Here is a 144,179-nt window from a genome sequence, read left to right on the forward strand (position 1 = left end):
CAAATACAGGGGACCCTCTGGATCTAATTAAGAGGTTTTTCACCTGCCATCATTCATTCATTCATTCAGTTCACAGACATTTACAGAACACGTGCGATGTGCACGGCACAGTGATAAATACTGTATTACACCAAGGGTTATGCACAATGGGCCGATCATAAAACTCCTCTCTTAATTAATCTAGTCATTTTTAATGATTTAATTCTTTCATTCAAACCAGGCTTTATTAACAAGCAGGCGCTGGGCCGGCCCTGGGGCTGACAAACTGGACTCTCACATGCTCACAACCTAATGAACAAGCAGATACATAAACAAGCAATTACTGTGCAATTGGGGTCCCACCGTACAGGTCTGTAACGGTGTAATGAAGCCCCTGTGTGTGTGTGCACGAGCGTGTGCATGTGTGTGTGCATGAGTGTGTGAACGTGTGTGTGTGTGTGTGTGTGTGTTACTAGAGGGAAGTACGAGCAGAAAGGTCAAAGGAGGTGACGCTTGGGCTGAGTCTAGAAGGACCAGTAAGAGCTCCTAGGAGAGGAGGTTATATCCAGCCCAGGGGGGAAGAGCATCAAGAAGCAGGCATGTCTGGGGACTGCAGGCAGATGAGGCTGTGAAGGTGTGGGGCTCCCTGGAGACGGGATTGCAGAGACAGAGCATGAGAGGATCATGCTGGAGTGTTATTTAGGCCGAACCATAAAAACTTGCCAATATTGAACTATTTTGACTTAGACAATAGCGAGTCGATATGGTTAAATACTATTCCAAGGTGACGTGATAATGATGGAGGAACGTCTCTGAATAACTACATGAAGTGGCATCTGTTACTGTTACTCTCGTGTCCCACCCCCCACCCTGCTCGGAAACCACTTGTCCCCTTGACCAAGACTCTTCCCTCTGTCTGAGGGACATTCCGAGCTCATGTGCAGGTAAGAGGACTTGGCCACCAAAACCAGTGTGAGTGAGAATGGGAAATGAATTCTTGACATGCGAGCCTGTCGTCTCAAGAGGTTTAGGAATAATACTTGTTTGTTGCACGTGTCCCTACTCTGCTCAGATGGTGCGGAGGCCACACGGCGGGAACGCAAGCACACAGGAGACAGGAGGACGAGCAGGCTGGTTTGTGGGAGGTCGTGGGGCTGTGCCAAATTGTGGCGTTCTCTCTAATGTCCAGCTTACTCTCAGATCACCTCTTTGGTGCTAGTCTGAGAACCCTAGGGCAGCGGTTCTCAACCTGTGGGTCGTGACCCCGGTGGGGTCGCCTAAAGCCATCGGAAAATACACAATACATATCAGGTATTTACATTCCGAATCATAACTGTAGCAAAATTACAGCTAAGAAGTAGCCACCAAAATTATTTTTTGGTTTGGGGTATTGCAAGGTCACGGCATTAGAAAGGTTGAGAACCACTGCCCTAGGGCGTCAGTATTTTAACTTTCTTTGTCAGAACAACGTTTGGCTTTGAGTCTTTGCACAAAGCTTGCTGCAAAGGCTGCGGGTTCATCGCTCTTCACCTTGATACCCCTTTGAGGGGTCTTCCCAACATGTCTGTGGTGGGCAAACAGGCCAGCGGTTCAGATGGAGCCTGTGTGTAGGCCTGGCCAGCCCAGCTCCGGCACAAACACGCCCTGCAGGCTGGGGGAGTATGCAGCTGGCCAAAGGCTCCCATTCCCAGTCCCACGGCTGCCGATGCAGGTGGCTCAGGGACTGCTGTCCAGCCCAAAGGGACACCACGCATGACCCAGATGCTCCATCAGAGAAAGCATTCCCTATTGAGAGCCAGTCGCTGTGAGTCCTGCTGTTAATTGGAAAAGACCGTGTCAAATGTCTAACAAAAGTGCTTCACAGTCCCTCTGCACTTGGGCGATTTGTGGAGGAAAAGAAGGTTAATTCTGGTGTCCATCCTCGTGGGGAACACATGCATCTTCTACTGTTCTCATTTATTGCCACAAAACATTTATAAAACATGTAGCCAGTGATAGATAAACAATTCTTGAAAATCTAGTTAAAAGTGACAAAATAGGGCATTCTTGGATTCTAAATATCTTTGAGTAGAAAAATGATCTGTACTTTGAGAGAGAATTGATGTGTTAAAGTATGCTGAAAATGTAAATAATGAAGACTTTTCTAATAAGAGCACTGCCTAAAATTCACCAGAACCTAGAAGAAAGCACATATTCCTTCTCTTCATCCTATATCATTTCCAGTGTATAGTCTAAATGGCAAAACACAAATTCAACTTCCAAGTTATTTTAAGTTTTAAAAAATATTGTATTGAAAGATATTTTTCACCAATGTATTCATTTACTATAAAATTAAACATTATGTACTTATTTTTCTTCTTGCTTTTGAAAATCACTTTTAAAAACAAATATTACAGATTCATTAGTTTAAAAAAAATACTATTGTTGTTAAACATTTGCTTGGGCTTAGTAAATTAAAGGCTGTATCCAGGCTTCTGTTGTTCCTGCAGGAGACTGGTTTAAAACTTGATTCCTACGTGGACCACCCGGTGGAATAACCGTGTTGATAGCCACAGGGTGCGCACCCTACCCCCGGGAAGCAGGCTGTCTGCGGTCACTGGCTCACCATGCATCAGTCAGCAGCGCGTAAGCAGGTGTCCGGCTAGGCCATGAACTTGGCACCTGGCACGGCAGAGGGTCCTGCTCTGCAGCAGTGTCTACGGGAAGGTGCAGAGATGGAAAGTCACATTCTGGGTCTGTTTTCCTGTGAAACTCTGTTTGCTCCCTTTTCCAGCCTCCTCAAAGCTCCCAGTGATAGGAGGGGCCTTTGTCTGGGCCGCACAGCCAGATGGCCTCCTTCCTCTCCCTGGGCACATGAGTGGCGTGTCCCGCTGTCACCTGTGGAGGGGCGCGGCAGCGTGTCACAGACAATTTGACTTTCCTATGCGAAAGCGGCTCCCTAGTCGGCTGTGATGGATTGCTGCTTCTCTCCACACAACAGGCAGGACGGTGACGCCCGGGGGGGGGGGGGGTGAGAATGGCCGAGCTGACGGTGTTCAAGGTCACCTGGCAAAGCCATGATTATTCACACCTGCTCCTGTGCTCCTGCTTACTCTGCGCACAGCTGCAGGGCTGCACCCGCGCGGATTGTGTGCCCTCATAAAGGGACTCATTGTCTCACTCTGCTGCCCCTGACACCCGCAGCTGTCTGTCCTGAGCTGGAGGATGTGTGTCCGCCCAGCGATAGACAGTGAGTCTCCCTTCACTAGCCGCCCTGAGCTGACCAAAGCCTGACGTCTCCAGTCTGAAGAAGTGGAGACCGGTTTCCCCAAATGTAACCTTGCTCCTGAAACGGAGCCTTTTGAACACTGTCATTTCACGACTCAACATGCAAAAGATGAAAATCCAAATTAATTATTTAGTTTCATTTAGAAAAATGATTATGGGTTTTTCTAAAAATTACTGTAAAATTTCCTGGTCTCCATTTAGCTATGAGAAATAAACATCAAAGAATAAGGGAGGAAATTGGAAAGCCTTCAGATAGCACTTCACTAGTTTGATCAATGCCCAACTCACATGAAAAAATCCCTAATTGTGCCCCAAATGTTATTTTATCATTGGTTTATTGTCCCACTTTCAGCTATAAGGCATGCTCAGGGGAAAGCAGCCTCCCCAGACCCTGATATGCGGACAGCTGCCCCTCCCCATTGTGCTAACAAGTGAGCAGCCTTGGGGAGTGTGGGTCCATCGCCTCCTTAAAGAGTGCAGCATGGGGAATCCCTGCTGTGGCCCCTTCCCTGTCTCCTCACTGGTTCTTCCTGAATGTTCTGCAGGACTTTCTCTTTTTTCCTCACACCCATTAGCACTCACACACTTCTGACACCAGAGGTGGGGTTTTGCCCACAACAACCAACTCCCAGAGCAGCCGGACGTCCTGGAATTCATTTCAGTTCTGACACTGTCTACCTGGAGTTAACAGATGCCACAAGGTACGGGGTCCTCTCACAAGCCGGCCCCACTGCAGACGCCAAGACCCAGGTGGCCCTCTGTGCTTCTCACTGAGAGGCTGCCGTCAGGGTTCCCACGGCCCCTCCCTGGGTTTGAGAACATGCTGGAATGGCTGAGGGAAAGTTCTGTTTACTGGCATTTATAAGATGCTTTGATGAAAGCTGTCGATGGACACCCAGAGGAGGAGAAGCGTGGGGCAAGGTCATCTCTTCCTCTGGCAGGTGGTGCTAAAGCCGAGCTTCCACGTCCTTTCCAGGTGTGCCCCTCTCCCAGAAACCCCCGCAGTGCCAGTGCGGCAGCCGTCTGATTTCACAGGGCCTTGTCAGCAGGCCTGGTCCATCAGTAACTCACCTCCAGCCCCTCCCTCCTTCCCCAGAGGGTTGGGGTGGGGCTAAAAGTTCCAAGCTCTAATCTTGTCTTTTTGATGACCAGCCCTGACCCGGGAGTCACCCCGCATCACCCATCAGAACAAAACACACTCTTACCGCCCAGGAAATTCTAAGGGATTGAGGAATCTTATACCAGAAACCAGGGACAGAGACATTTTATTTTTTATTCAATTTTAAAATTTATTTTAATGAGGAGAGAGAGGGAGAAAGACCAAGAGAGAGAGAAAGAGAGAGAGAGAGAGAGAGAGAAGGGGGAGGAGCAGAAAGCATCAACTCCCATATGTGCCTTGACCAGGCAAGCCCAGGGTTTCAAACCAGTGCCCTCAGGATTCTAGGTTGACACTTTATCCACTGCGCCACCACAGGTCAGGCTAGAGACATTTATGCACACATACATATATATGGGATAGTGAGCAGAGTTTTTGCTTTCTATTCAGCTGGAAAACTTTAACTGCTTCAACTATCATTACATTGCTGTTTAAAAAAATGTTTTTTAAACCTTTATCAAATTCAGAGAGTTTTCCTTTATGCTTAGTTTACAAGGAGCTTTTATACCATGAGTTGATTTTTCATTTTAAGTGATTTCTGTATCTTTTGATATTATAATATGATTCCCCCCTTGATTTTGTTAATAAGATGCTTTCCCCCCTCATTTCTTTAATAAACTTGTTAGTTTGGGTTCTTCAAGAAGCAAATACCAAGAAGGGTTTAGACGTACAAGACATTTATTGAGGGAAATGACTAAGAGCTAAGTAGTAGTTGGGGCAGAAGGAAGGTGACTCGCAGGGTCTCACACTGGCATTTAAATGCAGCCATCCATTGATTGATACTCATCAGTTCCTCTCACAAATCACGGGCCAGACCACTCCCCAGCCCCTTGCCCACAGGGATCAGGCTGTGCCAACCGGGAAGGGGAGAACTCGCAGGGTGAGCAGCCCGCGGTTGGTCATGACTTGTTCCGTTTCTCAATGGAAGGTCTTTTCAAAGAAAGACGACGGCATATTTCATTACACTCAGCATGCTGGTTGTTAAAGAAGTAAGAAATGCCCCTTTTTCCAAAGTTGCCAGGGACATCCTTCTGATCAACAGAGTGAATCTGGGGATCAGTCAGGTAGATGAGGCCTTTTCCATCACCTGTCACCCAGCCTGGGTGAGAAATGAGCGTGTCTGAGAATGAAGTCCTCTGTGAGTGTCAATAACACACCTCAGAAAAAACATTTAAGTACTTAAAGAGACACTTAAAACTCGGTCATCCTGCTTTACATCCAATAAACTCCTGCTGAGGGATTTTGTGTGACACACTCCCACTACTTTTTTTTTTTAAGATGAATTGAATATTGGATAAGTAAATTTGTCATATATGACATACCCAAACCACCAATTCTCAAGGAATTAGAGAGCAACAAAATGCAGTTGTATAATTACTAAAACTACAATATTGAATAGTTCTTTCATGATTCACACATTTCTTTGGTGCTTTATTCATTAATTTTTATATTTATTTATTAAAAATTTTTATTTATTGATTTTTTTTTTAGAGAGTGGAGAGAGAGAGAAAAAAAAAATGGAGGAGAGCAGGAAGCATCAACTCATAGTAGTTGCTTCCTGTATGTGCCTTGACCAGGCAAGCCTGGGGATTCAAACCAGCGACCTTGGTGTTACAGGTTGATGCTTTATCCACTGTGCCATCACAGGTCAGGCTTTATATGTATTTGTTTAACAAATATTTATTGAGTGCACATACTATACAAAACACTGTTTTAGACACTGAGAACAGAGCAGCGTCTGTCAAATACCTCTGCACGTGGAGCTAACATTTTTGTCCAGTGGGGGAGATTGATAAGCAAACTAAGTAAGTATAATTGATAGAGTAATGACAAATTCTGTGGGAGAAAACAAGAAGATCTTGGACTACTAAAATAATGATGATAAATCTCATTTATCAAACAAAGTGTAGAGTGTCGGCTAATAATTCTTATAAATAATATACCAAATGACCAGAAACAAAATTAGAATATTAATGCCGACAACGTAAGAGAAGTCAGATTCAAGAACACACAGCTTTCTGTCCCCAGCAGCCCCACTCTCACACTTATAATGAAGGCTAACGGCAGGTGGAAGGGAAACATAGCCAGATCTCCAGGCACTGAAACTCTAGGCCCTCTGTCCCCTGGAGTGACATTTAAAAAGCTGTTAAGGCCTGACCAGGCAGTGGCGCAGTGGATAGAGCATTGCATTGGGATGCGGAGGACCCAGGTTTGAGACCCCGAGGTCGTGAGCTTGAGTGCAGGCTCATCTGGTTTGAGTAAAGCTCACCAGCTTGGACCCAAGGTCACTGGCTTGAGCAAGGGGTCACTCGGTCTGCTGAAGGCCCACGATCAAGGTACATATGAGAAAGCAATCAATGAACAACTAAGGAGACACAATGAAGAATTGATGATTGGTGCTTCTCATCTCTCTCCGTTCCTGTCTGTCTGTCCCTATCTCTCTCTCTCTCTGACTCTCTCTCTGTCTCTGTTAAAAAAAAAGCTGTTAAGGATTTCTTCTAGAATCTAGCCCTGCAGAATGTGAGCCCAATCTTTTCACTGCTTATTGGACATCTTTGAGACTTACAGAAACTTTAGGTAATTATTTTCAGACATTGTTTGCTACACAGGGTCAAGCGGACTAATCCCAGATAGGAACTGAACAGTTTGTCAAAGATTGATTGGAAAATCTAGTCACACAATCTCATATTTACATATAAATAATAATAAAAACAGAAAGTACTTCTCAGTGTCACGTACCTTGTAAATCGATGACAACATCCTTGTGATTGGAAAATCCTCGTAAGAAAAATGGCCGTAAGCCAAGCCATATTTCGTGGCTTTGTACTCTGTTCTCACCACTTTTGTGTTATTTGATAATTTTACAAACTCTCCCAGTATGTAAGGTTCCACACTGACACCTTCTTTTATTATTTTGCCCTCTAAAATCTGAAAAATTGAGATGGAAGCAGTGTCAACATCACGGTGAAGGCAGGGACTGTGGGGACAAGGAGATAGCACTTTGAACCTTGGCTTTGCGACTTAGGAGACTTGTTCCTGCTCTAGGTTTTGATTTCCTTGTTTGCCTGTAAAATGCCTCATGATGTACGGCATATAATAGAACCTAAAATTATTATTCTTTCACTAGAATGCCCACATCAGACTTGAGCTGTGACATGCTACCCTGGGGTGAGCTCGCCAGGCCTGCAGCTAGACCCTGCCGGGGCGTCTGGCTGCAGTCTGAGCTCAAGCTCTCTGTGTCCACTTTAACCTACTGCATAGGATTGTTTCAGGGGGTTAGAGTCAATATAGGTCAAATACCTGGCATGGAGTTTGACATAAAGTGCAAAACAGAAGATAGTTTATTATTGTAAGTAATAAAAACGTCTCTGGGCAAAGCAAAAAACATGCTCAGGTATGAATGAGGATCTTTGGGAAGCAGGGTATTTTTTATTCACAGAAAAGAAAATTCGGTGGGGGTGGGCGCTCGTAAGTATTTGAAGAGATGGTTTTGTAAAGACAGTCTCAATGGTTTCAGCAGACGGAGCTGTAATTCATAGGTAAGAAACCAGAGGAAGGCAGATTTGGGCCAAATCTAAGACCTTCATAACAGAATTATTTGAAAGTGGAAACTTTTTCTCACTACAGGTGTCTGAGCTGTGGCTCAGCACTCACTGGTCGCAGGGCCAGCGACCCCAAGTGCAGACGGGACCCACGCACTGTGTTAACAGGGTGACCGCATCATATGTGGTCTCAGAGGCAGAGACCAGTCCAGGAAAGTGTGTTGAGTGGCACCTGACAGCGGTGCCAGACACCAGGACCACAGGTGCCCGTGTGACCTTGCACACTCGGGACAGAGGGCCATGTTTCTTACTTACCCATCCACATGGATAAAGTGTAGAAGGAGGCTGATACTGAATTGACTGCATGTCCCCAGAGTGATGGTGGAGGGATGGGAGTAGGTCAGCACAGAAATCGAACCTGATATGTCTTTCTGGATCTGTCATAACCTTGCTTTCTTTCATCTTACCAGCAGTATTGCCGATGGAATGTAGAATATCTGTGTTGGGATCTTTTGCTCATAAAGCTTCTTGTTAAATTCTGTTACGTAGTGCTGGGCTGTCATCTGACGCTCCACGTCAGAGAAGTGCAGCCACAGACCCTTCGGCTCTTTATACTCCTTCCCGACGTATCTGCAAATAAACAAAACCACCGAGATGGCCCCTTCCCCAAGGACTTAGCCCTCCTGACTCCCCCTTCCACACGGTGATCTCGGAACTGTCTCCCTTCCTGTGCCACTTCCGACACTGGCTGGCCCTGCACCTTACCCTCTGTGCCGGGGTCATCAGGCTCCTGTTCACTTACACACCGGGGCGTGCTTCACCTCTTTCCGCAGAGGTAGCAAGCTTAGCTAATAGAATAGGCCAAATAGAAGGTAGGATTAGTGAAATAGAAGACAAGCAACTTGAGGCACAACAGAGAGAAGAAGAAAGAGACTCAAAAATTTTAAAAAAATGAGAAAGCCCTACTGGAATTGTCTGACTCCATCAAAAAGAATAACATAAGAATAAAAGGTATATCAGAGGGAGAAGAGAGAGAAAATGGAATGGAGAACATATTCAAACAAATAATAGATGAGAACTTCCCAAGCCTGTGGAAAGAACTAAAGCCTTAAATTCAAGAAGCAAACAGAACTCTGAGTTTTCTTAACCCCACAAACCTACTCCAAGGCACATCATAATGAAATTGGCACAAACGAACGACAAAGAAAAAATTTTCAAGGCAGCCAGGGAAAAGAAGAATACAACATATAAAGGAAGGCCCATTAGATTATCATCAGATTTTTCAAAAGAAACTCTATAAGCTAGAAGAGAGTGGACCCCAATATTTAAAGCCCTGAAAGAGAGGAACTTTCAGCCAAGAATACTATACCCATCAAAGCTATCCTTCAAATATGAAGGAGAAATAAAAACATTCACAGATACAGAAAAGATGAGGGAATTTATCATCAGAAACCCCCCACTCCAGGAATTACTAAAGGAGGTTTTCCAACCAGATACAAAGAACAAAACAAAACAAAACCACAAGTGAAAGCTCCACCAAGAAAACAATAAAACCAAATTTAAACTGTGACAACAAAAACAAAAAAAAAAGGGGGGGAGAGGACTGAAATTAACAGTAGCAAAGAACGATGGAGTACAGAAGTACAAGATAATGCATTACAATGAACAGGGTAGGAACCCTTTTCATTACTTAATGGTAACCACCCTTGAAAAAACCACCACAAAAGCACATGATTTAAAAAAGCAACAGAGGAAAGAAGTATGGAATACAACCAAACAAAAACAAAGGATAGAAAAACAAAAGAGAAGAATCAAACAAGACACAAAACTAACAGAAAGCAATTTATAAAATGGCAATAAGGAACCCACAAGTGTCAATAATTAGACTAAATGTAAACACATTAAACTCACCAATAAAAAGGCACAGAGTAGCAGAATGGATTAAAAAAGAAAATCCAACTCTATGCTGCCTACAAGAAACTCATCTAAGCAACAAGGATAAAAACAAATTCAAAGTGAAAGGCTGGAAAACAATACTCCAAGCAAATAACATATAAAATAGCAGGCATAGGAATACTCATATCTGATAATGCTGACTACAAGACAGCAAAAGTACTCAGAGACAAAAATGGTCGTTTCATAATGATTAAGGGGACATTGAATCAAGAAGACATAACAATTCTTAATATATATGCACCAAACCAAAGAGCACCAAAATATATAAGACAGCTACTTATTGACCTTAAAACAAAAACTGACAAAAATACAATCATACTTGGAGACCTCAATACACCACTGACGGCTCTAGATCGGTCATCCAAACAGAGAATCAATAAAGATATATTGGCCTTAAACAAAACACTAGAGCACCTGGATATGATAGACATCTACAGGACATTTCATCCCAAAGTGACAGAGTATACATTTTTCTCCAGTGTACATGGATTATTCTCAAGATTGACCATATGTTGGGCCACAAAAATAACATCAGCAAATTCAGAAAAATCGAAGTTGTACCAAGCATATTTTCTGATCATAAAGCCTTGAAACTAGAATTCAACTGCAAAAAAGAGAAAAAAACCCCCACAAAAATGTGGAAACTAAACAACATACTTTTAAAAAATGAATGGGTCAAAGAAGAAATAAGCGCAGAGATCAAAAGATATATACAGACAAATGAAAATGACAATACAACATATCAGAATCTATGGGATGCAGCAAAAGCAGTGATAAGAGGGAAGTTTATATCACTTCAGGCCTTTATGAACAATCAAGAGAGAGCCCAAGTTAACCACTTAACTTCACACCTTAAGGAACTGGAAAAAGAAGAACAAACAAACAACCCAAAACCAGCTGAAGAAAGGAGATAATAAAAATCAGAGCAGAAATAAATGAAATAGAGAACAGAAAAACTATAGAAAAAGTTAATAGAACAAGGAGCTGGTTCTTTGAAATGATCAACAAAATTGACAAACCCTTGGCAAGAATTACCAAGGAAAAAAGAGAAAGAACTCATATAAACAAAATCCAAAATGAAAGAGGAGAAATCACCACGGATATCATAGATATACAAAGAATTATTGTAGAATATTATGAAAAACTTTATGCCACTAAATTCAACAATCTAGAAGAAATGGATAAATTCCTAGAACAAAACAACCTTCCTAGACTAAGCCAAAAATAAGCAGAAAGCTTAAACAGACCAATTAGTAGGGAAGAAATAGAAACAACTATTTAAAACGTCCCCAAAAATAAAAGTCCAGGCCCCGACGGTTATACTAGTGAATTCTATCAAACATTCAAAGAAGACTTGGTTCCTATTCTACTCAAAGTCTTCCAAAAAATTGAAGAAGAAGCAATACCTCCAAACACATTTTATGAGGCCAACATAACCCTCATACCGAAACCAGGCAAGGACAGCACAAAAAAAGAAAATTACAGACCAATATCTCTAATGAATACAGATGATAAAATACTAAACAAAATACTAGCAAATCGAATACAACAACATATTAAAAAAATAATACATCACAATCAAGTGGGATTCATCCCAGAATCTCAAGGATGGTTCAACATACGTAAAACAGTTAACGTAATATACCATATCAACAAAACAAAGAACAAAAACCACATGATCTTATCAATAGATGCAGAAAAGGCATTCAATAAAATACAACACAATTTTATGTTTAAGACTCTCATCAAAATGTGTATAGAAGGAAAATATCTCAACATGATAAAGGCCATATATTATAAACCATCAGCTAACATCATAGTAAATGGCACAAAACTGAAGGCTTTCCCCCTTAAGTCAGGAACAAGACAGGGTTGTCCACTCTCTCCACTCTTATTTAATGTGGTGCTAGAGGTTCTAGCCAGAGCAATCAGACAAGACAAAGAAATAAAAGGCATCCATATCGGAAAAGAAGAAGTAAAGGTATCACTTTTTACAGATGACATGATTCTATACATTGAAAACCCCAAAGAATCTACAAAAAGACTACTAGAAACAATAAGCCAATACAGTAAGGTCGCAGGATACAAAATTAACATACAAAAGTCCATAGCCTTTCTATATGCCAACAATGAAACACTTGAGAACGAACTAAAAAAAATAATCCCTTTCACGATTGCAACAACAACAACAACAAAAAATACCTAGGAATAAACATAACAAAGAATGTAAAGGACCTATATAATGAAAACTACAAAGCATTGTTAAGGGAAATCGAAAAAGATACAATGAGATGGAAGAATATTCCTTGTTCTTGGATAGGAAGAATAAATATAATCAAGATGGCCATATTACCCAAAGCAATATACAAATTTATTGCAATTCCCATCAAAATTTCAATGACATTTTTAAAAGAAATGGAACAAAAAATCATCAGATTTATATGGAACTACAAAAAAACCCCGAATAGCCAAAGCAATCCTAAGGAAAAAGAATGAAGCTGGGGGCATTACAATACCTGACTTCAAACTATATTATAGAGCCATGACAATCAAAACAGCATGGTATTGGCAGAAAAATAGACACTCAGACCAATGGAACAGAATAGAAAGTCCAGAAATAAAACCACATATATATGGTCAAATAATTTTCGATAAAGGGGCCAACAACACATAATGGAGAAAAGAAAGCCTCTTCAACAAATGGTGCTGGGAAAACTGGAAAGCTACCTGCAAAAGAATGAAACTCAACTACAGTTTGTCCCCTTGTACTAAAATTAATTCAAAATGGATCAAAGACCTAAATATAAGACCTGAGACAATAAAGTATATAGAAGAAGACATAGGTTCTAAACTCATGGACCTTGGTTTTAAAGAGCATTTTATGAATTTGACCCCAAAGGCAAGGGAAGTGAAGGCAAAAATAAATGAATGGGACTACATCAGACTAAAATGTTTTTGCTCAGCAAGAGAAACTGACAACAAAATAAATAGATAGCCAACTAAATAGGAAGTGATATTTTCAAACAACAGATCAGATAAGGGCCTAATATCCAAAATATACAAAGAACTCATAAAACTCAACAACAAACAAACAATCCGATAAAAAGAATGGGAAGAGGACATGAACAGACACTTCTCCCAGGAAGAAATACAAATGGTCAACAGATACATGAAAAGATGCTCATCTTCATTAGTTATTAGAGAAATGCAAATCAAAACTGCAACGAGATACCACCTCACACCTGTTAGATTAGCTATTATCAACAAGACAGGTAATAGCAAATGTTGGAGAGGCTGTGGAGAAAAAGGAACCCTCATTCACTGTTGGTGGGAATGTAAAATAGTACAACCATTATGGAAGAAAGTATGGTGGTTCCTCAAAAAACTGAAAATAGAACTACCTTATGACCCAGCAATCCCTCTACTGGGTATATACCCCCAAAACTCAGAAACATTGATACGTAAAGACACATGCAGCCCCATGTTCATTGCAGCATTGTTCACAGTGGCCAAGACATGGAAACAACCAAAAAGCCCTTCAATAGAAGACTGGATAAAGAAGATGTGGCACATATACACTATGGAATACTACTCAGCCATAAGAATGATGATATCAGATCATTTACAACAAAATGGTGGGATCTTGATAACATTATACGGAGCGAAATAAGTCAGAAAAAGCCAAGAACTGCATTATTCCATACGTAGGTGGGACATAAAAACGAGACTAATAGACATTGATAAGAGTATGGTGGTTACGGGTGGGGGGGGGGAGGGCAAGGGGGAGGGGGAGGGGCACAAAAAAAAACTAGATAGAAGGTAACGGAGGACAATCTGACTTTGGGTGATGGGTATACAACATAATTGATTGACAAGATAACCTGGACATGTTTTCTTTGAACTTATGTACCCTGATTTATTGATGTCACCCTAGTAAAATTAATAAAAAAAGAAAAAAAGAAAAAAGAAAAAGAAAACAGAGGACAAGGGGGTTGACTGCAGTTAGCACAGGGGAAAACTAGCCCTTTTCACATTAGTGACATCTGTGTGTTTAAGCAGTACCTCCCCAGAATTTCTTCTTGATGAAGATGATGAACCCAAAAAGCATTTCTTTGTCTGCCTCTCTTCTTCACACTCAGGTAGTCCCCCAAGTATGCCACAGTCTCCTGGGCCGTCCACAACTCAGATTTCTTAGAATATTTCAACAAAAGGGCACCTGTGGAAACAGGTAAGATGATCGTGGCTCTCACTTCCCAAAGGCCGTCACCATTCACCACGAATGATGAAGCGAACAGGCCCTCATCCCGCTCACCTGAAATCTTCAACTTCTCCGTGCATCTCTAAATGTCAGCCTCCTCCATGGCTGCTAATAAAATGTTAGCCCAGCAATAAACAAGCTTTACAAATAAAATGAAGACCAGTCTTTGATTCACAGAATCTCTTGTTTATAACGGAGATGCTAAAGCCAGGGTTCTGGTCTGAAAGGGAGGAAAATAAAGGGTCTTTTAAATGGCAGGAGCCCAGAGACCATCTTGGAATGTGCGCTACTTGTGTGCATCTTCTTCTGACTACCTGGGGGCTCCAGGGAACAGAGGCTGCTACCTGTGCCAAGTGATGTGGACAGAAATAAGTCAAAATGTTACCTCAGAGGTTCCTGGAAACTCCAGGGATCCTAAATTGCATATTACAGCACACCCTAATTTTCTCTTCCTTCTGTTGTTTAAGTTGGAAAAATCCAGAAATTACTTGAGAAATATAGCTACTGTGCAGAGATGTAAAACTCAACTGAAAAAGGAAAAGACAGGAAAAAATAAGGACCATCTTCACTTTGAAGAACAGAAGAACAGAGCCAGCAAGAAAGCATCTCCTGGAGGAGAAAGTCTGATGTGAACCCTGAGGAAGTGCAGCCTCTGGGATACTGTATGATGTCACTTTTATGTGCAATGAAGGAAAGAGATATCAGACTTGTGGTTACCAGAGGTGAGAGGCTGTGATGAGGACTAGCGGACGATGATCAGAAGCTAAAAACTCCAGTTTAGGATAAGTCTGCCCTAGCTGGGTGGCCCAGTGGATCAAGTGTCATCCTTGTGCAACATGGTCACGGGTTCAATCCTCAGTCAGGGCACAAACGAGAAGCAATCAATGAATACACAACTAAGTGGAATGAGTTGATGCTTCTCTTTCTCTCTCAAGTCAATTGGAAAACATTTTAAAAACATAAAGGAGTGCTAGGAATGTCACATACAACATGCTGACTCAGCGGACACTGCTATAGGAGACACAGGGAGGTTGTTAAGAGGAAACCTTGACTTCTCATCACAAGAAGAAATTCTTTTTCTTTTTTCTTTGGTCTTTCTTTCCTTTTCACTGTGTCTACATGAGAGGATGGATGTTAGTGAACCTACTGTAATCATTTCATGATCAAACCTGGGACATCCATACACTGGGTGGACACTATCCACTGAACCAATGGGCCAGGGCAAGAACCTTGTTTTGTTCTCTTCCTGCATCTGCACCACTTCTAAGCTGGACTGGATGAATGTCCTGCTGGGCAACCCCACCTCAGCTCCCCACTGCAGGATATGACCTCGGGCTGCTCCTTAAGCAAGAAGCAGTTGCAGTTTGCTGCAGTGGGCGCCCCTGACCAACGCCCTGGCTGGCAGACACTTCTCTGTGGATAGGTGTAAAAGTCTCTGCCTACTAGAGAGCAGCTGTGTGACCTAGTCATACTCTGTGCCCATCAAGCTGAGTGGAGAAACAGCTCCTCTCCTAACAAGTGAGCGAGATGGACACCGAGAGGAATGGCATCGAGCCTCCTGGAGGCTGACGACTGTTCTGTAGCCCACTAAGGCTCCTGTCTCCTGACTGCCTTGTGTGTCCTTACAGCAGGCCTGCAAATGAGGTGGCCTGAGTGAGCCTCTAATCCTTGGAACCCTTGGAGTCCCTTACGCCGAGTGAGAGGGCCCCTGCAGGGCCCATTTCTCTGGACGTTCACGAAGCATGACAGGGTCTCTGTCTCTCTGGAGCGTGAAGTGATGTCTGTGAGCCTGCCAGGGGCACCAGACGTGCACATGCCCCCTGACGCACCTGCTGGAGGCGTGGTACTCACTGTGCGCGTGGTGGAGCTGGTTGGGCTTGAACACCCCCGTGCTCTCCAGCCTCCGGAGCAGCCAGTCATGCGTTACCCCTGCCAGGAGGCTCTCGAGATCCTCAGGCTGCAAGGTGTGAGCCTCCAGAGTCTCCTGTCTCATTGTTCCTGCCAAGGAAATGAAAGAGCTCCCGCTAGAGTTCAGGTAGGACCACGGGTTGCCCGCTTCCAAGGACCCCCTGGAAAATGCTGGAGATTGCCACCAGCACACCGAGGGTGAGCTGGAGTTCTGGCTGTGGTTGAGCACGTTTCCAGCACCATCTCCTTCCTCAGTGGTCGTGCAGTCCTCGTGGCTCCCAGAAGTGTGGGGGGCCCCCGTGCCCTGGCCACACGGCTGCCTTGGAGTGCACGGCCAGTGACGGCCACGTCCCCCTGAAGGGTCGAGCAGCTGGCCCTCCTCGTCTACTGTGGAGGCATCAGGGTCCACGTCCTGCTCTTGGACTGAGCCACTGCTTTGTCTTGGGTCGGAATTTTGAACAGGCCCAAGAGGAGCGACAAAGTGACCTGTCATTGTGGGACTTCTGCCCAGAGAATCGCCTGTGACCCTGTGAGAGGGCAAGGGCGTGTTCTCTGTGCTGTCTGCTGCTTCTCCTCCTGTGTCCACCCAGCAGGGGCTCCCTGTAAATGCAGGGTCTATGCCTCCAGGGAGGTCTTCTCCCTCCTCTTCTCCAGACCTGGTTTTGGCATCACAGCTGATTTCTGGAAACTCATCAATTATTTCAAAGGTTTCTTCTTTTTGGATTGAAGGAACTATGGCCACGTTCTTCGGCCAACCAGAATCCAAAGACCAAGAAGTAGAACCAAATGAGGGTCTGGGGTGACCAGGAGCATTTCTGGACCCTGTGGTTCTGACTTCATGTATTTCTTCCGGACCTCGCTCCAACAGCCCCGCACCGGAGTCCCGGAAGGCACCTGCGGTATTCTGAGGTGGGGAGGCTGTCCAGGGCCTGTGACTCGCAGGCGACTCTGAGGTGTTGTCCTCGGACACAGGGAAGGAAACCGCATGGTGCCCTGCAGACGCTGAGCACACGGTGGTGTTTGTCCCAGGGCTCTCCCGCTCGCCAGCCCGGGCCGGGGTGCCCTGAGCACCCATGAGAGGTCCTCTGCAGGGCTCCTTTCTGGAAAACCAGGTGTCAGCGTGGTTGCTCACCTCCTCCCAGGTCGAGGAGCTGCCCCCTGACAACCAGCTCCAAGAACTGGAGCTCTGGCTGTCACTCAGAGCCCAGCTCCCCAGGGCTTCCCCGCTGCCACTGTGGCCTGGGGGCTCAGCCTCAGTCTCCACGTCTGGACCCACAGGCACTCAGAAAGCGTCAGAACGGGTCCTGTTTCTTCTTCCGGCCCTCCCCAGGGCTTCCGGCCCATGGTGAGCTGAGTGGGAGGAAGACACTCGCATGCCTTCCTGAAAACGCGGTCTATCTTCCATGCTCATGGTATCAAGGCTTCTCGTGTCTGTTTTCAGCGCAGTGATGCAGGCTCCCGTGTGCATGTCTTTCTGGTTATTTTTGTTGTTTTTACAAGTGCTTTCAAACACTTTGCACACCGAAGTGTGGTGCTGGGAATGGGCTTCCAGGAGTTTCTGGAAATCCACGTTTCCATGCAAGATGAGTTTGTCCAGCCCACACTTGAAACCCTCTGGGACGTAAGTCCCATCCTCTGAACTTGGAAAGCTCTGAATCTGCAAGTGGTCATTCACCTGGGCGACAATGTGCATGATCTCCCGAGAGAGGGCGGCTCTCTCCTGGTCGCCAGAGGAGGCGCTGAAGGTGTGCAGCTTCCCCATGGCCTCGGTGCAGAGCTGACAGGCTGCACAGACAGCTCCCGTCTCCACGCGCAGCCTGCGGTGCACCGTGGCCAAACCCAGTGCGGCCCTGAGGAGGCTGAGGAGCTCCTGTCTCCCCGGGACGGGCCCGTCTTGCCTCCTGGTGAGGAGGGCGACTTCAAAGGCCTCCTTGGCCTCACACAGATGTGCGGTTTTCGCTCCTGGGGGACAGTCATGGCTGCCGATGTACGACAGCAGGCATGCGCCGCGGATACTCTGAGAAAAACACCAAATGCCAGGTTAGATATCAAATTGAAAACCGAGGTGAAACAGGAATACTTTTCTTTTTTAGGAAACCTTGATTTCCAGAGGACAGTCGTTAGAAATATCATGGAAAAATAAACACGAATGGTTTAGGACGGCAAGCACGTGCCACGAATACTCTGAGAAAACTACACAAACACTGAGTTAAGAACCTGAGCTCGCCTGACCAGGCGGTGGTGCAGTGGATAGAGTGTTGGACTGGGACACAGAGGACACAGGTTCTAAACCTCAAGGTCTCAGGCTTGAGCAAGGGGTCACTCGCTCTGCTGTAGCCCCCCCCCCCCCGGGTCAGGGCACATATGAGAAAGCAATCAATGAACTACTGAGGAGCTGCAGGAAGAGCTGATGTTTCTTATCTCTCTCCCCTCCTGTCTCTCCCCTCCTGTCTGTCCCTCCCACTTTCTCTCTCTCTCTGTCTCTCTCTGTCTCTGTCACACACACAGACACACATACACCTGAGGTCCTTCTGTTAAGTGAGGAGGAGGGTCAGGAGATGTGAGGCTGGTGAGAACCACCACACATCCTACTGCAGCCTCCAGACTTCTGGTTAAAAGAGTCTACACATGGGACGTGGACATGTAAGTTTCTCTGTGCAAATTAGGTCGCTTTATATAAACACATTTTTCATTCAATAATAGTTAAAACAATAGACAAGTGACTTCCAAACTCTCTGTGCATTTGAGTCATCTATGCAGTATTTCAAAGTTAAAGGTTTCTGGGAACCAACCAGGCTCCTGGGTGATTCTGAAGTGCGGGGGACACTGCCCTGGATCAGATGACATCCATTGCTCTGGCTGAAGTCACGGAGCTCCCACCATGATGTCCCTACTCTGCCCCATAAACCTCCCGCACATGATGTCTGATCACGTTATCTGACCATGACCTTCCTTCCCATGCCCTCTGTTACCACTGCCGTGAGTACGAAGGGGGGCGTGTAGGGACTGAAGGCAGCTGCCAGCTTGCAGGCTTCTGTGGCTGACAGCAGGCGGTGGTCGCAGTCTTGCAGCAGGCCCTGGGAGAGAACAGGAGGCCACGGGAAGTGTCCACGGGTAGTGTCCACACCGTTCATCTATCAGCATGAGACAGGCTGTGAGATTCCTTGGCTTCACTTTCTGATTCCCAGGAATGCCCTGACCCCCATCACAACCATTTCAGAACTGTGCCAAGAAAGAGTGACTATTCTGCCCCCATACCCGTCCTTTCCCCCAGAGAGAGACCAGCGTGTGCAGGAGGTCACGGTGCCCCTGCAGCACCATCCACACAGATCTCACTGGAGGGACACTGCATGTCCTGCATCCAGATTTACGGCTGGCTTCTGAATTGTTCTAGGCAGAGAGCCCTGTAATGTATGGTTTCATGGCAATTAGGGTCCCTTCATTCATTCTGGAAATACACCCTGAGCACCTCCGTGTGTCCAGAGCAGCTCTAGACACAAGGCACGCAGTGAGCCAGCCACGAACTTGCTTTCTGCTGAGGGGAGGGCATCAAACACCCAACAGAAGTGAGATGCGTGAGGGGAGGGGTCAGGGAGGCTTGGGGGGACTGCAAAGACAACTTCACTGAACAAGGGACATGCCTCTCATGCTGTGTTTGTTCCATAGAAAAAGCAACAGCTAAGATTCAAGTCACTGCAAGTAAACTGTATGGGGTTATTATGATCACTTTGGAACTAAATAAAAATGGCAATATTGGTGACCATATGGAAATTTCAACTTCTGTGCAGGGCAGCGGAGCAGGTCACTGTCCCTGCTGAGACCCTGGACAGCTGGGAGACCCTGGACAGCTGGGAGACCCAGCTCTGCCCCGTCTGCTCCCTCAAGGGGGCTGCAAACTGCAAACATCACTCATCTCTCTGCCTCAGCTCACGTCTCTCTGAAATGGGAACGCTTGTGAGCAGTGTGCAAATATCAGTAATCATTATTAAGGATGGGGTCTCAACACATGACCGATGCTCTGATTTTAACAGATGATGAGGGAAGTTTTAAAATTATTATCCCTTCCTTTGTCATTGACATGGCCCCAGGCGTGAAACTGGAATTTTGTGATACTTTGGTTCAGAGTACTTATCACTTTGATAGTATCCTTCACTCCTTACCCGTGGCTGTCTGAGCATTCTCTATGTGCCTGGGATGGAACAATAAAGCACAGGGGACACATGGGAACTGTCCCCGGGAGTGCTGACAGCACTTGAGAGGGGAGATGCTGGCTCTGGGGTGGAGAAAGAGACTAACAGTCTGTAGGGGCTGCCACTCTGCACTGGGGTTCGGCGAGTGATAATTACCAAGTTCATCTGTGGATTGTTTTTAAACTTCTCATAATCTTGCTTGCTCATGGAAACAAAGATGTCTGCCAGTATACTTAAGGATGTGGAGAGACCCTGCGAGGGAAATACAAGCAGACAGACAGAGCGCAATCAGCCCTTCATACGAACCACTGCTTATTCTTACTGTTATTATTGTCACACTTGAAGGGCCACCCCATCCCGAGGACATGGACTCAGTGTGAACACAGCTGTTTCTTGGTCGGGCACGGCCAGATTGTCAGCAAACTTGTCCTACTGCTCGGCCTGAAGACCCAGCCCAGGTGGGGTCAAGTTCTACCCATAGTGTAGGCTGTTGGCCTCTGGGGAATGTGACAGTGTGAAGTCTTCATCAACGAGGACATTCCCAGAGTCACAGAGAATGGAGCATCTAGTTAGAAAGCAGACCCTGCCTCTCAGTTTCTTGAATGAAGAGGCGGCCTCAACAATTAAGGGGAGCTTTTGCTCACTCAACTTGAGGAAATGATTTTACACACAAACAACTTAGCTGTCTCAGCTTTGCTGTGGAGTCACACAATGGCTCAATACATCATGAAATAGATAAATGTCTCAGTAGAAATAAATATATAAGTAGTTACAAATAAATATAGAAACACTAAATAAAAGCCAGGAGTCAGCATGAGCGAGAACAGAGTGATCACAGGAGGAACCGCCTGTGCCCACATAGACTCAATGAGAACAGAACCACGAAAGTCAGCAAGTGATAAACTGAACTGTGCCACAGAGATAATCATCCCAGACACACACAGGAGGGAGGAAGAAATGCACAACCGACCTTTTTATCTGGCTGAGGGAGCGTCAGGTACCCCGTGATGGAGGCCCATATTAACTCTGCAGCTTCGAACCACATCCCTGAAAAAAGGGGAGATGGGGTGACTCCTCGTGTCTGGGCTCTCGTGACAGAAAGACGAGTACTCCGCTCCTGTCAGAACACTTAGGGCTGGACCCGCCTGACCGCGGTCAGCATACAGTGGTCTGCCTCTCATTGGTTTAACACAGGGAAACAGGAAGATTTAGTAGGTATCGTACACATAATAGATATGTATGCACAAATAATTGCTTCCAGTATTTACAGACATAGTAATTACTTGCCTCTGTTAAATTCTTAAACACTTTCGTATGCATTTTAAAGTTTAATTACGGTTCTGTAAACTTGCTTGAAGAACTGTAAACCTTCAAGGAACGTGGGGTAAGGTGTCAGGGTGGGTTTAGAACACAGTGTCACTACATCACGGGGAATCCTGCTGGAGTGAGGGTCAGAGCGAGAAATCACACTGGGAACCCCAACTGTAAATTTCAAAACTCAACAGAAAATTTTTGTTGCATTAATGTTCATAACACTCCTGGGACTCCCTTAAATGTCCTATTTTCGATGAAGACAAGAGGGGAAGAAGGGATGAACAATTTTAACTAGACACATCATGAAAACTGCACCCCCCCCATGTTCCAAGCAGGAGAGGGCACGGGGGAGGGCACCTAGCTTCTGCAGGATCTGCCCTCTGATCTGCACGCAGACCGACTGCACCAGGACTCTGTCACTGTCCCGTCTGTACTGCCAGGTGCCTACGGTGAAGGAGGGAGAGAAAAAGCATTTTTGGCCTTGAATTATTCAAGGAAGATTGTACTGAAATAAAACTGTTTTCACAGAAGACCTCATGAGTGCAGAGTAAGGTTCAGCGCCTTCTCATTAAGACCCGGAGGCTGCCTCCTCCTGCCAGCTGTGCGCTGCCTCGCCGCGTTGTGTCCTCTGAGAGAGGCCTGTCCTTCGCCAGGGCCACTGCCTCCGCTCCAGGACCAGCTCCTCCTCTTTCCTTGGTGCTCAGCCTCTGTGCTCACCCCTCAGGGCCTCCCTGGTCAGCTTACCCCAGCATTACCCACTGCCGAGGGCGACTCGAGGGAGGTGGGGTCAGTCCCTTCCTCCCGAAACACACACCAAGCGAGTTGTAGGAGTCCAGGACTCACATGAGGAGTCTTTCTGAGGAGAGCAGGGCAGGCACCACACTGGCCCACTTGACATGAACAAAGTGGTGGATGGATGCAGTTTTATTGTGATGAGGATGCCGGGCTGGGTGAAGGTCCCACAAGCTGGGCTTTATTGAGGACTGACATCCGCCTGTCCAGATGTGGGCGAGGTGGGGAGGGCTAGCCGGTGCCTGGAAATGGCCAGTGCTCAGACTGTCACCCTCTCACTGTTCTCTTACATATCCCTCTTTGTTTTCATCCGGCCTTTAATTCTGGTGCACGTGTGTGCATGCATGTACGCGCACATGTGTGCATGTGCATGCGCGCATGTGTGTGCAGGTACATGTGTGTGTGCATGTGTGTGCAGGTGCATAGGTGTGTGTACACTTGTGCATGTGTGTGCATGTACGTGTGGGTGTATGCTTGTGTGTGTGTGTAATGCATGTGTGCACATGTTTGTGCTGCGTGCATGCATATGCATGTGTGCGTGTATGTGCATGTGTGTGCAGGTAGTGCACATGTGTGCATGTATGTGTGCAAGGTGTAGAAGGTGAGACGTGTGCACCTTGTATGTTAGTGATGATGGCCACAGTGAGGCTGTGTGATCAGTATTTGTATTCCAAGCTGCCTCCCCACTGGAAACCTCTTCAAGTCTCAGGGTGCTGGGAACCTAATATCCAAGCACATTGAGCTTAAACTCTACTGGAAATTGTATTTATATTTAATGTAATGTAAAACTTGGTGACCAGAAATGCAGACAAGATATTTGAAGGCTTAAGTGATTTGTAACACACTCTTAGGATTTGCTTCCTTTCACGTATGATTGAATATCAAAATACATTTTTATTAAAATTCTTAAGTAGCAAAGTTTACTTTCTGGGCATTTGCATATACGCAGCCACACGTGCCTTCTGTGGGTGTGAGGCTCTGCACCTTCCACTCTTTCTGAGGCCAAGAGTCACCTGCCGTTGTTGCTAGGCAGCATGCTGTGCGGAAGCCAGACTCTGAGAAGCCTTGGTCATTGTTTTGTTGGTTTTTAATTAGAGAAAATGGAGACTAGAGACGTGAGCAGCTTGGCCAAGCCACTCCATCGGTGCAGGTACTTCTGGAAACATCTAGCGTGCTGCAATATTGGGTGATTAAGTTGTTTTAAAGTAGAACTCGGGAGGGACTGAAGGTGAAGAGGCCATGGGAGTGCCCTTACCTGTTGCCCCGTTGTTGCTGATGAGACTGCTCAGGATGTACTCAGCTTTTGAAAGTTTTCCTGAAAAGAAGCAACTGAATGCCACAGTCAGCTTTGAGCCCACGCTGCAGACACCATGGTGGGTCCCCCTCTAGGGTTAACACATCACCTCAGGGACCACAGCCACTCTCAGAAACAGCCTATTTCAAAATCTAAAATCAGTAACTTCAGCCTGACCTGTGGTGGTGCTGTGGATAAAGGGTCGACCTGGAATGCTGAGGTCACTGGTTCAAAACCCTGGGCTTGCCTGGTCAAGGCACCTATGGGAGTTGATGCTTCCTTCTCCTCCCCCTTTCTCTCTCTCTCTCTCCTCTCTAAAATGAATAAATTTAAAAAAATTAAAAAAATAAAATAAAATCAGTAACCTCATCACTTAGAAAAGGGAGAAGGATGAGTGTTCAGGAACTTGTGTTTAGGGGAGTGTGGGCCGGGCAGTTCTGCAGTGGCCTGTCCCTCTCCTGTCCACAAGCAAAGGAATGAACACGAGGCCCAAGCCACACATGGGCACTTCCCTGTCCACCTTCTCACCTCCCACCTTCCTCTCCCTCCTTCCTCCCTTTTTTCTTTCTTCTCTTTCTCTCTGTTTCAAACCTCATTGATTTATGTCTTTTTTGTTATTTATCGGTCTGCTTCCTCCCCCAGCTTGAGCCACTTGATCATGAACCACATCTCTGCTGTCGAGAGGACTAATGGGATCCTTGGCACATGGCAGGCTTTCAACACATGTTGCTAAAAATCCAGAAAACAGTATCTGAAATTGTGGGTTAAGGTCTGACCAGATTCACCTGCACCAGTGTGGTTAAAAAGAGAGAAATAACATGGAATGGCTATTTGCATAAATTTTATCAAAATTATCTCTCTTCTTAAATGTTACATTTTCTAATTAGTTTTGCTGATATATAAGAATGGACATTTTAGGAATAGCTTGAGCTTGTATTTGTCAACCTTGCTGAATCTCTTGATTCTAATAATCTTTGAATTTCTTGATGTTTTCTGTGTGGGCAATCATTGTCTACACATTATGATAACTTTATTCATTTCTAATTGTTATACTTCTTCTTCCTCTTTTTCCTATTGTATTGAGAGGACTTCCAGATCAGTATTGAATAGTAATGGTAATAGGCATTTTATTAACTGAATTTTAAAAAGAATATTTCTGATTTTCCACAAGTTTGTAGTTGCTTCCTTTCCTTAGGTTAAGAAAGTTCCCTTTTGTGTGATTATCAACTTACTGCCTTTCAACTCAAAATTCTCCCTTAATGTCTATTTTTTAGATTAACTTGGGTATTTACTAAATTCTTTGTTTCTTGTTGCCTTTTATATTATCACTACATCTTTGTAGGATCAGTTTCTCCTTAGCAAAATACACCCATTAGTGAGAGAGAGAGGGAGAGCTCTTGAGAATAATAAACAGTTTTAGTCTTTGTCTGAAAATGTCTATTTTGTCCTCATTTCTGAATGATGATTTTTGCTAGGTATAAAATGCTAGATCGAAAGCTATCCTCTTCAATCTCTTTGGAGAGTCTTGACTCTGTTATTGCTGATAAGATGCATTTTGTAAGTCTAAACATAGGTTCTATTTAAATAATCAGTCTTTTCTGTTTCCTTTAAGATTTTCTCATTGTTTGATTTTTTTATAGTGTACCACACATTGTGTCTAGGTGATTTTTAAAGTATTGCTCAACTCTTTTAAATACCAGAGTTATCAAAGCAGTAACAATAGCTACAACCAGTTTTAAAACGAGCCAGTCCTATTTCTGGGAAGGGCAGCTTCCGCGGTGGGGCTTTATTCTTTCAATCCTGGACATGGGAGCAGCAGGCCACGTGTTTGTAACCCTGGATATTGGTAAGCTAAATAAGAGTCCTGTGGAAGTGGACTTTGCTGGATAGTGTGGAGGACCCTCCAGCCCCACATTACGTCAGAGGTCAGAACGCAGCCTCACTTTTCATTTCATCCAGAGTGACAGCAGGGGACAGGGTGCAGGCCGGTGTTGTGAGTGACAAGAACCCTCGGATGGCCTCAGTGTGTTTGTCCAGTGCCCGTCAGGAGACAGGACAGCTCAGAGAAAGCAGAATCTAACCTGCTTCTCAAGGCTCTTGGTCAGAAGTGCAGCAATTCAGATCTTCATTTGAAAGCAGCAGGATGGATTTGTGAGAAGACAAAAGCTCCAATTAGTGCTCTCCACACGCTTTTACAACTCTGTCTGCTGCTCAGGCTCCCGGTACCGTTATGCCTGGTCTTTGTTTGAGGGATGAAGGCCCTGGCAGTGTGCAGGTTGGCAGGATAGGCCAGCCATGTCCTCCATCCTCCAGGGTCAGGGAGCCTAGGGAGTGTCCCCCGGCCAGGAGGGGCAGGGGTGCACCTACCTGCATTGACCGATACTTGGGCCTGACGAATGACCAGCTGCAGGGCCATTGGCGTGGAGGGCCACAGTCTGTGCAGCCTCTTGGCCACCTGCAGGAGGTGGTGGGACACATCGAGCCCATACAGGAGCCGGTCACTCAGGAAGAGGATGGCTGCCGTGGTGGCACTGTCCTGGGCGTGGATGGAGGCCTTCAAGGACACCTGGGAGACACGCAAGGGCACAGTAAGCCAGTGAGGCCTGACCCACCGGGCAGAGAAGAAGGCGGCTGGGACCAGACCTCGTTGTCTGGGTGCTTCTATCAAACAAGAACAACAAAAAACCTAGAGCAGGCGAAGAACCGCTGTTTAGGCAACTGAGCCCAGAGAAAGAAATTTAAAAAAGCCCAGTTCATCTGTGCGATAAACAATATCTCTCCTTCCATTTCTCCATCCCATTCCTAACAACACAGGGTGAACCTGAAAGTGTCCCCTTGTTTCCCAACTTCGGTGCTCTGCTCCGTGACCCTGTCCTGGGGAGCTGGCTGACTGGGCCGGCTGGCACGTTTGGGTGGAGGACTTCGGTTGTTCTTCTTCTTCGGGACAGGCTGACTACAGGAAATGAGATTCCCCTGCTCTCGTATGTCCCATCTTATCCAGAAATCCACCCCATCTGAGGTGTGCGTGGCCCAGTGATTCCTATGACTGGATGGGGACCTCCACATACTTCTGGGGTTCACACAGCAGACCCCCTGTGCTCTAAGACAGCTTCCAATTTAGCCCTTAGCAGCACTAGAGGCAACAGTGAATCAATTGTCTGCCTAAGTCTTTTGGTAAATAACACCTCCTTCTGCCCTCAGGATCCAGGAGGAAGGGGGTTTATCTGGTCCTCCCAAGGGCCCCACCTTCCCCATTGCCTGGCCTGACTAACTGTAACCTCTGGAGAGAAACTGCTCTGCTCAAGTCTCTGACTTTGAAGTGGCTGTGTGCTTTGCTACTTGACCTTGACTCCATCCCCCATCTCTCCGCCACCTCAAGTCTAAGCTAAGAGCACTCGCCTAACAGGCTCCATGTTTCTCTGGCCTGGCTTTAAAGGAACGAACCTATTGATCTGGACTAAGACACACAGAAAGAATTTGCCAGTTATTGGTGGGGGAAAATCAGAGAGTAGGATGCCACTAAGACACATGTACGGGCAGCGCTGGATGGGAGCGAAGGCCGGGTGCAAACCCACCTCCTCAGTGTGCAGCTCCCTGAGTCAGGGGTCTCCTTTTAGTCCCAGGTGCATCTTCACAATAAAATGTGCCCATTCTACGAGTTTCCTTAAGTGAGCCCTGCTCCTTCCAACTAAAGAGACCTAACAAAACTGGCCTGTCCTGTCGGCCACGTCAGATAAACCACCACTCTGAGGAACACATGTTTCAAATGAGAAGAATTCATCCGTCTGACATTCATAAAATGTGAACGCAAATATGGAGAAGAAATGGGTGGTTCCGTATCCGTCCAACTCTGTTTGGGGAGGCCCATCTCCAGTGGAGGCCCTTCCTCGGCTGGGCGCATGGAAACTCTCCCTCCACTTGGCAGACACGGCTGCTTTTGCAGAACTGGTAGCTTCTAGGACCGGCGGGCTCCCTGTTATCTCACTTAATTCCATCATAACCAAAATTTCCGGGTTAGACAGGGGAACTGAGGTTGAGAGGTCACGTGCCTTTCCAAAGTTACAAAGTCAACGGGTCAGGGTCGGGAAGGCACTCAAGTCTCTCCATCTTCTGTCTTTTTTCTTATTGTGGTCAAAACATAGAACATAAAACTTACCATCTTAACCACTGTTAAGTGGACAGTTCAGTAGTGTTAAATACATTCATGTTGTTTTGAATGAGATCACAACTGTTTCATCCGGCAAATATGAAACTCTAAACCCATTAGAGATGCCCCTTTTCCCTCTCTCTCCAGCCCCTGGGAAGCACCATTGTACTTTCTGTCTCTATAAACTTGACTATCCTAGGTCCCCCATATAAGTGAAATCATACAGTATTTGTCTTTTTGTGACTGGCTTATTTTGCTGAGCATAATGTCCTTAAGGTTCATCCCTGTTGTAGCATGTGATGGATATTGGGGTGTGCAAATGTCTCTTCAATTCTTTTGAACACAGACCCAGGAGTGGGACTGCTAGATCATATAACAGTTCCATTTTTAATTTTTGAGAAACCTTCATACTATTTTCCACTGTTGCACCATTTTCTAAGCCCCTCGACCATGCACAGAGTTCCAGTTTCTCCATGTCTTCAGCCAGCACTTGAGTACCTCAGGTCTCTCGAAGGTCAGGTTTTCTTCTGCCTTCCACCTGTTCTGATCAAGGGATCTGAGCAGTGCCACATCTGGACCTGAAAGCCGGCTCTCAGGAGCTGAGCTGGACTTACCACTCACGGATCCAAACAGTGTTCTGAAGACTCATATCCTTCATTATGATGAGGAAATGCTAAGGAGAAAACTATGCTCCCAACAAATCCCAATTGAGAAGAATATTCTTGTTATGTAGTTAAAAATAAGTGAAAGCATAGACAAACTTTTAGGAGAGGGTCTTTACTTTCAGTGTTTTGAATTTCTCCCTTGGTCAGTTGGCTCAGTGGTACAGCATTGGCCTGGCGTGTAGATGTCCCAGGTTCAATTCCCAGTCAGGGCACACAGAAGAAACATCCATCTGCTTTTCCACACCTCCCCCTCTCACTTATCTCTCTCTCTCTCCCCCTCCCGCAGCCATGACTCGATTGGAGTGAGTTGGCTCCAGGTGCCTCAACCTTAGGTGCTAAGAAGAACTCAGTTGCTGAGCAATGGGCAGAGCATCACTCCCTAGTGGGCTTTCCGGGTGGATCCCAGTTGGGTGCATGTGGGATTCTGTCTCTGCCTCCTCTCTTCTCACTGAATCTTTTTTAAAAAAAGAAATTCTCTAGCAAAAGTCAGTGCCAGGAGAACAAATGACATTGGCAGTTGGGTGGGGTGACTCTGCCGGGCGTTCCTCACGAGCTGCGAGGACACTTTGCAAGTCACTGCAACCCCTGGATTGGTCTTCCTGAGTTGAGTAGAGGGAGGTTGTAAGAGTCTGGGAGCTGCAGAGGGTCCCCTTGAGTCTCCAGCAGAATTCTCAACAGCTCCTCAGGGAAGACAGCATCCAGGCCGGGAGAGCAGCTGAGCTGACGGGGACAGTGGGCATCTTCAGCCTCACCAGCTGCTCCCAGGGTGGGGCATTCTTTTTTTTTTTAAGACTTTATTTATTTATTTTGAAGAGGAGAGAAGGAGGAGAAAGAGAGAGAGAGAAAGAAGAGGGGAGGAGCAGGAAGCATCAACTCCATATGTGCCTTGACCAGGTAATTCCAGGGTTTTGAACCGGCGACCTCAGTGTCCCAGGTCGATGCTTTATCCACTGCGCCACCACAGGTCAGGCAGGGTGGGGCATTCTGAGGGGCATCCCTTCAGCGGTGAGACAGAACTAACTACAGGGGAACACGGCTCTTGGCTCAATCTGAAAGTTTAGAAGCCAACTTGGAAAGGACCAAATTATTTCCTAACCTGACTAGGTCCCAGAACAAAGCTCAGAAATATTTATAGGTATACAAGTCCTCCAACATTATATAAGATAAAATTTACAATATCTCACATCTGGTCAAGAATTACCAGACTGGCCTGACCAGGCAGTGGCACAGTGGATAGAGTGTTGGACTGGCACACAGAGGACCCAGGTTCAAAACCCTGAGATTGCCAGCTGGAGCACGGGCTCATTCGGCTTGAGTGCAGGGTCACTGGTTTGAGCCCAAGGTCGCTGGCTTGAGCAAGGGGTCACTTGGTCTGCTGTAGCCCCCTGGTCAAGGCACATATGAGAAAGCAATCAATGAACAACTAAGGTGCTACAACGAAGAATTGATGCTTCTCGTCTCTCTCCCTTCCTGTTTGTCTGTCCCTATTTGTACCTCTCTGTCTCTCTCACTGTCTCTGTCACAAAAAAGAAAAAAGAACTACCAGACTGAAATAAACCCATAATGCAGAGAAAAAGCATCAATAGAAATGCCGGTTCGAAACCCTGGGCTTGCCTGGTCAAGGCACATATGGGAGTTGATGCTTCCAGCTCCTCCCCTCTTCTATCTCCCTGTCTCTCTCTCCTCGCTCTCCCTCTTTGTCTCTCTCTCTACTTCTCTCTCTCCTCTCCAAAATGAATAAATAAATAAAAAAATAATTTTAAAGGCTTTTAATCACTGTAAAAAAATAGAAGGCTGGATAAAGAAGATGGGGCACATATATACCATGGTATACTAGTCAGCTAGAAGAAATGATGACATCGAATCACTTACAGCAGATTGGTGGAATCTTGATAACATTATGCGGAGTGAAATAAGTGAATCAGAAAAAAACAAGAACTGCAGGATTCCATACATTGGTGGGACATAAAAGTGAGACTAAGAGACATGGACAGGAGTGTGGTGGTTATGGGGGGTGGGGGGAGGGACGGAGGGGGGGGGGAGGGGGAGGGGTACAAAGAAAATTGGATAGAGGGTGACGGAGGACGATCTCTCTTTGGGTGATAGGTATGCAACAGAACTAAATGACAAAATAACCTGGAAATGTTTTCTTTGAATATATGTAGCCTGATTTATTGATGTCACCCCATTTAAATAAAAATTTATTTATTAAAAAAAAAAAAGAAATGACCTCGTGTGTTTCACAGTTAAAGATGGTAGTGACAGTTGGATGGGATTAGGGATATGGGAGATATAAAAAATGCTCCAAACTGAGTTCTATAAATAAATACTACAATGTCCGAGATGAAATACTACAACACCAGCATCTGAGTTTGGGTCCTTGCCCAGTGGGTCTCCTAACTACCTGTGTCTGAGAGACCTCATCGGTGAAATGGGATGATTTCTATGTGCTGCTGTCTCAGGCTAAGAGGAAACGCAAGTGGAATGCTCACCACAGAGCCTGGCACACTGTGGGTGCTGGATAAATGACAAGGAACATTAGAGAGAAACAGGAAAAAACCTCAGTTCATGCAGTCTCACTGCCATCTATGACAAAACAGCAACAAGAAAGACAGTCTCCTAAATCCGTGTCGGCGGAATTCCTCAGAGAGCTAATAGGAGATAATGGTCATGCATCCGACCCCTAACACGTTTATCTCAGAAAATGGCTATCTCTCCAGTTTTAAAAAATACCTTTATTCTCCTCACCCACTCTCAGGAAACTGAGATGAAGGGGTGACGGCTCTGGTGGGTGGGGGCTCCCTCTCCCTGCACACGTGCGGGTGGCTCTGGGCCTACTCTAGCAGGGCTCCGCCTGCCCGCACCTGTGAACCCGCTGCAAACACTGCTCTGTCCCTCACTGACGCCTGGAGTCTCTGAGCCGAGAACATGGCCTCACCCATTTTCCCCTTCTATTCTTAATAGGCTGGAACACAAAAGCCCCAGAGAGGGTGACCTGCCAGACAAAGGCCCTTTGAGCCCCTTGGAAAGCAGACTTGGAGGAGATGGAAGGGGTCCAAGTGGCCCTATTATTTCCACTTGCACTAATTAGACATTTTTCTGTCAGCCATTGAGCACTGCTGAGAGGCCAAACTCGCTGAATTCATTTCTAAAGTGTTTACAGAAGTTTGCATCTGTTTGTGTCTCTTCAGGAGGAAAATAAGCACTTCAATAGCATTGTGGGAACCCTGAAGGAAGCCGTTCTGGAGGCCCTGGAGGCCCCGCGCAGCTGCATGACTAAGCTCCCTCCAGGCTCCTGCCCAGGGAGGATGCAGGGGGTCAGCATGTAGAGGCTCTGTCCTGTCTGCCACCGGCTTCTCTCCCGCTCTGACTGGCGCCGCTGGGCGGAACAGCAGCTCTAGGGGTTCATTCCCTTGGGCTGATGGCCCTCTGAGAAATTCACACCCACTTTCATTCGCTGCCAAGGGCAGGGTGGTGAATTCCTCAGCAGTGGAGCAGAGTCACCAGCATCCCGGGAACATCTCCCAGGGAAGCCAGGAGCCCCTGGCTGCAGGTGGGAGGGATGAAAGAGGCCTGAATGTGTGGCAAGGGGACAGCACAGAGCAGTCCCCACAGGGAAACAGCCTGATTCTGCAGTCCTGTTAGCATGCAGTGAGCCCTGGCCTCACCCCACTGAAGAACCCCTCCACCTGCCCAGCCCACTGTCCGCAGCACAGCCTGTCATATGCTGCTGTCTACGGGAGTCTGATCTGGGTTCTTTCTGTTGGGTTTTGGGCCCACCCATGGCCTGCCATTGCAGAGCCCTCAGAAGTGTGACCTTTCTAGATAGCGTAACTGTAACAGAACTTAGTGTTGACCCAACATCAGATAACTCAAGACTAAAACAAACAGGAATGCTCTTCCTTTATCTTTCCTCAGCCGCCCACTCAGGGACGCCTGTCCACATGGCCACCAAATTGTGTTGTCCTTGTTGCATGACCCCATGTGAGTCCACATCCATGGCTGCAGATAAGGGGACATGCTGGGTGCCCATGGGGACAGGCCCACAGATGTGCGCACGACACATACTGGTCCCTTCACATCTGTCTCCGGGATGGGAAATTCAGGTTCTAATTGGGTTTAAGGCACAAAGGGAACTTTGGGGTTGGGAGGCTGAGTCAGGTGGTAAAGGAATTAAACTGCACAATGAGATTTCAATACGCGGGTGATTAAAAAAATGCTGAAGAGCCTATCCAAGGGCTTTTGCTGAACAGCAGCAAGGACACGTGTGCCGTGCTCATGGCTGCTGGCATTAGCGCCAGCCCTCCTGATGCCCAGTCTCAGTGTGTGTCCCAGTCCTCAGTCCCCGCGATGGGTTCAAAGCTGAGATGTGCTTCCAGCAATGACAATAGCCGCTGATCTCTGGGGGGCGGAGAGAGGGGCCTCAGAACAGAAGTCACCTGGCATGTCTGTTGCCAGGAGCAGAGGACAGGGAAATTAAGGTTACTGAGCAAATTGGGGAACTGGAGTCTGGTGGGGAGGGTGGTGCCCCGAGGTGAGGGGTCACAGAGCAAACAGGTGAGAAGGGACTGATGCGGCTGCATAGCTGTGCACTGGCCTGGGCGGGCGCTGCGGAGGATGCAGCCACCACACGGGACAACTTGGGTCAGGTGCTCCAGGTCCATCTCCTACTGACGTGTGAGAAGGAGCAGGAAAAACGTGACACTGTCTGAAGGCTGAGACCCAGGACCTGAGAACTTGTCCCTGGTTCTCCTCCCTTCATTGTATCAGTTCATCACGAAAATAGCTGTAATCTTCTCTGTCTCAGTGCCTTAAGGTTGCACTTTGACTCTCACACCCCCACCCCTGCCAGATCTACTGTAAACGACACGTCTCTCTGCTTAAGAAAAAGAAAGGAGCTCCAAAGTACACAACCACCCGGGGCTGTGCATCTGCGTGCCCGGCCACTGTCCTGGAGGGGGCTGAAGGGGTAACACCATCACCTCTCCTGGTGATTTTAACATCCACATTGATGCACCCAGCACCCAGGTTACCCCTGCCATGGCTTTCCTGCCCCAGTGACCATTCTATGGCCAGCCTTGCATCTACTCCCTCGGTCAGTCGGACCTTAGCACTTGCCATTTCAGCAGCATTACAGAATCTGAACTCAAACATCTACTCCCCGTCTCCCAGCTCCAGACCTCAGCACGCCAGCTCCGACCACTCCACAGCTCTCGGGGACTTTCACACTCTGTCACCTACCCCTCCTGTCCTCACCTGCCTCTTTGAATCCCATGGTGCATCAATGTAACAGATTTTTTTTATAAATAAATTTTTGTTTTAATGGGGTGACATCAATAAATCAGGGTACATACATTCAAAGAAAACATTTCCAGGTTATCTTGTCATTTAGTTCTGTTGCATACCCATCACCCAAAGAGAGATCGTCCTCTGCCACCCTCCATCCAGTTCTCTCTGTACCCCTCTCCTTCTCCCTCTCCCTCCTTCCCTCCCCCCACCCCCCGTAACCACCACACTCCTGTCCATGCCTCTTAGTCTCGCTTTTATGTCCCACCAGTGTATGGAATCCTGCAGTTCCTGTTTTTTTCTGATTCGCTTATTTTACCCCGCACAATGCTACCAAGACTCCACCATTCCGCTCTAAGTGATCCGATGTCATCATTTCTCCTAGCTGACTAGTATACCATGGTGTATATGTGCCCCATCTTCTTCATCCAGTCCTCTATTTTTTTTTACAGTGATTAAAAGCCTTTAAGCAAACTCTTGGCCAATACAGCAAGAATCCATAAAAGAGTAGTGTCCTTAACATGTTCACCAAGTCCAAGTTGGCCCCATCACCATGCCAAATCACTGAAAAATGCAACCCAACCACAGTTCAGTCTGTTAGGAGCTGTCACAGGGAGCAGGAGTCCAGGAAAGTTCCCCACAGGAAAAGTCCGCATGGCACTGGAATTGTTGTCACCATTCTATACTTTGCAGCTCATGTCCAAGTCCCAATGACCATTGCTTCTAGCTGGTAATGATTCAGGTTGACTGGAAAAAGCCATTTGCAGCATGTGTGGATATGGAGTTTCTGTTCTCCTCTGCCTGGAGAGTTGAGACCAGGTTGCTTTTCCCTGGAGCTCTGTGACTGTGGCATAGTAAAGAGAACCTTGGGATACACTAAGCTGGGTGGCAAAGGTAAATTCATAATACAAGTTGGCAAAAGGAGGAAAGAGAGCTCTAAATTAGGAGTAGGTCCCAGCCTGAAATATGAGTGGGGCATTGAGGTAGGAGGGATAAAGGAAACACTATATATTAAGCAAAGCAGCAGAAAATAGGACTATCAACACCCACAACAGAGATCTTTGAGGGAAGAATAAAAAACCTGACTATTCAGGCAAAACATAGTTAAGTGGCCCTTGTGCAAATGAGATCAGTTTACCTGCTTCTTGGAAGAAATACCCTAGTCTCGTCCACAGTGTTGTAGATGGGGCCGACGATCCTGGGCACCTTCAGCATTCAGTGGCAAACCCCAGCTTTCTGGGCAAGGTTAGGTCATAGGTGGCTGGAGCAGGGCTGGAAGAGACTGAACCCTCCCTTAGAGGAGCGAGGGGGAAGCCCACCTTCCAGTGTCCCTGTTTCCTCACAGCAGAGGCGTGTATTGGCAGGCTTTAGCTCAATGACCTTCCTTTCCACTATTGAAGTAGGACCCAGATGGTATCCTATGAGACCCCTTTGGGGCGTTGGAGCCTTTAAGGGTGTATCCTAAAAGCTGGTAGTTCCCCTGATCTCTATTGGGCTTTTTCTGCCTCTAGGTATCTTAAAAGCCATTCTCAGAAGATCTCGCTGAGGGGTTTGAGGATCTCCATCCGCCTATATAAATCTTTTCCATATATCTGGAGCTATTTGGAAAAAGACAAAACAGTGTTATTAGCGAGATCTAATAAAGAAGGTAGTAGTTTGCAGGTGAAAAAGATTTGGTGTCTCCTGTTCATCAGCATTCAAAAGAAATGTAAATTTTTTTTTTTTTAAGTAAAAAGCATGATATGGTAGATCCGTCGGAGTCTCAATGTAACGAATTTTTAAAAAGCATTCCCAACTCCTTTGCTGGTTTTTTTTCTATTGTATTTGTCTAACAATTCTAACCATGTTCATTGTTAAAGGAAAATGTTGGCTTTATATTGGGATCAACCTGGGTTTGGGGAGGTGTGTAAAAAATGCAGGTGGCGGCCCTGGCCGGTTGGCTCAGTGGTAGAGCGTCGGCCTGGCGTGCGGAAGTCCCGGGTTCAATTCCCGGCCAGGGCACACAGGAGAAGCGCCCATCTGCTTCTCCACCCCTCCCCCTCTCCTTCCTCTCTGTCTCTCTCTTCCCCTCCCACAGCCAAGGCTCCATTGGAGCAAAAGATGGCCCGGGCGCTGGGGATGGCTCCTTGGCCTCTGCCCCAGGCGCTAGAGTGGCTCTGGTCGCGACAGAGCGATGCCCCGGATGGGCAGAGCATCGCCCCCTGGTGGGCATGCCCGGTGGATCCTGGTCGGGCGTATGCGGGAGTCTGTCTGACTGCCTCCCTGTTTCTAGCTTTGGAAAAATACAAAAAAAAATGCAGGTGGCATTCCACGCCATTTAAAGCAGAGTCTCTGCAGGTGTAGCCAGTGAGTCAAGGTGCACTGGATCTTAGAACCCCGAGCCCGCCTGATCTTCACCCTCTTCCCTGCTGGAGGTGGGGTGAGTTACCTGATCTGGTGTACTGCAGTGGCTGACCTGGCTCAGTGCTTTCTCTCCTTCTACACACCTTCCTTCCTGTTCTGCAGAAAGAGGGGCCTGCCGGCAGCAACACGAATCTAACTGAAGACTTCTCCAGCCCCCGTCTGGATATCCAGAGCTCCATCTTCTACCCACCAACATGAGTGCTGCGTCTGTCCTTCCGTGGGTTCTGAACACAGGAGGGGAAGGCGAGTGTTACTTACGGTCACTTAAAATTCCCAAATTATACCTAATTCTCTGTCTAACCTGAGCTTCCACCCAAGCCAGCAAGTCAAGCTACAGAAACACACAAACTTGACACTAGATTTATGACCACAACCTGAGGTGGGTCCCCGAGCGAGCCTGACAACCTGCTGCAGCCCCCAACAGCCTTGCGCCCAGTGGCTGGCCTGGGTCTTACTTCACCATGATCCTTGCTGCCACTGCCAGGTGTGCCAGCCCCCGGCACTATTTCCCAGGTCTCACCTGCCTTCCTGTTGGCTGGTTAAGGCCAACCCCCACCTTTATACTCGATCCTTTCTCCACCTTCTCCAGGACAGTGTGCTATGAATAGCCTCTTCATAGCTACAGCTGTCTCATGCTCCGTCCACATACCTATGTAACTAGAACTGTATCCCATCTGGCCCTACGCCATGTCCCTTTGTCATCTGGCACACATGATGACAATAGCAACCATGTTTTAAATGCCAGGCACTGAACACCCTAAGTTATCCACTCACTTTACCCTCAAACAGCCCCTGAAAGAGGTTCAGTTATTACCACCCAGAGGCAGGAGGATGAAAGTCTGCAGCTTTGGTCCATCTGTCGCCCATGATGACAAAGCTAATAAGGGACAGCCTCAGGACTAGCACCCAGACCCTGCTCCCAAGTCGGCCTCCCCAACTTCGACCTGTACTGCAACTTTACCCAGACTGTCCTTGTCACCAAAACCATATCCTGAAGTCGTAGCAGATAGAGATGCAAGGCTTTTCACTTAGCCCTAAAGTAGTCGTTATCACTGAGGGGGTTAAGGGCATAATTGTCCCCACTGTAATTCTGACAGTGATGCCTACTTAGAGAAACCAATGGGACTGTTGTCACTGTACAATTTTTAATCCAAGAGAACCACATTCATATAAGCATAGTAGAAAAAAATGTTCAGTCAATAAGGGTTAGCCTTGCTTTATGAAACATCCTAGATCAGTGGTCCCCAACCTTTTTTGGGCCATGGACCAGTTTAATGTCAGAAAATATTTTCACAGACCAGCCTTTAGGGTGGGATGGATAAATGTATCACGTGACTGAGACAAGCGTCAAGAGTGAGTCTTAGACGGATGTAACAGAGGGAATCTGGTCATTTTTAAAAAATAAAACATCGTTCAGGCCCTGGCCGGTTGGCTCAGCGGTAGAGCGTCAGCCTAGCGTGCGGAGGACCCGGGTTCGATTCCCGGCCAGGGCACACAGGAGAAGCGCCCATTTGCTTCTCCACCCCTCCGCCGCGCCTTCCTCTCTGTCTCTCTCTTCCCCTCCCGCAGCAGCCAAGGCTCCATCGGAGCAAAGATGGCCCGGGCGCTGGGGATGGCTCTGTGGCCTCTGCCCCAGGCGCTAGAGTGGCTCTGGTCGCAACATGGCGACGCCCTGGTGGGCAGAGCGTCGCCCCATGGTGGGCGTGCTGGGTGGATCCCGGTCGGGCGCATGCGGGAGTCTGTCTGACTGTCTCTCCCCGTTTCCAGCTTCAGAAAAATGCAAAACAAAACAAAAAAAATAAAAAATAAAATAAATAAAATAAAAAATAAAACATCGTTCAGACTTAAATATAAATAAAACAGAAATAATGTAAGTTATTTATTCTTTCTCTGCGGACCGGTACCAAATGGCCCATGGACCGGTACCGGTCCACGGCCCGGGGGCTGGGGACCACTATCCTAGACCACCGAATTATGAAGTGTGGACATAGGAAATGGTTCCCATGTCACAACACAGTCTTCATGCTTCACTGTCCTGTTCTTAAAGAAGGAGCTCTTCTCTGACTCCCCACATTCTGTCTGGCTGCGGTCTGGCCCCAGCTCAGAGACTGCCCCCCCTCTCACTGTCTCCTGTGGGTCTGGGCTGGAGCAGAGAAGAGTCCAATTGCGGAATTCATGACAGTTTCACAAGCTGCAGGCCTCTGTCACAACTCATCCTATTTCATTGGCTGAGATGGTCACATGGCCAAGCCTGTGATGGTGGAGGAATGTGTGGAACACCTGCCACATGTTAGGTGGTCAACAAATGAGAGGCCACCTAACACGCAGGCCTTTGACACAGGGTGGCCCTGCTCCCCTCTCTGGTAGCCCAGGCCATGCGAGGAGGCTGGTTTTGTCTGCGTTCCTCTTCGAGCTCTAAATCAAGTGTCTGGCACATGATTACAATAAAGTTTTGCTGAGTGAAGGAATGGATATGCAGTTTGCATTCACTGTACTTTTTGCCTCCTGATGGAAAAGCTCTAAGCTATTGGAACCACAGAGCACCTGGTTGAAGACGAAAACTTCATTTAAGAAAATCAATTGCTGAAAGACTGATCATCCAAAGGACCTTAACCACTGCTCTTGAATCCTCTGTCATTAATATGAGAACTGGGTCCTGGAATAAATGGTTTCTTGGTCAGTGTTAAGAATCCAGAGCTTATTGATGGGGGGACCTTTGCTGTTTCCACAGAGAGCATCCCGCCCGGGACCTGGTCTCTACACCACGTCTCTTTCCAACTTGACAGCTCACTTCCTGATGCATTCATACTTCAGTTATTTTTTCCTAAAGCACACTAGAGATTTTTAAAACATTTCCTTGTCATCTTGCAATGACCCAATCTATATTCCTTCATGTTTATTTATGTTTTAATTTGTGATCCTTCAATATTTTAAGTTTTTCAACAATAAAAACATCAATAAATTAAAGTACCAAGGTTACCTGAAGAGACATATTAGAAAAAATTATTCTGGAAGCTAAATTTATCAAACTTTATTTATTCACAGATTTTTTTTTCACCCAAGATAGCATGCAAAAAAGCAACTAAGCATTTATTTTTTGCTCTTTCTTGAAATAACTGCAAAGTAGCATGGATATTGCCCAAAATATCTGTGCTGTAACCACTGTCAGATCACCCATGATGGAGGTAGTAAAAGTGAGAAGAAAATGGGAGAAAGACCCTCGTTCTCAGCAGCTTCCTCTCCGCGGATGGCACTGCAGCAAACCAGTCATAAATTGCCCTCATGTCACTGTGGGGCCACTCGAAACCCAGTCGTCCTCCCTCTGCTGATCTCGTGAGAGCCAGGGGAGTGGTCACCAGGTGTTTGTCCCACCGTCCTCTGGACGGCTCAGTCCCAACGGTCAAGCATGCCCATCGACCTTTTAAAAGCTTTATTTTCATATTTTCTGTTCATTGTGCAGAAATTGTTCTTTTCAGAAAAGTGAGAGTTATTGGAAACAAAGGTGTGTCCGCACAGAGGCCGGGCCTGTCCCCTGGGCCTGTGCAGCCCTGCCGGGTTCCCCGTTAGAGCTGCGCCCGCCTGACACAGAAGCTAAATGCCTTCAGTACTTTTGAAAAATCCATCAAAGGTTTTGCTGAATGATATTTATAAGAGCCTCACTGTTCTCTTTCAGACACCAAAATGCCCTCTCTAGCACTTGAAAACGTTGCTGGTGCTTTTCATCTCTGCCTCTCAGAGGTAAACATTGTTGTGAGTGAAAAGAGCTGAAGGAGAGCTTACTTTCCCTTGAAATTTTATTTTTAAATAAGAGAGGGAGAAAATCCTTTTTCTGACTCATACTAATAATACAGGTCAAAGTGTCAGGCGAGACACAATTAAATGGAAAACACAAAGGCCCCCCCATTTTTCCCCACAGCACAATAGCCCTGGGATATAAATCAGCGATGAAGATGAAATACCACTTCAAAGCCGCAAGGCATTTCTATGGCAATAAGACAGTTGGATGATGGTCACCCTGAACAGGAGGGCACCCCTGAATGGCCGGGAACGGCGTGAAGCTGAGCTTGCGATCCACGGACCGCGACCTGGGTTCTGCTTTGTCTCCCAGGGGCAGCTGCACCGTCCGCAGATGCTTTAGTAATAAATCACTGCGCCACCTCGGGAGGGACCCTCTACCTGGGAGAGGCTGCCCCCGCAGCACCGCTGCCACCACTCTGCTGCATTCGCCTTACGCCTCTGGGTTTCTGGGGAGGGCCCAGCTCTGTGTGGCTGTGAGGGAGGGTGGTCCCTGCCACGCACTTCTGCCCGTGGTCACACACGGGAGGACCGATGGGGGTGTGGCAGCAAGCAAAGCACAAAACCCAAATAATCTTGTCTGATTCAGATCAGCCTAAGAGACTAACGTCATAAACAACCCTGGAGGAAAAAAGATTTTATGGAAAAAAATCATACAAAGTTTAGGTTTATAAAAAAAACTGTAAGAAGAGAAAACTGAATACACAAGTCAGTATCCTTTGACTGGTTTTTATGTGACAATTAACTGATAGTTAAAAGTTGGCCATCCTAGTCCTGGCCGGTTGGCTCAGTGGTAGAGCATTGGCCTGGCGTGTGGATGTTCCAGGTTCCATTCCCAGTCAGGGCACAAAGGAGAAGTGCCCATCTGCTTCTCCCCTTCTCACTTCTTTCTCTCACTCTCTCTCTTCCCCTCCCAGCTAGATTGGAATGAGTTGGCCCTGGGCGCTGAAGATGGCTTCATGGCTTCTGCCTCAGGCACTAAGAATAGTTTGGTTACTGAGCAACGGAGTAGCAGCCCATCTGGGTAGAGCATCACCCCCTAGTGGGCTGGCAGGGTGTATCCCGGTTGGGTTGCATGTGGGAGTCTCTCTCTGTCTCTGCCTCTCCTCTTCGCACTGAATAAAAAAAGTTGGCTGTCAGCCTCCAAAAAGTCTAATATTGAAACTGATGGCCTATGGAGACACACAAATCCTGACACTTCCTCCATTCCTTTCAGCAAGCGAGGCACTGAGGTGACAGAAGTCCCGCGTGCTGCACTCTCTGTGTGAACAGAGCACGTGATTCACTCCTGCGCGCGACCCGCCGCACCTGAGTCCGCAGGAGTGGTGGCTGCGCGTGCGCACTCAGCTCGCTGGGCTGTGGGAGAGGCTGCTCTGGGTACCGTCTAGCGGAGGCTGCAGGACTTTCTAGGCCCACAAGTGAAGGCAGGGGCCTTGCCCTCTCCTTCTTTGGAGCCTCGTCGAGTTTCCACCTGCCGCCACCCACCCAGAGCTTTCTGCGCGCGTGCAGCCAACCCCTAGTCCTCGGAGGAGACGGGAAAGAAGTTTCTCTTCCAACTGGTGTCCCACCCCCTTCCCACGGGTCCCCTCTCCATGCACTGCCCCTCTCGCCACATCCCTGCTCAGGCACCAGCCTGTCCCCTGGTCACCACCCCCTCTTCCGTTGGCACAGGGCTCCCACACCCACGCCAGCCTTGCAGCCTCTGAGCGCTTGTCCGGCACTGGTGGACAGAACCCCCCCCCCCCCCCCCCCCCCCCCCCCCCCCCCCCCCCCCCCCCCCCCCCCCCCCCCCCCGCCCAGCGCCGTTGACTTGGTGACTGGGACGGGCCAGGAGGGAGTTTCCCAGCATTTCCAGGTGACCCTGCTCCGCCTCTGACATGTCACCTTAGCCACACGTGGCTATTTAGGTAGAAATTAAAAAAAAAAAAAAATTAAAACTAAGAAAATAACCTCAGGTCTTCAGTCCTATATGCCACATTTCAAGTGCAGAAGAGCCAGTGTGCCCAGGCCTGGTAGTGGGGCAGGGGGAGCTTTTCTGTCACTGCCGGGCTTCCTTCAGAATGAGCCCGCCTCAGAGGTCCTCACCTGCGGCCTCTCCAGGGAGAAGGGCTATGTGTCACCACCTTCACTGGCCGTCTTCTGGGCAGAGCCAACTCCCTGCACCACAGTGTCCTCATTGGTAAACTGGGATGATAATGGTAATAATCGCTGGAAGGCTGTTTCCAGAATTTGAGATGATGCTTGCACAAGCACTCTGTAAACTGCTCAGCCGTACCTAACTCACAGTTGTCTTTCTCCACTCCTCACAGCCATTCCCACCGTGGGCTCACGCAGACCCTGCGCACCCGCACGTTCTTCCCACCGCCCACATTCCTCACCTGCAGCCCTGGGCTGCTTGACCCAGCAGGTCTGTGTGCTTCTCTAGGGGTTGGGGGAGGTTAGAGGCTTTACTGCTTCTATTAAGCCAGGGGTCCCCAAACTACTGCCCGCGGGCCGCATGCGGCTGGCTCCCTGAGGCCATTTATATGGCCCCGCTGCACTTCCGGAAGGGGCATCTCTTTCATTGGTGGTCAGTGAGAGGAGCACGTTGACCATCTCATTAGCCAAAAGCAGGCCCATAGTTCCCATTGAAATACTGGTCAGTTTGTTGATTTAAATTTACTTGTTCTTTATTTTAAATATTGTATTTGTTCCTGTTTTGTTTTTTTACTTTAAAATAAGATATGTGCAGTGTGCATAGGAATTTGTTCATAGTTTTTTTTATAGTCCGGCCCTCCAACAGTCTGAGGGACAGTGAACTGGCCCCCTGTGTAAAAAGTTTGGGAACCCCTGTATTAAACCTTCAGAGATGCTGTGATGTGTATGTAGATCAGGGTCTTTCCTAGATTTTTGTTTTGAAGGCAAAGACAGTGTCTATACATTTATTTGGAGGTGGCCCCAAACATCTTCCCATGTAAACCTACAAAGTAAAAAAATTAGGATATTGTCATTGCTTTTAATTTCTGGTCTCCAGACAAACATATTTTTATGTGGAAAAAAAAATGCATAGAAGCTAGTGCACTCTCTTCCTCGACACTGACCTTTGACAACGTGGGTCAGAAACAATGTTTCTGAAAAGGAAGCTGGTGTCCCTGAGGCTTCCTCAGAACCCTAGCTGAGACCCGAACCCAGACCCGATTTATGTTCTGTCCGCTCTGAGGCTCTGTGGTCTCTGTGGAGGGCTAGTTAGGATCTTCCGAGCGAGTACATTTAGGAACAAGTATGTCAATGGCTTTGATGTGACATTTCTTGAACAGGCTGAACCATGAGGAGATAGGGTACAGACCTCAGGTCTGGGAGGGGACCTGCCAGGCTGCAGTAGCTCATACCACCAGTCACACGGATGGAGCAGTGGCGAATTAATGTACAGGGCGGGGGAAAGTAGGAGTACGGTGGTCAGTACGCCAAATAGAGTTTATCCTTGTATTATCATTTATTAAGTATCATACTATTTTCCGTAAGAACATCTGTAAACCTACTTTTGCCTTTTAAGCTACCCAACTTTTAGAAAGTAGCATTTTAAAGCAAAAATGCAGTGAGGCGCAGTGCAATCACCAAGCAGGTGAGTATTTCGGGACGACAGGTTCCTGCTTCGACGCTTGGAGTACCCATCCCCCACCTCCCTTCACTTGACCTGGTTTTCCAACAGCGGGTCCCACGGGCTGGCGACAATTTTCTAAAAGCTGTCTTCCCAACATTAGTCAATCTGGCAGAGGTGACCACAGGGTAGCGGTTCTCTTATGCTTCAAAGGAATTCAATCTATTGCACCACTTACAGCTAAACGCCTGGCTGGGGTGGGGTCAGAGGGACAGGTGGCATGGGTCTTCCTACCAGTAACTGTGGCAACCAGGCGCCAAGCAGGTCCTGCAGGTTCGTTTTGTCCTCCGGGCCCACAGCTTCTTTGAATTGCCACTTTTCAGGCAGGAAGGGCCACTTCATGTCCTTGGCCTCCTGGATGAGGGTCCTCAGCTCACTGGGGAGTGACGCTAGAAAGGTCAGAGTTCAGGAGAGGAAATGGCATTCAGAGAAAAGGCTGAAGCCCCCCCCCCCCCCCCCCCCCCCCCGTGTTGTGATGAAGCTCCTCAGTGGCCAAAGCACTTCCTGGCCTTTTGCTGGCTGGTCAGGGCCGCGGTCCAGGCTCCCAGAATAATAGAGAGAGGCTCCCTGTCCGGGGCGGCCCTGCTTGGCTCTGCCCTGCAGGTAAATGGAGGCAGTCAGGCATTGAGAAAGGGTTTTAGCAGGAAGTGAAGCACTTCAGTGACTACTCTGCATGAAGAGTCAGAGACAGAATGAAGGAAATATTATTTTCCCTGTAAAGTGAGAAAGGCGGAGTGGCATCTGGGGCTTGTGGGCCGGAGACGTGGACTCACTCTCACAACTTCTTTGTTCTCCAGCCCTCAGCTCATGCTGTGGACACACTTGGTGCAGAAAGTGAACATGAAAACCCCAAATGAAATTTGAAATGGTGTCAGTTTATTGTGAAATGCCCTTGTTTCACAATAGCCGGTATATTTCATTTCTTAATGGCCACCAAACCTAATTGCTTATAGATGTCCACAGTCTCCTTCCAAACGTGGTAAATCCAAAAAGCTCTGGAAACTTGAAGGGTTTTTCTTCATCTTGACACCCAAAAGCAATGTGAAGTGACCAGAGGCTACTTCTAGTTGTCTTTATCTTACAGAGTGAGCTTAGTTAAAAACTTGGCTGCAAAAAATGTTCACATGTGACTCTCAATGCTGCCTAGCTCCTGCTGGAATCTGGACGCCCCAAGGCCATGGTGTCCAAGTGCCTGTGATGTGGACAACCTGCCTGAAACAGAACCCAGTGCCTTTTGCACAGTGTTCCCTTTCATTGTCTGCTTTGATGAATGCTCTCACCGGTCACCAAGTCATCCAAGTCTGACACCAGGAGTCAGTCTGGACTTTTGTTCTCTCTTTCCCTCCAAATCTAATTGGGTATCAAATTCTGTGGATTTGGAAACCCATTTTCCCTCTTCCTTGTCTACACTTCCTGTTTGTTTCACTGTGTACAGTCTTGCCCACCCACCCCATCTTCCACGGTGTGGAGCCTCGTTTTCCTAAGCACAGTCGGTCCGAGCATTGGCCTGTACCTAGTTCTTTAGTGGTGGTCACAGCCTGCTTACCCTGTTTGGATTGGTTTCTCCCAACCCCTCTGAGATCAAGCTCAGGTCAACCAACCGGAGTTTGAGGCAATCACTGCCACTTCCCGCCAGCTCGGCCTGCCTCCCATGGCACTGAGCTGCCCCCTTGGGTACCCTCACACCCACAGGCATGCCCCTTTCAGTGCTGGTCCCACTGCTCTGAAACTTCAACTGCTCTCACTGGCCTGCAAGCTTCCTGGAGACTCTTCCTCTCCTCACTTCTGTGTCACCCCCTGTGGCTAAAAGGAAGACCGGTCTGATGTCTGAGATGCACTACACAGGGCAGAGGAGGCCTGGTGGAGAGGGTGGGCAGCAGAAGGAAGAGAGAAAGAAAACCTAACTGTGCCTCAGCCATGTTGCTCTCCTGCATCCTCGCTCCCAGTGGGCACTGGGGCTGTGCTGGGAGCCACACCAGGACCTGGACAGACTGCAGAGAGTGACTCCTCCCACATCCAGCGTGCGATGGCGTCCTGCAAGGACAGCAGGGTTATGGGCAAGGGGCCTGACAGTCACCATCTGCTGGGAAGCTGGCCCTCTGACTGCCACCAACACAATGATCACCTCTGAAAAGTTTTCCAACTTGTATTTAAGTTTCCTAAATGGAATTTCTAAATAGTCAGGGTCAGGAGACTCTCAGTCTGCTTGCCTTGGGCTGTCAAGTGGCCCCTGCACTGGTCACTCCTGTCCACTCTCAAGAGTGTCTCCTTCTGCCTGGCACATGGTTTGGACATTCCGTCCTGAGCACAAAGTTCAGGGGCTGCATTTGTCATCAAACAGCAGAGACGTGGCTTCTGGATTGGAAGCAGCCACCAAGCTCCAGCGCTGACTAGTTTGAGTATTTTCAAATGGCTCCTTGATGACGGAGAATGTCTATGGTTTCTAATTCATTATTACCTCCTTCATTCCGTTCTTCCCTGCAGGTCATGCCAGATGAGGGTAGTCCAATGGGCAGACCAAATAAAGTGGCTCTAAAATACTTCTAAAGCATATCTCTTAGAAAGTATGGATTTTGTTCCTTGCCTATCTCTGGGGAAGTTGTACTCTGACAGGACAGTGTTTGAGGGAAGGACAGGTGGAGAGAGAGGGAAGGGAAGCCACAGAGGTGGCTGCTGGCTCGCCTGACACCATAAGCGGCCTGAACAGGTGCCTTTGTCCTGGAACCTTCGGGGACATATTGGTGGCAGCAGAACCCGCAGCACCAGCTGCTCAGAAACTACCTGCTGGGGAGCTGGGGAGCAGCTCTGGGTATGACTTTGTCACACGTCGTGGGGATGGGGAAATGCTGAGACTGTCAGCAGTCAGCCTTGTGAGCAGAAGCTTCCTCTGCAGCTGACCTGGAAAGCAAGGACAACAGAGGGATTTTGTGGCCCTGATTTGCCTTATGTGGAACTGAACTGGTGATCTCTATGATGTGCCACGTAGGATGACAAAGAAGAAGAAAATGCCACCCACTGGGGTACTCAGCTTTCACTAGAGAGAACAAGAGGCGAGGGACAAAGGAGAAGACTCCAGGGGACAGTAGAGCACACCATGGGCCAGCACATCTGGCCCAGCCCTGCAGCACTCTGGATGGGCTGAGCCCAGCCAACCCAATGAGGCTTGGACCCGCCAGTATGCCCAGGCTGACCTGTGACTGTGACAGCAAACAGCGTCACTCGGGGTGTGCCTGCCCAGTGTAAACCCAGGCGTGAACGACAGACAGAGGAAGTCTTGTCTTGAAAGGAGCACAGGACAGGTAACCTAGCAGTAGGACTCCACAGGAACCGACACACGCCCTATAGCTCTGGGCGCCTCCCACAGGGTCCAGGAAGAAGACCCAGAACCTTTCCCAGTTCGTTGTCAACAACAAGAGGTGGAGACTGTGTGTGTTGTGTGCGATCTTCCTTCTGCAAGGAGCAACAAGCCACTGCAAACACTACAAGCACATATCCCTGGCAGGATAGCTCTGTAGATTAGAGCATTGTTCCACAGCACAGAGTTTGTGGGTCCAATCCCTGCTCAGGGTACTCACAGGAACAGATCGATGTTCCTGTCTCTCTCTTGTTCTCTCCTTTCCTCTTTCTAAAATCAATAAAATAAATATATATTTTTTAAAAAGCACATAAAAGGAACACACAGAATCGAAGGAAATCTATTCTGATTAAAAGAGATCGAAGGAAAGAAGGTTGCTCCCAAAGCGGGCAGCAGGAGAGGTGTACATTGTGTTAACTCTCTAGACTGGGACGGAAACTTCCCACACGATGACTCATCTACACTGAATGGCACAAACTATGATGTGAGCAAAACCCCCAAATCTTTAACCCTGACAATGATTCGGGACGCATCTATCCATACGAGCGCCTTTATTTTACAATCATGGGAAATGTATTGATTATCCAGAACAGGAGATGGGGCACGTGAGGTGACATATTTATGGAAAGCAAGGGTGTCTGTGGAAGCTGACAAGGCACAAAAGCCCAGTTTGAAAGAAACGTATGAATGTTCATTGAGAAGTTGCTTCAATTTTTAATAAACAAAATTTACGGGCACCGGCCCACTCGGGCCCTTTGTTCCTCTTGAACTAAACTGTTTCTTGTAGCCTCTGGTTTACTGAAGTCTAAAATGAGAACTGACAGCAATTCACCACAACAAAGTGGCCTCCCCCTCCCCCCACCCCGCAACCCATTTCCCCTGCACGCCCAGACCCACTGGCCTAGTCATCTGCCAGGAGGAGGACAGAGGGCAGGAAGACCTCACCTCCGTGCTGCCCGTTGGCAGGCGTGTCCGGCCCGGACACGCCCCGGGGTTGGTCCAGCAGGCACCAGCATTCCTGCAGGACCATGCCACAGCCCCTGTTCTGTCCGCCATGGCCCTCCCTTGGCGAGGATGCGGGTCCCTGGTCCACGAGGCCGGTTACCTAGGAGAAGACATCATTTTCTTTTTTTATTTTATTTTATTTTATTTTATTTATTTTTTTATTAAATTTAATGCAGTGACATTGATAAATCAGGGTACATATGTTGAGAGAAAATATCTCTAGATTATTTTGATATTTGATTGTGCTGTATACCCCTCCCGCAAAGTTAAATTGTCTTCTGTCACCTTCTATCTGGTTTTCTTTGTGCCCCTCCCCTCCCCTAACCCCTCTCTCCTTCTTCACCCCATCCCCCCTCCCCCAACCCCCCGCCCCTGTTACCATCACATTCTTGTTCATGTCTCTGAGTCTCATTTTTATGTCCCTTTTATGTATGGATTCATCTCAGTTTTTTTTTTCTGATTTACTTATTTCACTCCGTATAATGTTGTCAAGGTCCATCCATGTTATTGTAAATGATCCGATGTCATCATGTCTTATGGCTGAGTAGTATTCCATAGTATATATGTACCAAAGTTTTTTAATCCACTCGTCCTCTGACGGACACTTGGGCTGTTTCCAGATCTTCGCTATTGTGAACAATGCTGCCACAAACATGCGGGTGCATTTCTCCTTTTCGAGCTGTTCTATGGTGTCCTTGGGGTATATTCTTAAAAGTGGGATAGCTGGGTCAAAAGGCAGTTCGATTTTCAGTTTTTTGAGGAATCTCCATACTGTTTTCCACAGTGGCTGCACCAGTCTGCATTCCCACCAGCAGTTCAGGAGGGTCCCCTTTTCTCCACATCCTCGCCAGCACTTATTCTGTGTTGTTTTGTTGATAAGCGCCATTCTGACTGGTGTAAGGTGATATCTCATTGTGGTTTTAATTTGCATTTCTCTAATGATTAGTGATGTTGAGCATTTTTTCATATGCCTATTGGCCATCTGTATGTCCTCTTTGGAGAAGTGTCTATTCATCTCTTTTGCCCATTTTTGGATTGGGTTGTTTGTCTTCCTGGTGTTGAGTTTTACAAGTTCTTTATAAATTTTGGTTATTAACCCCTTATCAGACGTATTGTCAAATATGTTCTCCCATTGTGTAGTTTGTCTTTTTATTCTGTTCTTGTTGTCTTTAGCTGTGCAAAAGCTTTTTAGTTTGATACAGTCCCATTTGTTTATTCTGTCTTTTATTTCACTTCCCCGTGGAGATAAATCAGCAAATATATTGCTCCGAGAGATGTCGGAGAGCTTACTGCCTATGTTTTCTTCTAAGATGCTTATGGTTTCACGGCCTACATTCAAGTCTTTTATCCATTTTGAGTTTATTTTTGTGAGTGGTGTAAGCTGGTGATCTAGTTTCATTTTTTTGCAGGTAGCTGTCCAATTTTCCCAACACCATTTGTTAAAGAGGCTGTCTTTACTCCATTGTATTTCCTTACCTCCTTTGTCAAATATCAGTTGTCCATAGAACTGTGGGTTTATTTCTGGGTTCTCTGTTCTATTCCATTGATCTATATGCCTGTTCTTATGCCAGTACCAGGCTGTTTTGAGTACAATGGCCTTGTAGTATAACTTGATATCAGGAAGTGTGATACCTCCCACTTTATTCTTCTTTTTTAAGATTGCTGAGGCTATTCGTGTCCTTTTTTGGTTCCATATAAATTTTTGGAATATGTGTTCTATATCTTTGAAGTATGTCATTGGTATTTTAATTGGTATTGCATTGAATTTATAAATTGCTTTGGGTAATATAGACATTTTAATGATGTTTATTCTTCCTAACCATGAACACGGTATATGCTTCCACTTGTTAGTATCTTCCTTGATTTCTTTTATCAATGTTTTGTAATTTTCCGAGTACAAGTCTTTAGTCTCCTTGGTTAAGTTTACTCCTAGGTACTTTATTTTTTTGGTTGTAATTGTGAAGGGGATTGTTTCCTTAATTTCTCTTTCTGACTGTTCATTGTTGGTGTATAAAAATGCTTCTGATTTCTGAGTATTGATTTTATATCCTGCCACTTTGCTGAATTTATTTATCAGGTCCAGTAGTTTTTTGACTGAGACTTTAGGGTTTTCTATATACAATATCATATCATCTGCAAATAATGATAGTTTTACTTCTTCTTTTCCAACTTGAATGCCTTTTATTTCTTCTTCTTGTCTGATTGCTGTGGCTAGGACTTCCAGGACTATGTTAAATAAGAGTGGTGAAAGGGGGCACCCCTGCCTTGTTCCTGATCTTAAGGGTATTGCTTTTAATTTTTTCCCATTGAGTATGATGTTGGCTGTGGGTTTCTCATAGATGGCTTTTATCATGTTGAGGTATGTTCCCTGTATTCCCACTTTGCTGAGAGTTTTGATCATGAATGGGTGCTGGATTTTATCAAATGCTTTTTCTGCATCTATTGAAATTATCATATGGTTTTTCTCCTTCTTTTTGTTTATGTGATGAATCACATTGATTGATTTACGAATATTGTACCAGCCTTGCCTCCCCAGAATAAATCCCACTTGATCATGGTGTATGATTTTTTCCATATATTGTTGGATCTGGTTTGCTAATATTTTGTTGAGGATTTTAGCATCTATATTCATCAGAGATATTGGCCTATAATTTTCTTTCTTTGTGTGGTCTTTGCCTGGTTTTGGAATCAGAATTATGCTTGCCTCATAAAAGGAGTTTGGAAATCTTCCTTCCTCTTGAATTTTTTGAAATAGTTTGAGAAGGATAGGAGTTAGTTCTTCTTTGAATATTTGGTAGAATTCCGTTGTGAAGCCATCGGGCCCGGGACTTTTCTTTGTTGGGAGTTTTTTGATAACTGTTTCGATCTCCTTTGGTGTAATTGGTCTGTTTAAGTTTTCTGATTCTTCCAGATTGATTTTTGGAAGATTGTACGTTTCAAGGAATTTGTCCATTTCATCTAGGTTGTCTAGTTTTTTGGCATACAGTTCTTCATAGTATTTTCTTACAATATTTTGTATTTCTGTTGTGTCAGTTGTTATTTCTCCTCTCTCATTTCTAATTTTATTTATTTGAGTCCTCTCTCTCTTTTTCTTGGTGAGTCTACTTAAAGGTTCATCAATCTTGTTTACCTTTTCAAAGAACCAGCTCCTAGTTTCATTGATCCTCTGTATTGTTTCTTTAGCCTCTATGTCATTTATTTCTGCTCTGATCTTTATTATTTCCTTCCTTCTACTACATTTGGGCTTTACTTGCTGTTCTTTTTCTAATTCTTTTAGATGCAGGGTTAAGTTGTTTATTTGAGCTTTTTCTAGCTTCTGAAAGTGTGCCTGTAGTGCTATGAACTTCCCTCTCAGCACTGCTTTCGCTGTGTCCCATAAATTTTGAGTTGTTGTATGCTCATTGTCATTCATTTCTAGGAATTTCTTTATTTCTTCTTTGATCTCATTCTTAATCCATTCATTATTTAACACCCTGCTATTTAGTTTCCATGTGTTTGAGAATTTTTGAGCTTTTCTGCTGTGATTCATTTCTAGTTTCATGCCGTTGTGATCGGAGAAAGTGCTTGATATGATTTCAGTCTTCTTAAATTTGTTGAGAGCACTTTTGTGCCCTAACATGTGGTCTATCCTAGTGAATGTACCATGAGCACTTGAAAAGAATGTATATTCTGCTGCTTTAGGGTGAAAGGTTCTGAAGATATCTATTAAATCGAGTTGATCTAGTGTTTCCAATAAGTCTGCTGTTTCTTTGTTAATTTTCTTTCTTGAGGATCTATCTAGTGATGTTAGTGGGGTATTGAAATCCCCTACTATTATAGTATTGCTGTTGATCTCGCCCTTTAAATCCATCAAAGTCTGTTTTATATATTTGGGTGCTCCTATATTAGGTGCATAGATATTTATAATAGTTATATCTTCCTGTTGGATTACTCCCTTTATCATTATGTAGTGGCCTTCTTTATCTCTTACTCTATCCTTTGTTTTAAAGTCCAATTTGTCTGATATAAGTATTGCTACCCCAGCTTTTTTTTCATTTCCGTTTGCATGAAACATTTTTTTCCATCCTTTTACCTTCAATCTGTGTGTGTCTTTTGTTCTAAGGTGTGTCTCTTGTAGACAACATATGTATGGGTCCTGTTTTCTTATCCACGCAGCTACCCTATGTCTTTTGATTGGATCATTTAATCCATTTACATTTAAGGTTATTATTGATATGTAGTTGTTTATTGCCATTTTCTTCTTTAAAGGTGTATTCCTTTTTCTTTTTTTTTTTTTCTGAATTCTTTTCCCACTTTATCTGTTTACACCTGGCCCCTTAATATTTCCTGCAGCATTGGTTTGGTTGTAATGAATTCCTTGAGTTGTTTTTTGTCTGGGAAGCTTTTTATTTCTCCTTCAATTTTAAACGATAGCCTTGCTGGATAAAGTAGTCTTGGTTGTAGGTTCTTGTTCTGCATTACTTTGAATATTTCTTGCCATTCCCTTCTGGCCTCAAGTATTTCTGTTGAGAAGTCAGATGTCATCCTTATGGGGGCTCCTTTGTAGGTGATAACTTTTTTTTCTCTTGCAGCTTTTAATATTTTCTCTTTATTGCTTAGCTTTGGTATTTTAATTATGATGTGTCTTGGTGTAGGTTTCTTTGGGTTTCTCTTTAATGGAGTCCTCTGTGCTTCTTGGATTTGTGAGAGTTTCTCTTGCATTAATTTAGGGAAGTTTTCAGCTATGATATGATTGAACAAAGTCTCTATCCCTTGTTCTTTTTCTTCTTCTTCAGGAACCCCTATGATGTGGATGTTATTTCTCTTCATGTTGTCACAGAGCTCTCTAAGAGTTTCCTCTGACTTTTTGAGTCTTTTTTCTCTTTTCTTCTCTGCTTTCATGCCTTCATTCCAGTTGTCTTCTAACTCGCTGATTCGATCCTCTGCTCTATCTATCCTGTTTTTAATTCCTTCCATTGTGGTCTTTATTTCTGATATTGTATTTGTCGTCTCCAACTGATTCTTTTTTATACTTGCTATTTCTTTATTTAGGTTTTCAAACTCCCCCTCCATTGTTGTTCTAAGATCCCTAAGCATCCTTACAATCATTATTTTGAACTCCGCATCTGGAAGTTTGATTATTTCCATATCACTCAGTTCATCTCTCGAAAGTGTCTCTTGTGGTTTCATTTGGATTGCACTCCTTTGTTTTCTCATCTTCTTCTTCTTTTTTTTTTATTTGTAGAGTTGGTTGAGTCTAGGCTTGGTGTTGTCTGCCTCCAGTTTTCAGTTGTGTTATTTTTAGGTCTTCATGGGTTGGTATCAGCTATTATTTGTAATCCACTTTCGGATTTGGGCAGTTTTGAAGTCTTGATTTGTTTGTTTTCTTAACAGGTGATAGTCTTGTTAACTGATCTCAGCAGGGGGCTTCCTTGAAACTGTATCCAGGAATGCTGTGGGTGTAACCTGAGACGCTGAAGGTCTCTTCCACCAACTAATCTCACTGGGGGCAGGGTTTTTTTTCTCAGCTTCAGTAGGGGGAGGTGTATCTCAGATCTCCATGGAGACCTGAGTTACTGCCCCTCCTCCCCACTTCTTGTTTTCGGCTGTGTCTTGTTGTGCTGATTGGAGCTGGATAGATGTCCGGAGATCTCTGATCCGGAAGCACTTCAGCTCTGTTTTGTGAAAGGTTCAGTCCCTCCCCCAGCTATGGCCGCCTCCAGCACAAATGAGTCAGCTTTTTTATTTCGTTTCTTGCATACCTTAGCCCCTCACAGTCTGTCCCTCTCCCTGTCTTTTCCACTTGGGAGATAAGCTGGTCTTTTCAACCCACCTTGCTCCCTGGTTGCCAGGTAAGTGGCTGTGAGCAGTAGTTCTGCTCTTTTTCCTCTGTGAAATCCTCTCTGGGCTCTCAGCCTCACCCCCCCTCCTTCCCTTCCTGTAAGCAGAGGAGATTCAGGCACTCCTTACCAGGATTATTGTGGCTTCCTCTTTGCTCCTTGGTTTTTGAGAGCTGTTCTTGCAGTTCAGTGTTGGTTTTTCATGCTGATTTTTTCTGAATTGATTTGTATTCCAGTTTGGTGTTGAGAGCTGGGCGTCTGTGCATCCGCCTACTCCGCTGCCATCTTCTCTCTTTTTCGAATCTGGAACATACCACCACACATCTTTGTGTTCTCCAAGAATTGATCTCAAATCAGGTTCCCCTCCAGCTCCCCGGCTACCGAAGCGCTACTCCTTATACAGCCGCAGAAAATCGCGCCGGCGCGGCATCTCCCAGGTAGGAAGTGCTCTCACCGCACCACGTGCCACAGAACTGTCTTCTGTACTCTCCGCCTTAACGCTAGCGGATCTAGGCCCGGCACTCCGAAGACATCATTTTCAACAAAGGAGGCCTTTCAAGGTGCTTCAGGGGAGCACTAGTTATCTGTAAGACTCACGCAAATCCAGCTGCAGGACAGCCCTGGGCCCCCTCAGGGGCTGTGTGAGACCACTGCGGGGCCTGGTGGGTGGGCAGCACCTAAGGAGCATTGGAGAGCAGACTAGACCCCAGTGATCTGATGGAGTCACAGCAGTCTGCCGGGTGGGCACACCCTCTCCTTAGGTGACTGCTGCACCCCTCAGGTCAGTGCAGTGGGCACCCCGCTGCCTCTCCGATCTACAGAAATCCTGTGGCTAAGGCCCCACTCCTTGGACACCAGCACTCACAGCTCATCCTTTCAGCACCCACTGCTGACCTTCGCATGTATTTTCTGTGGCCTCTGGACCAAGATATGCAATGAGGTGCCAGGTGTGAAGCTCTGCACAGCCAGGCACACCCCCAAATAAGAGGGAAATTATATTGAAGAACACCCCATTTCCTAGAGTTACTATATGGGTGGATGCGTCCCTTCCCACCGCAATTTCACATACACAGCTGACACATTGCTTCTGTAAATATGACTGTACTGTGATGAGCTGTTGTAGTCAAGGCAACTCAAGAACAAAGTAACTGACCACACAAAAATGCCTGACAAATAAATATTAAAAAAGTTATTTGATTAACAAATGTCTGTCTTCCCTTTATTAAAGAATGTGTATTATAAACCAGTGGTCCCCAACCCCCAGGCCACAAACCGGTACTGGTCCGTGGGCCATTTGATACCAGTCTGCAGAGAAAGAATAAATAACTTACATTATTTCTGTTTTATTTATATTTAAATCTGAATGATGTTTTATTTTTAAAAAGTGACCAGATTTCCTCTGTTACATCCGTCTAAGACTCACTCTTGACGCTTGTCTCGGTCACGTGATACATTTATCCGTCCCACCCTAAAGGCTGGTCTGTGAAAATATTTTCTGACATTAAACCGGTCCGTGGCCCAAAAAAGGTGGGGGACCACTGTTATAAACAACACAGAAGAAGTTATTTTCTGTCTGAGTTTTCCAGAACAAAGATGGCAGCTGCCATCTGGTTTAGGCACTCTGTGGGCACAAGGAGCATTAGTGCCAAAGCAAGGGGATGTGAAAGGGCGGAAGGACAGCTGCATGGCTGCTGTCTCCCAGCATGTCCAGGCCAGGAAGTAACCACGGAAAACATTAAAGCATGGAATTATTGTGTGCTGTTGGGACAAAGTGTGTGCTTATACTCAATGACCTCACTTCAAGAAGTTGGTTTTAAATTTGATAGAAAGCAATAGTATTTTTTTATCTGTTTTCTATTCTATGACTTAACAGGAACAGGAAATGAGAAGTTAGCTAACTGTACAATTTAAATGTTGCATTTCTTCATTCTAACATGGATGGGATCCGTCACATACACGCATAACACACACATACTGGACCAAGTTTTAGGATGCAACAGGCTTGTTTAATTGAAATGATTGTGTGTTTGTTGATGTAGAATGAGTAGAGTTCTCAATGACAGTATTCTTGTTATTTGAAAGAGGCCATGAGGAATTAGTCACTGGAAGCACTTAAGGTAAGTGTACATTTCATCTGTGTTCTGTTTAGGATGGTTGAGAAAGTATTTCTGCATGGACTGGGCAGTTGGACTAAATGATTTTTAATGTTCCTTTCAGCTCAAGTGTTTATAAGTCAGTGTTTGTGATACAAGTTGGCCAATTGCTTGCCTTTCTATGAAAAGAACCAAGCAGTAAGGAATGGTCAAGAGCTAATTAATGGGCCAGGTGAGCCAGAGGCCACCTGAAACGGAGCCAGTGGCTCTGACGAGAGGTCATTATGGAGACTAAGGGTGGAACAGGAGGCTGAGAGGTTAAGGACACGTTTGCTCAGACTGAACAGTGAGTGAGCAGGACAGTCACTGCTCTTCGAGTCCTAAATTAAAGCAGGAAGGGGTTTCCCTTCCTTAGGCTCCTTTTTTAGGATTTCATAGAGAATGAGAAGTGTAAAAAGAAAATATAAACAGCTCATGCACAAGATACAAACTGCATATCATCATTGTAACAGCATGTCGTCCACTATCCGAAGACTACAGTAGAGTTTGTTTTATTGGTGTGGGATCATCCTCTTGGGTAGAAAGTAGCTTTCCATTATTCTGACAAATTAGAATAAATTTTAATTGCTCTACTTCTGTAACTGTTTTAAGCAGAGACATCACATGCCGTGGCGGAAGCAGGACCTGGAACAGCGAGAGAAGCACATCGAGGGGCTCAGAGGTGTCACCGACTGGTTCCGCTCCAGGCTCTGCCATTTAACATTTGTGACACCCCTGAGGTTCACTTTACTCACCTGTATTTTGTGAGGATTTGTTGGAACAATTGTTAAGATTCTTCCAGGTCTTAAATTACATGGTCAGGAGCAACTTAGATAAACCAGGTTGTCTATTACTGAACAATAGCTGGTACTTATTTCCTGAAAAACTTCTGTCTCTTTTGGGAACCCATAGTCTAATGCTTTTATGTATACTTCTCTCTGTGGTTTAGAAATATTGGCTCGGATGTTAGAGGTTGATTACTAAATTAATATAGGTCCTTGCTTTTGTTTCCGCACTTGACACCCTAGTTTCTGATGCACAAGATCATAAACCTCTTCCTTTGTCTGAGTGCCAAGTGAGAGATGAGAGAGAGTTTGTGTGGGAGCAGCAGGGCCTGACCTGACATTTGGGTAAAGCTAGGGCCAGTCGGGAGGCTTCCCTGACAGGGCGAAGCCTAAATTCAGCTCTAAAAGGGGTACAAGGCTTAATGAAGTAGAAATGGTGGGACACAGCCTGATGCAGAGGAACGGCTGACCCAGAGATGAAGGAAGGCTGACGTGAGGTGAGGCCGGAGAGGTTAGCAGGGCTCTGCATGCCAGGTAAGTAATTTTGTGTTTCTCCCACAAGCAATGGGAAACTGTGGGAGGCAGTAGGAACACGACCAAATTTGCATTTGGAAAAGATCTCTCGATTTTGGTGCAGCGCGCTTTGGGGGTGGGAAGGACGAGAGAAGTGGTTAGGCGCTTCCTGCAATAACCCAGATGAGAGATAGTGGGACTCTGGACCAGAGTGAAAGTATTAGAGACACAGAAAAGTGGACAGATCTGAGGGCTATTTAGGAAGTAAATGCAGTATTGATGTTAGTGGGTATGACAGACAGTCTTAAAGATGGGTCCCAAAGTTCCATGTCGTCATAGCTGACAGAAACTGAGTGGGTGATATCACTATGCTTGAGAGAGGGAACATAGAAGAGATCTTCTAGGAAAAGACATAAGTACATCTTCTATTTTGTATTTCTAGAAATAAAGAGAGTAAGGGAGATAAATCATTCTGTCCAAAATAAGCAATCAGATTCCAACCAAGAAAGCATTTCCAAAAGGGAAGAAATTTTCAAGATAATGTCTAGTATTGTGGCTCCTCCAAAATGTACCAAAGGTATTCTTTATGCTTTCTGAGAGTTTGAAAAATTTCCCCTTTCCCTGTAGAATTCAGGAGAGACGATAGGAAGGAAATACTATAATATAAGAAACACTTAGGAATCCAACCATCTGTACAGACTTGTGCAGCTCATTGTTAGAAGAGCAAATGCTGGAGCCCAGGCAGCAGTTTCACTGGAAATTTTGGCAGATTCATTTATAAAAGAATAGTTTTCCATTTCAACACATGTCAACTTCTGCCTGCTCCTGATCTGTGGCTTTCAGTGAACTGTACATTATCCCTAAATTAAATAATAAGAGTTTCCCAATATTTTTTGTAATCTATAGATTATTTTTTTATTTTAATGTGCCCCTCCCATGTATTGTTGCTTAAAGTCAAGTAGAAAAAGCAATCAAACATACAAACAGATGACTGGAAAAACGCTGGACACACAAGTAAGAGAGCCACACTAAGGCACATCATGAACGCACATGGCCAAATGGTCATGTTCCACACATTTGGTGTTTCATTTTGACACATGAATGCTTTCACTTTTATTGATAACCTAGAATTAAGCTGAGTGGCTGAGTTATAGAATAACTGACAAATCAGTCATTAAAAATAAGCAAATCAGTGGAGTTTTCAAAGCTTCATTTCTTTTGGCATTTGTATTTGAGTCTTTTCCACTGGACAGTTAGTATCAGTGTTGGGGGGCAGAAAAAATAAGAGAGCCCCAAAGCGTTTCCATAATCTACTGGCTGCCACCTCTATAATAAACCCCCAGCCAATTAGTCTATATCCCTAATCTTGAAGATGTGGGGAGACATCAAGATAGTCTATACTGTCAAGGAGTACACAATATATTTAGAGAATAAGACATACATACATAAAAATAAACTATATCTAGAGCATCGGCCCAGCATGTGTAAGTCCCAGGCTTGTTTCCTGGCCAGGACACACAGGAGAAGCGCCCATCTGTTTCTCCACCCTTCCCCCTCTCCTTCCTCTCTATCTCTTTCTTCCCCTCCCGCAGCCAAGGCTCCATTGGAGCAAAAGTTGGCCCGGGTGCTGAGGATGGCTCCATGGCCTCTGCCTCAGGTGCTAGAATGGCTCCGATCACAATGGAGCAATGCCCAGATGGGCAGAGCATTGCCCCTGGTGGGCATGCCGGGTGGATCCTGGTTGGGCACATGTAGGAGTCTGTCTGCCTCTCCGCTTCTAACTTCAGAAAAATACAAAACAAACAAACAAACAAAAAACATACCTATAAAGGCATATTATACACAATTATATTTCAAAAGGTCAATTTAAATGATCCTTGTTGGAATTCAATTAATGGTTAGTTTAATTTATAAACAAGTTTACAGAGCTCGTTTAACTCATATGTACGTGAATAATTATACATTTTTCATCTACATTCAAAATCATTTATCATGTTGTTTTTATGAGAAAATGTATCCTAGTTTCCAACGTAGACCAACAAGGACACATCCTCCAGTCTGGACCAGCAACGACAGTCTAGCCTTTGCCTCCCCTGCCCCTGCCGTGAGCCTCCAACATAAACCAGAGCACAAGGCCTCTTGTCCTGACTGGTGGTGAAAGAGAAGTCTGCTTCAGAGTAGCACAACTGTGGGGCTTGGATGGATATTTGGGGTTGACAGCTATTTGGATGCATTTTAAAACTACATAAAAAGGGAGAAAGAGGTCATATCTAAGTTACCAAAAACCTGAAGACTAGACTTATGTTTCTAGCAGCATAAAAGACTATATGTTCTGATGAACACTCCTGCTGGAAACAGCTAAAAATGCTGGAAAAGCATTTTAAATTCTCTGAAAATATCAGTGAAATGACAAAAAGGAAGTACTACTCAGAAGACAAAAAACGAGGAAAAGCTGGAACCCAGAAAGTTAACCAACACTGAAGCTACCCTTGCCTTGAGTGTATTTGCCAAACTCTGTGAGCTGGAACTCTGGTTTCCACTGTTTTGGAGTGTGGGAGGATAGGAAATAAAACCAAAAGCTTATCCAGGGGGTAGTAGTATTGCCTAAAACTGAACCCTACAAGGACGTACCTTTAGTGTAAGGCTGAGCACAGTCCGTCTCCACCTCTGCCCCTCCGCCCAGAACATCGCCTGTGGCAAAACACGCTGCTTCACGGGAATGAGAAGCCACAGCTGCACAAAACACCTAGCTGATCATTATTTTAAAATAAATTTTTTGGGTTTTGTGGGTTTTTTTGTGACAGAGACAGAGAGAGAGTCAGAGAGAGGGACAGATAGGGGCAGACAGGCAGGAATGGAGAGAGATGAGATGCATCAATTCTTCGTTGTGGCTTCTTTAGTTGTTCATTGATTGCTTTCTCATATGTGCCTTTATGGGGGAGGGGGCATACAGCAGACCAAGTGACCCCTTGCTTAAGCCAGCAACCTTGGACTTCAAGCCAGTGACCTTTGGGCTCAAGCCAGCTACCATGGGGTCATGTCTATGATCCCACACTCAAGCCAGCAACCCCGTGTTCAAGCTGGTGAGCCCACACTCAAACCAGATGAGCTTGCACTCAAGCCAGCGACCTCAGGGTTTCAACCTGGGTCCTCCGCATCCCAGTCCACTGTGCCATCACCTGGTTAGGCTAAAATAAGTTTTTAAAAATGATCCTCGATTGGTAATTTTCTCAAGTAACTAGTGGAATGAAACAATCTTCTCTAAAGAAATCTGACTTCAAGCTTCAAAAAACTCTCGCCTATAACACACAGAAAAATATGAGCTTCTGGTCAAAGCTCACAAAAATATAAGGTAAAAAGAAACAATGAAAGCAGAAACAACAGATAGTAAAAGTAGACCCATAAAGACTTTAGATATAGAATTATCAGATATACACTACAAAATATACATATTTAAATAAGTGAAGGAGTATGTTGACTGTATGTATAACAAGCAAGAAACCATAAAAAGGAGCCCTGGCCGGTTGGCTCAGCGGTAGAGCGGTCCTAGCGTGCGGAGGACCCAGGTTCGATTCCCGGCCAGGGCACACAGGAGAAGAGCCCATTTGCTTCTCCACCCCTCCGCCGCACCTTCCTCTCTGTCTCTCTCTTCCCCTCCCGCAGCCAAGGCTCCATTGGAGCAAAGATGGCCCGGGCGCTGGAGATGGCTCTGTGGCCTCTGCCTTGGGCGCTAGAGTGGCTCTGGTCGCAACATGGCGATGCCCAGGATAGGCAGAGCATCGCCCCTGGTGGGCGTGCCGGGTGGATCCCGGTCGGGTGCATGCGGGAGTCTGTCTGATTGTCTCTCCCTGTTTCCAACTTCAGAAAAATGCAAAAAAAAAAAAAAAAAAAAAAAAAAGAAACCATAAAAAGGTACAAAAAAATTGAAAGAGAATCACATAGAATTTCTAGAAATAAAAATATAATAATTTAAAATTTTATATTCAATGAACTAAATATATTTGATAAAATATTAGCATTGGTATTGGATGATAATCAAAACATTACTTAAAATGCAACAGAAAAAGGCAAAAATATGAAAAATACAAAATTATAGGTAAGGAACAGGAATGATTGATGGAAATGTCTAATCACAGTCAATGATAGGAAGAAGAAAAGAAAGCAGGAGAAATGCTTGGAGAAATAGTGATTAAAAACTTGTAGAACAGACCAAAGGCAGTAATCAATACACCCATAATCTCAAGCAGAATAAATAAACAAAAAATTAAATCCATACCTTGAAATATTATAGTGAAAAGAAGGAACACCAAAGACATAGAAAAATCTTTAAAATAGCCGGAGAGAAAAGATATCTATCTTTCAAAGAAACAATAATGGACTCATAGCTGGCTAAGAACAACAATGGAAACAGAGAAACAATGAGTAGATATTGTCAATATGGTGGTGGTGGGGGTACAAACTTTGCAAAATAAGAATACTTAAAAATAAACATCAACAGTTCCTTTCTAAACAAATCTCTGAAGTAGTACTTTAGATAAAAGGAAAAAGATCACAGATGAAGGGCCTAATGTCCAAGGTAAAATGAAAAGCAACAAAAGTAATAAGTTATTGGCCCTGGCCAGTTGGCTCAGTGGTAGAGCGTTGGCCTGGCGTGTAGAAGTCCCAGGTTCGATTCCCTGCCAGGGCACACAGGAGAAGCGCCCATTTGCTTCTCCACCCCTCCCCCTCTCCTTCCTCTCTGTCTCTCTCTTCCCCTCCCGCAGCTGCAGCCAAGGCTCCATTGGAGCAAAGATGGCCCGGACGCTGGGGATGGCTCCTTGGCCTCTGCCCCAGGCGCTCGAGTGGCTCTGGTCGCGGCAGAGCATCGCCCCTGGTGGGCAGAGCATCGCCCCCTGGTGGGCGTGCCGGGTGGATCCCGGTCGGGCGCATGCGGGAGTCTGTCTCTCCCAGTTTCTAGCTTCAGAAAAATACAAAAAAAAAAAAAAAAAGAAAAAAAAAAAAGTAAAAAAAAAGTAATAAGTTATTGACTAAATATAAACATTTGTTGTGTAAAGCTATAACAGTGTCTTGTGGAATGAAAAAAAAATAGAAAAAATATCCACAAACACAACGAATACATGTCAGGAGGAAGGTGATAGGCATTAAAATGTAAAAATCTTTGAGTTGGTTAAGAGGAAGGGAAACAGTAACTTTAGACTGTGATAAAATTTTAAGATAATCTCTAAAGAATTGAAAAATACATATATAAATTTGAAACTAGTGGAAGGAAAATATAATCAAGAATTCCAAAAGAAGGCAATAAAAAAGTTAAGACACACTCTCCTAAGTCACTTGCAAGTCAAAAAAGTCATCATTATGGGATTAGAAACGACTGTAACTGGACGACAGACCCTGCGGATGACAACGTGTGGCGATCAGACAAGCGGCTGGTGACAAGGAAGAGTGGGAACAGAGGGTTCACGGGAGACGTGCGAGAGGGGAAAGGGGACATCAGAGCCTCCGGCCAGGGCCAGTAGCTCTTCACACGTAACGAATAACCAGATGGAATCATGAAGCTGGGCCCAGAGCTCAGGTGAAAGCACGAGCCCCGCCCCGGGAGAGGAGCCGCCAGGGCCAGCCGGGCGGGCGCATGGGGCTCCCGGTCGTGCTGGGATGCGTGGAGCAGTGGGGACCTGCCATCCACGGGAACCAGCCTCCTGGGGCAGGTTCGCCTCTAGTGCTGAGAATCCAGGTACGCATAAACTACAGACATAACAGGAGACAGGCAGTTGTGACCATTAGCTTTCCAGTTTCTTGGATTACCAAGAAATGCAATTTATCTTTTTATTCCATTAATGAAGAACATGAATGTTTGTGCAGTGATTTTTTTTTTTTCCCACAGGATTTAGGAAATTCTGTAGGTGGGATGAAGTTCTCTGCGGTGGCTCAGTGCATCGGCCAGCCGGGGCCACACTTGGGGAGGGCCCACCTCCCTGTTTATCACACGGGCGGCCAGGGGCACGTTCCGGGTCACGGATGGGTCACCTGCAGGCCTCAGAAAGCAGAAGAGGGAAAAGAAACCCATCATTGAGGGGCCACCTGTCCCTCGGCTTCGGTTACCCACTCCATCAGGGTGACGCCTGAGGAATGAGCCTGGCTGTGGCTACCAGAACAGCGCTTCAGGTCAAGGTGAGTGGAGCCGCCATCTGGTCCTGCTCAGGGCTCGAGTGCCACTCTGGGGGGTGTCTCTGTGGTCTGTGCGCCCCACGTGAGAGCGGTTCACACTCAGCACGCCAACCCACACGGCCCCAAATCCAGGCACAGCACCAGAAGCACCCATGGAGCAGGAAAATGTTATTTTGTGAACTGAAGGCATCCTCTGGGAGGCAGGTATTGTCCACCACCTCCAGGTAAAGGAAGGGCAGGTGGAGAAGCAGGACACTAAGGACCTGGCCCGAAGGCTGGGTGGACAGGACGAGGAGAGCCTGGGGTCTCAGGACCTGTCGCTCAGACGCCCTGCGCTTCTCATTAAAGTAGAAGCCCATGTTCTGGAGAAGACACAGCGAGGGGGACTCTGTTGCAAGAGAAACGGTTCATCTTTAAAAGAAGGAACAGAGTAGCCTACACTATCCGCGAAGTCTGGGGCCGCAGGAGAGGCTACGGAGAGGCTGGCAGTCAGACCACACCCACGGGCACCGGTGTTCCCTGTGCTCATGAAAACATGTGGCCTGTGAGGGACCTGCCAGGGCTGTGCAGCGTGCATGCATCTCGGGCGGCCCCAATGTGGGGATTAAAGCTAATTTTGCCACAAAATACTTTCAATTCTGTAGTTGTAATTCCCACAGCTGGGAGAGGTATTTTGCAAAGAGCCATGCAGATTTTCTGAAGTTAGAGAGAGCTCACGAGGGAGCAGTCAGAGAAGAGAAATAATATTGAAATGAGAACTACTCTCTCACTGCCTGAGGCATCAAAAGGTGACCGCGTTCAGCTGGGTGTAAATGTAGGGTCTACTCCTGCTGACCTCAGGAAAATCATGTCTGTTTCCTCACCGGGAAAAAAGGGTTATTAACGGAAACAATCTCACAGAGTTTTGTAAGGATCAGTTAACATGTGATACCTTCATAGCTATCTGATACCATTGTCATTTTTCCCCCCAAAATAAAATTTCATCTTTTAAACGGTCACCCAGTTATTTCTTAGTTTATTTGAATTTGGGTTCCTTGTTAGTTTCTTTGACGTTCATGATTTTAGAAAGAAAATTGCATACTACGCAGTCTCCAGGTTCTTGCTGTCCTTCCCAGCATAAAGCCATGTTAACAATGGAATTATTCTCCAGATCTACACCCAATTAATAAATAGAAATGCTACTAGAGAATGGAAATATTTTAAGTGAAGACATTTTCAGGAAGAAATATGTGAACATGATTTGTGTTAAAATAAAACCTGATAACCGAGCCTCTGTGGTTTATCCAGCTGATGCCTCCCGGCTGAGGCATGGGGACAGGAGCCCTGCAGTGTCTCAGGGACTGCATCCCTCGGATTACAGATCAGACGGAAACACCGGCCCCTTATCCTTGTCTTTGCTCTGAGACGCACATAAAGCTCTTTATTTATTTTGCACTTAAAGTGTCAAAGGCGCCGGGGGGGGGGGGGGGCCCTCTGGGCCGGGGACAGCAGACCACACTCCTGGCTGACAATGGCAGTCCACCGTGTGTCCGCCTGAGTCCTCAGCATATGTGTATCACTAGGGCCACTGCGTCCTGGCAGGGAGCCTCCTACGGGCCTGGGAAGAAGGGAGTACTTGTGTTTCCCCGACTGACAGCCACTGTGATGGACACCGGCTTGGTACCTACACACTTAAGGGGCCAGACATCCACAGAACAACTGTTTCAACACGGTGACCACCGAGCGAGCTCTATGGCCAAGGTCTCTGCAGGGCAGGAAGATTTCACTGCTCTGTGTGACCCTGGGAGGAAAGTATCCATTTAAGAAAGATAACATATTTAACTCACTGTTTGCCTACATCCCAGCTGCTGGCCGTCCACGTGCACGTGCATGCAGAGTCCTGCCTGGCTCCTTCGGCCAGAAAGTGTCTGCCAGACCCCCGGGCCCACTGTTCTCCACAGCCACGGAGCTGAGGCCCTGATCTCAGCAGGCTGACTCAGAGTGAGTGGTTTCAGAATTTCAGGGTTCTGTACTTTCTGCATGAGTTCTGTTACTGAGTCAAGTGCTGCAGTGTGAGTGTGCTCAGCATGTCACTCCCGGACTCGGGGACAATGTCATTGTCTGTGAGCCTCTGCACACACTGGTTTTGGGAGTTCCTCAAGTGGAAGAGCCCCCATGTTCTCCTTTCTCTAACGAGGAGGGCAGAGATCTGAGACGTGCTGTTCATTCTATTCTTTGCTTTCAGCTAATGAAGGACTGCTTGCCAGCACAGGACTAGCAGTGATACAGAAAAAATTTTGAAATGAGGAAATCAAATAGGCACATGACACACAATAGCTTCTTACACAATCGATGACTGGCAAAAATAGTTGTTTTCTACTATTCCCTTCATGCTTGTCTTTAATAGCTAACTTAGAGGTTTAAAATATAAAATAATATGTACTATCTTTGCAAAGTCCTGAATGGTGGTTAATCATTACCTGAGCATCCGTTACATTCTGCACTTCATGCTTCTGAAGGTTATTGAGAAACAGAGAAAACTTTTCCTCAAAGACAACCTCGCTGAGGAAGAAAAGCAAGTACACAAGTCCACTTATGAGAAACCCCAAACAGTATTCCCGCCCTCAGGATGCGTTCACTGAAATTCGACAATTTGGAGAATTATTCTATCCTTCCCGCTCTTACAGAAGAAAAGGCATATTAGATCTTGACCAAAAGAAACGGAGGAATTGGCTTGATTATCTTACTTTTATAAGATTGCAACAAGGAAGGGTAGCAACTAATGGTCCCTACTTGAATATGTTAAGAGTCAGACGTTCCATGATTTGTCCAGGTTCAAACGGCAACTCCCTGGGGTTATCTGCAGGGTTTAAAAGCCAGCTTTTAAACAGCCAGTTCACTGTGGTTTCACCTGAGATGACTCAGTGTCCTGGCTTTTTGCAGGAGAAACGAATAGCCACACTGAAAACCAGGATGCTTTCATCTGGTAGATTGTTGCTTCAGTGAAAGCCGTGTGTGTTCCGGACTGCTTACGTCTCAAATTTTAAAGAACTGAGGTTACAACTGCTGTGGATTTTCTTGGGGAAAAGTCTCCTCATTTTGACCTTATTCAGGCTGTATAACTCCAGAGGGTCCAGGAGGTCCAGCCAGCGACTGTGTTTGTAGAATGATCCTGACTGGTAGGCCTGAGGGTTGTCACTTATGAGCACTGTGAATTTTCCCAATACAAGAAACATTTTAATTGCAGTTAAGTGAACTTTCTTTTTAGTGGAAGTAAACTAAAAAATTAAGTATTGTAATGCCTGACCAGGGGTTGGCTAAGTGAATAGAACGTTAGCATAAGACACTGAGGACCCAGATTCGAAACCCCGAGGTCGCGTGCTTGAGTACAGGCTCATCTGACTTGAGCCCAAGGTTGTTGGCTTGAAGTCCAAGGTTGGTGGCTTGAGCAAGGGGTCACTGGATCAGCTGGAGCCACCCAGTCACGGCACATATGAGAAAGCAATCAATGAACAACTAATATGCCGCAACTATGAGTTGATGCTTCTCATGTCTCTCCCTTCCTGCCTGACTGTCCCTCTCTTTCTCTCTCACTAAATACACACACACACACACACACACACACACACACACACACACGTGTATATATATTACATGCCTGGTCCAAAGACGGTTAATAAAATTCTAAAATTTCCTCTTAATATACTAGAAAGAAACAGCTGAAAAGTCAGAGACTAATTCAATGACCACTCTTACTCCTTTCACATTGAAAAGACCACTGCTAACAACTGAATTCTCCCTGGACTCCAACAAGTGACGGTTCAGGCCAGAAACCCCATCACACTCTGTCTGCTTCAGGGAGAGGAGTTTGTCTCCTAACATAATTAAAGAAGAGCGGCAAGCTCTTCCTAGGTTTTTTCTTTCTCTTTTTCCTCTTACAAGAGAAGAAACTTTAGTTAGAGATTAGATTTTTCTCTCTTTTTCTGAAGTGCGGTGTACCAACTGGCATTGGCTGTATTAAAATCAAGAGAAGCCTCGATCAAAAAGCCCCGTGGAAGGCAGACTTTGTTAATATGCAGCCACATGAAAGGCTTTCTTTTCATCCTATACAACTACAGTGTGTAAATTGCGGGGGGCTCATTGGCATAAACCTTGGCTGCGACCTCCGAGGTAAACTGGATTTACATTACTTTCTGACAAGAATTAAATGAAGGCCTTGTGGATATATGAACAGCCTTCGAGGCTGCAACAGATGGGCATGAATGTGCTCCCTAGGAAAACTGTCGGTGACATCTGTGTCCTCCAGATTCTGGTGGTCTCAGCCAATTACCCGGGGGTGGGGGGAGGACACAGCCCCGCACACCAGGCACAAGTGCTTGTGTTTGGAGCCGGAATCTGGGTGCCTGCTGCAGCGAGGTGAGACTTTATTGTCAGCATTCAAATGTGGAATGTGGCTGACAAGCTATTTGTACCTCAGTGAGGAGAACATGATTTTTCTCATCTGACCAGAGGAGCCTGCCTTTGGCAGCTGACATCACATTTCAGGGCCGTCTCTTGGATACGGTGTTTACTTGGGTGTCTCTGAGGCAGGCTGGTGGTGTTGCTGGCTGCCAGTTTATGGGGTGCATTCACGTGTCGCAAAGATGTGACCTCTGAAACACAACAGTGATCTTTCCCCAAAACATTTGCTCTGGAAATCTTCCTCTTTTCTCCTCCACAGTGGCATGTCCTGATTTCACAGCGAAGTAAAAAAAAAAAAATCAATGTTTCTCGGTTAAAACCAACTGGAGAGAAATTACATCAGAGACCCTCAAGGAAGTGGCAGAGGGCCCCCTGAGGAGACAGCAGGGTGACCATGAACCCTGCTGTCCGCATGCACCAGAGCTGCCTGTGCCCTGTGCCCCTGCGAGCAGCCCTCCCCCACACAATCTCCACCCAAGGGACCTGGATTGATTTATGGTTGCTGAATGCTTGTTCAGGGAGCGGGAGACAGCTGACCTGTCTTCCAGGTCCTGTGCCTCCTGCCCTGGCTTCCAGAACAGAGGCTTTGGATCCAAAGTGTCCAAGTCTGGCTCTACCATGTGCCGGATATGAGACGGATGGGGGGGGCACTTACCTAATCTCTGTGTGCCTTGGTTTACTAATCTGCGACATAACTAAAGTAGTGTGTACTTTGTAATAAGACCGAAATAACGTATTCATGAAAGAGCTTCCTCCCAGCTTGGAGGGCTCTTTCCATCTTGACTTTATGAAGGGGACTGCAGAGGGTCCATGATCAGAGTCCCAAACCTCTAGTTTTTCAAAAGGAAACACTATGTTCCCACTACTTTTTGGAAATTCAGAAAACTAGCTTTTGAAAAGAAATTTTTCTTTTTCTTTTTCCTTTTAGGAACTTAAGGTCATACTTTAAAATTATATATGTTTTAAAATGCATAAAACTTTGAGATTATGATTTGCTATTATGAAATTCCTAATTATCAAAAGCATCTGAGTATCTCTAAATTATGAAACAATCTGCCAAAAGGCCAATAAATTAATACATCTAGACAGAAAAAGAGTCAAGCCATCTTGAACCCTTTCCCAGCTGCAGAAGTGGAAGTAGGTAGGTCATCATATGTGAAGTTTTAGAAGACAGTGTTTAGTGCAGACTACTTACCCCTTTGTCATAGGTATTGGAAACACAATTCACACAACTGTTCAGAACAACTACAAAAGGTGGCCTGTGGACCCTCTGATCCAGAGAGCCTCCTGCTTAATGCACACCTTGCTGTGCTTAGAGTGAATTTTCACATATGGAGTGTTATCCTCTTATTTTCTGCTCTGTATGACGTTCCAGTGACCCAGGCATATGAGCTGTAGCCGAGTGTGAGCACCCTACTAGGCTGCCTCTGGGAGGGCCACAAACACTGGTCCACAAAGAAGTAATTTTGTTACCGTGGATGCATTGATGGGGATGAAAACGAGCACTGTGTCTTTCTTTCTTTCTTTCTTTTCTTTTTCTTTCTTTCTTTTTATAAATTGTGAGGGTTTTTTTTTATCTTTCTTAAGCTGCATACCGAATATAACTTGATCTTGTTCTGTCGGTCTTAGGATCTTCATGTGGACTGATAAACAGCAGAAGGCCTTTGTCTGCAGGGACCCAGAGGACAGGCCACACTGAACAAAAGCACCTGTTGTTCCCTCTTGTAATGGACTTAGAAGTGACCGTTGGCTGCCTCTCCCCACTCTCCTTAGGCTTTTCCCAACACTGCCATCTCACACACCATTCCTGAATGCAAAGGAGCGCAATTGAGGAGAAGATCAATAAATTTTAAGGCTCTTTAAGGACAGACATAATGAATTTGGTACAGCACATATTTTTAGATCAAAGATGCCTTTGAAGTGACAAAGACCTAATCCATAAACTACAGAAGCACTTCCTTTCTCTCCCAAACTGCTTATTGTCAAATAAAATGGAAGTTAAGGAAATTATCTTTATCTGAAAATGGCCAAAAGAAGCCATCACCAAATGACAGCCTTGTCACGGGTGACAATTGGGGAAATTGTGGGGAGGCCGAGCCCAACAAGTGGAGGAGTGAGCCTGCAGTTTGCACTAATGGGGCCCTGCAGCCGGCTCCAGCGACACAGTGAGACTTTGTGAGTGCGCAGGGCCTACAGCGCACTCTGTCACGAGTATGTATCACTGCAGGAGCTACTTGGCTGCGGGCAGTGAAATACTGGTCACTGATGACAGGTCACGCATGGGAACCACGGCCCGGGCCCCAGCTTCATGTGTTTGCAAGGGTCTGAGCTGAAATCTTCCTGGGATTTCAATATTTAGGAACTATGGGTATGGATTCCAAGATGAAACGCATACACCAAAGAAAGAATTTGCCTTCCCAATGTCAAGTAGGGTCTGAAATTTTAAATATGAGATAATAACATTTATTTAATCGAATACAAGTGCAGGCTGAAGGGAGGGCACTGGTCAGGCCCCGTGCTAGCTTCCGTGAGGTACTGAGGACATTGTGTGGAAAGTTATGATGACAGTGCAAGATTTCCCAATACTGAGTGAACAGAAGGACATTGGACAGATAAAAAAAAGTAAAAAATGTGAGTAAGAAATTTTAAAGTGAAACCCACTCTGTAACCCTAAAATAGTGATTAAAAAGTCATATTACGTGCAGATCCTCTTCTACAAAGGTGTATTGTTTCAGTCAACCCCTGGGCATAGATCTAGTAAGATATGTTTGAAGGATTGAGCTTTGGTTTTTCTACTGACTTTGAAATTTAATTTCATTGAAATACAAATATATATGTATATATATTTAAATTAACTTTTTACAGAAGCAGATACATAAGGCGGATAAGTATAAGATTTTTTCTTTGCTGCTTTTTCCTTCTGATATGATCAAGTATCAGAGACAAAGCTTAGTTTTGTGCAAGAGACAAAGCTTAGTTTTGAGGACTTTCGATATTCCCCAATGTTTGCCGTAGACATCTACATTCATTAGCATACTCTGCTCCGCGGGAGACCACTGAAAGCCCCCAGCCAGCTCTGGCTAATCCTCTTTAGAGAGCTCCAGGCTCCCTTCCCTGTGGCTGTAGCACTTTGAAGACCCAGAACAGAGTCCTCTTGTGTGTTGCTGCACCCAGCCTCACAAACCATTGCTTTCTGTGCTGCGAACCTTTGTTTCCATCAAGGAGAATTACGAGGAGGCTGCAGCCACGTTCGCCTGTGAAAGCCGGACTGCACTTGAGGAGGAGCTGTTATGCTGAGTTCACTTTTTCCTAAGTGTCTTTTCAGCTAAAATTAAAACGAACTGTATCCCAGCATTTCTGTTCCTTTGATTAGGATCAAGTGCTCACCACATGTCTTTCGGGGAATCTATGCTGGTTAATCAGGGGAAAGAGACTCAGTGATGTCATAAGTCTCTTCTCTTGACTGGTATTTTCCACAGGACAACATTAAATTGAGGTACAGTAATGTATTGATAGCTCATTTCCTACAGATAAAGGTGACTCCACTGAAAACATCCAACTAAGAAGCAGGTGAATAATCCAGTATCCAATTTTAATAAAACATAAAAATACAGTAAAAATTATACAACACTGTGGAAAATGTATGTCATTTTTATGTTGTTAAAAACGCTAACAAGTGAGGACCATCGTTCCCCTGAAGACACTCCCTTACTAGATTTTTTTTTTTTTTTACAGGGACAGAGAGAGAGTCAGAGAGAGGGATAGACAGGGACAGATAGACAGGAAAGGAGAGAGATGAGAAGCATCAATCATCAGTTTTTCGTTGCGACACCTTAGTTGTTCATTGATTGCTTTCTCATATTTGCCTTAACCGTGGTGGCCCTTCAGCAGACCGAGTAACCCCTTGCTTGAGCCAGTGACCTTGGGTCCAAGCTGGTGAGCTTTTGCTCAAACCAGATGAGCCCGCGCTCAAGCTGGCGACCTTGGGGTCTCGAACCTGGGTCCTCGGCATCCCAGTTCAACGCTCTACCACTGCGCCACCGCCTGGTCAGGCTCTTACTAGATTTTTTTTTTAAAGTGCTTTGCTTTTATTTCTATTATATTTCATAATAAATTTGTAAGAAAAGAAAGAATAGGTTTATAAATTGTTTTTAATTTTGGAATAATTATTTATAAAAATAGCTATTGAATATGTTCATTATATTGCTTAATGTTATTTTACTTTATGTCCCACATGGGAACTTCTCCCCTAATTAAAACAAGAGACACTTTGATTTTCATGCCAGGATGACTACAGTCCTTACTCTTATAGAATGTTTTTTGGAGAGAGATAATTCACCATGGGCTGTGGACAAATTCTTGCTAGGTGTGTCAAGAATGCCAGACCAACCCTTCCTTGGGCTGTTTATCAGCACTGTATTTGCAACAACCTTAAGTGACAACATAACGTCCCCCTATGGGATACAGAGCAAGCTTGCTATAAAAAGCAGTGGGTTCCCAAGATTAGAGTTCCCTGGCTACAACACAAACCCACTCACATGTACCTGGGTCACTTGGTATCACCCCTCTAGGACTTGGAGGACATGAGAAACTAGCATGATCAGGATGCTTGCTGTGCTCTGAGTAGTAAAGTCCTTTGTCTCTGACTTGAGAGTTCCATGTCTTCTGTCAGCATCCCTGGAACAGTATCAGGCTCACTTACTAACTTCAAAGGGAGTAAAATAAAACTCCAGATCCAAAAACTTAGTCTTACTTCCCAAGAATTTCATCATCCATAAAGCCCCTTGCAAAATGAAATGTTATGTAATCTCCTAAAAATCAATCTTAACCAAAATAGGACAAAGACAAAATGTCAGTTTTAGTTGATATAGACTTTCTTTAACTTTCTATGTTCTCCAAAATTTTTGCCTGCTTATTACAGATCCTATGTTTTTTAAAAAAAATAAAATTTCTTTAGAATTAAAGTTTGTGGACCTTTTCTTCTAACAATGCATATCAATCAAAACTTCCAGGATTGCCCTGGCCGGTTGGCTCAGCGGTAGAGCGTCAGCCTGGCGTGCGGGAGTCCTGGGTTCGATTCCCGGCCAGGGCACACAGGAGAAGTGCTCATCTGCTTCTCCACCCCTCCCCCTCTCCTTCCTCTCTGTCTCTCTCTTCCCCTCCCGCAGCCAAGGCTCCATTGGAGCAAAGATGGTCCGGGAGCGGAGGATGGCTCTGTGGCCTCTGCCTCAGGTGCTAGAATGGCTCTGGATGCAACAGGGTGATGCCCCAGAGGGGCAGAGCATCGCCCCCTGGTGGGCATGCTGGGTGGATCCTGGTCGGGCACATGCGGGAGTCTGTCTGACTACCTCCCCGTTTCCAGCTTTGGAAAAATGAAAAAAAAACAAAAAAACTTCCAGGGTTTCTGCTTCGTGCCCGGGTCTGCAGGGGATATAGGCAAGTAAGACATAGTCCCAGAACTTTTGGGACTCAGGGTTTAATAGAGAAGACAAGCAAATGTGCATCTCAAGTACAAGACTGAGTATGACCAGATATAGTTGAATTCCAAGCAAAGAATGGGTGAGCAGCCTGATGAGACAGTGGCTCAGTGGATAGAGCATTGGCCTGGGATGCTGAGGACCCAGGTTTGAAACCCCAAGGTCGCCGGGTTGAGTGCAGGCTCACCAGCTTCAGTGCAGGGTAGGCAGCTTGAACATGGGATCATAGACATGACCTCATGGTCACTGGCTTGAAACCCAATGTCACTGGTTTGAGCAACTGGCTTGGCTGGAGCCCCCTGGTCAAGGCACTTGTAAGAAAGCAATCAATGAACAACTAAGGTGCCAAAAGGAAGAATTGATGCTTCTCATCTCTTTCCCTTCCTATCTGTCTGCCCCCCCCCTTTCTCATAATAAAAATGAATGGGTGAGAATGGGGAAGGGGGGTTAGCTAAGTTACTACTTGTTCAGAAGGCAAAAACAACTGATGAATGGGTAGGACTTCAAGTAGAAAAAAATGGAAGAGAAATGGAAGGGAACGTGGGAAACTGTGTAGAGGATGCGTTTCAGATACACAGTATAATGAGGACACAGCAGAAGCCAAGGCTCAATTGCAGGTTGTGATTGGAATCAGCAGGTCATCCAAGTGCCTGGAATTCAGACCAATTCTTTTGGAAGCACCCATGGAAACTTGCAGAGAAGTGGAGCTGTTTGCAAGATGCAAAAAACGAGCTAAATGTGGGACTCACCCACACAGGGCTGACATTGAAGCCACTACTTTAGATTAAAGAAGACAAAGCTAGGATATGAAGAAGACTCCACCTTCTGCAGAATGCACACAGTGGGAATAGTGGCCTGTAAAAAAAGCAGCTAAAAATGTAAGAATGAAGAAAGTGGGAGACAGGGAACTGGGAACAAGTTCTACAGGAAGCCCCAGGGTGAAGACTGAGAAGAGGCACCTAGATCCGAAGGTCGGGAAGTTCTTGATCTCGTTAACAGATGTTTCAGCAGAGGACATACAGAGGAAGCTGACAGATGAGTGTCAGACAAGGAAGTGAAAGGGGTAAGTTAAGAAGACTGTTCTACAAAGCACTATTGTTAAGGGAAGGGAAAAAATGAAATAGTCTCCAGGGAAATGAATGTTTCATAGGAATCATTAGATTTGAATGTGTATAGGCTAAGAAGATTAGAAGGCAAAAAGAAAAGAAAAAAAAGGTGAGAGAGAATATGAATGATGAGAAAAATCACAGAAGATGTAAAAAGGGGTTGGTTTCTCAAAACAGAAGGAATAGACAGATATAAGTAGAACACTGTTTCTCTGAAATGAAAGGGAAGGAGAAAAGAACGGTTAATGATTTGGAGAAAATGGGGGATGTCACCAATGGTTAATGTGGCATCCTACATCAAACAGATGGAAATCTGGGAAGGAGAGTGGCTGTGATTTGACTTGAAAATAGGGGTCCTGGATTGAAACATTGTGGTGCAGAGTTAAAAGGACAATTATCGTATTTTTTGCTCCATAAGACGCACTCCCCCCCACCAAAAAAAAGTGGAGGGGAAAATGCCCGTGCATTTTATGGAGCGAAAAATATGGTATTTTATTAAATATTTTAACACACCATTTGGTTCAGAATATTTTTTCTTATTTTCCTCCTTGAAACTCTAGGTGTGTCTTATGGTCAGGTGCATCTTATGGAGCGAAAAATACGGTAATTAAAGATGAATAAAAGAATGGATAAGTAAGTTTGAGAACCCAGCCAGGGTTCATCAGTGATGGAACTCAAGAAGGTCAGCTGGGGGACTTCTCAGCTCTTTCCAGCCTGGGAAGTGTAGAACACGGAGAGCAAAGAAACAAACAAAGTCTAAAGTGCTGTAAAACACAGACAACCTGCCCTGGCTGGGTAGTTCAGAGCATCGTCCAGATACCCAAAGCTGTAGGTTCAATCACTGGTCAGGGCACATACGAGAGACAACTAATGAATGCATAAATAAGTGGAACCGTAAACCTATGTTTCTCTCTTTCCTCTCTCTCTAAAATTAGTAAATTAATTTAAACACACACACACTGACAACCTTTCAGCCAGGGACTAGATTCAGAAGAGGCTCAAGGGGCTAGCCTGGGCAGACAGGGATTGGGAGAGGCCAATGAAGGTCAGTGAAAAAGAGGAAACAGTGCTTGTAGTTAGTTACACCCATGTTTTCAGGGGGAATCTGGGGTCCACTGAGGACAGTCCTGGTGGCAGCCAGGGCTCTCCCGATCACTGACACAGAGTGATTGAGCTGAGGTGGTCAGGGTGGCATTTTAAACACTTCAAATTGGCAACATGTTTTAATTGCTGCATATCAACTACCCAAATACTGTTTTGCAATGTTATTTTCAGAAATCTGTAAATTTTAAGTTATCCAATCTAATTGTTAAAGTAAATAAATAATATAAATGGGTGTTAAGAACTTAAGACAAGTTGTTCTCGAGTCCTATTTTCAACTTTACTTAATTTCCAATTTGAGGCTTGAATTCAAACTAATTTATTTGGGATCCTGTGGTAGACTGTTCCATTTCCCTCCCAATTGTAACTAATGAATTAATTGTGATATTTCCTGAACTGTGTGCCTTTTCCACCATAATAGAAACTCCAGTGGGGCAGGGAATGTCTGTTTTGTTCCCATGCACAAACCTGGAGCCCTCAGCATCTGGAATAATTCCTAGGACAGAACAGGGATTCAAAAAATATTCATTGTTGTTAAATGTTTACAAAAGAGATGTTGGCTGAATCTGGGCAGCCTCTCCTACTTGCTTAATTCTATGCATTTCCTACTGTGTATTTGAAAATTGGAAATATTTCCTTTTATTTCAGCAATATCTTCCCTGTTTGATAAATAAATAAATAAGATGCCTTTTATTGTGTCTGTAACTATTAAACACTCTGCCTATGCTCTTGAAGTGACAAAAGCACACTCAGTTTTATTTCATCCTCCAATCTTTTACCTTCAATCTGATGGAAACACTTTCAAAATTGCATGGTGTCAATCCTCATTAATCTTAACAGAAATCTCCACAAATGTATTACCTTATTGCATTATAAGGACATCATCAGATTTTCTGAAAATTCTGTATCAAAGTTTATGTCATGGTCTCTGGCTCAGAAAATGAGTGTGTTAACTAAGATATCAGCCCCAACAAATGGGCCCTCATTCACATCGTGGTCTTAATTGCCTTTCTGCATATGAACCTCGTAAATCTGTGCTTCTTTTCAGCGCCTCTCTGCTGCCCTCTTCTGGTGACTCACAACAGCACAGACATAAAAGAGAAGATGTATGTTTACATATTAAGAAAAACGTTTTGTTTTTGGAACAAAAAGGATGTAAATAAATGACAAGACTTAGTAATGATCAAAGGAAATGGAAAATGTCAGTGAAACATTGATAGTGATGCATATTATTTACCTGACTGATAATCTTTTTTGATCACTAGTTCAGTGAAAAACCAATAATCTTTTTGGATTTTATGACAAAAAAAAATTCACTAATTCATTGTCTCAAAATCTATGACATTTCAATATAACAATGATAAAAATGATGCTTGTACTATCTATGCAGAAATATTTGCTAATCAAATTAATGTCACAATGAATTAGGTCGTTAAATCCTGCCTGTCTGTGAATCTCCTGCCCTGCGTGATCTATTCGGTCCCTATCCAGGTAGTAACTCTCTTGCTCCTGTGCAAGGGCTCCTTGCATTCACCACACCCTGGGCGACCTGGGTTCTAATCCAGACTTGTCACAAACCCCGTTGTGTAAACTTAGGAAAGTCACCTCTCCTTGCCAGACCTCCATTTCCTCCTCTTTTAAATTAGGGGGTATTGTTAAAGTCTCCAAAGTCCCTTCCAGCTCACGGATTCTATAATGCCATCTCCACCCTTTCACAATTCAGAGGGAACTAAAGAAGATCAGTCAGCCCTGTGGGCTAGTGCAGGGTCCACACAGACACAACTGAACTTAAGCAATAACAACCTGCATTTGTTGCGACCAAGTACTGCTGTAAGGGTCACAATGAGTAAACTCATCAGATTCTTATAAAAACCACGAGGATAACTACCACAGGTATCCTCGTGTTGGGGATGAGACCATTAGCAGAGAAGGAACAAAGTTGATTGGGCAGTTGGTTCATCAGATCAGAAACTCCCATGGGCTCCTGCGCACACTTGGTAAAGGTAGCCCAGAACAGATGTTGTGTTCAATAAACAACAGGCAGAGACTGAGGGGACGGGCAGCCAGGGATGTAGGAGAAAAGTCAGAAATGCCTGGTGAGATGGAAACCGGTCAAGGGCATTAAAACTGTGGCGGGCAGGGGGGTGGGGGATGAAGTCTAAAAAGTGGCCTTTGGATTTGTATAAGGTAATTGAGAGGTCATTTTACCTAGTGGAAATGTATTTATGCATTTAATAAATATATATATTTAAAGAACATGCCCCAAGAAGTCCCTGAAGAGAGCTGGAAAGCTGAGGGGCTTTGCCTCACCTGCAGGAAGAGCTAGGTGCTGCAGGGCTCCCCCAGCGGCTCCAGGTGGTTGTCACAGCTTCTCGCTGCCTGGCCTGCTGGCCTCTGGAAGCCTCGCTCTAACTCCTGGCATCCACTCTCTCACCTGCTGGGGAGACAGGATGTTGGGTGGCAGGGAATCTGAGCTTAGGGGCTTCAAATATTCCTTATTAAATAACCTGTAGCTTTCGGAAGTGTGGCATCTCAGGAGAGATGCGATTCACTCACATTTTATTATTCCCCACAGTAACCAGGGGTATGACTCAGGGAAGCAAATTTCTGGGTAGGGATATAATTTTCTTAGAAACTATGATCTGTGGTGTCCAACCTTTAATGACAGGTTAAGTTATTGTGAAGAAGTAGATAAATTCAAAAATACATAATGAAGATCTAAATGTTTCTTTTTTTGGAAAAGAAAGACATTAGGAAGGGCCAAGGCTTTGTTGGCAATTCTGCAGATGCTGTGGCACTTGTGCAGCTGTGGGAGTGCACCCCTGGGAACCAGACCCACTTCCTGGCCAAGCCGAGGACATAGTAAACCAGGGCTGTGATATGAGTGTCTATAAAGAGACATCAACTGATTATCAGTGCACTTGAGGCTGACATAATTCATGAATCTGAGACATTTAAGAATAAGAAACTAAGACAGTGTCACCTCACAATCAGGTGAAGTTCCCATCCCCTTCCTCTTCTCCACTGCAGTAAAGACAGCTGTGTTAGACACAGATGGACACACTCAGCACCAGCAACACCAGCAGATGGGAAGTGCTTCAGCTGGTGCTGCTTCCTGAGTTCTCTGATTCTACTTGTTCGTCCTGTCACTGACAGTTGATCCTGTCTGCGGGTCAAATAAAAAGAAGTAAGACTTACCTTACAAAGACCACACAGTTTTATTTATATTGCTCACAAAAATTAGGGGATATTTCAAAATGAACATGAAGTGATAAAAAAAAGAAGCATTTGATATTATTTTATTAAACAAGAACATCAGAAAAGCAAATGACAAGTCAAAGAAAGTTGTTGATTATGCAAATGAGATGCAAAACCAACTTTTATTTCCTTGGTGAAAATGCACCAGACAAAAGGCTGAAAGTACTGGAGTATCTGTATGTTCCTAGATCCCTTAATTTTTGTGAGCAGTTTACTATGTAGCAGCATAGTTTTGTTTAATGCCTTCTATTATTAGTTTTCTCAAAAAACTAATATATAGTTACATAAATAGTCAATATGAAAAAAATAGTATAGCTATAGACAAAGATATAGGTTCAGCTATACATACAGACACATAGATTATAGAGATAGAGATAGAGAGAAATCTATAAAAATAGAGAAAAGGGAGAGAAATAATCTTCTACTACAACACAACCACCACTTTAGAATATTTGTGAATTATATCTTTGCAGTTTCATACAAGTAGTTGTAAGAATAATAGCTAATCGATCCTGCATCTTAAGTACTTTTCTGTGCTGGTACTGGTCAATCCTTCATGTTGCATGGGTGATCCATGGTTTGCTTAACCTTTCCCCTTTGTTAGAACGCTTGCAATTCATTGTTATTATAATAACTTTAGGCTGAAACTCTGAATTTTTTCTATATTTACAATTATTTCTTCCCTAGAATGGATTTGCAAAAATAAATTACCAATATGACCATTTTTAATGGCCATTGGCAATCATGATATATTACGGCCCTTGATTTAAATGCTGTTTGATGCCCCCCACTCAGATCAGAGACCCATCCGCGATGCAGGCAGGAAGGACTGTGATGTTTACTCTGGGATAACTTGCCTTCTCTATGATTGTTATATCAAAATGTTGGCTACTTCTGCATTCTCCAATTTTAGGACAATTCATAAGGAAATGTAACGAAAGCTTGATGAAACATTTATCTATCAAATATTTTGTACATCTGTAATTAGGAAATTCAACAGATTGCATTACCAATTAAGCTGTGCAACCAAAGATCAGCGACGCTCAAACACACCACACTGGCTCAGAAAATCTGCACTTCACAAACACTTCCACTCTGTGTTTCCAAAACTGTAGCCATTCACACACCACGTCCCAGTTTTCACCACACTTGCACGTTCCCTGTAATAGTATTCATGTCATCATTTCCTTAAATCAATAGCTAATTGTCTCACTCTCTTTTTACTTAACATCTTTCTGAGCAATAATATCCATAAAGCCATAGGCTTTATACATTAATTATAATTTTAATTCACATTAAACTAAACACATAATTCAATTTCAAAGTCCAGAGTGAGCCACTTAAAATCAATTTGTATATCGTACATATACTATGCCATTTTTTGTACCCACATCTACTGAGTTCTAACATTTAAAGGCTGATACTCACTTTTATCTTGAAGAAGAGAGAATAACACTCTGAAAAAAGTTAATTCAGCACAGCTTCCTCTAAATATTGTTTCTTATAAACAGCCTCAGTTTCAGGAAGTAGAAGTTTTGAAGAAAACAGAGCCTGTCATTGTCTCACATGGTTGTGTAACTTACAGCACTTTTGCACCGGAAGGCACACCCTTTAGGAATGTCTTGGTGAAGGGCATTCTGGAAGTTGTATTACAACAGAAAATCTCTTCTTTTAAAAAAAAGTGCAAGAGCCTCACTAGACAGTGGCGCAGTGCATGGGGCATCAGCCTGAGACACTAAGGACCTGGGTTCATGGCCTGGAGTTTGCTGGCTTGAGCATGGGCTTGCAGACATGGCCCCATGGTCGCTGGTTTGAACTCAGGGTCACTGGCTTGTGGGCAGGGGGGGGGGTCACTGGCTCAGCTGGAGCTCCCCAGTCAAGGCATGTATGGGGGGAGGCAATCAATGAGCCACAGCTAAGAGTTGATGCTTTTCATCTCCTTCCCTTCCTGTCTGTCTCTCTCTGTCTCACTAAAAAAAAAAAATACAAGAAAAGTTGCTATTTGGACTAAGTCAGAGTGAAGAATCAGTCCCTTGAGAACGTCAGTGATAAACAGTGAACATATGTTTTAATATTTTGATGTATTCTCAAAAGACAAACTCATGTTAAGTCTCTAGTCAGTGCCTGATCTATTTTAGAATTAAACGGCATTAGCGGGCAGATGTGAGCTTGGTGTCACGAGGAAACATGTGACCAGGTCTATTTGAACTGAAGTTAGAGTTTTTCTTATAGAAAAGCTCATCGAATTGATTAGACAGTGAGGACTGTCTGGATTGAGTTTCATGAACATGGTCCTTCAGCTGAGCAGACTAAATCTGCAGCTCCAAATTTTGACTCCCCCGCCAAAAAATTAAAAGTACAGTACATGAAAAGAGTTTTATATGTGTAACAAGATTTTATTGTAAGTTATTGATGTCAACACTATTCTAAGTGTCTCAGCCCTGCTGGGTAAAGAAAGGCCCTCTCTGGTAAAAGGTTTCACTGTAGGAATTTGATAAATCTTAGGAAAGCCTTTTTGGTACATTTATCACAAAAAGACTCTAATAACTGGCAAATCAGATGGTTTCCAATTCTGCTTCCAAACAAAAGAAAAGAAGAAAATACTTCAGTAGTCAGCTAAATACTAAAGTACTAAACATAGTACTCAGTATTTATTCCAACTAAAATAGTTTACAACAGTTCACTATGTACTTCTTAATATGTGGAATATATAAACATATGGAAGTTCAAATAACTAAATGACATTGTTGTAACAAAACTCTTTCCGTCTCCACTGATTTATGTGAAGTTTCTATGCATTCTATGATGCTGTTTCATTCTAGCTACCAGGAACATTCATCCAGAAAGTTGTTGTTTTGTTTTGTTTTAAGTGAGAGGAAGGAAGATAGAGAGACAGACTTCCAAATGTACCTGACTGGGATCCACCCGGCAACCCCTGTCTGGGGCCAATGATCAAATCAATCGAACCACTGGCTGTGGGAGGGGAAGATGGAAAGAAGAGGGAGAAAAAGAGGGAAAGAAGCAGATGGTTGCTCCTCTTGTGTGCCTTGACTGGAATCGAACCCTGGAATTCCATATGCCTGGCCAATGCTCTATCCACTGAGCCAAACGGCCAGGACGTAGGAAGTAATTTTTTAAAAACCTACCTAAATCTCATTGAGAAAGAAATGCATTTTTCATAAAATTTTAATGTTTGATAATTATTTTAAAAATATATATTTTGTCTTTCTAATCAATTATGATTTTTAATACTTGTAATAATGTATAACTCAGTATTCAAAAAATTTTTGTACTTAGAGTCTATGGCCAGAGGAAATAATAATGTTTAATTTTAATGTCCATGTGTTTTCACTGTAAAGAAATATGATAAAGAAAAACTTATGAACATATAAACTACTTTCTAGTAGGAGAAAATTCTACGGAGGAAGTGGAATGAAAACAAAAGTTTAAGGAGATAAAGAAATAATAGGAAATATCAAATTGTTAAACTTTTATGTGTCCAAGAATTTGTATATGTATTTATAATGGATGATAGTGGGCATCAAATCGCTAACATATATAATTTTGTTTAGATACACTTAGAAGTTATTAAAGACTGGCTCTGGCAGGTTGGCTCAGTGGTGTAGCATTGGCCCAGCGTCTGGAAGTCCTGGGTTCAATTCCCGGTCAGGGCACACAGGAGAAGCGCCCATCTGCTTCTCCACCCCTCCCCCTCCCCTTCTCTCTCTCACTCTTTCTCTCTTCCCCTCCTGTAGCCATGGCTGGATTGAAGTGAGTTGGCCCCGGGCTCTGAGGAGGGCTCCATAGCCTCTGCCTCAGGCACTAAGAAGAGCTTAGTTGCTGAGCAACAGAGCAAGGGCCCCAAGTGGGCAGAGCATCACCCCCAGTTGGGCTTGCCACGTGGATCCATGTGGGAGAGGCATAAGGGAGTCAGTCTCCACCTCCCCTCCTCTCACTGAATAAAAATAAAAATAAAAAAAATAAAAATAAAAGATAAATATTAACTTAAAAATGTATGAAGAGTTAGCTATTGTTTTTGTAAAACTGTTTGAGGGTCAGTGAGCAAAAGTGTTAGAAACTCAGTGTTGAGGAGCAGGACCGAATAGGGTCTAACAGAGAACACTTGGGAATGAAGAGAAAAGGGCGCTGGTGCTTCCATCATCCTCCCTGGGCAATGCGATAAGGAGACAGTTACCTTCCTTAGCATCTGGGCAACAGTCAGGTCGGCTCCAATGGGGGAAGCCTGGTAGAATCCCGAGACATGAAAACACAAAGAAAGAATGTCTCATTTACAATCACAATGTTGACACATATTTCAAAGCTAAAAATCCCTTTGGGAGAATAACTAAGTAATTGAGATGTACACTCATAGAGAAGTTCATTATGACCTCTTAGAAAACATGGCTTCACCATCATATCATTTTGATTTTCTAGGCTTTCTAATCTCAAATATAAATTGCTGAAACAAGCTGATGTTATTCCTTCACGTTTAGAGCATTTATTCTGTGCTGAGTGCTACATGCATTCAGACTGACCATAAAAGCAATGTTCTTCAGGCCACTATAGTGACCAGTGGGTGGTAGATATATGACTAGAAATTAGCTGGAAAATCAGTGTGAGCTCATAATATCAGAGCTTTGTTTTCACTCTAGGAGCTGGAACTTTTATCTTGAAAACAATGGAGAAATAGCAAAGTTTGAGGAATATAATAATAAAATCATATAACTTTTAGAAATAACATCATTTTAGTAGGAAGGTTGAATTATGGAACAAGGTTTGTATCGAGAGAGATCATGGTGGTAGATTACAAGACAAGAGGGGAGTTAGGAAAATGAGACTGAAAATGGTATGCTAGAGCCCAGGTAACAACCGGGCTTGACTAATGAGAGCAGAGACAAATGGAAGGGAGATAAATATTTAGGAGATGGAGTCACACTTCCCACATATGCCTGGATGGGAGACAAAGGAATATGTATAAATGACTTAGAGGCAGTCATAAAAACCACACCTGTAGTAGAGTCCCCAGGGAGAATGTGGAAGGACCACCACAGGAGCAAATGTGGAAACACAGCATTCAGCCAGGAAAAGAGGGGCCCTCAGAGGAGATGGGGAAACAATGCCCCGGACAGTAGAAAAAACAAGAGAGAATATGGTTTTAAAATGGGACTGACTACATAATTTGTGGGGTCTCCTGTCCAAAAAAATTTTTTTTGATTTATTCAGTGAAAGGAGGGGAGGCAGAGATAGACTCTCACATGCACCCTGACAGGGATCCATCCAGCAAGCACAACCGAGGGCGATGCTCTGCCCATCTGGGGTGTTGCTCCATTGCTCAGTAACTGAGCTCTTCTTAGCACCTGAGGTGGAGGCCATGGAGCCATTCTCAGTGTCCAGGGCCAACTCACTCCAATCGAGTCGTGGCTGCAGGAAAGGGAAAGAATGAGAGAGAAAGAGAGAGAGAGAGAGAGAGAGAGAGAGAGAGAAGCAAGACTGGGAGGAATGGAGGAGGAGATGGCGCTTCTCCTGTGTGCCCTGACCAGGAATCAAAGCCAGGACATCCACATGCCAGACGGACGCTCTACCACTGAAAAACTAGCCAAGGCCCCCAAATTATTAAGAATTTCAAGGTACAGATAGCAGAGCCAAGGATGGTTCCAAGTGTAAAGACTTGTGGGAACTCTGTAGGTCACACCCTCATGAAGCTAGACTTCCTGAAAGCCATGTAGGTGGCTTGATACAGCACTTGGGCATTTTGTTACTTTCAAATTAAATGATTCATCAATGATAATTCAAACAGCAAATCGCCCTTTTTTTTTTGTATGACAACATACAATGCTCGGTGTTTTCTTCTGTTTTATTTTGACAACTATTCTCACCTGACTTTTGGGGTGCTACTTCTCTGATCTCTGAAGGGTTCCTTTGAATTTTGTTCTAAATTGGTAGCCTAAGAATACTTAACCCTTCCAGAAAGCACTTAGCTAACTTTGTCTACCTCACAACATGTGCAGCTTTTGGCTGTATCAAATGAAGTTAACCAAGCTTAAAAGTACCCAAAGCGTGGTTAAATTCACAGGAAAGGAGTTTAACTGCAGCCTATCTAATTTAAAATATGTTGGCACCCATAAGCAATTCTGAGTGCAAAAGCTTTTTGCCACTTCAGGGTCAAAGAATGGGTTTGTCAAAGTGACACAACCACATGGAAAGTCCCCACCACCATACCCCCCCCAAAAAAGTTTTGCTCCTGTTTGAAAAGGAAACTTGCAAATAAGAGGGCTTCAAAATTGACTTCCTGCAGGCCTGTTCTCATCAGCAGATTTGTGATAAGAACACATGCTTGAAGTTGTAATATCTGTAAACTTTCACTGCATAATTAAAGTCCTACTGTGTTCCTTTAACAGCAAAGACATTTACATTTTTAAAGACTGGTGTTTATGTTTTTCTGTAAATGCTATCATTACTGTTTATTTTAACTTAGACCTCAAATAACAACGAAACAAGTAAAAACTGTAGCAAAACTACAAAATATTTTAGAGGAGTCTGACAAGGTGGTGGCACAGTGAATAGAGCATCGCCTGAGACTCTGAGGACCCAGCTTTGAAATCCCAAGGTCAGCAGACCTGAGTGCAGGGTTGCCCCTGCTCACAGGCATGACCCCATGGTCACTGGCTTGAAGCCCAAAGTCACTGGCTTGAGCAAGGGGTCACTGGCTCAGATGCAGCCTCCCAGTCAAGGCATATCTGAGAAAGCAATCAATGAACAACTAAGGTGCCGCAACTATGAGTTGATGCTTCTCATCTCTCTCCCTTCTGTTTGTCTGTCCTTCTCTCTCTCTCTTTCTCTCCCTCTCACACACTAAAAACAACAAATATATTTTAGTGTTTTTACACAAGCAGAAACAGTAATAAAGCACATATTACAAACTACTTTGCTTTGATTTTGACATTAGAGATTTAAAAATAGCTTCTTTTAAAAATATCCCCTGAGCCTGACCAGGCTGTGGCAGAGTCGATAGAATGTCAGACTGGGACGCGGAGGACCCAGGTTCAAAACCCCGAGGTCACTGGCTTGAGCATAGGCTCACCAGCTTGAGCCCAAGGTCCCTGGCTTGAAGGATCACTGGCTCAGCTGGAGCCTAAGGTACTCTGAGAAGCACTTGATGCTTCTCATCTCTCTCCTTTCCTGTCAATTTTATTCTCTCTTTAAAAATAGAAATTCCAATTCTGATATTATTTTATTATATGATTTATTGATAGAGTCAAATTTCATGTCTTTTCTCCCTCCTGCTCACTGGTTGCGGCTGAAAGGAGATACCCTGGCTGTCTTTATTCCAGAGACGATAATAAATGTTGGTTATTAACCAACAAGAAGTGCACTTACAGGAACTTGTCCACACTCCTTCCTGATAATAAGTAACCTGAGAGTTCAGAGCTTAACCTCTTCGCAGGACTCCTTCTTCAGGCGGCAAACCTCAGTGTCATTTTACTGCTTTGGAGACTGAGCTGTAAACACGCAGTGTGCGGAAGCCAGGACATAAGTGCGAGGCTTCGAGCTGACCTTTGCCAGAACTGGTGGGCGGTTTCCCATCCGGGTAAGTAGCGTATATCACTCCTTGACTCACCGGCGAGCTCTGTCCTCCCTCGGGGTACTCAATCCCCTTTTCCTGACAGTCTCGCTCCTGCCCTCTAAACACTTGTCGTCTTAGGTCCTTCCCTCCTTCGTCTAAACCTCCCCAGGCAGAGAAAGAACCTTAGCCGTATGGTTCACCGTTCTCCCACCGCACCCGCAGCTGCCTTTCTCTGTGGAGCGCCAGACCCTGGGTGTCCCGCGAGGACTCCCTTCGGGTGGAGGGGCGACAGGTAAGCGCGGATGGCGGGGACAAGGTGGGGTGGGGTCAGTTGAGGGCACCTGGGCAGCTCACCGACCCTCAGTTTATTCGTCTGTAAAGGGATCTGCTCTCCCGCCTACGACGTGGGAGGAGATGGTGCACGCAGTGCACCTCTGCTGGGGGGTCAGTTCGGCTCCCCGCCTCCCGCACCGCGTCCTAGGCAGACACTTGTTGCGTGGCGCGGTGGGAGAGTCGCGCTCATGTTTAAGTGATTCCGTTCCCTCTCAAAGTCTAGCTCTCGAGTCACAGCCTCCCCAGAGGGCCCTCTGGTTTGGGGATGTGCGTCCCTGCCGGGCACTGCTCATCAGCCTGGCCTGGGGCTCAGAACGCGGAGGAGGCGGTGCCGCGCGGGATGGAGGGGTGCTGGGGAGCGTGGGAGTGGCGGGTGGACCTGGTGGGCGGACCAAGCACAAGAGGGTCGCGGGAGGCGCGTCGTGGGTGAGTGGGCGGGACGCAGGGTGGACCAGCGTGAACGGGGTGAGCTGGAGGGGCCAGTGGGGCGGACGTGGTGGGGGGCGGGACATGGCTTGAGAGGGCTGCAGGCTCGGCATGGAAGGTCCGGAGCGGGGCTGCTCTCTGCACTGCTCTGTTCTGGATGAGGAGGGGCCCTCTGGCTAGGGCTGCTTAGGAAATAGAGGAATCCACTGTTTTCGGGAACTTTCCCACTCTCGTCAGGGAGGAGGCGTCCGCATCTGTCCCCTGGAGGCCGGAATCCGCCGGGCCCGGTGCCGAGCTCTGGGAGCCGCTGGCCGGCGGGGCGGAGGAAGACGCTCCCGGAACAGAGCGCGGCGTCCCCGGGGCCCTGCGGGTCCGCGTCCGGCGTCCTCGGGCAAGACTGTCGTTCTGAGCACTGAGCCCGCTCAACGGTGAGGTCCCAGCTGTCCCCCAACCCGTACGAAAGGGCGGCGACCCTGGGGACTGTGTCTCCAAGTTGCTCTCCCTGCCCCACCCCCGTGAACCCAGTGCTGCGTGTTCAAAGGGAGAGAGCTTCTGCCCCCCCTGGGAGTGGAGGGACCCACATCACCCAGAAGAAACTCGTTTACAGTCGACCTCGTTTTAAGAAACAGACGCTGAAAGCATGAGAGACCTGTTGGCACGCATGACCGCCCAGGAAAGCCCAATTTTCTGTTAAACAGTGTGGAGCCAGCTGTCTCTCTTATCGTGCGTAACAGTAAAAGGCCAAAGCCCTCTGCAAGGCGAGGGTAGCGCACTGGCTTCGCGGGACCTCGGGCTGGCGGCTGGCGTGGGAGTGGCGGTGAGAGAACACTTCTGCACACAGTCCCCCGGGGAGTCAAGAGCCGACCCCTGAGTCCATCCTCCCCTTCCCAGGCCTGAGACCCCAGGTAAGTGCTTCTGCCTCGTGTCCAGCACCGGGCGCGGAGCTCCGCTGATGCTCGGGAACTGTGCGATGCTTTCTGCGACCAAGTTCCCGACCAAGGGCCCTCTTTATTTTTTATTTTAGAGATTTTATTTCTTTATTTTAGAGAGAGGAGAGAGAGAGAAAAAGGCGCGGGGAGCGGGGGTGGGGTGGAGGAGGGTGGGAGAAGCGGGAAGCATCCATTGGTAGTTGCTTCTCGCATGCCAGCCAGGGGCCTGGAACTGGCGACCTCAGCATTCCAGGTCGCCGCGTCATCCACTGCGCCGCGGGTCAGGCCCCTCTTTATTTCTGTTTATGTTTCTTGTAGTTCATTTGCTGACACAGATGACGTCAGGCATCTTCAGTGTTTTACTACTTTTTCACGTCGGATTATCAGTTTACAACTTTAATGATACTTTTTAGCTAATCTCCAACTATATTCAATTCCATAAAACCATAGATGGTTTGTGATTTTTTTAAAGAAAATATTTTGTAAATTTGGATATTAAGTGCACGTGGTACAGAGTTCAAACGTACGTAGAGTGGGGAAGTCTCCCAGGACCTCAGTTCACTTCTGTAGAGAGGCCACTGTCACCACTGGGCTCATTGTGCTTCAGTTTGATAGCTTGTTTAGAGTTGAAAAAGCTGCTTTTGGTTATTAAAAAGCACCTGCACACTAGTGTTTTTTAATAAAAAACCCACCAATTTTGATGTTTAGTTTTTTATTAGTTTTTTGTCACTTAATTTTCTACTGACCACTCTGAAATATCAGAGATTTGAACCACCTTGTAGAGGGTCCCTGCAGCTCTACAGATAGATTAGTTTCTGTGTAGCTTGAAGTCACAGACCATGGTATGTCCAACTTTGGGGCTCCCCAATATCCACACAGCAAGTGGGGCACTGGTAGCAACTGATCTGCAAAGTCTCTTCCTCTGTGAGCAGACATAGCCCCCCACCCCCACCCCCCAGCCGCTCTAGATTCCAGCTGGTGTCTTACTGGTTGCAATAATACACACACTTCCGTGACTCCTTTTTTATAATTAGAGTTTCTTCAACTCCTAGTCTAGGATGGATTAACCAATTCTACTATTGTTTGTTGATTCTTGCTGTTTTTGGTTTCACAGTAATTTTTACCACAAATGGGCCTATGCTTTTGTGTGTGTGTGTGTGTGACACAAGAGAGGGACAGATAGGGACAGACAGACAGAAAGGGAGAGAGATGAGAAGCATCAATTCTTCATTGTGGTTCCTTAGTTGTTCATTGATTGCTTTCTCATATGTGCCTTGACTCGGGCACTGTATCAGACTGAGTGACCCCTTCCTCAAGGCAGCAACCTTGGGCTTAAGCTGGTGAGCCTTGCTCAAACCAGATGAGCCTATGCTCAAGCTGGCGACCTCGGGGTCTCGAACCTGGGTCCTCTGTATCCCAGTTCAACGCTCTGTACACTGTGCACCGCCTGGTCAGACTGGGCTCATGCGTTTTTGAGGGTTCTTTCACTTTTTCTGTTTATAGCTGGGCATCTGTGTCTGCCTGGGTAATGTAATATGATTTAATAATGTGCAAAATGAATTGATTATGAAAGTAAATTTAGAATTAAAATATATTTCCAAACAAAAAAAGAAATTTGCTTACCTATGTCACTTCTTGAATAAATTGTAAGATTCATTTTTAGCAGCATAACTTTGTGAAACAGGAAAATCTTGTATGTTAAAAGTAAATAACAGGGACCAGAGAAAGAAAATGAAAGCATTCTGGTTTTAAACCCATCTCTGATATTAACATTTAATATAGACGGCAAACATAAAACATTACTGTTACAAATCATCCTCACCTAGAAGTACTGATCCCCAAGCAGCGGTTAATGCAAGGCACAGGCATCTGTGGGTGTGGTTTCCCCATACAGCAGATCAAAGGACTCTCAGCCACTGGTATGTTTTTATGTGCAGATATGGGGGAAAATAGTATTGGTGATAGCAATTGAAAAAAGCAAGGTCTATTATGCTTATTGGTTAAAGAATTTCTTTAAGGGTAATGGCAACTTTTACAGCAGCTGATTCTAGAAAACAAAGGATTAGGGTGAAGGAAAGATAATTTTAAAAAACAACACTTTTTTACTGTTTGAATTTTGTAATCATGTGCATGTAATTCTTTTAAAACAGTTAAAACAGTTTTAAAATGGCAGTTCTATGCCAAAAGAACCTCTCAAAGATTTTAGTAACTAACTCTCCTATCCTGTTATATGTAATACTTTACTCCCCTGGCTCTTAGAGGGACATGCAGAGCTGGAGGCGGGCACAGCCCGGCCATGGGTGCACAGATGTGGTTAACAGCAGTTTGTGCTGCTTGCGGTTAATGACCGTTTGTCCATTCATTAGGAACCACACACACACACACAAATCCCAATATAAATATAGACTATATTTAGAACTAACTCATGGAAAATTTTTTAAAGTTGTGTAACATCTAAATTTTAAAATTATAATAGTTAGATAACCTTTTACTTAGTTTACTATTTTTAACCATTTATCTACTAGAAATATAATAAAAGTTAAAGTTACAATTATTTAGGACTTTTCAATCCTTTAATTAGGTTTCATGATTAATATAACATCTAACAATAGTTAATAACGAAGTTTTATGTGTAAATCCTCTGAGGGCATTTAAACCAAAGGGACTCTTTATTCTTGATTTTTTTTTAAGTACAGCTGTCTCACTCTTTCTGGGCCCAACTCACTCTAGTTAAATGAGAAACAAACCATTTTATTATCAACAATTATTCCTTTGTTGCTTGGATTATATGTAGGGTCTTATCATCAAACTAGAAATGAAAAATAGAGGGAAGGTAACACCAGTTTATAGGGCTTGGTATACGACTTCACATATAATTGTAAGTATTCTATGTATTGTTTTCTTTTTTATTTTTATTTTTGTATTTTTCTTAAGTGAGAAGCAGGGAGGCAGAGAGACAGACTCCCGCATGTGCCCGACTGGGATCCACCCAGCAAGCCCACCAGAGGGTAATGCTCTGCCCATCTGGGGCGTTGCTCTGTTGCAACTGGAGCCATTCTAGCGCCTGAGGCGGAGGCTACAGAGCCATCCTCAGTGCCCGGGCCAACTTTGCTCCAATGGAGCCTTGGCTGTGGGAGGGGAAGAGAGAGACAGAGAGGAAGGAGAGGGGGAGGGGTGGAGAAGCAGATGGGCGCTTCTCCTGTGTGCCGTGGCCGGGAATTGAATCCGGGACTTCCACACACTGGCCGATGCTCTACCACTGAGCCAGCCAGCTAGGGCCTGTGTATTGTTTTCTTAATTTAAAATCTAAATGAATCACCTATCAAAATATAAGAATCTTGATCTGGTTGCCTGAGTAGGGAGTGAGCTGATGAGCTGCTGTCACCGTTGCAGGTGGGCTCTGCTGCCACCATGTCCAGTTTCGAAGATGCTGATACAGAAGAGACAGTGACTTGTCTCAAGGTCACCGTTTACCATCCTGGCCAAATGCAAAGTGGAATATTCCAATCAATAAGGTTTTATAACCGAGAGAAACTCCCCTCCAGCGAAATGGTGAAATTTGGCCGAAATTCCAACATCTGTCATTATACTTTTCAGGACAAACAGGCTTCCCGAATTCAGTTTTCTTTGCAGCTGTTTAAAAAGTTCGATAGCTCAGTTCTCTCATTTGAAATTAAAAATATGAGTAAGAAGACCAATCTGATTGTGGACAGCAAGGAGCTGGGCTACCTAAATAAAATGGACCTGCCACACAAGTGCATGGTCAGATTTGGCAATTATCAGTTTCTGATAGAGAAGGATGATGGAGAGTCACTGGAAGTTTTTGAGATTCTATTCATTATGTCTCCAAGATCACTCGTGCAAGAGAACTGGCAAGCACAGAAGCCCATACCTGAGCATACCAGTGTTTCATCCTGTTCCACCCAAAGCACTTATCCTACAGAAATGGATGAAAATGAATTGTGAGCAGAAGGCAAGAGGAGACTCATGGAGAACGGCAAACCCTGTGGACACTCTGCAGGCACTCTCCACAGAGTGGAGAGTTTATTAGAGTAGGATATTATTGTCACTTGTTATGCTCTCAAAATTGGGATCTAGCACTATCATGTTGAAATCTGTAAGTTGTTTCAGGCAATGACTTGGTTACTTGTGCATTTCTGGATGTATTGAGAATAATTTTAAGTGTACATCTGTTAAGGGTTAATGTACAAAAAGTATTCTTTATGATGGGAGTGTTCTCAAATAAGGTTCTAGTATTTTCTTTTTATGCTTGATTTTAGTCCTATGTTTTGTTTTGTACGAACCATCTCTTGGTGTTATCATTTCATAGCAGCCATTTGCTTTCAAGGACAAGGTTATGGGCAAGTTGTTACTGGTATTAAAACCTGCTGATACTTAATAGTACCAGCATACCGGGAAAGAGCATGTGTTTTGGAGTATGTCTGTCTGCGCATCAATTATAGTGTTGACTCCCAAGAATAAAGTTCTTGTTTATAGCCCTGGCTATAACAAGCGTCATCCTGATACAACAGGTTGTGGATTCGGTCCCCGATCAGCATACATACAAGAAACAACCAATGTGTACATCCAAAGTGGAACAACAAAGCAATGTTTTTGTCTCCCTCTTTCTAAAATCAATGAATTGAAATGTTTTTAATTTCTTGTTTATATTCAGCCTCTATAAACAGTATTTTAAACATTTTAATGAACTGCTGTGTTGTGTAGAATTTGCAGTTTTATTACCAAAATTTAAACTTATGTATTGCCCCCATATCTAACTCATTAGAAAGCCTTGTGGTTTCCACTTTGAAAATTAGTCTGTTCTGCATTCCCATAGCTACTACCAAACGCAGCCACACTGCATCCTGTCAGGAGGCCCTTGCACAACTCACCCCTGCACAGCAGCTAGAGCAAGGTTTCAAAAACGGAAATGTGCTCCCTGTCTACTCCAGTTTCCCACCCCACATAAAGTAAAACTCTCCCTTCACCGTGGCCCACGGGCCGTACACAACAGCATCCTCTCCCCACAGTGCTTCAGTCCAAGTGGTCTTTCTATGATCGGAATGCACCCTTCCCCAGCTCTCCTATGCCTGCTGCCCTTCTGCTCAACACACACTTCACCAGACCTTATGACCAGGTGGGTTCTTGCTCAACAGTGTCACAGTTCAGTGTCATCTCAGAGGAGACAGCCTTGACCATGGAAAGTAGGGATGTGACCCCGTGCCGTCCCGTCCTGTCCACTTCCTCGTCATGATCCGTGGTTTTCCAGCCATGTCCCCATGTACTGCCTGTCACCAGCATGTAAACAACAGGACAGAAACTGTTTTTTCACTGTTGTGTCCCTGTCACCCTACCAGACACAGCAGATTCTCTAGTACCTGCTAAATAAATCAGTGTTATTTCTAGTGATTTTATTAACATATATAAAAAAAAAATTAATATACTTTTCTGAGCAGCTAAATCACAAACATTTTCAAGTTTGGTTCCAGCATGCTTTCCTAATTCACTTCTTTTTGTTTTCATAGAAGATGTAATAAAATAATTATGCCAGAAGTCAGAATTATTGTGTTTCTGAAGTAAAACAAGTAATAATAGGAAAATTAGTTTTAAATGTAAAAATGTGTTTATTCACAATCCTGGAGAAGTTACCATTCCTTCAAAAAATTCTTTATGAACAAAATGCCAAGAAAATTACAATAGTAGCTTATGCCAAACCAAAAATATACATCTGATGTACACAAACTTTAAGAAGCATAACCCAGGCATTACGAATATAGATTACCTTTAAAATATTCCCCATGACATAGCTACAACTTAAAGCAATTAAGGCAGACATAAATAAAAACATTACCTAATATGTTTACTTATATAAAGTGTCATGTTCATTTTCTATGAGATAAAAAAAAAAGAAATGAAACTATAAACTATAGATGTCATTGCCTAGCAGTTCAAATATTGAAAGGACCACATGTTTTGTTTTGTTTTTTGTATTTTTCCGAAGTTGACTTAATTATCATAACATATTTCTCAGAAATTTGTACATAGTACGCCTACAATTATTTGTAGGATTTTAAATGCGCCCCGACCTCAAAAAGTTTGAGAACCACTGATCTAGTCGATAGTAAATCCCGATAAACAGGCCTGCCAACTTACAAGAGCATCTCAATCTAGTCTGACGCTTTTTGAAATGATCTGAATGCTTGCCTCCTGCCTTTACCATCATAGGAGACCCTGGTGTGGACAAGCCAGGGCTGAATGTTGTGCAGCGCCCTCACAGGGGCTCTGAAGGCTGCATGCACAGGAGAGTGCTCGCTCTTCTCCTCGGTTTATCTGCGTGCGTGGCCTGTGAGCCCACTGTGCTCTGACTCCTCGGTTTTTGGGGTTTTTTTTTGTATTTTTCTGAAGTTGGAAACGGGGAGGCAGTCAGACAGACTCCCGCATGCGCCCGACCGGGATCCACCCAGCATGCCCACCAGGGGGCGATGCTCTGCCCATCTGAGGCATCGCTCTGTTGCAACCAGAGCCACTCTAGCGCCTGAGGCAGAGGCCATGGAGCCATCCTCAACGCCCGGGCCAACTTTGCTTCAATGGAGCCTTGGCTGTGGGAGGGGAAGAGAGAGACAGAGAGGAAGGAGAGGGGGAGGGGTAGAGAAGCAGATGGGCGCTTCTCCTGTGTGCCCTGGCTGGGAATCGAACCCAGGACTCCTACACGCCAGGCCGACGCTCTACCACTGAGCCAATCGGCCAGGGCCTTAATTTTATTTTAAGTACAGTAAGAACTTTAAGTTACTATTTACATCTGGACCTCCCTATATTTTTAAGAACATGCACTGTCATTGCTGCAAGAAAAAAAGAAAAACTCTACAGAAAAAATCAAAAGAGTTTGTTTACTGAAATCATATCAATCATCAGCAAAATCAAGACAAGCATTTAGGGAGTGTCATATCCTTGGCCTTTTAAATGATACCTCAACTTTAGAGAAGAGTTCACTGTATATCACAAAGAGTAGTTATGTACATTGATATACTTAGTTCTGTCCCATTAATGCACCTTGTAGTACAAGGCAAAGAAAAGTAATAAAAATCAACAGATCCTTTCAAACCAGAAAGGATTTTATTTACTTTGAAATACCCGTATTACCTTTTTAGGTTTTCCTTTCTTACTAAGTCACGCACAGAGAATATGTTCTGTGTAAAATCTTTCTAAGACCAGTCATTTTTAATATAAAATTAGAAAAATGACACCTAGAAATTTAATATATCAATTAACTTCAAGTCAATATTCATTTAGAGTACATGTAAAAGGAAGTGAAAAACCTAAGTATTTTCTTCAGTATCACTTTTGATGACCACTATTAAGTGTCCAAGCTCTGAAAGCTTATTTTGTCTCATCATGTCCTTTGTTTTGGACTGAATCAACATAATTGTACTTGGATATGCAGTAAGTGTAGAAAGAAAAATGATGCTCTAGCATCTCTTTAGGATCATCTACTAAAATTCACCGTGCTTACTACTGGACAGCAAACCTGAAGTAAGCCGTCGGGAAGACGTGCTGGGAAGAGAACCTGTCCTAACCCGAACCTGGCTACACCAGCGGTCGGCAGACTCAGTCAACAGAGCCAAATATCAACAGGACAACGACTGAAATTTCTTCTGAGAGCCAAATTTTTTAAACTTAAACTATATAGGTAGGTATATTTCTTTTCAAGGTAGCGCCCGTTTGTGGAAGAGCCACACTCAAGGGGCCAAATAGCTGCATGTGGCTCATGAACCGCGGTTTGCCAACCACTGGGCTGTACCATTCTCACGGTCCCTCACGCCTGCTGAGCATTAACACAAACACCTTAGCATTTTCATGGTTAGCTAATGAAATGAGCTTACAAAAACCTGGTAGGTAAAACTAATAAAACTATTTTAAAAATGAAAATGTACAAATAGTAAACAGGAATGCCATAAAGGAGTTAAAATAAATTTAATGGATAACATGACAGAACCATTACATTGTTTTTGAAAAAACAGAAGGCAGATGATGAAATTGCACTTAATTCTGAAGCAATTCAGATAAAGCCCATCACCCTTTGTCCTTTCTAATAGCATTTAACATGGTTTCTACCTCATTAGGAAAAGGCTCAGCACAACTTATACATTCTGTTGGTTTTCAGCATTTGGTCGTGACTGCTAGGCAGGGTCATAAAATTTCACCCTCTCCTTTCTGTTGATCCCCATCAGACCGTTTCATGCCAGAGTCAGACAGTTCCAGCACAGGGTTTACAAACCTGGCGTATTCGGAATTGCCATTGTCATCCATCTCGGCACTCACAAAGTCGCTTTCCCACTCCAGCCCGTTGGAGTCATCAGAGGCCGATGCAGGGTGACTTCTGGGCTTCTTGCTACTGTGCCTGAGCGCAGCCCGGAGAATGTCCTCCTCTGTCTTAGAGCGCTCTCTCATCGGGAGCATTCGATTAATTCCTGTTATTTGGGCAAAGTTGTGAAAAATCTCAGTGCGGATTAAAAGGCTATATTAAAAGACTTCCCAGTTTAACAACAAAGTTTTTATTTAACAATCAGACCTGATTTGTGAATTAACTTAAAGAGCCAGTCTGATGGAGACCTTTGCAAGGGTTGGGTCTCACGCCAGAGGGTGCCTCAGATAAAAATGCACATTACTACTCACCATGACCAGTTCTAATGCCACAATGACCATTTAATAAGATGAAATGTCTGAAGAGCCATGGATCAAACAGAATGGACAGAGGACCTTGACAGCTATTAGTCTGATCTGGCCACATCCATGCACCTGCCAAACCCTTTCCTACTTAGATGGCGATTTCCTCTCCCGGAGAGAATGATGCCTCTAACAACAATGTTAACAGCACATACTTCTCTGGCACTTGCTAGGTTCCCGTTTGTGTTCTCTACACGTAATACATGTTGCTACAGTGCTATCGTCATGCTCCGGCTATTGCTGAGAAACAGGCAGAAAGAAGAAAGTGACCTGCTCGCGGTCAGAGCCTCATGCTGACCCACAGGCCCCTCCTACACTGCTACCACAGCAGAGCCGAGACTTTTTGGGAAACTACTCAAGATCTAATTCTGAACAGAAATAAATAGGCCAGTATAGAAAGTATCCCAATTCTTGGAAGAAAATACAATGTCATTTTACCGGAATAAGGGAGGATAGAAATGGGAATTTCTAAGTCAGAATCAAAATCTAGAACCAGGAAAGAGATTATAAGAGAATACCCTGGACACATTCAATAATTTTGTTTTCTGACCTTAAAGAGTCAAACCTACAGTAATAAAAGAACACACAACTCTGTATTACTGTGTCTGTCACATGTGAAAAATCCCACTCAACCCAGCAGAGCAAGTGATTCCTGCAGACGAGGAAAAACCACGCTGGGTGCTGATCTAACGCTGCAGGTCTGTGCTGAATGGAGCAACCTGCATCTAAAGGAAGCCAGTGGGCTCTGTACACAGCTTCCAAGCAGAGTCTAGTGGGCTCTGTCCTCTATCTGGTAGTTCATGATTCTGCTAATGACTTGAATAATGGCCTCAAAAGTCATATTATCTACAAATCTGATTGATTAGCATACAGCCTGGATGACAGAATCAAGAATTAAAATACCTGAAAAGCTTTAGAAAAAATGGAACAAGATGGTAAAATAAAAATAAATTTAAAGTCTGCTGACTGGAATCCAAATATGTAAAAATCTAAGTGCAGGATTATGGAAAGAGTATTTAGCTGAGAAGAGACTTAAATTAATGCAATCTTTGGTAAAACTATCCAAGTCCCCCATATGTGCCTTTTCTTCCTGAGAAAACAAATGGCTGGAGGACAGCTAAGGCCTACTCCTTCTCAAAATTCTATGAATAATTTAATTTTATACATTACTTTTCTTAGAGTCCTATATTCTATCATTGGTTCTTCCCTTTTGGATTATTTATTTCTTGGATTGAAAAATGAAAACTTGGGCTTTATTCAATGGAGTACTTTTTTCAAAAAGAAAACATCCACATTTTAGCTATAATTTTGAGTACTATTTGCAACACCCTGTAATGGATGTTTTATAAAAACTTTATTTAATATTCACAACATTCATGCCTTCAGTTCAAATATTTATCAACTACCTATTATGTGCCAAGCAGTAAGGACACATCAATGAATGAACCATCCTAAAAGTAGGTTTATTATTCCTTTTTTTAATGTAAACAAGCTGCAGCTTAAGTGCTACAGCTGGGAAGACAGGCAGCTGAAATTCACTTGTCTGTGTTTAGCTTTTTACAACCAAGAAAACTAACAAATAGCTAATTATAATGAACCAAGGTACGTAATTAACTTTTGGCTTTAGGTTACTCACAAGGAGGCAGCAATTCTTAGGATAAATGGGCTGGATTACAAAACCCTTAAAATGAGAAATTAACATTTACTTTCTAAATCTTAAGAAGCACTAAAAATTAAGCAAGTTTCAAAACAATTTATTAATAAATGATAAACACTAATATAGTAAGACTCTAAAAAATTTTATACTAATTTTTCAAAGTCTTGCATTCGTTTCAGTTTAAAATAAAACACCAAATTGATTTCTATAAATTAACACAGAGGAAATTAAATTTTCAGGTAAATCGTGACTATAAAATACCTTCTTCATCTTCCCACTCCAGATCTAAGGATGTGCTGTCATCATTTCCACTAGTTGATTTAGTTTTAGTCATTAAATCACAACTGCTTTCTGTATTTGGTGTCAAAACTGTGGCATCTGACGAAAGTCCTGGAACCCACACAAGAGATAACTGAATTTGGTTGTTTATACTCTTACTGCAACCGCTGATTGTACAATAATCGTCTCTCTCCAAACATTACTATTCCTTTTAATATCACAATAAACAATTACTGAAATCATTATATTTGTAAGTTTGGAGAATAACAAGCAGGCCCCTGGCAGGTTGTCTCAGTGGTAGAGCATCAGCCTGGTGTGCAGATGTCCTGGGTTTGATTCCCAGTCAGGGCACACAGGAGAAGCACCCATCTGCTTCTCCAACCAACGCCCCCCTTCCCCCCTCCCGTCACTTCTCTCTCTCTTCTCTCCTGCAGCCATGGCTTGATTGGAGCAAGTTGGCCCCGGGGGCTGAGGATGGCTTCACGGCCTCTGCCTCAGGCACTAAGAAGAGCTCAGTTGCTGAGCAACAGAGCAATGCCCCAGAAGGGCAGAGCATCGCCCCCTAGTGGGCTTGCTGGGTGGATCCCAGTGGGGGTACATACAGGAATCTACCTCTCTGCCTCCCTTCCTCTTACTGGAAAAAAAAAAAAAAATGAACAACAAGCAGGGAGCAGAGATTTCTTCCCTTTTTTCTTTTTATGCTTTTGTATCTAGTAATACAGTAAGCATGCAAATTTAAATGTTATAAACATTTCAAATACAATGAACTCTAGGTATTATTCCTTTTTTTTCTTTGTGAGAGAGAGGGAGGAAGGAAGAGAGAGTAGAGACAGAGATGAAAAGCATCAATTTGTAGTTGTGACACTTTAGTTGTTCACTGATTGCTTCTCATATGTGGCTTTGATGGGGGATCAAGCCAGTGACCTTGGACTTCAAGACAGTGACCTTTGTGCTCAAGCCAGCGACCACAGGATATCTATGATCTCGTACTCAAGCTGGCAACCCCACGCTTAAGCCGGCGACCTTGGGATTTCAAACCAGGGCCCTCAGCGTCCCAGGTCAACATTCTATCCACTGCATCACCACTGGTCAGGCTAGGTATTATTTTTAATAGTCCATTACAAAGGGGGTGGGAGGCAAAAACCAAATGAACCATAAAAATAAGACAAATGAAAAACAGTCTATATTGTCAAGAGGAACTGCCACCATCTCCTATTACTGGAAGTTTTCACTTTTCAAATGCAGAGACAACCACTTTCATCTTATGAGTCAACTGTGGGCAACATGGATAAAAATGCAGGAGGTCCTACTCCAAACACAGTGCCAGGACCTCCAACTGTTTTCTGTTTAATGTTGCATAAAGGAAACTTAAAATGTACACAGAATATTTTAAAAGACTTACTGCTACTTCGAAAAACTTCATACTGTGACTTTATATTTCTCAAAAAAGATTCAAAGTCGTCTTCTGGTCCTGAACTGTAATTAAAGTGAAATAATTTTGTAATATAATCACAGTAGGTATAACATAATGCATACTTAAGTTAATGGTGTTTTGGCTTGATAGGCCATCCCACACAAATTTATTATTACTGTATTCTACAATTAGAATAACTGAATGAAAATAGGTCTTAATTTCCTTAATGTTAGCAATAAATTGAAAATAAGATTTTGGTTAATACTGATGTCAAATATCCAAAGCTTAGCCCTAAGTCCAACCTAATAATTGATAATAATAAAGTATGGAAAAGGTTTTCTGAATAGGAAATACTCTTCTAAAAGTGATCACACTCATACATTAAGGTGAGGGAAGGGATGGCCAAAGGAAACACAAACAAGGCACATACAACTTATTCAAAAGTGCTCGGTGTGTACTGTCATCGTCTTTTATACAGAAGACATGACCACTCTTAAAATGCAAATGAGTCAATGTAAACAAATGATGATCACTTTTCAACATAAAGAAAGCAAATTTTTTCAGCATTTTTTCAAGACCGTGTCTCTGAGAACCAATATTTTAGGGAACATGCAAACATGAGTATGTATACAAACGTGCAGAGCAGATAACATTTTCTACCACAAGAGATGTGCATGCGCATTCACCTTTGACCCTCTGCACTGCTGGAGGGACGGCATCCGTGCCCAGTGCTCCGCCTCCCCTGCTGTGGAGACAGGAAGCAGAACAAGGTCACTGCTGCACAGGGCAGTGTGGAGACCACTCCTGCACGCCACAGTTACTTTCTGGTTGTTTGTTAAAGAAAAACAAAAACAAAACAACTTGGGAAGTTATTCTATTGAAGTCTTTTTTTATATTCACCACTATTCATGTCTACATTCTTTCATTTATGGGTAGGATTTCTCTCAATTTATCAGTGTATAACCCATAAGTGGTCAGAATAGTCAGTGTTCTAAAAAATAACTTTAAAATGTATATATCATATATATATATATATACACATGTAAACAAATAAAAAAGATTTATATCCTTAGAGCATATTAAAAAAAATTTCTATTTATTGATTTGAGTGAGAGAGGAAGGGAGAGAAGGTAGAGGGAAGAAGGGAGGAAGGGAGAGAGAAAAACATTGATCTATAGTTCTACTTACTTATGCATTCATTGGTTGATTACTGTGTGTGGTCTGACCAGGGATCAAACCCACAACCTTGGCATACGGGGATGACGCTCTACCAACTGAGCTATCTGGCCTTAACATTCTTATTACATTGAAGAACTTGTAATAACCAGAAGGATGAGCAGCAAGAATGGACTGGTTAAAATAGTGAGAAGTTCTGTTCTGGGTGAAATCACAACATAGACCTAGGAGACCCCGCAGAGGTGTGGCTGTGACTTAGCTGAGTATCCCTGGCCTGTCCTTTATTCCCTGTATCTTCATCTGTAATGCACCCCAGCAAACTCACAGGGCTACTGTGAGAATCCAACGTGTTTGCATGTGTCTGTGTTGGTGTGTGTTGTGCAGGCTATAGCGACACTTACGTGTTCCTATTTCAATATTCATTATGGGAAGAGAAAGTTAGAAACCCAAAGAGATGCTGTGTATACAATGCTTTCAATCTTCAAAAGGCAAGCATCAGAGAATTCATTATAGTAAAAATACCGGTAATTGTTTACATTATAACCAAGAAAATACTTTTATGTCTTAGCAGAAGGTAAGTTAATTTTTAAACTTTCCCACTACTTAGAACTAAAAAAAAAAGGACATTCCTCATAAAATCTAATCTTTGTGCTGAAAAACATGCAAGGGTGAGGGAGGTACAAGACACAGGTCACACTGAAATCAGAAAGCCTGTGATGTGATCTCTACGTCAGTTAACACGACAGTAGAGTTACACAGGCAAAGTATGTTGGAAGACACTGAGTGGGACATGGGCACAGCTCTGCAAAGCCTGAACTCCAGCTCTGCCATTTCTGAGCTATAGAACCCCAGCCAGGCACTTAACACCTCTGTCCCTCGGATTCCTCACCTATAAAAATGGGGACTCAACACACTACCTTACTTGTCCCCTTGGACTGTTATGAGGATTAAACAAGGTAAAATTGTAAGCTACTCAGAACAGCTCCAGACACTTAGCCAGGGCTCCATTAACGACTGTTATTAAAGCTGACTGACATGATAATGCCACATGGCGTTAGCACATAGTGAGATACAGTAAATCTGTTGTCTTATCTGATTATATGCCAAAGATTTCTCAAAACCTGAACTCCCAATATCCCAAAGACATAATAAAAATGAGAAATATACAATATCCCTGTGGGGCAAAATTGTCCTTCTTACCTGATTCTAGGAAATATAAGAAGTTCTAGCAATTCAAGGACTTATTTAAAAAAAAAGACAAAAATTAAACTAAAAATGTCTAGTTTTACCCTGTTTCTATCTAAGAGTATATTTATTTTTCCAAAAGAATACTTGATTTAGAAAATTAAAATTGGCCTTTGGGATTAACAACAGTCAGACTCTGCTAATCTAAGGGAAAACAACACTCAGTATCAACCATATAATTTGATGTTATTTCTAGCTGTTAAAAGTTCAATTAATCCGCCTTTAAATTCCTAAAAATATAGGCATGAATCCATTTGTTAAACAGGAAGCCCTTAACTCTAGGGGTAAAGAAGAGTCCCAGCTCAGACTGGCCAGAGAAAACCAGGAGAAAAGCTGCCCTGACCGGGGGCCCCTCACCTCCAAGAGCTTTTGCTGCTTTGCTGCCCTGGCTGCCTCACGCTGTGCAGCGTATGAAGCCTCTTCTTCTAGTCTTAACTTCTCCTCTTGTAAGGCTAACTGTACATGAACAAAACAATAAGGATTAACAAAATCAGAACCTGTCTGACTGCTCTAAAAACAAAATGTTTCTAGTCATAAAATAAAAGATAAATTATTGAAAAAATTTATTTCTACAAAGCATAATAGAATTGAAGTTTTAGCAATTTCTCATTCCAATTTCTTCTTTTACAAAACAACTCAAATGATTTCATTTTACAAAATTCTTTAGAAGCTGAAATTTTGAAGTAGTATCTAATTTACATAAACACAAAATTGCTTCTTTCTCAGAATTCTCAGCAATGGTGCCAGTGTCTCTCCTGCTGATAGTTGAAGGGTTTGTCCTTCCTGAGGCCAATCATTTCACCAACTACCAAAGCGAACTCATCAAGCTTTCACAGAAGTCAAGTCTCACTGTCCCATCTCCTGAATTGAATCGGTTATCAAGTTGTTCAAAAATTACTTTCAAATTTAAGTTCTTGCCATCACTAATAGCATATAAACTGCTTTAGTGATAATCTATTGCATTTCAAATAAAACTTAAGCATCAAACTTCAACAGAATGTTTTCCTTTTAAGAAATCTTTAATTTTTTATTTTTTAAATTTCAGGGACAATTAACAGACAATATCAGTTTCAGGTGTACAACTTAATGATTAGACATATATAACTTCAGTCAACACACCAAGTCTCATATCCACCCACCTGAGAGAAGACAGTTATTACAATATTACTGACTATATTCCCTATGCTGTACTTTACATTCCCGTAGCACATTTTTTTTTCTTTAGGCGTATCTATTATAATTTTAGACTATTCCGTGAATACATTATATTAATACAACATTTATTACTATTAGAAGTATTTGATTCACTTACTAAGAACAAATCTGAGAAACAAAAAGACTTTTTAAAAGACCACACTTATTGTGAAACAGAGTAATCTTTTCAAGTTGGTTTTAAATACAAAGGTGCATGTATCCTGCCAGTCTAATTGTGAATTAAGATATTATTTTTAGGAGAATGCATTCTTTTCATTTTGGCTGCATATGATCGCTGATATTTTAAACCTAATGGAAACAAATTATAATATGCTAAAATAATTTTTAACTTTTAAATAATTCCATCTGTATATACTAAAATATAGGTTCAATGACTTTGTATGCGATATACTATTTAATGAGAACTTTCCATTCTAAACAGACCCTTTACAATAACATGTATAAAAGCAACATAGAAGACTATGTACCTCTTTTTGAATTTTCATATCAAGATCTTTCTGTTTTTCAGCAATAGAATCATAATGCCTCTCTCTTAGGTCAACCATTTCTTCCTCAGTAAGAGGCCTAAACAGAAAAACAATGGAGAAAAAGCAAACTTCTGATGAGTCTGAGTTCAAACAAAACACTTATAAAGACCAGTGAAATTATCAGATTTACTATAAAAATGTATTAACACAAGTTGATGCTACAGCTTTGTAAGAGTAAAAAGCATACATTCTAACTCTTGCTATATTCTGGTAGAAAGGGGAGTAAGATGACATTATCAGAGTAGTTTTTAACTACAATCACCTTTGAAGAAATGTGAACTCGCACTTACCTTGACTCTGGCTCTGCTCCAGACATCTGACCACCTCCCCAAATATTCAGCACAAAATATCTCAGTCTCCCAGTCTCGATCATGTCCTGGCCTATGCCACTTCTAGCCAATGTGGCAGCATGGCAGATGTGAGCCACTTGTCACCAACATACGCCCTCCTTGCACCTGCCATTATGCCTCCCTAGCCATTGACTCTCTCTGACCAAGAGTGTGGTTTGCCCTTTCTGCTCAGTGTCAGAAAATCCAGCATCTGTTGGACCCTCAGCCTCCAGCAAAACCCCTCTACTTATACATGGTCAAGCGCCTCTCACATCCCAACTTAACCTTCCGAATCTTGACACAATCCTTACATTCCTTAATCAAATTCTCTTCCCTTTAAATTCAATTTCACCCCACTCTGGGCAACGAGGAGTACCAACCACCAATTCCTAGAAATTCTGCCATTCCTCTTGGATAAGTCTACCCTCTAACCTGCCCAAGGTCACTCACTGCTTCCCTAAGACTCTTGATGCGTTTGCCACTAATGCCACCCAGAGAACTGTGACGGCTACACCTGTCAGCTCTTGGTGCCTTCCACCTACTCTCTGCTTGCTTCCACCTCTCTTCCATGTGAAGGAAGGAGGGCAGAAAGGAAAGAAGGAACAAAGGAAGGAAAACCCTGCATCTGACCTACACCCATCTCTGGCGACTGCTCCTTCTCTCATCCCACGTCAGTCAAAATTCCAGAAATTAAATGTACGGCTTCAATAGCTCCCCCAGTACTTGGTGTGTGTCAGGCTCTCCTCTCTGTGCTTCAAGTGTAGTAACTAATGTCATTCTCACAGTGACCTTATACAGTAGATAGAGATTACATGTATGAGAGAAACAAGGTGCAGACAAAGAGAATGTCGAGTCACACAGTATGTGGCAAGGCTGGAACCTGAGACCCAGCAGTCCAGCTCCTTGCTCTTTTTGTTTCTTAACTACTGCTTCTTCTCTTCTACGTCCCTGTACCTGTTCTCATCAGTCACGGCGCTCTCTCTCTGTACCCACCTCTAATAGTTCTAGCAAAGGTAACTACTGGCTTGTGGGCAAACACAGTACAAGTCCATATCCTCGTTCCTTCGGCCCACGCACAGGGCTCACCATCCCTCTCCATTCCATCAGACCGCGTCTGTCTCCGCTCCTCCCGTGCAGTCCCTACTCTCCTGGGTCGTCTGCCCACCACTTCGTGGTTGTCTTCAGACTCCTCTTCTCATGTCTGCTACTCAGTCCTAAGACCACTGCTCTGTGCTGGCTCCAACAGTCCCAGTCTTCCACGTCCCCAACCTAAGGCAGCATGCTGACCACCAGCCTCCTATAGGGTACTACTGTCTCTGACTTCTGTTCCTCTAGCCCTAACTACAGTCCAGGGATTTTTATTTTTTTGAGGTCTAACTTAGATAAAATAAAATGCAGATTTTAAGTGCTCAGTTCCTTAAGTTGACAACTGTGTACACTCAGGTAACTGTCAGTGACAGCAAGATCCAGAGTACTTCCATCACCTCCTACTTCCCTCGGCCCCCTTCCCCCCACCCAGTCAATTCTCTCACCTGTTCATTCAGTCTCTTCTGTTTGGCAGGGTCTTCACTTCGGGACAGTTACCACTAACCAGACCTTCAGGGATCAACCCAGTTGTCATCTCCTTAAAGGAGTCTACCTGGACACATTTTGTGCAAAGGGCCTCTCTGATAGGTTTTTTTCTAGCATTTTTTTTTTCATTTTTCCAAAGCTGGAAACGGGGAAGCAGTCAGACTCCCGCATGCGCCCGACCGGGATCCACCCGGCACGCCCACCAGGGGGCGATGCTCTGCCCATCCGGAGCATCGCTCTGTTGCAACCAGAGCTACTCTAGCGCCTGAGGCAGAGGCCTCAGAGCCATCCTCAGCGCCCGGGCCATCTTTGCTCCAATGGAGCCTTGGCTGTGGGAGGGGAAGAGAGAGACAGAGAGGAAGGAGAGGGGGATGGGTGGAGAAGCAGATGGGCGCTTCTCCTGTATGCCCTGGCCGGGAATCAAACCCGGGACTCCCGCACGCCAGGCCGACGCTCTACCACTGAGGCAACCGGCCAGGGCCTCTAGCATATTTTATAACTGCTATTCCATCACTTTTCCTACCACATGCTGAAATTAGTTATCTCCAGGAACTATCTCCCAGACCAGAACAATTTCTTCTAATGCAGAGAACACGTCTGGTTTTTCATCCCAGTGCCTTGCATAGTGACTGACCCTACAACAGTTGCTCAATAAACACTTGCTAAACTAAACAATGTAAAGAAACACATTCAAAGAATGAAATAATACATGTATTTCTTTTGATGTTAAGAACTCTCAATTTTGAGTTAAAGATAAATGGTTCTTTTTCAAGTAGCTAGCTCAAATAATTTAAAAACAATATAAAGCAGTTGCTTAAATCAACTAGAGAACTGAGGTTATAGTTACTATGAAAGATATTTAAAAACCTGAAATTAGTAAAACAAGCTTCAGAACATCATAAAGTAGTAAAAAGGAGATAAAGTTAAAAAAATTGAGGAAAATATAAATGAATTTTAAACAAAATAAACACGTAACAACTTAGGTTCAATAGGAAAGCACCAAGGCACTTACTAAGTACATTAAATTCTTTAGTGTTCAACAGAGCACCGGCCCCGCATGTGGACATCCTGGGTTCAATTCCCGGTCAGGGCAGCGCCCATCTATGTCTCCACCATCCCCGCTCTTGTTCTCACTATCTCTCTCTTCCCCTCCTGCAGATAAGGCTCGGCTGGAGCTGAGGATGGTGCCATGACCTCACCTCAGGCGCTAAAATAGCTCAGTTCACAAGCAATGGAGCAAGGGCTCCACATGGGCAGAGCAACGCCCCCTAGTGGGCATGCCGGGTGGATCCCCGTTGGGAACATGCGGGAGTCTATCTGCCTCCCCACTTCTCACTTAAGAAAAAAAACTTTTAAATGTTTGAAACAACCTTTTGAAATGTGTGTTATCTGTGTTCATCTCACAGAAAAAGTCAGGGTCTGAAATGGACACTGTTCAAAGCACACAAATGACAGAGCCCAGTTTTTAGAGAACTTCTGCAGTACAACAGAAGTTAACCTAAACAAAGAAACAAAGGAAAAAGCTTACCTATGACTGCTTCCTGGGCTTTCCCCCTGCACAAAAAAATAATTAAATAATTAAAATTTTCATCTGCTGAATTCTATTTCAGGCAAGACAATAAAGATTTTATCAAAATATCTGAGCTTATCTATTTTTATCATAATCAAGTTTAATTATTAAGTGTTCAAACTAAAAGCTTTAAAATTTTACTATTTTGCATAGGCAAAATTTAGTCTACTACCTTGCTTAATTATATAACAACAAATTCCTGGATATTTCCTAATTTTTCTAACAAATATTGACTCTGAACTCAATGAACGTCTGGGGTCGGGCTGGTGCCAGACAACACGTTCTCTATGTCCTCATTATGCACGGATTGTGGGCGAGCAGCTTCTCCTGCCAACTAAAAGGTATTCTAATCTCACAGCCAACACCTCCTGCACTGCATGGTCACCCACAGACATGTGCAGAGCAGCAACTCTGAGCTGTTTCCGTGTGCGTCCAGTGGAGTCGAGCCCGCTACGTCTCACCCTCTTGTTTCAGCTCTCAGGCTGTGTCCTTTTTACAGCCTATTTCACACTATGCTTTTTTTGTAATTTTGTGTTTTTATTGATTTCTCTGTTTGAAGCAACCCCATACACAGAGCTGAAGTGCTGTCTGATGTTCTTAAGCACAAGAAAGCTGCTACATTTTCTCTTAAGAAGAATATACATATTAGATAACCTTTATTCAGGCTGAGCTGTGGTGCTGTTGGCTGTGAGTTCAAAGTTAATGAGCCAATAATATATGTTAAAATAAAGTGCTAAACAGAAACATAAAACAAGGTTATAGTGATCAACAGATGAAAATGTGACCAGAAACTTGCAGGAACTGAGTTCTGTGCCTTACTTTGGAGTGATGTTCTGGCATTCACAGCAACTTTGGAGAACATAACTACCTCGAATGAGAATAAACTGTTTTTGTTTTCTTTCTCAGGATATGAAATTACCTATAGTTCTGTTTTCCTCCAAAGCAAACCATCACTAATTTGGACTGATTTGGGTTCATATATATAATTAAGCTATTTACTTATGACAGTTAAAAGATATGGCTAATTAACAGCAGAATTAAAATGTTAAGTGGTCCAAATGAATTTAGGAAATAGTACTACAAAACAGTTCATCCAAACCAAACACAAAATAGGATGTGTGAGAGAAAAAGACTGGTTAGAAAAAAAAACAACCAAACATAAGCCACCTGAATAAAACACACAGACCCACAAATTCTAAAAAGCAGCATGATGCAGCCCTGGCCAGATAGCTTGGTTGGTTAGAGCATTGTCCCAAAGCACAGAGGTTGCCGGTTCGATCCCTGGTCAGGGCACATGCAGGAACAGATCAATTGTTCCTGTCTCCCTCCCTTCCTCGCTCACTAAAATCAATCAATCAATAAGTAAATAAAATTAAAAAAAAGAACAGCAGCATGATGCTGGATGAACTATACTGAAGGCTGAAAGAACTCTTACATTTAGCTTTTGTCAGAGACTTTAAAAATATCAAGTTAAATGTTGGCGTACACTGTTAAAAAAAAGTACATGGAGAATAAAGTGACCTTTGAAAAGGGAAAGAAATTAAGGTCTATGAAACATTAAGATACTTGGGAGAAATTTCACTGGGAAAACAAAAGGCTAAGCGTTTCCTAAATATGTTCTATAAGATGATAATACTATATGTTGCTATTTTTAAAAATGATTTAGACCCAAATTAATTTGAGAACTGCTGAGTTAAATTGAGTTTAAGTACTTTTCTTTCATAAGAGTTTGTCTCAAGAACTTTAATATGTTAGCATACACTCCAAGGCTAGTATTCTATGCACAATGGGAAGTGCTGGGCTAAAGAATAATTTGTTTGGTTTGACACGCCTGACCAGGCTGTGGCGCAGTGAATAGACCGTTAGAGGACCACAGAGGACCCAGGTTCAAAATCCTAAGGTCGCCAGCTTGAGCGTGGGCTCATCCGGCTTGTACACGGGGTAACTGGCTTGAGCGTGGGATCATAGATGTGACCCCCATGGTTTGCTGGCTTGAGCCCAAGGTCGCTGGCATGAGCAAGGGGTCACTAGGAAATTCTGAATTATTTGCTAATATAATTTGTGAAAGAAGGAAATAAAGGACCAAATGATAAAAATAAAAACTAAAACATAAAAAGTCTAAAATAAAAGAAAGATGTCTGACCTGTGTCATGGTGGACAGAGTGTCGACCTGGAATGCTGAGGTTGCAGGTTTGATACCCCAGCCTTGCTGGGTCAAGTCATATACGAGAAGCAATCGATGAACAACTAAAGGGAAACAACTACAAGTTGATACTTCTCCCTCCCTCCCTTGTTTCCCCTCTCTCTAAAAATCAATAAATAAAATGTTTTTAAGAAAAGAAAATGATATCAATGATATTTAAAAACTAAGTAACTGTGAGGACCAGTCAGATGGGCAGTGAGAAAAGTGTGAATTTTGCACTAAGGAAATACTTACTTCTTCACTTTCTACGAGATTCTCAAACTGAAAGAACAAGAAAGTAGTGTTAGCAGAAGCATCTGCCTGAGCTGTATACCCCACAAATAAGTATGTCACATTTCACCTCAAAAATAATGTACCTTTATATTTGTAAGATACTTGTGTCTTTTTAAACATCAGCTCATTTTATATATTTAACAGTTCTACAAGATAGCCAAGACACCTTTTTGATTTATGATTTTACATGAAAAACAAAAAGAATTACAGCAAGTTTCTACCTAAATCAGAAACTGATAAGCAAAACTTTCACCTAAATTCAGTATTTCACACAGATGTGTTAAAGCCACACTGCCAGAATTTTCCACTTGAGTTCAGGATACTTCATAGTTATAAGGAGGAAAGTTACTCAAAAAACAAGGACTAAAAAGATATCAAAACAAGAATTTCTCTTATGTTTTTATCTATTCATTAATGTAACTAGTTACTGAAATTCTACCCGACGGCAGTCCCTGCTCCAATACAATGTCTTTCTAGAGAGGACTCTAACTACTGATCCTAATGCTGCAAACAGTATGTCAGATCACCTAAATGAAAGTCACTGCTGCTAAACTATACTGTTAAAATATTTTATTTTAAATATAATTAATTTGATAAATAACCATTTGAAAGAAAGAAAAAGGGGTTTCCGGTTAATTGCTGTGTAGATCATGAAAAACAATGAAAGGTTTAGAAAGTACAGGAATCTAAAGGGATTACTTAAACATATTTAAAATTATTATCTTGAACTTATTCTTTTTGTATTGGTTTGTGATGTTTTAAAAACTAATTTCTGGTTTATATGCTTCCTTATTTAATAAAGACAGGAAAGTGCAGTGTTTAAGCTTTTAAGCCAAGCAGTTTTGTATTACAGGTTACGTAATACAGCTCAATCTCTTCACCTGTCTGAGCCTCTGAGTCTCCTCCATAAAACAGGATGTCTGCCACATGTTAAACATGACTGTTCTGAATATTATGTGCAATGATGCCCATAAACTACATGGTGGAGTAGCAGGTATGCAGTAGGGGCCGAGTCAAGGGTAGATTCTGTTGATATGTTTATATACAAAAAAAAAAAGTGGTGATTACACTGTGGGGTCGCTTTCTATCAATGTGCTGCTGATTCTGGCACATGCCTCACCAGGCGCCTAGCACCTGCCCCCAGAATCACTGCCTGACAGGAGCATCCTGTCATATGTTGGGAAAAATAAAGTGACCAATTCTTGAATGGAAATGGTGATTCCATTAGAATAGGACCTGGATCTTCTGCCAACTTCTCCCGACCACCCCCCACACACCCCAGTTCTTTTCTTCTTCACTAGCATCATTAATGTGAAACTTATAAATTCAGGTCCAAACCCTTCCCCCTTAATTAAAAATATAAAAATAGCCCCTTCTAACGCCCTAGCAAGATAGCTTGTTTGGTCAGTGTCCTCTGGAAGCACAGAGGTTCCTTTTTGGATCCTCGGTCAGGGCACATATAGGAACACATCCATGTTCTCTCTCTCTCACTAAAATCAATCAATAATTTTTTTTTTTAAAAAGCCCTCCTTGAAGCTTGACCTGTGGTGGTGCAGTGGATAAAGTGCTGACCTGGAACGCTGAGGTCTCTGGTTTGAAATCCTGGGCTTGCCTGGTCAAGGCACATAAGGCAACATATGGGAGTTGATGCTTCCTCCTCCTCCCCCTTCCCTGCCTCCCTCTCTCGCTCTCTCTAAAATGAATAAACTAAAAAATAAATAAAATACCCCACCCCTCGTGAAGATACTTGCATCCAATCAAAGTAATGACTCGACTTACCTCTATAGTTAAGTGCTCACCTCTTGAGCATGTTCTAAAATATTTGGATCTGGGAAGAAAAACAGAAAAACCACTTTAAATTCACATTTCATCCTAAAACTGAATTAATATAATGGGATAAAAACCTTTTTTCAAGAGCAACCTCAAAATTCTTTAACATATGGCATCCTACATTTATAAAACTTACCAAATTTACCTAAGAATATAAATAATCCAGATTTTTAAATTTAGTTGTAAGTTTAAAAGTGTTTATAGTCAAACAATACTTTCCTGTTGGTACTAACATTTACTAAACCTGTAATAATACGTTAACTTATTATATTTATTACATGAAACAGAATACAAGTAGATTTTAAAAATGTATCTCACTATTTTTACTGTATCAAGAAAAACACCTTAACATACTGATGTATTAAATACTTATAATCAGAGCATCTTCCCAATTTTGTTAAACACATCCAAAAACAACAAAAATCTAAAAGGATTTATGTCAGTATGTTGACAGTGGTTATCTCTGGCTGGTGAAATCATGACATGACTTTTACATCTCATATTTACACAAAGCTAGGTGCTCTTAGTCTCTTGCTCACACAAATAAATATAAAAATAATTCACACACACATCCACCACATAATCTGTTACATTCATTTTCCCAACTAGGGCCAAATAATGATTTAATTTTTCTCTTTACAATGTGTTCATGTATCAAATCATTTGATACATGTATCAAATGATGTATACTTTAAATATCATACAATATTCCCAATTATACCTCAATGAAGCTAACATTAAAAAAAAATCATTCTCTTCTGCTTCTATTAGTAAAACTTAAAAGTAGTCAAATAAGCATCTTTGCAATGTCTGCTCCAGACAGGTCCACAGTATGACTACTTAGCATGAGTGTTAGTACAGGGAAAACCACTCAGACTCCTTTACTAAGAGAAGGGCCTGGGGATTACGACTTTCTTTTATAATGTGGTTCCTGTTACAGCTGCCAAAAATGATAGGGAAGAGGACTCTCCATCACCCCCATATGTGCAGCGTGCCCCTAAGTCAGCTCTGATTCCTGGAGATCCCATAAATGAGTGGTATCCACAGTGTCCTGTCCTCACAGCCCTACTCAGCCCTGGGGACTCAGCCCATGGCTTCTTCCATGGAGTCCATCCATTCATGTCACATATGGTCTTCCTCTTTCCCTGCAGCCTTCTCTGTCCCTAGCATGACTGTCTTTTCCAAAGAACCTGCCTTTTCACAATGTGCCCAGGTAGGACAGCTTCCGTTTTGTCCTTCTGCCCCAGCGAAAGTTTCAGGGTTCATTTGCTCTGAGACCGGGGTTCTCTGCAAAGCTGTCCTCAAACACTGTATTGAAATGAATCCGTTTTTCTTTATCAGTCATCCTCACTGTCAGACTTTCACATTCACACATGGTAATTGGGAAGACGAGGGTGTGGATGGTCTCACTCTTGGACTCCAAGGACACGTCTGTGCTCCTGCTGATCTTCCCTAATTCTTTCATTGCTTCCCTTCCGAGTCTCAGTCTTCTCCCAATTTCTTGGCTGCTGTCTCCACGGGAACTGAGGGCTGAACCGAGGTCAACAACAGCTCTAACAATGTCAATGTCTTCATTAGCTATGTTGAAGTTGTGCATTGCTTCTGTCTTCCTGATGTTCAGATGCAGTCCTACTCGGGCATGTTCTTCTCATGTTCATCAGACGTTTCAAATCATGGCTACTCTTTGCCAGTAAATGGGTGCCATCTGCAGAGCTTAAGTTACTGACTTTTTTTTCTACCTGAGGGTTCCGAATGTCTCAGGATTCTCAGACAGAAAGCACCCCTTGCATGTATATTCAGGTACATTAGTTACAATGATAGCTGAACTGCTGAAACAAAGACACTGCAAAAACAATGACTTAAAGAAAATTAAGTGTATTTTCCCTCTTTCTTAATAAAGTTCCCTAAAGTTATCTATGGACATTCCTTTCTGCATAATCAGTATGTCTATGAGAGCTGTCTCTAAATGGAGCACAGTAAGCTCTTGTGTGTCTGTTCTACCACTGCTGAAAGGTAAACATGGACTCACGTGAAGGGTATTAGAGGGGTAAGAAAACAGCCTATCAAACTTGGAATGATGTATTAAGAGCATATAAAGGATCTGGAAGACTATGAAAGTAATATGGTACAAAAGCGAAGATTCTTGCCCATATACAGTGTGTCCATAAAGTCATGGTGCACTTTTGACTGGTCACAGGTAAGCAACAAAAGACGATAGAAATGTGAAGTCTGCACCAAATAAAAGGAAAACCCTTCCAGTTTCTGTAGGATGATGTGGCAGCATGTGCGCATGCGCAGATGACATAACACCATGTATACAGCGGAGCAGTCCACAGCCATGCCAGTCAAGATGTGGACGGTACAGAGACAAGTTCAGTGTGTTCTGTGGCTTGCTAAATTCTAATCCATGACCAAAGTGCAACGTGAATATTGGCGCATTTATAACGAAGCGCCACCACATAGGAATAACATTACTCAGTGGGATAAGCAGTTGAAGGAAACTGGCAGTTTGGTGGAGAAACCTCGTTCTGGTAGGCCATCAGTCAGTGACGAGTCTGTAGAAGCTATACGGGATAGCTACCTAAAAAGCCCTAAAAAAATCTGTGCATGAGCCCACATCGAACTGCACTGAATAGGTATGAAACTGGGAAAGTTTTCCTTTTATTTGGTGCAGATTTCACATTTCTGTCGTCTTTTGTTGCTTTCCTGTGACCGGTCAAAAGTGCACCATGACTTTACAGACACACTGTATTATCAAGGCAGGTTATCAAGACAATCTTTTATTAAGGAGAAAATCAGTCTTGTCAAGAATAGACAGAGTCTGATCTGACCATGCAGTGGAGCAGTGGATAGAGCATCAGACTGGGATGCAGAGGCCCCAGGTTCAAAACCCCGAAGTTGCTGGCTTGAGCAAGGGGTCACTTGGTCTGCTGTAGCCCCCCCCCCCAATCAAGGCACATATGAGAAAGCAATCAATGGACAATGAAGGTGCTACAACAAAGAATTGATGCTTATCTCTCTCCCTTCCTGTCTGTCTGTCCCTCTCTGACTCTGTCAAAAAAACAGAATAGACTGAAAATGCAGGTTTTTATGCTTCTGCTATTATTTTGCATAGCAGGTCAATATTCTTTTACACCAAAATGACTTCAGTAGAAGAAAACAAAATTTATTATAAATCATATATTGGGCATATTTAAAAGCTATTTAGTAGGTACCAGATCATCTGATTTTGAGGATGGGCTACAAATGTAGGATGAGAGGGAGTAGGTGTATATGTATGCTATTCTTTAAGAAGAGCGTAACAGAAGACCTAAGTTTATGTTTTGAAGGACTCCAACATTTGACTGAGGTAAAGTTGAACACTCAAAGGAACAGGGAAGACAGATCCAGTTAAGTCCACTACCCAGGGACGTAGATGGACAGTATAGTGAATGTGAAGTCATGGGAGGGAAGGGAGAGGTCAACAGTGTGGAATCCTGCTACAACAGTAATTCCCATACCACAGGAACTGGATGGCTGCTTTGATGTTATGACTGCAGGACAAGACAGGAAGTGTTGCAGGGAGAGAAAATGTGTGACTGCCTTGAAGACTGAGGGAAAAGTGAAGAAATGGAGATATCAAGATTAGACAATTATTTAAGTTGTGAAAGGGGAAAGACAGGAGATGGGTAACAGCTGGAGGGAGATGTGGGACTCTACGTAGGGTGCGTTCCTATTTTTGTTTTGAGGTTAGAGAGGTGCATGGTAAGCTGTATACATAGATATTGAAGGGTCTGAATTAAGGCAGAGAGGGTGCAGAGGCTGAAAAGACGGAAGGCCGGTAGAGAGGGTACAAGATACAGGACTTGACAACCTGAATTTGGAGGTGAGCAAAAAGGAAGTTTAATACAATACTCAGTTTCATGGTGACTATACATATATTGTTTACTACTCACAGGGTAGGGCACAAAGTAGCAGAAATGGTTAGGTGTTTAAAAAGAAAAAAAAAGGAAAGTGCTAAGAGAAAGAAAGTTTTACAAACTGAGGTCACGTTAGATACCAAAGTGAAAACACTCAGTAGGTAATCAGTTCAGAGCACAGAGATGATGGAGCTCACTAGTCCACAGGCAGGCGGTTCTCATCCATCACCCAGGGAAAGTACATTAAGAAAGGAAAATATACTCAGGAAGAACAGAGTGAGATTCAAAACAGAGCCCTGGGGAGTCTTTAATGTATGGATTTCTTGAACATTCCATGATATTTATGGCTATTACTGTTCTTATCTAATGAAATTTTATGAGAAACATCTTATATGTGCATATTTTTTAAAGCTGGCAAACATGCAGAAAATCAGACTGAATTTCTAAAGAATGACATTGTTGATTACTATTATTTGAGCAACATGTTATAGTAAATAATTTTTAAAATTCTCATTGGTGTTCAATATGTTCTCCTAAAAAGAAAATAAGTCAACATAAAATTGGTAGGATGTGTTTATGTGTGTAAATGGTGTTTTTGCCAAAGTTAGGGAATTACCTTGAGACAGAGGGGGAGGCTTGGGGAGAGGGACCAGGAAGGTGGAGGGGAGGAGGAAGAGGAAGAAGAGAGCAAACACTGTTTTATCTGACCCTTTACAAGAAATGTCAGCCAACTCCTGATATGGAGCAGATTTAAACCTGTGGAAAATATTATTTCCTCAGGAAGATAAGTGTCTCAAGGATTTGGAACAGGCTTCATACAGTAAGTAAAAGTTCACTAAGACAGAAAAAGGCCTTTTCATCTTCTTTGCGTCTTACGGCTAGCTGTGCCGGCCACCTGCTCTCCGCACGTAGCTATGCCTTGCAAAATTGAAGAAATCAAGGACTTCCTGCTCACAGCCAGACGAAAGGTTACCAAATCTGTCAAGATCAAAAAAAAAAAAAAAAAAAATCTGTCAAGATCAAGAAAAATAAGGATAATGTGAAGTTTAAAGTCCATTGCAGCAGATACCTTTATACCTTGGTCATCACAAAGAGAAGGCAGAGAAACTGAAGCAGTCCCTGCCCCAGGTTTGGCAGTGAAGGAGCTGAAATGAACCACACACTGACCCATATTATAAAGCTAAAAATTAAAAAAAAAAAAAAAAAGACAGGAAAAGAACTAGCACACATAAAGGAAAGAGTCTACTCTATGGGTAGATGCAATACCGAGCGTATCAAGGGGAGAGAATGGCAGAGAATACTGATTCACCGATGTCCCCTCCCTTCTCTGTGCTGCCAAACTCATGCCCAGGGAATAATATCTACACTTTCTGTGATACACTTAAAGGAAAACATAATCAGGCTGGTAAAATACATTGAGGTTAAATTAAACTGGATATTACTCTCAGTTGGAAGGTTATCATTTATCAAGAAATTTAAAATACTAAGGTTTAAGAATGAATTAAGTCTTTGAATTAGAATAGATCCAATGTTTTCCTTTAATGATTTGTACTGACCCGATTTTCTTTTTTTTTTTTTTTTTTTCATTTTTCTGAAGCTGGAAACAGGGAGAGACAGTCAGACAGACTCCCGCATGCGCCTGACCGGGATCCACCCGGCACGCCCACCAGGGGCGAAGCTCTGCCCACCAGGGGGCGATGCTCTGCCCATCCTGGGCGTCGCCATATTGCGACCAGAGCCACTCTAGCGCCTGAGGCAGAGGCCACAGAGCCATCCCCAGCGCCCGGGCCATCTTTGCTCCAATGGAGCCTTGGCTGCGGGAGGGGAAGAGAGAGACAGAGAGGAAAGCGCGGCGGAGGGGTGGAGAAGCAAATGGACGCTTCTCCTGTGTGCCCTGGCCAGGAATCGAACCTGGGTCCTCCGCAAGCTAGGCCAGTCGCTCTACCACTGAGCCAACTGGCCAGGGCTCCCCGATTTTCTTAATGAAAGAACCAAGAGTGAGATTACACTCTTTACCCAAACATAGAACTGCATATAATCCTGCCCAGACACAGTTCATCCTGTCACAGTAGGTATGTGGGCAATTTAGCCTAAAGAGCTGGATGTATATGAAGTTGTAAAGCAGGGGAATATCCCAAGTGGGCTTCAGGAAGCCAAACTCCAGTGATAGGAGGGAAGAGTGCCGGAGTGTGTTAAGGCAGAGAAGCCTGTGGCTACAATTGAAAAGATGATGTCTGAGGCAGAAATAGAGAAGGAAAAGGCTCAGTATGTGCTGGGAAAAAATAAAACAGCTCATTAGAGAGAGGTAGAGGATGATGAAGTTTGTAGCTTAGAAGAAGACAGAATGAAGCTGGTGAGGGAATTGGGGAATACATGGAGCAGAGAAAGAAGAAATCTGAAAGGAAAGAAAAATGTGCTATTTCAGATATTAGAACACAGACATTAGATATTGTAGATAGGTTGACTTGAGGCACCTTGATGCATCCAAGTGTATCTCTTCAGTAGGCAGAGATAGTGCTGAATCTTTGAAAGAAGGTCTGCTCAGAAAACACAAGATTTAAAAGTGTTGGTAGAAACCATAGAACAGGATGAAATTTCTTCAGGAGTCTGTTTAAATGGGAAGGGAACTAAACAAAAAAAGAGAAAAGATAAAATAAAATTCCAAATTTAATAGGCATATCGGATAAAAATACCCAGGAATGGAAGAAGGTAAGTGATACTGCAGAGGTCAAGTACCTAGTTTAAAGAAAAGAATGGCTCATCACACAGAATATAGAGCCAAACTGTCAGTCTACAAGCATAAGATCCTCCACTGACAAAGTACAAGATAATGCACTGAAATAACGGCAACCAAATGTCTATCTACAGGATTAAGGGCCACGAGCCATTAGTGGTTAAGGTAAGGGCTCTGAACTCAAGAGGGAACTGGGCTGCAATCCCAGTTCTGTTGTCTTAGACAACTTAAAATTTTTAAACTTTAGTTTTCAAACCTGTAATGTACATAATAGTACTTATCTTCTTCAGAGGATCATAGTGAGGAGTAAATGAGATAACATACTCAGAACAGTACCTGCCACATAGCAAGTAATAAAATGTTGGCAGCTATTTTTAAAATCATTTTTACTTTGAAAGGGTATAGCCCAAGTCATTCTAAAGTATTGCTTGAAGGCAAAATGGGCCTGCAAATATTAAACATCAAGATACGAAACAGCCCTGGCCAGCAGAGCGTTGGCCCAGCATGAAGTCCCCAGTTTGATTCCCAGTCAGGGCACACAAGAGAAGTGCCTATCTGCTTCTCCACCCCTCCCTCTCTCCCTTCTCTTTCTCTCTCTCTTCCCCTTCCACAAGCATGGCTCAGTCGGAGGAGCAAGTCGGCCCCAGGCACTGAGGATAGCTCCATGGCCTCGCCCAAGGTGCTAAAACAAACAGCTCAGATGCTAAGCAAAGGAGCAACAGTCCCAGATGGGCAGAGCATCACCCCATATGGGACTTGCTAGGTGGATCCCAGTCTGGGTGTATGTGGGAATCTGTCTCTCTGCCTTCCCGCTTATCACTTGAGAGAAAAAAAAAAAGTATACAAAACATGATTAAACCTCGGCACATACTAGAATCATTGTGTGGAATTATATGGTAAGATAAAATGGGAATTAAAACAAAAAAAAACATAGTTGGGTCTTCAGTTTAAGAAAGGCAAAACTAGGAATATGGTGTCTATACAAAAGATTTCTAGAATAGCCCAAGTGACCAGGAGAATGACCAGCAGGTGGAGTCCTCTACAGGTGTTGGCAGGCAAACGTCCCCATGGATGATTCATTCAGATATCTAAATTTTATTCCTTAAAGGTATTTAATGTCCTCTGCTTAGTTACCAAATAACTTGATTAGTAGTAAGGTTTCCAACATATCTCAACACTAACACTGATAGCTGAATCGACAGATACTCTAATATAAAATACTAAAATTCTTTAATATTTTATAAAGTAAAACATAGGTAATTCTGATTTTGAAACTCAATAGTGAAAACTGAGTGACCTGACTTCGGCACACCCGAGGAAACTCACAAGGCTGAGCAACCAGGCCCTGGTTCAGAAATCACTTTGTGATGTATGGCTTTAATCTGCCTACAGAAGCCGAGGATTCCTCTACGTGTGGTCACTACCTGTTTTCACTACCAAGTGAAAAAAAAGTAAAATGAAAAGAAACAATTATATCCACCTGTCTCTGCATGGTCACTAGACGCTCCCAAAACAATATTAACATGAATGTAAAACAAACAGCTAATCAGAAGACTTAAAGTGAGGGAATCTGTGCAAACCTACATTCGCAGATTAAACAGATTAATACTGCCATATGATTGTAGATGACAATGTCCACAGCCCACAAGCTGTCTGCCTCAACAGGACCTGTTTGTTGAAGTTTTGCCCACAAGCAGGAAAGTGCAGATCCCACTAATGCACTTGTTTTCATGGCCTATGTATGGACAACGACAGGCATTTCAGCAGTGTCACCTGCTCCTCCCTGTGCTGCTGAACTAATGTGCTCAGGGAGAAAATCTACATTTTCAATGCTATAAGGAAAAGTTTGTAAAATCAACGTGAAAGCACAACACAGAAATTTCACAAAGGACACATGCTGTAGTCCATCTAATACAGGATGGGCAAAGGTAGGTTTCCAGTTGGTGGCACTGCTTCGCGTGAAAGCCCCTTGGAAGTGACTTCTGCCTACCCGATTAGTGTAAGACCCCATCACTACACGTAGAACTAACACCAACAGCACACCCACGAAGCCAAAGATCCTGCGGCTTCCACTCCCAGGTGCAGCCTTGGTAACAGAGCCGGCTGTCAGGTCAGGAAAACCGAACGCTAACGAGGCCGGGTCAAGACGACTTCTGACTATTCCACTCGAGGGACGACGGACGTGGAGCACGGACGTGGAGCGGCGGCGCTGTGCGTGGGGCGGTGCTGATGAACAAGGAGAGAACCGTGTTTCGTGTCTAAGAACTCCATTTGGCTTCAATGTTTGTGCTGAACGGACTGAAGATTATTCCCTAATGATGGCTAAGTGGGACAGACCCTGAACTCAGTCACCTGTTCTAGAAAGTGAAAACCAACTTCGTTTCTTACACAAGGGGCTTTTCAAGTCTAAATTTGAATTCCTGGGGCGCATTTATTTCAGAACAAAGCTGGCTTCAGTGGGCTCGGTCCTGACGCTTCCAACACCTTGTCCAAGGACCAGTCCCGGAATTGCAGCCCCGCGCGCGCGGCGAGGAACGCTCGGGCCAGGGCTCCCCGGGTCACAGGGCCCGAAAGCAGCGGTCAGGGCGCCGCATGTCTCCCGAGATTTCGACAAATTCACGTGAAAAGGCTGCGCATCGCCCCCTTGTCTTCGCACCAAGAGGCCGGAGAACCCGGAGCCCCGCGACGCGCAGGTCCGCACCCAGACGACGGCGCCGCGCTCGCAGCCGGTCTCCGGCGGGGTCGGGGCGGAGGGCGCAGCAGGTTCCCGTCCCCACCCGGAAGCGCAGCTCCGCAGGGCGTGTCGGAGGCGGGTCGGTCCCGCGCCTGCCCCGGAAACCCCCGCCCGGACGCGTTCCCGGGCGGGAGACTGGAGAGGCGGCGGCGGGCGGCCCGCCCAGCCCCCGGGCTCCGCTCCGGGCCCCGTGAGCAGCGCCGACGCCCGCAGGCCGCACGCAGCGGCCGGACCCCTCCAGCCTGAGGTAGCGCGAGGGCCTCGGCTTACCCTCCGCCGCGCGGCAGCCGCCCCGCGTCCTGGCGGAGCCGGCCGAAGCACTGCGTCCAGCAGCAGTTCCCCATCGCGGCCGCCCGGCGCCGCTCCTCCTCCCGCTCTAGGCCCAGCCCACAGCCGCATCCGCGCCGCGCGAGCCGACGGGCGCCGGGACCCACGGCGGGCCGACAGGTGCGGGCGGCGCGGGGGCAGCGCTGAAACAAAGGCGGTCGCTACTCTCGCGGCCGCCCGGTCACCGCTGCTCGAGGAAGGAGCGCCGAGCCGCGGGCTCTGGACTCGCCGGCCGTCCACATGACGCCGCGCTCGCCTCGGACCGCAGCCGTCAACCCCGCGCGAGGAGCCGTTCCAGGAAGCCAAAGGTTGTCAGGCCCCGCCCCGACGCACACAAACTCCTCCCCCAATCGGCCAGGCCACGCCCCGGAGCGACTGGTTTGACACCTCGCTGCCGACGCCGCCACGCCCCCAGCCGCTCCCGGGCTCCAATAGGGCGCGCTCCCATAAAGACTCCGCCTCCTCCGGTCACTGATCTGACGTCATTTCCGCCACCTGCTGGTTGGGCAGCGGGCACCGCGCGACCTGCTCGCTTGCTGGGCGTGAACGTTTGTTTGGTTGGACTTGGCCTGACCAGGAAAACCTCATCTTGCAGAAATGAGAAAATTATAGAAAAGGAGTCCAGGAGTTGGGGATGGATCCTTCTGGTAATGGAAAACCTGTATTTTGGCTGAGTCAATATCAATATCCTGTATGTAGCTTGTGCTGCAGTTTTGCAAGCTGTTACTATTGGGAAAAAGAGGGTAAAGGATACGTGTGATTTCTGTGCGTGTACCACAATTATCTCAAAATAAAATGCCTTATTTTAAAAAATGCAACTATACGCACTCGGTGGACACATTTTCCAATAGATTTTATAAACCTTTACTAAAAGTAAATCTGGTCTCGCCTGACTGGTGGTAATGCAGTGGACAAAGCGTTGACCTGGAACGTTGAGATGCCTGGTTGGAAATCCCAACGTCTCTGGCTCTGAGCGCAGGTGGCTGGCGGGAGCGGCGGATTGTCAACACGATCTCAGAGCTGTCCTGCTTGAGCCCAAGAGGTCCCTGGTGTGAAAAGCCCAAGGTTGCTGGCTTGAGCAAGGGGATACTGGTTCGACCCTGCTCAAGGCGCATATGAGAAGTAATCCGAGTTGATGCTTCTTACTCTTTTGCCCTTTCTCAAAATAACTTTTTTTAAACAGTAAATCTGGTCTCAGGATTATGAATGATTCTCAGAATCGATACAAATGATTAAAACATTAAAAAATTGACTTCACTAATCAAAACAATGCAAAAACTCATTGTTCACTTGTCAGGTTGACAAAAATTTACAACTGAAATGTTCAGTCTTAGCACGAGTACAGTGAAATAAGGCGGGAAAAAGAAATAATAGATATATTGGTTGGCTATAGGCAATACTTGTGTTTATTCAAAAGTGACATAATCATGTACATAGAAAATCCTAATGAATATACAAAACTATATCATCAGTAAGTGATTTTAGCAAAATTTCAGGATATAAAATCAATATGCAAAAACCAATCATATTTTATATATACTAATAAAAAGCAATTGAAAATGTTAAAATGCTATTTACCAAAGCAACAAAAGCCATGAAATAACTTGGGGATAAATCTAAATTTTTCTTATTTTTCTCTGTCAGTCTATTCCCAATCTTATCCTCTCTCCTCCACAGACACTAGATTAATGCGTGTAGTTTATACCTTTCCAATACATCCTCCCAATACATGTATCTTTTAAAAATACACAGTGGTCTTTGTATATATTTGCCATTTTAAAAATAATTAGGGTCTCACCGACGCTGCCTCACGGCAGCCGGTCTCCAGACTACTGTCCGCTCAGCTCTGGGAAGGTGGGCGGCCAGGACACCTAGCGCCGCCGACAGCAGGGGCGGGAGCTGGAAGTGGACACCACGGAGCGGCAGCGCGGCCCGGAGCCCGCGCCCGAACCATGAGCACGGAGCCCATCTGCAGCGCGCTGCCCGCTGTGCCCTCGCAAAAGCTCGCCGTTCTGCGCTTCCTCAGCCGCGGCGTGTCCGGCACCGCGTCCTCCGCGCGCCACGCCGACTGGCGGGTGCAGGTGGTGGTGAAGCACCTGCATATCCACACCCCGCTGCTGGACAGTGAAAGAAATGATGTCTTAAAAGAAGCTGAAATTTTACACAAAGCTAGATTTAGTTACATTCTTCCAATTTTGGGAATTTGCAATGAACCTGAACTTTTGGGAATAGTTAATGAATACATGCCAAATGGATCATTAAATGAACTCCTACAGAGGAAAACACAATATCCTGACATAGCTTGGCCATTGAGATTCCGTATCCTGCATGAAATTGCACTGGGTGTAAATTACCTGCACAATATGAATCCTCTACTTCATCATGACTTGAAGACTCAAAATATCTTATTGGATAATGAATTTCATGTTAAGCTATGCAGTTATCACATGGGAAGTCTTATCCAGAAAACAGCCTTTTGAGGAAGTCACCAATCCTTTGCAGATTATGTATAGTGTGTCCCAAGGACATCGACCTGACACTAGTGAAGAAAGTCTGCCATTTGATATACCTCACCGAGCATTGATGGTGTCACTTATAGAAAGTGGATAGGCACAAAACCCAGATGAGAGGCCGTCCTTCCTCAAATGTTTAATAGAACTTGAACCAGTTGTGAGAACATTTGAAGAAATAAGTTTTCTTGAAGCTGTTATGCAACTAAAGAAAACAAAGTTACAGAGTGCTTCGAGTACTATTCACTTATATGACAAGAAGAAAACAGAGTCATCTCTGAACATATCCCTAGACCATGGTCCACAAGAGGAATCGTGTGGATCCTCTCAGCTTCATAAGAGTAGTGGTTCTCCCAGAACCCTAAGGTCCCTGGCTGCTCCTCAAGACAATGATTTATTGTCCAGAAAAGCCCAGGACTTCTCTACCCTGCTTCACTGCCCAGTAAATCACAGCTGGGACAACAGTGTGTCTGCGGCGCAGAGGGCCACATTCTGTGACCACAAGACCGCCCCATGCTCTTTAGCAATAAATCCACTCTCAGCCGAGGGAAGTTCAGAGCGCTCAAAGCCAGGCGTGGCCCAGCAGTGGATCCAGAGCTAAAGGGAGGACATCATGAGCCAGATGACTGAAGCCTGCCTTAACCAGTCGCTGGATGCCCTTCTGTCCAGGGACCTGCTAATGAAGGAGGACTATGAACTCATCAGCACCAAACCCACAAGGACTGCAAAAGTCAGGCAGTTACTGGACACTACTGACATCCAAGGAGAGGAGTTTGCCAAAGTGATAGTGCAGAAGCTGAAGGACAACAAGCAGATGGGCCTCCAGCCATACCCTGAAGTGCTGCCCACTTCTCGAGCACCGTCTTTAAATTTATTTCAGAATAAAAGTATAGGCAACTCTTTTTCAAGAAGAAAAGTCAGTTTATTAAAAGGTGTTTTATATTTATGTTGTTCTGATCATACTGTTTTTATGAAATCCATATGAATATTAGAAGCTTTAATGAAGTTTCTTCTTCAGGTAAATATTAGTCTCTTCCATGACATTGCAGTATTTTTTTAATTAATATAGTGAAAGTTTGCATTTTGCTAGAGTTTGATTTTTGTCTCCAGTTAATTGAAGCTATTTTTTAAATGTAATAATTACACTTTTCTTGTACATAGTGATGTCGGCAGGTGTTAACGTTTCTCACCTGCGTCTTCATGTTCACTTTCTGGATTATTTATGATGACTCGTCAGAGACACAGTCTGGTTTTCAGTGTGCCTGTGCACTCACACCTCCGCCTGCCATCCAGGTTCTCTCCTCTTCCAGGGGTGTACATTAAACTCTTGTCCAGATCACACACACACAAAAAAATTAGTACAGTGCTGCCTTATTCACTCAAACTTGGCATTTCATGAGCTGGCCTAGAGCACACCAATGAGTTCTGACAAATGAAAACTAACAACAAAACAAAGCAAAGCAAGACACAACCCCACAAAGTTCAATAAATAACTTAGAATTGCTGTATTAGAAGAAATATGCAGCTCTGGCTGAGTAGCTCAGATGATTAGAGCATCATCCTGATACACCAAGGTTGTGGGCTCCATCCCTAGTCAGAACACATATAAGAATCAACCAGTGAATGTATACTTAAGTGGGACAACAAATCAATGTTTCTCTTCCTCTTCCCCTTCCTCTCTCTCTAAAAGGTCAATACATTTTTTAAATATTTAATTAAAAATATACATATCTGTGCTACTTTGTTTATATTATGCCCCCTGAAAGGTATTTGTTTTATATTTTTCCTAGAATTAATTCTGTTTTGAACAATGTCTACTTTGCTATTTTATTGAGAAGAAACTGAAATACAATTTTGGCTCTTTTTTATTTATTTAAAGTGAGAGCCTGGGTTAGTTCTCAGGATTGCCTACCAGGAGATAGTGTGAAACACTCAGAAAGCTACCATCTGCAGGCAAAACACAGAATAGATCCAGTGGGCCCTTTTTCATTTTCATGGATTGAATTCATTATCAGTGCCTCTTTTTCTTCATTTAAAATTGTTTGGCGCCCTCTTTCAGCCACTGATTTACTAGTTTTTCCTATTTTTCCTTGTTAATTTTCTTAATTCCCAATTCTTTTGAGCAACATTATCCTCTTTGTCTTCCTTAATAAAACTATTCTGTATTGAAGCAATAAGCATGTGACAAGATTTCTAAAAAGCAATTATTGGATTTAGGGACTTAATTTTAAATTATTTAGTATGTAAATAGCCCAAGGTTTTGTCACGTGTAAAACATTATCTTAGATTTTAGTCTCCACAGATTAGAAATATGCTTAACTGATTTTTCTTTCTTTAATGAATTATTTTTAAAGATTTTATTCATTTTTAGAGAAGGGAGATAAAGAGAGAGAGAGAAAGAGAGAGACAAGGTGAGGGGGGGGGAACCAGAAGTATCAAATCCTGTATGTACCCTGACTGGAGACTTAATCCTCAACCATGGCATGTTAGGATGACCCTTTAACTAGCTGAGCTACCTGGCCAGGGCCTTTTTTTTTTTTAAATATAGATTCATCTTTAAGAAGTATCAATTAAGAGTGAATTCAAACATAAGGTCATGGTCTTCTTTTATCATATCTTTAAATCTCTGGTTTTTTTAAAGGTTGAATTGCCATCATTAATTCTTCCTTAAAGTTTCTTTGTACTGGCGGCTGCTTTTCTTTTGGTCTACAATTAGGTAATGGTCAACTGAAATTCAATTAGAGGCTCCACTGACTGGATTCAAATGTTCTTGTGTCTTGTTGCTTTTATTTATTCTTGAAAGGGCATTAATTTCCAATAGGATAAAAACATTGGAGTTAATACATACATGATAGGTTTTCAAATTTTGTTTATTGATTTGAGAGAGAGAAAGAGAGAGGGAGAGAGATAGAGAGAAATATCAGCCTGTTCCTGTCTGTGCCTTGATGGGGTCGAACCCACAACCTTTACGCATAGAGACAATGCTGTAAATAAATGAGCCACTGAACCAGGTACATGAGGTTTGTTACTATTTTAACGAGGTTTGTTTTTAATTTGTTAACTGTATTTAGGCCGATAAGTTGTTTTCAAAAGGTTGTTCCTACAAAGTCTTTGCCAATCCTCTCCCCAAAGATTAAGCCTGGTTACTCTAAGCGTGGGCTAGATGTGGGGACTCATCTTCTAATGAATAGACTGTGGTGGAAATGATGACGTAGGACTTCCAAGACAAGGACTTAAAAGGCATTGTGCCTTTCTCCTCATTTTCTCTTTTGGATACTAGCTCTGGAGGAAGCCAGTTGACAGACAGGATCTGAGGATCCATCAAACAGCTCCATGTGCTGAGGACTGAGGCCTCCTGCCAACAGCCCTGCTTGTGAGTTCGTGTGGAAGTGGACAGGTGAATGCACCTCCAGCAACCTCATGACAGCTCCAGAGCGAGATCACCCAGCCAAGCTGCTCTGAAATTCCAGACCCACAAAACCTGTGAGTTCATAAATGCTTTCATTGTGAGTCACTATTGATATGGATGAAATTTGTTATGCAGCAACAGATAATACTATACAACAGTAATACATAATTGATTTTATTTCTTTTGATTCATTGATTACTCACCATTTTTTCACTTTTTAAAAGATTTTTATATGTATTTTTGTGATTATTAGATTAATAGGCATTTATTGTAGAAAATTTGAAAACTGTAAAATACCAAAGAGAAAAGGAAAATAACCAATCTATCTTTTGGAGATAACCACTAGTAACATGTTCTTACAAATGCTTGTAGATATATATATATGCATTAAAACATTTTTTAAAACTGGCACATGTGTGTGTGTGTGTGTGTGTGTGTATATATATATATATATATTATGATATAAAAAGTTTCGAAGGCTACACTGAACGAGGAAGCAGCGATGGACTTGCTGGGGGCAGACCGTTGCTAATCACGGAGGAGCTGGGCCAGCCGCTGTGCTTTCGGCTGCTGCCCCTGACTCCACAGCAAGCCCAGCTGAGCAGGTTTGTAAAGCACTTTTGAGTTCACAGAGGAGGAATTAATATTTAAGAAAGAAGGATTTTGGATCTGCTGTTAATGCAATCAGTTAGAGTAAAGTAAGCGTTACTGCCGACTTGAGGGGAAAGTCCAGCTGCTTCTGTGGAGGGCCCCAGAGGCTGCAGAAGCGGCTAGTGTGGCCCTGGTTTAGGATGAGCCCCCTGCCTCCTGCCCTCTGTTGTGACAGAGTGTAAGGGGCAGTGAGGTGGGGAACTTCCTGAAGTATGTTCTCAGGGATTCCAGAATTTAAACTCTTATAGTGATCCCAGGTAGGCAAAGCTGAAAAAATAACCGTATAAAAATTAACTTCAAAATAATGACCAGTGATAAAGAGCTCTTAGTTCAAATAGTTTTCAGAGTTGCAACTGACCTGTCCCGAGATCATGCTCATTTTCCCAACAGCCAATCGTGACACGGCCTTTGAGCACCTGGACCCCACAGACCCACTGTATGGAGAACACAGCTCAGCCTCCCAGCCACTGTCCTTTCCAGAGCCCACGCATGACCAGGTTCCCTCTGTGTTCAGGCTGACAACTCATGCAGTGTTTATAGCAGCAAGTGAAACAGTTTGGAAATTTCCATCTTGAAGGCCAATACCTCATGGAAAACTTTGAGAAGAATTTTCTATATTAATAGAAAGTCAGTTTATTAACATTCTTAGCATGTACTTTTTCAGAAATCTTTCTATTTAATTAGATTACCTTTTGTTTTTATTCTTTGAATTTGGGGTGATACTGGTTAATAAAATTCTATAGGTTTTAGATGTGTCATTCTCTAATGCATTATCTGTATATCAGTGTATTGTACGTTCGTCACTCCAAGTCAAGTCTCCTTCCTTCACCATTCATCTCCCCTTTACCCTCCCTCTGGTCATCATCACACTGCTATCTTTGTCTAGGAGAGGTTCTTTTGTTGTTGTTGCTATTAATTAAATAGATTACCCTTTAAAAAACAACTTTTCTCCAAGGCAGGACTCAGGTGAAGGATGCATAAATTAGCATGGATTAAAAACAATAACCTTTCATTATTAATGTACATACACTGTAATATAGAAAATAAATTAAACAAAAATGGTTAAATAAAAATATGCCTTTTTATGAACCAATATCACCACAATAAATTCAATTTAAAAAATATGCCCACCACTCAGAAATCACCACTGTGAATAGCTTACTGCAGGGGTCCCCAAACTACTGCCCGCGGGCCACATGCGGCCCCCTGAGGCCATTTATCTGGCCTCCGCCACACTTCAGAAGGGGCACCTCTTTCATTGGTGGTCAGTGAGAGGAGCATAGTTCCCATTGAAATACTGGTCAGTTTGTTGATTTAAATTTACTTGTTCTTTATTTTAAATATTGTATTTGTTCCCGTTTTGTTTTTTTACTTTAAAATAAGATATGTGCAGTGTGCATAGGGATTTGTTCATAGTTTTTTTTTATAGTCTGGCCCTCCAACGGTCTGAAGGACAGTGAACTGGCCCCCTGTGTAAAAAGTTTGGGGACCCCTGGCTTACTGCATTTCCTGGGAAAAATACAAAAATAAATAATTATAATAAACATTCCAAGTAAATATATTATTTTTAATGCATAAATATAACCAAATCCATTTAAATTTAAAATTTAATCAAAATCAAGATTTTTTAAAACCTTATCTGGTAAAGGCTTACCTCTTGGAGAATTAGATTAAATTGACACTTACAAACAGGAAATCCAAGGCACAGCCTGACTACTAAGAGGGCAGGAGTCAAGACCAGATGACAAGTGCAGTTTGTTTTTCTCTGGCAACAGAGATGTGCCTACAAAGCCTGGGTGTGCTTTGAGGGTCACCAATGTCTTACATATTTGGGAAAGCTTGACTTGGAAATGTAATTTAAAATAAGTATTAAAGTTCAGGTTTTTTTGTGTCTAAATATTTCTGCATTGCCAAAACAATGTCTGCTTCATTAGCCTAAGGCTTTTCCAAGCCAGGTGAGTGAAAACAGCCTGTCATCCACCTGGTGCCAATACCTCCATCACAGATAGAGGCAGGTGTGATGATAAGGTCACCAGGCTTTGAAGAAACAGTTCCTACAACTGGGAAAAGGAAGAAGTGCCTGGGGAGGGGTGTGGGAGGCTGTATTTGGCCAACATCAGCTGTCTCTGAGCATCTTTTTAAATTTTTTATTTAATTTATTGATTTTTAGAAAGGGGGGGAGAGAGAAACAGGTACAAAGATCTGGTCCTGTATATGTCCTAACTGGGTATCAAACCAGCAACCTTTGTTCTTTGGGATGATGCTCTACCCAACCAAGCTATGCAGCCAGGGCTGTATCTGAGCATCTTACAAATATATATGAAAGCAAACACGACTGACCGTGAAGGAAAATGTGGTAGAACCAGTTTGGAAATGCATGAGGACACAGCAGTAAAGACGTGATAGCTCATTAGACCACATTCACATCTGTAAATACCTGATCTGAGAAACTTTTACTTTTTATATAGAGAGAAGTACTTGAAAGGAAAGGAAAACCCAGATAGAACTATGTAATTGAAGACTTGATAAAATAAACAATACCAAAGATCATAATAGTTTTTAGCATGTTTCCACAGACTAAAGATATAAGACTATGAAGATAGTAAAAATATTCTTTTAAACACTACATATTAATAATCTTTACTGGCTTATACATCGTATCCCAATGCAGATAATATTCATGTGTCTTTGCATGCACTGAATTTTTGTGTGAGAGTACTAATGTATAATTATACTTATCTGTGTGACATATTCTTTTTTTGTGACAGACAGAGAGAGAGTCAGAGAGAGGGACAGATAGGGACAGACAGGCAGAAATGGAGAGATGAGAAACATCAAATCTTCGTTGCAGCTCCTTTAGTTGTTCATTGATTGTTTTCTCATATATGCCTTGACCAGGGGGCTACAGCAGAGCAAGTGACCCCTTGCTCAAGCCAGCAACCTTGGGCTCAAGCCAGAAACCATGGGGTCATGTCTATGATCCCATGTTCAGGCCAGTGACCCCGCGTTCAAACCACATGAGCCTGCGCTCAAGCCAGTGACCTAGGGTTTCGAATCTGGGTCCATTGCATCCTAGCCTGACACTCTATCCACGGCACCACCGCTTGGTCAGGCTGTGTGACATATTTTTAGTGCATATTGAAAACATTACATAATATAAACCAACAGATTAGTCTGAAATTTTCCTTTGGAATCAAAGCAAGATACTGTTTGTGATTGTATAAACATAACATAATACTCTTGGCCTATACAATGGAGTAAAACTTAAAAAAGTATTTTTAGAATTAATTTTGTCTTGTAAATTGTTTAAAGCAGAGCAGAGCAGAATTGTGAATGCATTGGTGAGTATGATTGCACACCTAAGTATACTAAGGTAAAAAAAAGAACAGAAAATGCCCAGTATTATGTTATAGGTATGCCTAGTATTATGTTAACTCATAGTTGCAGTACCTTAGTTGTCCATTGATTGCTTTCTCATATGTGGCTCGGCTGGAGCAACCCAGTCGAGCCAGTGACCCCTTGCTCAAGCCAGCAACCTTGGGCTCAAGCCAGCGACCATGGGGTCTTGTCTATGATCCCATGCTCAAGCTGGTGATCTTGTACTCAAGCTGGTGAGCCTGTACTCAAGCTGGAGACTTCAGGGTTTCAAACCTGGGTCCTCAGCCTCCCAGGCTGATGCTTTATCCACTGCACCACTGCCTGGTCAGGTAGGAATTACAGCTCTGTGGCAGAATTTCCTTATATTTAACTTTTGGAAATAATAAAATAATCAGACCTTTGATGACTTTCAATGTGTGAGCTTTCCGTAGCTAGTGAAGCAATCCTCTCTTTAACATGGACGTTTATATTAAGTAATGATGAGTAGCATTTATTGAATGTTTGCTATGTGTAAGGCACTAGATAAAATATGCGATATATACTTAATCATGACAATTACCCCATTTTACAGGTGAGAATCTTGGAATTTAAAGAGAGGTGGGTATGACTCATACAGATTGTATGGTTAGTAAATGGCAGGACCGAGTCTTAAATTTGGGTCTAACATGAAGAGATCTTTTTATCTGAAAATTGGGTTGTACATTGTTCTAATGTTTTCCTGTAACCAAAGGGTGAAGTCACGTCTCAACACTGCTACAGTTTAGGAAAATGGCTTGAGGCCATTGTTTTGCTAGATTTTGCTCACTCTTAAGATTCCAGGAATAAAAATAGCAGCTAAAATTGCTGGTAGGGGCCCCCAAATTATACTGAGCCAAGACTGGAGAAAGCTCTTTTTAAATGCCTACTGAATTACCAAATATGTCTTCTGAGACTTCTCTGCTAAAAATATTGAATAAATAGAAAAGTCATGATTAAGGCCAAATCTCCAAGTCATAAATCAATTGCAATAATGTATGGGGGGATAAGTTTTCTTTACAAGTGAGTTCTGCTCTGCCATTGAAATTTGTATTTAAATATGCTCCAAAATTTTGAAAATTCAATATGCTTAGAAGTCCCAGTATTGGAACTTGGGAAAGTACGCACTTACTTACATCTAGGGTCAAATGTACTCAGCTCCCAAGAAATGCCCTGATGATGGTTTGTCCTGATGTCTTGTGAAGTGTTGTCTGACGGACTTACTAGTTCTTGAAGAACCTTGTAAAACATTTAAGAAGAAAAGATCTTATCATAATGGCATCAGTGAGCCACTGAAAAAAGTTAGGCCAAGAATATCAGAGTTACCTGTTAGAAAGATTTTTCTGACTAGGAAGTGGAAACATGAAGGCAGGGAAGCCAATTAGGATTCTGAGAGAGCGATCTAGGTGAGAGACGATGGTGGTATGACTGAGTCAAGTGATGCTGGGGATGGAGAGAGCAGAAAGATGAAAGAGACATTTTTAGGAAGTAAGACACACTTGGTGATGGGTTATGTGTGAATGAAACCCGAAAAATGACCCACAGATCTGGTGCCCATCGCCATGAGAACCAATTATATGACACAGGTACTGATGAGAAGAAAAGAGGTCTATTCAAGTGCTGGCCACCAGAGCAGATGGGGGGACTCCTGTCCTCAAACACCCATCTTCCCCTTCTGGTGCAGGCAGGGTGTTTTTAAAGGAGGGCTGGGGGGGTGGTGGTGGCGGGGAACGGTAAGAAAACTGGAATAAAGGATCAAAGAGCAGGTTGAGAACTCTTTGCTCACAGAACTCTGACTGTTCAGGCACGTGGATGAAGGCCCCAAATCTCTCGAAGCTGGTATAGCTGAAGGTGAGAGCATGCTTCATTGTGGCAGGAACTGGAACTAGCAAGTAACATAAATTAGGGTGTTGTTTGACATAACAAGTGTCATCAGATTCCCACAAGGAGGTTGTCCTCCTTGGCTTTGAGCAGCTGAGAATCAGAACTGCAAGCCTCAGCATGGTGGGAGTGAAGGGAAGCCCTGATTCTTCTCGCTTGGATGTTAACCCTTGATGGGCCTAAGCCAAAGGGAACAGGCCTTTTACTGTAATGAGACCTTGGCCAGAGGTGAAAGCACAGGTTCGATTATACACTATTGATTTGTTACAGAACACGTAACTGTGATCACTAAACTAGTAATATTGGATTATGATTATAAGAGCAACAGTGGATTTAACATCTGACAGGAATTCTTTTATCCGCTTACTTTGTACATTCTTATTTAGCTCTATTTTATGGCTAGTTCGATTAGTATCAGTAAATCAGTAATATAGCATATTTATTCCCAGTTAGATGGGTTTTGTAGGAGAGGATGGTGTCATTTCATGACACTGGGAACATAGAAAGAAGAGAAGGCTTGGGAGAAGGATTTTGAGTTTCTTTTTTGGACATACAGAGTTTAAGGTACAAATATCGTGCAGGCAGTTGAATGTGTACACCTTCTGTTCTGTACAGCGCTCTGACCTGGAGATGCTGACTGGGGCATGGTTATTATGAAAGGTAACTGAAGCTGTGGGAGTCATGATGTTGTTCAAGGTGATGTAGAGAGTGATGAGAGAATAGGCCATTGGAAGGAGCCACAAGGAACACCAAAACGTAAGGGTTGGGCAGAAAAGTAGGAGTTCCCAAATACCTCAAGTCCAGCGATAAGCTTGAAGCCATAATTTGTTCCAAGTCTATTACTAGAAGTACTAGCAGGTATGAAAGTATAATTTTTTTAAAATCTTTTTTCAACTTTTGAAGCCATGAATTGGCAATGGGAACATTTTAAATAGCCTAAAGTAAATAAATATTTGTAAGATAAGTTAAAATGTAACTACAAGCCAAACAGATTTGGCTGCTCGAGCCTTAGCTTTGACTACAGTTTTCTACTTGACAAGAACTGTGCCCAGGCTGTGATCTGCCCTCCATCAGGTCGGTGACTGTTCATTATTTCCTGATCATTTGGGTGTCTTGAATGGATATACAATGCATGAGGGCCCAGAGAGACATTATCTGATAAAAAAAATGTGATCAAGCCTGACCAGGTGGTGGCACAGTGGATAGAGCATCAGACTGGGACATGGAGGATCCAGGCTCGAAGCCATGAGGTCGCTGGCTTGAGTATGGGCTCATCTGCCTTGAGCGCAGTCTCACCAGCTGGAGCACGGGGGTTGCTGGCTTGAGCATGGGATCATAGACATGACCCCATGGTCACTGGCTTGAGCCCAAGGTCACTGGCTCGAGCAAGGGGTCACTCACTCTGCTGTAGCCCCCCATCAAGGCACATATGAGAAAGCAATCAGTGAATAACTAAGGAGCTACAACGAATAGATGCTTCTCATCTCTCCCTTCCTGTCTGTCTGTCCCTATCTGTCCCTCTCTCTGACTCTCTCTGTCTTTGTAAAAAAAAAAAAGTGATCAAATACAGATATGTTGGTCATAAGACAACCGCGGCCATAATTCCCATATGGAAAAGAGCCACACACAGTTTTGGGTGGATTGATGGGGAGTTGCCTCAGTCTTCCTTTTTTTCTGTCAGAGCAGAGACAGGAATGAGGCCTGTGGAGTGGCCGATTAGTGATGCGTTGATGTAGGTTTAACAACTGGCTTGCCAGGAAAAAAGAGCCCTGAATTGTTATGTTTGCGTTTTATGGCACAAATACTCCTGCCGTAGAGAATATCAATCTGGATGTTACTGAAGGCAGAACACAGAAACGAACAGCTGGAGCTCCACCACCCCTGGACCAGGAAGGAGCTGACTGCTGGCCAGGAATGGGAAGACTCCTTGTGTGGCAGATGAAGGCTCAGGCAGACTGAATTCCACAGAATACTGAGTTTTTCCTGTAAGAATTGATTTATTCATCTGTAGTCAGTGTATTTGTGCATCTTGACCTTTTCTCTTTGTATTGGGAAGTGGTGGTCTGAGTGACATATATAGTAATAATCAGATAACATAGCATTGTAACTATATCATTATTCATAAGCAATAACAGTTTCTAAATGTGGCTTGTATCTGAAATTGAAGTAATTGAGAATCATTTTCAATCTATTCCTTGAAACAGAAACCAAAGAAATTACCAGTTTATTTTCATTTCAGGATACAGTACTAGTATGATCTGAATTTTAATATATTTCATAAAAGGAAATGTTTTATTTCCATCAAATAGCTTTTTTCCCATCAAAGCAAAAAATTTAATGGCATACTGCTCAAACCAATATTATATGCAGAAATAATAACAGCAAATAACTTATTCCTTATGTAATGTAATATACACCTTGTAAGTAGTGTGCAGGCGCACAGTACTGACAATATACTAACTAATTACTATTGAAACTTACTTTCAAAATATTTCTATTAGGCATTGGTGCAACCAGAGTTGATATTATATACATTGCATTTTCTAAAAAAATTTTAAAGGGATTTTAAATTCCCAGTAGCATTAGAAATGAATGTACTTTTAAGTATTTAAAGCAGAGATACAAAAACTCATGAATTCTATTAAAAATTTCATCTACTGTGCACAAATGAAGACATCTTTTCAAATAACTTGCACTTATACCAAATTCATAAAGGTGACTATAAAAATATTACAAACCCAATAAAAATACAATTATATAGTACAAAAATTTTTTAAAGAAAAACTTACAGAACATGATACTTTTTAGTGTCTCACTGGAAATTTTGTTCGGAATTAACTGATTTTAGAAATCTAAATTGACATTTTAAATCAATTTTCCACTTCAGAATGGAAGACACTGAGAGTTTATAGAATAAATTTTGAAACAGGGTTGGGTAAAATGTTACAAAGTGGAATAGTAAACACTTTACATGCTTTAGTTACTGCCTTGCCAAAGATAAAAATGGCCCATTGTATCTTTTCCCTCTAATGTAACTTGAATTTCTAGATAATTATCTTAATTACGATTCCTTTGTTTATATAAAAAGTATCTGAAATGAAATGTAAAGATTTTAGGTTCTCTAATAAAGACCAAAATACCAGTAAGCCATTTTTATTTTTAAAGTGTATTTAAAGAAATGCTTATTTCTGTATAACACCCTGAAGTGCTGAATTCAGAGACATTAGTAACATGGCTGGCCAATTACTGACTTAACTTTAACCTTAGAGGAATATTACTAAAATTGGCAGTTAAGTTCCAGATTTAAGCATTTGATTTAATATGCAATACTGTATATTTCAATATAGATGTCAAAGAAAAAGCTCATTTTTTATTCTAAAATGGGTAATACAAATCAATTTTGGAAGGAGGAATTATGCCAAGATAAGAAATAGATGTTTTAACCCTTAGAATAATTGCTACAAAAGACCTGTAAATTTCTAGAAAAAAAAATCTGAAAATGTTTCTTTAGGAAAAAAAAAAATGCAACCTATTAGATATCCCCCCAAATAGCATTGCCATGGGGTTCAGCCAACTCTGGACCTGGCTTATGAAACTTTAAAATTTAACAAAAAGTAATTAGCACCAAATTTTTCTAAAACTTTAAATGATATACTGAAGTCATTCAAGGCCCAAGTGTTACATCATAAAAAAGTTACATTTAGGCCCTGGCCGGTTGGCTCAGCGGTAGAACGTCGGCCTGGCGTGCGGGGGACCCGGGTTCCATTCCTGGCCAGGGCACATAGGAGAGGCGCCCATTTGCTTCTCCACCCCACCCCACCCCTTTCCTCTCTGTCTTTCTCTTCCCCTCCCACAGCCAAGGCTCCATTGGAGCAGAGATGGCCCGGGCGCTGAGGATGGCTCCTTGGCCTCTGCCCCAGGCACTAGAGTGGCTCTGGTCGCAGCAGAGCGACGCCCCGGAGGGGCAGAGCATCGCCCCCTGGTGGGCGTGCCGGGTGGATCCCGGTCGGGCACATGCAGGAGTCTGTCTGACTGTCTCTCCCCGTTTCCAGCTTCAGAAAAATACAAAAAAAAAAAAAAAAAGTTACATTTAATTTGAGAATGTTCCCCCAGCAAAAATAAATATATTCCTTTCAAACTTTAGATGTGCCAGCTGTACTGCTTTTCATTCATGTATTTATATTTACATAGTATATTGTATTTATTATCCATAAATTATTAGGGATGAGCAGGGACAATAGAAATCCAAATTATTTCCCAAATAACATGGGGTTATTTGGTCAGGTGGGTGGAGAGCAGTTCTCCAATGAAAACATATTATTTCACTTTCTGTTTCATCCGTTTTCTTCTAACGTGTTTATTGGAGCTCTTTACGAGACCTGTAATATTGGCTAGCTGAAATTCCACACCCTGCTATTTTCCTTGCTCACTTTTTGGTGGTGTTTGTTAGTTAAGATCTGGCCTGAGAATAAGGGTGTTTAAAAGTGGGTACACATCACAGTAGTGAATCAGAGTTCTGAATAAGCTTCAAAATGTATATCCAACCATGTTATAATAAAGAGTTGTTTAATTTTAAACAACACCCACCTATACATTTAATTACAAAATAGCACAATTTGAAACAAGGCAAACATTTTGGCTTTCATATAGTGAAATATGTTAACTTCACCAATTAAATACATGGCTACCAAATGTCCACAAACAGCCTGTTTGGCCATGTTTTACTGTTGCACATAAATAATGACAAGGCAAAGAAGAGCAACTAGTCCGAGGGCTTGTAGGCCAAGGAACCATAGCAGAACCCAGAAGAAAACAACTATCACTGGCTCCACAGTGCGTTCTCCAAAACACATCCTGGTGAAGCCCATGCTGATGAGGCTCCTGTTCAGTTCACCAAAAAGGGTTCCCATCTTTTTGTAGTCATCTCCAAGGGGCTGGCCAGTGTGATTTTGTGATTCTTCAGCATCCTTAAGAAAGGAAGGAAAGAAGAAAGGAAGGAAGAGAAGGAGGGAGGGAGGGAGAGAGGAAAGGAGGGAGGGAGGGAGGGAGGGAGGGAGGGAGGGAGGAAGGAAGGAAGGAAGGAAGGAAGGAAGGAAGGAAGGAAGGAAGGAAGGACAAAACAAAACAAACAGAAAATGAGAAATAGGTGATGATCCTTAAGAATGACTATCTCAGAGTCCTTTATCTTTCAAAGAATTCTTTATGTTAAATTACCTTTGTTCAAATAATGATTTAGTTTCTCTCTCCTAATCAGACCCTAATACTGTTCCAAAAAAAAAAATGATGTCATGTTGCTGACATAGTCATATTTATAATTTATTAAACCTAATTTCTTTTAGGAGTCATGATTCAAATGAATAATTATCTATTGAATATCCACTTGCTCATAGTAGGTATAAGATGGAAAATTACATTAAAAAAAGCTTTAACCTGACCAGGTGGTGGCACAGTGGATAGAGATTTGGACTGGGATGCAGAGGACCCAGGTTTGAAACTCTGAGGTCACCAGCCTGAGCATGGGCTCATCTGGCTTGAGCGCGAGCTAACCAGCTTGAGTGTGGGGTCGCTGGCTTGAGCATGAGATCATAGCTGTGTCCCCATGGTCACTGGCTTGAGCCCAAAGGTCACTGGCTTGAGCAAGAGGTCACTAGCTCAGCTGGAGCACACCCCCCACCCCCAAAGCACATATGAGAAAGCAATCAATGAACAACTAAGGTGCTTCAACAAAGAATTGATGCTTATCATCTCTCTCCCTTCCTGTTAGTTTGTCCCTGTCTGTCCCACCCCCCTCGCATGCACACACACAAACAGGAACTCAGTCAACTTGAGGCCATGTGGAGAGGCGGCAATGTGTCACTCTCATATCTTGGGAACAACAGGTGGGATTGAAGCTGGAAGTTATATTCAGCAAGGACCTGTGTGGGCAGGCTGCTGGTCTGCAGCCTTCTTTTTCTTTTCTTCATGTAAAAACAGACAAAAAAGAAGTAAAGAAAAGCAAAAAGTTAAGAAAAAATGTCCAAGAGGGTTTTCTATCTTTTTCCAGTAAGTGGCACTGGATGACAAGTTTGAGCTCTGTAAAATCCATGCTGAGCTCTGCTGAGAAGCTGCTATTGTAAAAGTGGTGAGGGATTTACCCGTTGTTCAGCTGTGGGTTATGTCTCTGTCACTCTCTGTACCATGGGGGTGGGATCTGGGAGCCTGGAAGGGCTGCACTTTGTATTTTTGTGTCTCTGTCAAACCTTGGGCTTTAGTGGATTCATGTGGTGAACTTCTAGGCACAACTGGGAACCCAGATGGGGTTCTTTCTCTGCATTATAGTTGTTCAATTTGTTGAAATTTCAAGGGGAGAGATCAAGTGTATCTCTCATACGTCTATTACTCTGACATCTGACATTTTTTTATTTTAAAAGCCCTAAAAGTTACTGAATATCTATTATGGGCAGGGCACTGTTTTAAGTACCTTGATCTTCAAAACATAAAGGAAACTAAAAAAGAGCAATTGTGTAATTTAGTCAGGACCCCCAGTAACTGATAGGAAGAAGATGTGCAGTCAGATCAGGTGTCTGCCCCACAGCCCATTTTCTGAAGCTCTATACTACATGCTTTCTTAAACATATAAAATCAATCTTGTGATCATTCACTTTCTATTTGTTTTAATGTATCAGTTTCCAACAGTCATTCAAAGAGTTACACTTGTCTTAAATTTATATACAGCAAAAATAATAAATCATTTATAAGTAGTCTTGTTTACCTTTGCCTCATTGTACATTGTAGCATTGGTCTCAATTGTGATATATTTGATTTTGATAATAGGATTAATTTTTTAAAAATAATAATAGAAGCCAGACCAACCTCTAACCCTAATCCCACCACTGTTATCCAGAAGAAAAGGAAGGCCACATAAAACGTCCCAGAAACTAAACACACAGTGGATACTGTTTTGTTTTTCTAACTATATCTGGTTAAGAGAGAAATGTATATTTTGTTTGGACAGAAAACAACCAGCTTATTTTTTCATCCTGAAATTTTCTTGCCTTTGTATGAATAATGAACTTCTAACAGAGTATAATGTGCTTCAAGATCACAGAAAGGCTACCTTTATAAATAACATAATTTTGGATATGCTGAGGTTGCCAGTTCTAAACCCCAGGCTTGCCCAGTCAAGGCACACGTGGGGGTTAATACTTCCTGCTCCTCCCCCTTCTCTTTCTCTCTCTCTCTCCCTCCTCACTAAGATAAATAAATTTTAAAATTTTATTAAAAAAATAACAATTTTGGATAGAATATATTATGGAGAGACAAACATTAAGGGGAAGAACAATGACAGAAACAAGTAGGGAGTGAGTTTCAGAGATATTTTAGGCTGAATGCTCTCCTGTCTTAAAAAAACTGAAATTTTTTATTTTATTTTTTTCTTTTCATTTTTCTGAAGCTGGAAACGGGGAGAGACAGTCAGACAGACTCCCGCATGCGCCTGACCGGGATCCACCCGGCACGCCCACCAGGGGCGACGCTCTGCCCACCAGGGGGCGATGCTCTGCCCATCCTGGACGTCGCCATATTGCGACCAGAGCCACTCTAGCGCCTGAGGCAGAGGCCACAGAGCCATCCCCAGCGCCCGGGCCATCTCTGCTACAATGGAGCCTTGGCTGCGGGAGGGGAAGAGAGAGACAGAGAGGAAAGCGCGGCGGAGGGGTGGAGAAGCAAATGGGCGCTTCTCCTGTGTGCCCTGGCCGGGAATCGAACCCGGGTCCTCCGCACGCTAGGCCGACGCTCTACCGCTGAGCCAACCGGCCAGGGCTTGAAATTTTTTGTTTCACTCAATCCTTAACATGCAACCTCTCAAAAGAAAGACCTTTTTTTTTTTAAAAAAAAGATCTTGTTACTTTCTTTTAAAAGAACAGGAATCTCAATGTGCAAAACAGGATATTATTCTGTGACTAGCAAATACATGAAAATAGATATTAAGAAAGAAGCAGTTAGCTTGACCAGGCAGTGTTGTAGTGGACAGAGCATCAGACTGGGACGTAGAGGACCCAGGTTGGAAACCCCTAGGTCGCTCACTTGAGCGTGTTCATACGGCTTGAGCACAGACTCACTAGTTTGAGCAGGAGGTTGCTGGCTTGAGCGTGGGATCATAGACATGATCCCACTGTCGCTAGCTTGAGCAAGGGGTCACTCACTCTGCTGTAGCCCCCCCCCCCCCATCAAGGCACATATGAGAAAGCAATTAATGAACAACTAAGTTGCAGCAACAAAGAGTTGATGCTTCTCATCTCTCTTCCTTTCTGCCTGTCTGTCCCTATCTGTCCCTCTCTCTGTCTCTCTCGCTAAAAAATAAAAATAAAGGGAATATAGTAAAGACCACAAATAGAAACTTAATTTTCTAACTACTGTGTTTAGATGTTAAATATTCATAATTATTTTATCCTTCATTTTCCATAAAATTCAAAACATTTGCACCATGCTTCTCTTTGATTAGAACTCTGATAAACTATAGTTGCCATAAGAAAACAGCAACAAAAACATAGCCAACCATTTCCCCTTACTTAGCCAAGATAAGGCATAACTGCCAATGAGGTGATAAGGAAAAAAGAGTAGCTATGGCAAAATTAAAGCAGAAGATAGAAAGCACCTTTTCAATAAAGTTAATTAGAAATTCAATTATTCTGCTCAAATAAAAGGACTTTTTCATTCTTATCAATTCTCTTAAGTACACACATGAATACATGACCCACTTAATGAACTAAAACATTACTTATAAGGACTCCAGGTTTGTGAAGACAGGAGACTGCTGCCTCAGGATAACTGCAACACAGAGACAAAAGAAAATGAGGACCCTGTGGCAAAGGCTGAAAGAAGGTGTGACCAGAGATAAAGTTTGTCCTTATGCCATCAAGGGCAAGGATAGTGTCACAGTACTTCCAGTTTTTCCCTGTGATACTGGTGGACTTTTTCTCTGAACAGGAAATTGGGAATAATTCACACAAAGGAGGGTAGTCCTTCTTTTTTGCTATGAAGGATCAGTGTCTGACCACAACAGTAACTGAAGATCTACACAAAAGCGATATAACTTCGGTTTGTGGGTTATTGTCTTTTTAGAGCAGGGGTCCCCAAACTATGAGGCCATTTATCCAGCCCCGCCGCACTTCCGGAAGGGGCACCTCTTTCATTGGTGGTCAGCAAAGTGCAGCATCACTCACATATAGTACTACTTCCGTTTTGTTTTTTTACTTTAAAATAAGATATGTGCAGTGTACATAGGGATTTGTTCATAGTTTTTTTTATAGTCTGGCCCTCCAACGGTCTGAGGGACAGTGAACTGGCCCCTGTGTAAAAAGTTTGGGGACCTCTGTTTTAGAGAAACGATTAGGAAACCTTAATAGTTTGTTCAGTAAATAATATCCTAGAAATCTAAAAATGACATGTTCTGAAAAGGCAAGTCTATCATGTGGTTAGTTGAGACAAATAAGGGAACCAGAGAAAAACATGAGAGGGAAGGTAAAGGTAAAACAGGGAGCTGGTGTTCACTGATGGCCTACTATGTGCTAGGCTTTTATGTCGAAAATGTCACTTTAAGGAGCAGGTAGCATTGTACCCAATGCGATGAGTCAGTTGAGTCTTGAGGAATTAAATATTCAGGATGAGAAGGTAATAAAGTGGGAAAGCCAGGATGCACGCCGAGAACTGCTGCCTCCAACACTGTCTCACTTCTCCAGAGAAGAACATGCATCAGGAAGAGAAGATGTGGCGAGAAACAAGAAAGTGACTGAAGTGGGGGAGAAGGAGGTCAGCTGGGAGAAAGAGACACCTGGAAGGAAGGCACACAGAAGAGGACAGCATGTGTGCGAGAGCAGCAGAGGAATGTGGGAGGAAAACAGAGAAGCAGGTATAAGAAAAGATCAGTTGAGAGACAACCCATTGGGAATGTAGATGTCAAGAAAAGAAACAAGGCCATGGCCAGGTTGTTCAGTGGCTAGAGCTTCATCTGGACCCACCCAGGTCGCAGGTCCTATCCCCAGCCAGGGCACATATGAGAAGCAGCTAATGAGTGCACAGCTAAGTGGAACAATTAAGTGGAACAATGTGTTGAGTTGATGCTTCTCTCTCTCTCTCTCTTTCTCTCTCTCAATGGAAAAAAAGAAACAATTTTTACCTTAAATATTCCAGTAGAATATTTATTAGCAAAGTATTCTTAACAACTCAAAGCACTTGAAACAATACATTTTAGCAGGGTTTCTCAATTGTGGCACTATTGACGTTTTGGGCCAGATGATCTGAACTGTTAATCACATTTTTGATACTTGGTGAAATGGGAAGCATAGGCCTTCCTCCACTGCCATTGTTTAAAGACAGATGATCTCGGAACACATTTTCATTGTGCAACACACTTTAATAAATGCTGTTTACAGAGTTCCTCCATTTATTCACCTAACTATCTGCGATGCAGCATCGGTTTGAAAGTTCAAGGTGCTGCAAAAGGCAAGGAACTGACACGCAGCACCACCATTTGAAAGGAAGCAAAGCCAACTTTCCCTATAGTCTGGATTATTACACACCTGGATGATGCAAAGAAACAAATCTAAGAGCTACTGGTATTTATTAGTATTAGAATTAATGAAATAATTGG

General features: G+C 43.6%; 4 protein-coding genes and 1 pseudogene across 12 annotated transcripts in view; 2 read left to right on the forward strand and 3 right to left on the reverse strand.

The window, feature by feature from the left end:
* Positions 1-5,301: 5,301 nt before the first annotated feature.
* Positions 5,302-80,291, reverse strand: ALPK1 (alpha kinase 1). Its single transcript, XM_066252708.1, is given in 17 exon segments — positions 5,302-5,501; positions 7,142-7,178; positions 7,181-7,330; positions 8,412-8,574; positions 13,963-14,116; positions 16,010-18,083; positions 19,039-19,143; positions 20,413-20,508; positions 21,227-21,303; positions 21,928-22,014; positions 23,618-23,677; positions 26,024-26,222; positions 43,824-43,978; positions 47,890-48,049; positions 77,798-77,921; positions 78,471-78,653; positions 80,174-80,291. Coding segments are annotated over 14 exon segments (3,642 nt in total). The 5' UTR covers positions 47,975-48,049; positions 77,798-77,921; positions 78,471-78,653; positions 80,174-80,291.
* Positions 80,292-86,205: 5,914 nt separating this feature from the next.
* On the forward strand, positions 86,206-92,271 carry TIFA (TRAF interacting protein with forkhead associated domain). 7 transcript variants are annotated; one of them, XM_066234525.1, is made up of 4 exons: positions 86,206-86,333; positions 86,479-86,601; positions 87,306-87,973; positions 91,391-92,271. In XM_066234525.1, the coding sequence occupies exon 4, from the start codon at positions 91,409-91,411 to the stop codon at positions 91,961-91,963; it is 555 nt and encodes a 184-aa protein (XP_066090622.1). In that variant the 5' UTR covers positions 86,206-86,333; positions 86,479-86,601; positions 87,306-87,973; positions 91,391-91,408; the 3' UTR covers positions 91,964-92,271. The 7 variants fall into 7 exon arrangements, 6 of the variants coding, with proteins under 6 accessions (XP_066090622.1, XP_066090613.1, XP_066090651.1 ...); XM_066234516.1 differs by having other exon boundaries at positions 86,207-86,333; positions 86,448-86,601; XM_066234554.1 differs by lacking the exon at positions 86,206-86,333 and adding an exon at positions 90,932-91,005 and having other exon boundaries at positions 86,348-86,601.
* Positions 92,272-95,944: 3,673 nt separating this feature from the next.
* Positions 95,945-122,527, reverse strand: AP1AR (adaptor related protein complex 1 associated regulatory protein). Of its 3 annotated transcripts, none has more exons than XM_066234492.1 (10): positions 121,649-122,526; positions 111,961-112,009; positions 110,143-110,169; positions 107,664-107,689; positions 104,175-104,271; positions 102,850-102,948; positions 100,758-100,813; positions 100,060-100,133; positions 98,640-98,768; positions 95,945-96,465 (listed from the first exon to the last, which is right to left on the reverse strand). In XM_066234492.1, the coding sequence occupies exons 1-10, from the start codon at positions 121,720-121,722 to the stop codon at positions 96,185-96,187; spliced, it is 912 nt and encodes a 303-aa protein (XP_066090589.1). In that variant the 5' UTR covers positions 121,723-122,526; the 3' UTR covers positions 95,945-96,184. The 3 variants fall into 3 exon arrangements, with proteins under 3 accessions (XP_066090589.1, XP_066090578.1, XP_066090599.1); XM_066234481.1 differs by having other exon boundaries at positions 100,758-100,816; positions 121,649-122,524; XM_066234502.1 differs by lacking the exon at positions 102,850-102,948 and having other exon boundaries at positions 100,758-100,816; positions 121,649-122,527.
* A 1,039-nt stretch (positions 122,528-123,566) lies between these two features.
* LOC136307739 (receptor-interacting serine/threonine-protein kinase 2 pseudogene) lies at positions 123,567-138,074 on the forward strand (annotated as a pseudogene).
* Positions 138,075-138,230: 156 nt separating this feature from the next.
* Positions 138,231-144,179, reverse strand: part of LOC136307771 (uncharacterized protein FAM241A-like) — a 10,947-nt gene continuing 4,998 nt past the window's right edge. The window contains exon 2 of the mRNA XM_066234580.1: positions 138,231-138,516. Coding sequence (XP_066090677.1) covers positions 138,271-138,516 — 246 coding nt within the window. The 3' untranslated portion in view covers positions 138,231-138,270. The remainder of the gene's footprint in view (positions 138,517-144,179) is intronic.

Source organism: Saccopteryx bilineata, chromosome 1 (assembly GCF_036850765.1).
Source record: "Saccopteryx bilineata isolate mSacBil1 chromosome 1, mSacBil1_pri_phased_curated, whole genome shotgun sequence".
NCBI lineage: Eukaryota > Metazoa > Chordata > Mammalia > Chiroptera > Emballonuridae > Saccopteryx > Saccopteryx bilineata.

Bases quoted from the DNA above. Each gene is read 5' to 3' on its own strand.
- TIFA (XM_066234525.1), top strand. From the start codon at position 91,409: ATGTCCAGTTTCGAAGATGCTGATACAGAAGAGACAGTGACTTGTCTC.
- AP1AR (XM_066234481.1), bottom strand. From the start codon at position 121,722: ATGGGGAACTGCTGCTGGACGCAGTGCTTCGGCCGGCTCCGCCAGGAC. The intron at 102,949-104,174 runs GTACATAGTCTT...GTTCATGTACAG, and splicing joins ATATGAAAATTCAAAAAGAG to TTAGCCTTACAAGAGGAGAA. The intron at 96,466-98,639 runs GTATTTTATAGT...CCCAAATAACAG, and splicing joins GGAGTGGGAAGATGAAGAAG to GAATTAATCGAATGCTCCCG.